Below are 144,179 nucleotides of genomic sequence, written 5' to 3'. Positions count from 1 at the left end.
GCCCATTCTGTGCCAAGACCACAAGGCAAGGTAGAAAGATACATAAAATACAGGCCATGTTACAGTGTTGATTAGATTTTGGAGATGACGTGACATTAGTTTCTTCCATCAGTCAAAATTCTTTTTGTCTAAATTTCTTGTGGGAACGAATAATAGGCTGTAAAACAGTTTAAATAGCTTAATAATTTAAAACTTTATAATGGGCTACTGAATGGCGCCTTACTATCTACCTGTCTGCTTATAATCATTTCTCTTTTCTTTCAAAGCGACATTGTCAACGTAGGAGATAAGTGGTCTAATTACAATGGGCAGCATTTCAGTTGTGACATTAACTGCAGTGTTGATCTTATCTGCAAAGTACCAGCAACAACCCTCTTGACAAATCCTCTATCTACACAATGTATAAGTAAACGATAATTTGAGATTTTACTCCGTAAATAAACTTACTTAAATCTTGATCAAATTTTGTAAAACTTACTAAGAAATGAAGTATTTTGTAGAAAGAGAAATATGCAGACAAATTAGGAATCTCCTTTTGAAGGTCGATTAATATTGAAGATATAAATTCAAGTGTTTGTCGAATTCTGGGTAACTCGTTACTAATTGTAATAATTTTAGTTCAAATAAATAGTTAAGCGTACAGATGAATAGTGGATTAAGTTACAAAGTTTTAAGATTGTTTTTGTAGACTAATTTAAATATGTAGGTATTTTTGTGAAGATCATTAATACTGCAGATATTTTTGAAGAACTATATGCCATATTCTTCAGAATGTTAATATATTTTTTAATTCAAGATATCATTTTATCTAAACGTCTGAGTATGAATAAGTTTTACTCGTACTGGAGGAATTTTATTAGAACTATTAGCAAGCCAAAATGGTATATGCGATCCATATGCGATCTTCATATGATTATTCGCTTCCGATTCAGTCTATCTTTTCAACCGACATAAAAAAAGGAGGTTTCCAATTCAGTAATATTTTTTTATGTTTGTTACCTCATAACTCCGTCAGTTATAAATTGATTTAAAAAAACATTCTTTTTCTGAAAGCATATACTTACAGTTTGATTCCACATAAATTTCATCAAAATCGGTTCGGTAGTTTAGTTTTTAAAATAACTTTTTTTTTTAATTTTTAACTACATATGAGGTCGGTTTTTTTATGGAATACAATTCTAATTATTGATGTTAACTGTTTATCTCCAATTTATATGATTACAAAATCCCATTATATATAAATGATTACAAATATTCAATTGTGTATAGCGCAATTTGCAGCTCATTATTTTGATATTGAGAATTTTAGTTCTTGACAGCGGAGATATTTATTCTCTTAGAGTGTAAACTATATGAATCATTATAATGTATCATCTATACTTATATAATATTTTATATTATTGTTTTTTATTTCTGGTTTATCCTGAATAAAATTGTATTTAAATTCTGCAGGTCGTGTGTCAATCTACATAACAGGTACCTACTGCGGCAAAATAATTATGTTTCTAGTCATGCACAACGTATCTACAATGTGAAGTCTGTAGAATTTTGCTGCAAATGAAATGAACACGTTCCGGTAAAGCGTGCCAGCTAAAAAGGTTGTCGGAAGTTGTTGTCGGAAATAGTAGTTTTTTTTTTTTTTTTTTTTTTTTTTTTTTTTTTTTTTTTTTTTTTATAGAACTTAGAATGGCAAACGGATGTAATAGCGGTATGTAGGTACTAAGATGGCGCCGTTTCCGTTCACAATCCATTGTTTACTCAGCTGTATTAGCCTTATGTTGGATAAAGCTAGGGTAAAGTTAAATCTTAACTGATGTTAGAAGTTCTATGTAGTGAAAGTTTACTCCAAATTTAAGGTATATTTTAGTACAGAAAGATTAATTAGTGTAAGTTAATAATGTTGAGTTTGTTAGATAGAACAATGAACTACAAGATTTTTATGAATAAAAATTAATGTTTTGTAAAATGGTGTTAATTTATTCTGATTTGCTTCTTTTATACAAGTAATATAATAGTAATAGTTAGTATAGTTATGGTAATAACTATATACTAGTTTATATATATATATATATATATATATATATATATATATATATATATATATATATATATATATATATATATATATATATATATACACATATATATATAGAAAAGCAAATAAGCTGGCAATTGCCCTAATAAAAACAAATAGCAAGTTGGTGAGTAAACTGATAGCTTGGATGTCACAATCACTGTTTAATCATGTGAAATGAAATTCGATCGAAGAATTACCTTTCGTCTGATTAATACAATATATTCCACGCCTTTTATCCCTAAGATTTCGTAAGTCAGCTAATAGTGAAGAAAGAAAACTCGAAATGAAAATCTATATCACGTAATGGATGGTGGCCCATTCGATATGCTCCCGGCATAGAATGGGCTACCACATTCGTCAGGACAATGACTAAAACACAAAATAAACATTCCCTGGTCCGTTGTCGTCCTGACGGGATGTCTCTCTGATGTATCTAAGCTCTTTTGGTATATAGTTCTCTGTACTAACTTCCAACCTTTACTAACATAATTTTAAGTTTGTTACTAACAAATTGGATTTTGTTATCTGATAATAAAGAAACTTAATTTATCATAATCGCCTATTAACATCAGTGGCGAAACGATAAAAGGTTGTTATGGATTTAAGGATTTAAAATTTGTTTACTTGATAAGCCTTTACTTATGTACCTAGTATAGCCATGATTTCTGTTACAAATGAAAATGCATTTTTTTTATGAAGTAATGTAATATTACTAAAATGTACACCTACATATTTATTAAAGTCTCAGCAAAAAAAAAAAATCTATTCGAAATGGCCTTTGATTTTTATACAGGCCTTTAATCTGTCTGGCCACGCACTGTTTCCAAGGAAAATTTCGCCATTGCTTACTCCAACGATTTTTTAAGAGACTCAATATCGCCATGGTGTTTAAAGCAGGCCATGTCCTCTAAAACTGACCATAATTTGAAGTCTAAAGAGATGACGTCTGGGCTAGATAAGGACCAGTCTTCAGCTCTTATAAAGTCCGGAACGTTGGTTTTAAACCAGGCTTGGGTAGTTTATGCCTTGTGACCAGGTGCAGAATCCTGAGGGAAAGTCCACGGTATATTTTTAAAAAGTGTATTGCTGAGAGGTTTCATAACACGATGCAAGTTTCCCTGAAGTTTCCATTCCTTTTTCACAAAAATGTAGTTTTGTCACTCCTTGATAAGACACGCCCCATCAAACCACCACTGACGCAGGATGATGTCCACGTTGTACTTTTCCGACCACTTGAGCAGCTTTAGAACTGTAAGCGTACATTTTATCATTTTGCTTATTGTAGTGTTAGTGTCGTGAAAATTTTTTCATCGATAAAGAGAATATCTGTGTCTTTCATTTGCGTATCGCGATAGAAGGCGTTTTGATCGATCCACTCTCTTTAATTGTAAAGATTAATTTAGCGCATGTTCTGTATATCGACGATAAGCACCAAGCTTCAGGTCTTGTTTTATAATAGGCGACAGAATAGAATTCCCTAGCGGGAATCTTCATTTTTTGCGATAAGATATATTATATATATATAATAAGATTTTTTACTTCCTAAAGGGGTTTCTTCGAAATCTGGCTTTAACAGCATTAACAGTCTTTGTAGTTCTAACAGCACGCGGCCGCCCGAATCTTTTCTGGTCTTCGACAGACGAGTGTTGTTGTATCTGTTGATAGTACTCTATACAAACATACGGCTAATACGAGTATCAAGCTTTTGAAGTGTCTGGAATATGACCGTCGGCTCCATTCTCACTTTGTGCAAGGCGATCACTGCAATCCAATTTTTTTAACACCCCATTCCATATTGTAATTTGATAATGAACACGAAAAAATATGTAAAATGGCGCGAAATCGAAAGAAGTTTTTAAAATCATAAACATGTTCCAAATTCAAAATATTAAAAAGTAGAAAAAAAAAACAAATGTTTTTATGTAATAGTATTTATGGCCAGACTAGTTATAATGAAACAGAGAGTGCTAAAATATTATTCTCTGTCAAGTTTTTGGTCGAGCAAAGTAGGGTACATTTGTTATCGCTGACACGAGACTGTTCTTTCATTTAGTTAATTTTAAACAAAATTACTTTTGCTTTTGTTGTCATACATGAGCTAACTTTAGTATAACGTATATGATGACTTTTATTACTTCAAGTAGCTCACATAATAACAAAACCCATGGTAATCTCATTCTCCAAACAACAACTCTAATTTTAACTAGACACAGTATAGTTGTGATCTTTTCTTATAAAAAGGATCATATAATATATATATTCTTTATTGCACTAAAACATACAGTAACAACAATAAGTTAATAACAATGTTAGCAAAGGCGAACTTTTCTCTAAAAGAGATTTCTTCCAGTCAACCTAACGCAGTGGCATAGTAATGAGTGGGCAGTAGTAGTGTAATATGTTAAATAAAATCTCATCTTTCATAAAGATAAAAGAAAGATTTATATCTATATGTTAAGCAAATAAGCTAAATAAATAATTAAATTATTTTTTTATGAGAACTGTTATAAAAATGAAATGTGTATGACTCAGGTACACAATAAACTTGACTATTGAAATCAGTACCTGTAGAGGTACGATATATTATTTAAAGTGATAAAAGTAATTATGTGCTTAATGTGAAACTAATTACAATACAGCTTCACTACAAAGTCACAGAGTACATCAAAAGTAATAGCGGAAAAGATAAATAAACGCAGAAGGTCGTAACCCGACACAAAGAGCTTTGATATTTAGAAAAGAATTTGTTGAAAAAATAATCTTGTACTGTTTAATAGGAAATGTTCTGGAACAATAAAGAAGTAATTATATTCTAACTAGAATCTTTGAAGCGAATTCTTTCTTATATTTATTTATTTGTAAAATATTCATTATTTATATAAATTAATTGCTGAATTTATGATTGCATATTACTTTAGAGCGGTTGCATCTATTTGGCTAACTCCTTTTTTGTTGTGTTGTCAGGATAAAGTTTATATAACACATTTGAAAAATCGTACGGAAAAGTGAAATATTTGGATTCCCGTACAATATCAGGGTGGGCAGTTACTATAAAATAAATGTAGTGACGAATGTTTATATTTGGAATACTATATAATAAATATTTAATCAGTCGTCATTAATTTTGAATTAGACTTTTGTGGACCAAGTTGGGGGAGAGATATATAAAAAACGTTATATTCATCACGTACATTTATAGTCACTGCCTACTCTTGTTGTCGTTTCTCCCTCTCTCATTTAAATATGACTAAAAAAAAATGCACCGTGCTGTATACATATATACGAGCACACACAAAGCGTGTGTATAATACTAACGTTGTCTGTTTATGTAGTACGCAATGACAGCAATGGATCACGCCGTTTTTGTCTAAAGTCACGGGGATGTAAGTATGGATTTTTGTTATTTTGGAATGCGACGTCATCGCTGTTCCTTGAATTACTATGGTTTCTCAACGATATTTTCCATCACTAGGGAGTTAGTTGAAACATTAAATTGTTTACTAAAAGATATTGCTGTTTATATTATCAGAAGTCAGTGGCTTCCGCCGCGATATTAGTCAACAATCTGTCGTATCTTGTCAATATTGTCATACTTACTACCTACATATTTATCAGTGAACAATCTTTTATTCTTACCTACATGTATTAGTCGTAAAATATGTTATTGAGAAACATATTTACAACGTGGTAATAATTTTGAATTATTCTAGGTTTTGATTTCCATTTACTCCTGTGTCGTTACGATTTACGTGAAAATGTATGCACATAACTTATTAGCTACTGTGGTGGTTGTTTTAATCTGTGTTTCGCTTAATGCAAAGGGAGAGAACTGTATACGTGATGACCGCGGCCTCTGTGAGTACATATTTACAAGTTGATACCTGCATGAATGTGATATTAACTATGTTTGTATAATGATACGTACCTAGGTCTCATTTATCAAATTATTTAAATACTAGATATACATTTTACCTCTAATTGTAAAGATAAAATGTTATATCGTTTTATTGTTAGCGTATTGTCCTTCAGAGCTACGAAGCGCAGGTATCTTTCTGTACTTTGTGTGGCCTTTTAGACCACACTACCTATAGACTGTATTAAAAAGAAGTGTGTTAAAAACAGTCAGAATTCAGACGTAGGCAACATATTTTTTACTGTTTTCTGTTATAGACTCCGTGGTCACGTGATCATTATCAATATACACTCAAAAATTATTTTTACCTTTTTGCTTATAGTGTTCTGTACCATTACTTGAAGGGAGTTGTTCAATACCCTGACTAGTATTTATGGAACTGGATGGACTTTTCAATTATATTATCTTGCTCTCTTATTTTCTCTCTTTTATGTTCATAAATATTTTCTAGTAGTAGTTCTATTATCTGATAAGTAAATCCGTGTACTGTGCACTGTTTTCTTCGTTAAAAATAAATTCGAAATTTCAAAAAATTGTTATCTATTAACTCTTCAAAATAGATAACAATGAATTTCGTCTCGACCGTTCATGAATTATCTGTACTCGAATGTGGATCGACTGTATGTATGAAATTGCCTATCTACTTTTCGGTGTCGTAAATATTACGTGTATCCAAATATCATCATGATTCTTTTCTGTTAAGGCGATAAGAAGTAACAAACGAATTACATATATAGCATTTCCCCCTTTTTTTTAACGTGAGGAAATCTTCCAAAGACCTTCCCAACTGCCGGAGGGAAGGCAGAGGGGGTGTGTGGGATTTTTACCCACTAAAACCTCACGACGTACCTCGAGGCACATATGTCGGGTCCCCGGCTCCCGAGTTGAAGACGACCGGAGCCCGACGCGACGGCCCGCCCTGTAGATGTTGTAGGGCAGGCCACCTCTCGTGTTTAGGATGGGGAATGCCCTTTCCATCAAATATAATATTTCCCCTAGAAAATTATTGTGTTGGGTTAAATCTTGTTGAATACATTTTGGTAGATTAATTGATGTGTTTTTTTATCTACGCATATCATCCGTCGTTGGTATCCCGACAGGTAAACCAAGAGCACAAACGTTACCTACGTTATCCTTTTCTTCATTAAAGCTACAATTTCAATTAAAGTGATCCCGTTGTCTTCTATGCGTTGTTGGACGTGGTGTAATCTGCTCCTTTTTTCTGTTAATTAGGTATCGCCGATTGTCCACCAGGGACTTACTCCTACAATCCCAGCTGCACCGAGCAAGCCATGTCACAGCGAACTTGCCGCAAACCTCAAGCAAGAGCTATTGGCGTTTTTTGTGATTACTCTAGATGCGATTGTGCCGAGCCAAAAGTTTGGGATGAAGCCGCTAAGAAATGTGTTTTGATACAAAATTGTTCTGATCAGTCGAAAATAACTGACAACGGTGATAGAGTGTAAAAACTAAAATAACATTTTGAGAATATTATGTTATTTATTTTTAATGTTAAATTACTGTCATTTGCCAATTCTTATTATAAGTAACATATATGGATTAATATTAATAACGTATTAGCCATTACTGTGAATACATTACAATATTTTGATTTAGTTATTATTGTAATTGGTATTTATTGATGTTAATAATACGTTGGCTGTTAATGTGTATTATATAAATTATAGTACACGTTGATATTTACTTAATTAATATTAATACATAAATATTAATAATAATAAAAAAATTCATAGTATAACAAAAAAAAAAAAAGATTATCTTAATGTTTCGAATGTGTACCATAATCTGTTTTGTTGATCTATTAAATATATTTAAATTTAAAAATCATCTTCAGTGTTATTTGTATCTGTATTAATATCTAAAGATTTTTATGAAGAAATTGATATAAACGTAATAACTACTATCTTATACAATATAAAACAAATAATTGTATAAATTATTTGATTATAATATTTGAGTTTATTTAATATAGATACGATCTATATTATTTATTAGTTTTTACTATAATTATTAATTAAATGAGTAATATAGATAGGTACAAGTACGGAATACAAACTGTAAAATCACACCTTGAAGTTAAGGATTTTAATAAAACTTATTTTTATTAATTTTATCTATTCGAGTATAATTTGCAATCTGTCTCCATGAACTGTGACATGTGCCCATGATATAAAGTTATTTGTAAGACTTCATTATCATCGGATATGGGTATGTGTAAACAAACTACTCCATTACATTACCACATGGGTTCCAACAGAGACAAGGGATGCGGTAGAAGTTATCTTTGTATTGGTGTGTCAAAGTCTATCCCCAATCCAAATCGAAAAAAAATAAACAAATAAGAATATTCTCTTAATTTTAACGTTTGTTTTAAACTTAAATGTAATAAATGAACCGCCTGTTCATCAAGATACTTTTTTCCAGATCGCTAAGCGGCTTGTGTTCCTAGGTAAAGATCAAAAGTTTTTAACTTATCTGCTGATATTAATATAAAAAGATAAACACGAGCTATTTAATCTTTTAACAACCTTCAGTTGTCTAAGTAATTAAAAAAATCTGTAAGTTCATTTTAAAATTTGATCTAAAGAGAGGCAAGCAAAAGCAAGAATTAGAAGAATTTGTAATTTTTAAATTTATGAGGATATTTGGACGGCACGGAATTCCTCGACGCTTAGGTACTTATTTAAATTTATTCTTACAAGGACTTTTTTTATGAAGTATTAGCTTTTAACCGTGACTTCGTCCATTGATTAAGATATGTTGATTGTTCGGGATAAAAACTGGCCTATATCCATTTCCAACCCAAATAGTAGGTGTACAGTAATTTAAAACTATTGGTTGAGCTATTAAGATGTCAAGATGTAACGAACAGACTCACGTTCACATTTATAAAATTATTAATAAGAGTTAAGTCCTGTATAACTCTCTTATTGCACATTATTATAATTTATGATTGACACAATATTTTATTGATCTCATGACTACCAAATACAGCGTCTTTTAGTGCTCACTTAGATTTACGATAGAAAGTACAATGAATATAAATGCATCCAGTGCAGTGTGATGTAGCAGTAAAGTAAATAGTATTACATTTATTTTTAAAACTTGCTATTTTTTTAAAGATCTCTAAATATATGCATAAAGGAAATTCTATGAAAAAGGAGCGTCGTACTCCCCCTGAAGAAGAGTTCCGGTTGAAGTGGGAAAAATTGTCGGAAACGACAAACACAAGTAAGTTAATAAAATTTGCTTTATACTTATATATAGGCACAGTATTAGATTTTATTAAATGTATGATAACTGAACCGGTGTCCTATGTACTCGTAAATAAGTCCTTAATTTTGGAAACAAACATACCTCTAGTGTGAATTTTTGTTTCACTTAAATATTTTTTAAGTTGCTCTCTCAGTAATTGTTACAAAAGATAAATTGCATTATTTAATTTTTGTTATTATACTAAGTTTATTTGTCATTATTTAGCGTTTAGGTATGAATAATTATGAGATATCTCTATGAGATATCCATTTGATCATTTAATCTGTGCTAGGATTACGGATAACAATGCTTTGAGATATTGTTTGATAACGTATTCATCTAATTAATAGCTTATATTATATTAATAGAGCATGTATTTGTATTTGAGTGTTCGTGAATATCACAGGTTAGTTTACTTTGTCGCTGTAATATTACTGTAGATTTTAAACCTCAATACAATATTATAGCAATTGAAAGATAACTTTATGTATTAATGTTACCTAAATGTCGATGTATGTAATTAGGTTAACTATAATAATTATTTGTTCAATTGATTTAGATATAAAGGCAAATGAATGATTTAAAATGCGGGTTAGGTAACATTATCTCAATATGTTATAGTGGCAATAATATCACATTTGTGTCCTAGTTATATCGTTATTATAGGTCTAGTCTTGTAGAATATACACACCTACTGCACAGAAAAGAACTTTTTTATTTTGAGATTCACTCAAAAATAAATGTACAAATGTACCACTGTCATAATTATGTTGATTCTAGTATTCTATAGTCGAGAGTCCGAAACTGTAATAGATGAAAGGTTTTCAATATACTTAAATTATCAAAATGCAAATATACATAATCCAATAAAAGGGAATAAAGCCTAGTTATAAATTTTACAGCTTCAAGTACATTCTACGAAAATCGCAAAGGATATATATATATATATATATATATATATATATATATATATATATATATATATATATATATATATATATATATATATATATATATATATATATATATATATATATAAAACTTTTACATTTATTTAAAGAGGTAAATTTTAAACCGTTACCGAGTTTAATTAACAAAATAAATAAAAGGATTGTAGAATATTGTACCCACAAGCGAATAATCTGTAAAATGCGCAGTAAGACAACTACTGCACTTGGCTCTGCAGCGGACAAAGCATACGTAGTAAGTCGCGTCCCCGTTACTGACCGAGAAACCTCACCTGAGTTAACCCCCTTTGTCTGTCCCGTGGTGGCTTAACTTTGCCGGCAATCAATTTCGAATTTAATTCTGGGTTATTCATAGAAATTATTAAATTATCTCTTTATATTGTAAATTAAATGGATACTGTCAATAAGTTGCTTGACAGAATGTTTCACCATAATAAATATAAGACAGGTACATAATTACTTTAGTCAGATAACAGAATTATATTTAAATATTTTTATTAGAATATAATGATAATATAATTTTTTACAGTGTCAAAAATATTTGCATTGCTGTTTTGTTTAATACATTTATATTCATAATATAATAATTAATGTAATGCTGATTGTGGTATGAAATAAAAACTTTCCATTTATTGTTTCAATTACCGTAAACGCCGATAAAATTCTACCGAACTTACCTGTTATAACGACTTGCTTTTTCCACGCAAATAACTGTCCTAATAACACGGGCCATCCAAACTCTGTAAGTGGCAATTTTAAAATGTTTATCACTTTTAACGGTGTTTTTAACACATTTAAGAAATGGTTAAAAAATAAAGAAATTTTTTAATGAATATTAAAATCATGATTACTGTAGTTATGCTCGAGCTATGTAAAATTATGATTTAAATCGCAGCTTTCAGTTTGGCAGTAGTTGCCACGCTTGGCAGGTTGTGTTGATGTTTTAAGAGGGACGCTGCTGCCAATCTCCCGACTATTTTCTTTAATTGTCTCTTACGACACCCACGGGAAAGGAAGGAGTGGTCCATTTTGGTCCCATTGGGATACCACACGGCAATTTAGATTTATTTAAAACGAACTAATTTCCGTGGCTTTATCTGCTTGAATTAGTATATAATGTACATATTCTATGTGTTAAGTTAGGATATAACCCTTTCAAATCATCATCTTTCTGCCCTTATGCCAATTATTTAGGGTCGGTGTGATATGATATTATTCATATTATACAAGGTTTTAACTTTTGGTTTTACAACCAACTGACGTTAACCCTCCTTTGGAAATATAACCCTCCCATATACTAAATATTGTTCAAAAATTGTTCAGCCGATTAAGCGTGATTGAGTGAAAACATTAAATATCTATCATTAAAGCATTTTTATAAACTTTTACATTATAATATTAGTAATATTTTATAATGCCTTCTCGTATAATGTAAGATTTAATTTTGTTTTTGACATCAAAACAGTTTGAAAGGATTATAGTATAAAATAAGAAACAAGAAAAAAATCGAATCACCTTGAAAAGTGCGTACGATTTCACCAAAATAAATGCACGTAATGTTATATGTAGTGGAATGTAAATAAAGGTAATTTAGAATATCCGTAAGTCAGATTTTTGCAGGTAGGCAGTATCAAAGAACATAAGAAACAATATCGATAATCCCATGTATCGACTATGAGCTCACAAGGGTTACTATAAATACAACCTTCGCTTCACTACTGGGAAATCTTTTTTCTTTTATACTGTCAGAGAATTTGCAGATGTTTCAGGTTTTAGATGTGGATTTTGGATTATTTTATATGTATTGGGTCAGATTTTATTTAAACCGATCACTAGCTTAGTTGGGTAGAAACACAGAGCTTTAAGAGGATCTTTACCGTACAGGGATAAGTTGACAAATATCCTCTGTACGTTTTTGCTTTAAGTACATAATACAGACATAGAATGTATAAGACAGTAGTTTTAGATAAAGTTGTTGGGGGCGTTATCAACATTTATTAATATGCAAGTGAAAGGATTTGTATGTAGTAAAGAGGGAAATATTGCGAATGAAACAATATATGTATCCTCTAGGCCGATTAGATAATCTTTGAAGGTATTAATGAGACCTTAGCTCACCTAAAGGGATGTCTGTGTCCCCCTGGAAACCATCGTGTTGAATTCCAAGTGTATTCTTCGCGATGGGCTAACTGACCTGCCTTTTCATCCTCATCTGTCACCCCTCACTGGTGCCCCGCCAGCGTATACCGTTAGCGTACCGTTACCGTAGGCGGGGTTACCATTCCATTATCATTCATTAAAAAAAAGGGATGTCCGTGTGAATTATAAAAAATATTCCCTATTATTTGCATGGAAATCTTTATTCGAGCTATTTTGATGACAAGAGAGCCATTAATTATACGAGTAGCTTTAGTTTGTCCTCTGACGTATTGTAGGGAGTGTCGGATGTAAAATAGGTTTTCACATGTTTTCCAGCTAGAATCTATTATCATGGACTATTTTAATGGGATTCCGTAGCAAAATAGCAAAAAAAAAAACCTTTTTATTTGGTCCTTGATGTGTCACCGTTGTTTGTTCGTGTTTCTCAACTTCTTCATAGAGTCTGCATTTGTAGAAGGATGGTTATGAACAAAGTGATTACGGCCTTTGTGATAATCTCTTAATGTAAATAGAATTTTCGTCTTGTAACTGAAAGACATGAACAAGCATTCCTACGTACAAAGCCATGGTTGTTTTGCTTTTGAAATAGTACCACTAATCTAGCTGAGTAAGATGCTTTTTTCAATTAACAACTGTCGCGGGCAATTTTTCTTCCAACTCCTTCCAGCTGAGAGTGGAAAAAAGAAAATAAATGGCCGTTACACCGCTCCCCGGGCGAGTTATGTAATATAAAACGAAGGGTTCAATTTGCACTTTGTCCATTTATTATCCTGGCTAATGGTTAACAAGAATACGACATACAAATGGGCACCGTACATATCACGTAAGCGTCTGAGTAAAAAATACTATTATGTTTTAAATGTGTACAATATATATACATATGTATGTATAGTGGACATGGTATAATGAACAGAAATCTAGTGATAGTGACTATACGTATTCAATATTTGACGGAATGAACAACTTTTTTCTAAAGAGTTCAAATACAGTGGGGGAAAATATTATTTGAAACTATACTATTTATTTTAAAAAATAACAAGCTATGTACATATATCATGCTGCACTACCCGCGTGAATTAGTAGATTATGTTTTACGAAATAGGTAAATCTACTCAGAAAATTATGTTTGACTAGATTTACCCCACGGCTTTACCCGCGTAAATCAGTATATAAAGTATCCTATGTGCTAAGTTAGGATGTAATTTACCTGTACACTAAATGATAAAACAAAAAAATTGAAAAAAATTGTATTGAAATGAATAAATGTGTATTATTTTTCACTCTCTACTAGTGAAAATGATACCAGATTTCACATATACGTCTAAAATTATATTATTTTTAACGAAAAAAAAATGCTCAAGTTTCGATAACATGACACAGAAATATTTAGAGTAATAAATGCATATAGTTACGGATAAAAGATAAAGACGTGACAGTGTCATTCTTTTTATTAATTAGAATTAGGTTGTAGGTATGATTTACAGGTAAGAAGTTAATTCCTATTATTGCAGCCATCCCCAAAAGACTTTAATATTGCGTCCAATGCAGGGATGGAGAGGTCATGTCCTTGCGTGTTCATCATCAAACAAGACTGATGGTGGATAGTAATGACCTCCCGCGTGTTTGTGCCGTGCGCGGAGACCCGTTGAAGGAGTCCTAGATTGAGTGCAGCAGTGTGCTGGCGGTATTGCTCACAACACATCTCTTCGGTCTGGATTTCCTCTCAAACGGGCGGTCGTGGAGTAGCTAACCACGATCAATCGGCTGCGACATCCCATAAGCGGGTTGTTAAGCGAGGATCGGCGATTTGGGGAGGGGTAGTCGGCGCGGCACGGCGTCTCGAGGTAGAGCCTATGGTATTGTCTCGTGCCGTAGGTGCGCTCTTGATGCTTTGCTGCGTGCAGATTCACCTTCTTCTCAAGTTGCTGAGCCTATACCAAGGGAGTAACTCTGGCGATCATTCGTAGAACGAATGACGTCCCCGACGTGAGGGCTCCGTGGCGGGTGGAGAGCTCCTGAGGTGAATAAAACCAAACAACCTCATGGACAATGAGACAAATAACGAAACAACAAAACCAACATCACAGGCTGCGTCATTGGATGCGCCTGAACATCAATTACCAAAGGCTGCGTCGTCGGATGCGCCTAAACATTCAGAACAAAGGGTTGCGTCTCAGGATGCGCTTAAGCGACAAACGCTCAATTCTGCGTCCTCCGATGCCCCTAAGTCTAAAAATGCAAATGATGCGCCGAAGAAGGCTGCGTCCAAGGATACGATGAGGAAGGTAGCGGTACGGAATGCGCCAACCCAGGCAGCGTCCCGAGATGCACCATCCACGTCGTTGTCCAAGGATGCGCCGTGCAAGGCAACTCCCTCTACCCGACCAAGGACGGCTACTACAATGGTGGAACCAAGGAAAGACGCACTCCGAGATGCGCCAATTAAGGCTGCGTCAAAGGAAGCGTCCTCCAAGGGAAAACCAGTGGTGCTGACCGAGGCTGTGGCGGAGGGTTTGTCTTCAAAGGCTGCGTCAGATGCAGAAATAGACTATCCAACGATGGATATGTCATCCCTTAAGGATGCCATACAATCACCATCAGACTCAACCTGGAAAACAATAACAAAACCAATGTCGGCCTCTAAGAAGCGGCGCCTTAAAGCCAAAGCGAAGGCAGCGGCACAACGTGCATTGGCAGCAGATGCTGCGAGGCAGATCGCGGGACCGGGTTCTCGCCCAGTGGAAACCAAACCAGTAGGAGAGGTAACATTGGGCGGGCCCTCGGCACCTGCGTCTGTCGGTGCGAGTGCTACGCCTTCCACAGGCATACGCAAGCGCAGCATGAAACCAAGAGGTCGAAAGAAATCAGGTAATAATCAACAAAAACCAGAGCCGAGGGCGCAGAAGCGTGCACGTCCAGAGGATTCTGTAACACCGACTGGGGTTGGTAAAAAACCCAAAACCAACAAACCCCGAACGGTGAGAGGAACCGCTGCGTCGTACGCTGAAGCGGCCGCAACCTTCATCGCTAACGAGCTCTGCGTTGCTGTTATGATGGAACCCTTCTCTGACATGACGCAAGAGCAAGCTGAAGGTATTCGGCAAGAAATAGAAGGCAAGCTTCGGGATGAGCTCATGGCGGAACCGGATGCTTCCCTTGAAACTGAACCAAATGATATAAGGTTCCGAGGCCGAGCACATTATGCGGATGGCGTCCTCAAAACCTGGTGCGAGGATGCTTTCACGCTAGCCTGGCTTAATCGGACCGTTCAAAACATGGCCTCACCGGTAGCTAATTCAAAATTGGTTGTCAGGCCACAATCAGCTATCCCAAAGAAAGTACCGTGTCTGCTATTCGTACCGGGTCATACTGGCGATTCAGCTGCACTACGGAAGCTTTTGGCGCGGCAGAACCGCAACTTGAACATTAACTCCTGGACACTGACACACGAGAGGGCCAGATCGGATCCCCCAGGACCCTGTCTGTTCTTCCGGGTGCCGGAAACGGATGCTAATCTGTTAAAGGCCCAGGACAGAAGATTATATTACCTCATGGGGAACATTTATATTCGGTTTCTGGATAAAGATGCTTCCCCACAACCCAATACAAACCCCACGCAACAACCGGAGGAGGCGCGAACCTTGACGCAGAGCGCGGCACCTAAGCCGACATTGTCGACGAGGGAAGCTGCGACCGTGCCTGGGCACGCGGAACCCCCGATTGCGATGGAAGTGCAAAATCTGCCTTCTCCGAGATCTATCTCGGATGAAGAGTGCTTTCCGGAAGGGGGGAGAGAGAGTGAAACCAGCGATGGTGTCCTCTACTCCTCCCCTCTCCGGGAAGACTAAAATCATACAGATCAACCTCCAGCACAGCCAAACTGCAACGGCTTCCTTACGCAGAGTGCTGGAAAACAACACACAGACCATATCACTGATCCAAGAGCCGTGGATCAGGAAAAACAGGATATGTGGTCTTGGAAACAGCGGAGGAAAACTTCTTCTAGACACCTCCGTAAGTAAACCGAGAACATGTATACTAGTACCGAAGCATGTACCAACATTACTAATCAACGAATTCTGTTCAAGGAACCTGACAGCAGTCAGATTAACTAGGACAGAACAGCATCTCCCGGATATTGTCCTTGCCTCCGCATACCTGCCGAGCGACGAGGACATACCAACTCCGGAGCTCAACCTATTGGTCGAGTTTTGTGAGAGGGAGAAGCTGGATCTGGTCATCGCTGCCGACTCCAACGCGCATCATACCCTTTGGGGTAACGGCAAGTGCAATAACAGAGGTGAGGAAATGCTGCATTTTATTTTTAGTAATAACCTTACTCTAATTAACAAAGGTTCTGAACCTACCTTTATAAACGCTCGATCACAAACTATTATAGATTTAACTCTAACGACTGTTGGTATTTCGGAATCTGTTTGTGACTGGCATGTATCCAATGAAATATCATGCTCAGATCATAGATGGATTCGATTCTCCATTAATATGGAGTTACCCAAACCACAGCCTAGACGTATACCTCGAAGGACTGACCAACATAAATTTCTTACACTGGTCAGGGAAAAATTTGACAATCAACTGCCACTACTAGACGATTTAGCGGTAACAGATCTGGACGATAGTGCAAACTACATCACGTCCATTTTAACCTCAAGCTATGAACAGTCCTGTGCCCTAACCACACCACAGTATGGGGGGAGGCAACACTGGTGGTGTCCAAAATTGGAAAGACACCGTCGTAAGTTAAGGAAATTGTTTAACATAGCCATGAACAAACGGTCACAAGAAGACTGGAATAAATACACAACATCCAAAAAACAATATAAGAAACTCATACGCCAGAGAAAGCAAGAATGCTGGAGGCGTTTTTGTACAAATATAGAAAACAATAACCAGGCGATTAAAGTAAAAGCATGTCTCTCTAATGAGAAAGATCATACAATAGGTTGCCTCAAGAAACCTGATAATAATTATACAAAGAACGACACAGAAACAACCGAATTGCTACTAACCACACATTTTCCAGGATTCCAGACTACTGCGGAGTGGTCATGGGAACCATACAAGGAAAGGGAAACCAATAGCTCGGACTGGGAAGTAGCAAACAGAGTTATAGATAAAGAAAAACTACTATGGGCAATCAGTACCTTTCTACCATTTAAAGCGGCAGGCCTGGATGGAATATTTCCAGCCCTTCTGAAATGGAGCGGGAGCGTCATAGCTGACTACTTAGTACAGCTGTTCCGAGCGTGCATAGCTCACCGTTACATACCTTTGAAATGGCGTGAGGTAAAAATTATATTTATTCCTAAACCAGGTAGAGGAGATTACACTGTGGCCAAATCCTTTCGACCCATCAGTCTCACCTCGTTCTTTTTGAAAACTTTGGAGAGACTATGTGACAAAGAGATTAGATGTCAAGTCTCCCTGTGCAAACCTTTACATCCTAACCAACATGCTTACAGTGAAGGCAAGTCAACTGAATCAGCACTTCATAACGTAGTATCCCGAATAGGCAATGCATTGCAATCGAAGCAGCCAACCTTAGGTGCATTTATAGACATCGAAGGGACATTCGACAAAACAAACTTTGCCAGTATAGGTCGGGCACTAGCTACACATGGAGTAGAAATAACACTTAGAGAATGGATACATAACATGCTTAAACAACGAGCTATACAATTTACTGTAAATACTACCACACGAGGAATCGTCGGTAGGGGCTGTCCACAAGGCGGTGTACTGTCACCACTATTGTGGAATATAGTCGTAAATGAGCTCATAATAGAGCTTAACGATAACAGCCTCTACACGGTAGGTTATGCGGATGATATAGCTGTACTTTTAACAGGAAGCTTCGAAGGTACTCTGTGTGATCGCATGAGAGTAGCTTTTGAAATAATTGAGAGATGGTGCGCACAGCATGAACTCTCGGTTAATCCTACAAAAACAGAATTAATCATGTTCACAAATAGTAGAGTTACATGTCCTTACAGACTACCAAAACTCTTCAATACGGAACTGAAACTTAAGGAAGAAGTCAAGTACCTTGGCATAATACTAGACAGTAAATTGCTTTGGAATAAACATCTTGACTACAAACTTAACAAAAGCACAATTGCATTCTACCAGTGCAAAAAGATGCTAGGAAACAAATGGGGTCTTTCGCCAAAAATAACTCTATGGCTGTACAGAGCTGTAATCAGGCCAATGTTGGTCTATGGTGCACTGGTTTGGTGGCCGAGGACAAAACTATCGACCACCGCCGCCAAACTAAAAAGCTTTCAGAGACTGTTTTGCTCTTCTGTCAGCGGCTGCATGAAAACAGCTCCTACAACAGCAATAGAGTTGGCCCTCAACATAACACCCCTAGACCTGCACATACAGCAGGAAGCGGCGTTAGCCGCTATCCGACTAATGCATCTGGATCTACGGGGTAAAAATCACTACAGTCCCCACACTTCTATTCTGAACCAGGCAATCGAATATGAACCTTTGATTGCGGCTCCGTGTGACAGGACTCATAATCATTATATATTTAACAAAAAATACCAAATACAAATTCAAGAAGAGGAAAAGGACCAATCCGGTGTACATGAATTACGCATATACACCGATGGCTCCAAAACCGAGAACGGTTCAGGAGCCGGAGTCTTTTCCTTAGACCTGAATATAAACGTGCACATACCGCTTGGCGTACACAGCTCAATATTCCAATGCGAATGTGTTGCAATAACCGAGGCTGCTGCAGCTGTACATAAGCTAGGAATAAATGGTTTTAGCATTAGATTCTTATCTGACAGCGCAGCAGTACTAAAAGCATTACGAAACAACAAGACAAACAACAAATTGATAATTGAATGCCACCATTCACTGGATAGGATATCTTCCAATAACCGAATTATCCTCCAATGGATAAGAGGGCACAGTGGATCTTATGGTAACGATGCCGCAGACGAACTGGCTAGAAGAGGCTCAGGAACGAGGGTGGTAGGCCCGTATCCACTTCTTCCTCTTCCGTTCTCGCAATTTCGAATGTGGATTCGTCAAAGATCCGCTGACATACAAAACCAAAGATGGATACAGGCTACTGATTGCAGACAATCAAAATTGGCCGTACCTACGTTGAATCAACGACTATCACAACGTTTATTACATCTAGATAGAAAAAACCTCAAAATAATGATAGGGACAATAACGGGTCATTGTCCATTAAACAAACATTTATACACAATAGGAGCCACAGACAGCCCTCTATGTCGAGGCTGTTTCGACGCTGAAGAAACGGCTGCTCACGTAATCCTGGAATGTGAGGCTGTGGCCCATCAACGTTTAGAAATCCTCGGAACGGTGAGGTCGCTCCGTGAAGCCTGTGAAGAACCCAGGAAGCTTCTGCGCTTCTGGGCGGAGCTAGGTTGGCTGTACTAGCCACGACTCACACGCACAACGGCCCAAATGGGAGGCTAAGTGCGGAAAACAGAGTCTTTCTTACATTACATTACATTACATTACAAGACTTTAATATATGTTACCTATGAAACCTTTCTTATTTTAATATTCTCAGTTACAAAGTCGAATTTAATATCGCATGTTTCCTTATTCTTTATTTATCTATATTGTAGACAAGAGAAAGAAATCAAATTAGATGTTATTTATGAGCCATGTGTTCGAATATTCCATTAATAAATTTTACACATTTTTTTTATTTCTGCTGCCATACATAGTATGTATTTAAATCTAATATCTAAAATCAAAATTTTAATTTCTATTCTACAATATTCTCCTATGAGATGTATTTGACTTGATTAAACGTAAAGAACGACATCTAAACAGCAACAATAGTAAGTAAGTAAGTGAATTTATTGATACTGTCAATTGTAGTACATATTTTAGTTTGTAAGATTCAATCGAATAGTTTTCTTTTACTAGCTCTATGAATATAAGTAACTCTCTCTGTGTAGTAACTCTAGACAAAGCCTGAACAAAGATTAAGCCCTGAACATAATATGTTTTAGAGTTAGGCTTAACTCGACGCGAGTGCTCTAGTCTCGCATAAGCCTTGCCGCGTATATGCCTTGAACGTGTTTTGAATTCATTTGTAATTGTGAAGTTGAACTTATCTGTTTTGTTCTTCTATCAGCTTGAAGTTGATACCTACTTACAGATATCGTGTAACAGGATAATGTCTTGGATATGTATACAGCGTGCTCAACCATCGAAACAATGTTGTTGACATTGTTTGGTGTCTCTCACTCATAATATTAAGTATATACATAGTTGGTACTTACATAAATAATAGAATATACGTATTACATGCAGCAAATTATGTCTATTATACGTAACGATGTAAAATTGATCATGTCACATAACTCCTATCTATATAATTGAATGACGAAATTTCTCTTTTGTAAATATAATTTAGTTATGAATTTGGTCCAAATGTCGCGTAAATTTTGTGAAGTTTATAAAATATGCTTAAGTACAATAAACTTGCTAGTTCTGAACTCAAATATAAGTATAATTAATAATCTTAAATTATAGTGATAATATTAACTTAGTTTCTTGTAAAAGATATTTTATAGGTATGCAAATGCAATATTTACTGAAAAAGAAAGTTAAGTATGCAATAAGTACTTTGCATCCTTGTACCAATTTTCCTATTTCATTGCTTACGTAGAGTTATAAAGATACCGATTAAGAATTGAAGCCTCCACAACTGAGAGCCTATTTCGGAAGTATCTCGGCAAGCAATTAATCAGACCGACACTTCTTCTCGAACAAGGATTATAGTAAATGGCTAGGATTAGACACACGCAAGTTTTTGCGCCTTTGGGTCAGATTTTTAACACACGATTAATGGTATCCGAATGTCTTAGCAAACTGTTAAGAATGACGTGTGACGATAGACATAGAGAGCTTATAGACAGTATATATCTATATACAGATCTTGAAGATGAATTAATACTTATTTACCTATTAATTTATTACTATTTAAAGCTTATTCGGTTGATGATCTAAATAAATAAATTAATTAATTACTAGACGTTTTCCGCGGTTCTGTCTACGTATACAAAGTATCCCATATATTAAATTAGAATATGGTCTGAACGTGTACTTAATTTTATTCAGATATATTCAACCGGTTTAGGCGGGATTAAGTAATAAACACATCTCCAAAATTTTTTTTACAAACTTTCACATTTATAATATTAATAGGAATATAAATTTTGCAATTCTGAAAATCATAACAGTCGTTTTACGTTTGAGTGTACAGCAATGGACGGATTTACATTATATATTGATCCTTCCGGTTCTCTGTGGATACCTCAACTTCGGATTCACTATAGCACGCTGAGGAGTATGTAGATTTTAGATACGACTAGCACTATGCATAATTCGGTTTCGTAAGTCATCAGTGGTTTCCTAGACATTTTTTTTTGTAATAGGCAACAAAATGAGACGTAATTTATTTATTAATTGAAATTTAATATGTAGTGTTAAAAGCGGAGTTTTTTTTTTAACGATTTAACGTCAAGTAAGTAGTGGCAGATTTTCATCAAGAGATAGACTCTTTATTATTATTATAGCTAATAACACTTGAGCGACAAGTAGTTAAATTTCCTATGAAATATTTACTATGGCCAGAATAGGATATTTCCATTACAATGTTTCTATCTTACCAATCTTACGGTAACTATAATGATATACTCGTATTATGCTGTGTAGAATCCGGGTCTAAAGTGTTTTAAAATAAATGTTTCATTCGTTACCATTTGTTTTAGTTTAAAATAAGTAATTTTTATGTAAGTAGTATAAAAGTAGAATCTTTGGTAGTCACCTTTAAAACAGGTTTAGTCAATGATATCCTTACACAATCACGTTAGTAAGATTTCTTAACCACGTATGGAGAATTTACTAATCAACGCACATTGAGCTCAAGTGTTAGGCAATTTTGTCATTTGTTAAAAGCAATAACAACAAAGATTGTTATAGTAACATTTGAAATATTGTAGATTATTATTATAGCTATCATATAACATGACTTCATATGTATAATGTGTATTATAAATATGCATCGCTAAATTTGTTGTAAAGTTAATATCATAAATAAGTTTCTAGATAGAATCTTGTTTTAGATGTGAATTGTAAATTAGGGTGACTCGATTATAATATCAAATATATATGATCTCATATTTGATATAGCATTCCTGTAGAGTATTCCGAATAATTTTAATACATATATAACTGTAAAGTGGCATTTCTCTCTTTCATCTCATTAGTCCTTAGTACTGAGCGTTGACCTTAATTAAGATAAATATTCTTTAACACAAATGAGACCAACCACATCATTACTATAATATTATACATGGGATTGTTTGTTTGTTACCTTATTGTAACTTAACAGCTTAATCAATCATTATGAAATTTGGTATACACGTACTAAATGCGATGGAGGAAGATATAGGCTTTATCCTGGTCAATAATTATATCTTGGTTACGTGGACGAAGTGGCGATTAAGAGCTAGTAAATTAATAATCTGAAGATGATATTCCGGAATTTAAATAGACATAAAATTAAAATTTTACTTTAATCTCACCACTAATAATATTTAAAAAGATGTTTGGAAGTTTATTACTCAGTTACATAAATGGTTAAAAGGATCTAAATGTGGCACGGGTTGGTTATATCTTAACTAAGCATAAAAACGCAGTGAATATCTAGTCTATATTTTTTTTATATAGATCTATAATAAATATATCACCATCATTATCATCATGATACTAGTCCTTAACGGTTCACTGTTGAACATAGACCTTCCACTTGAGGGTTTTGCCAGTACTTGTTACATTTGATAGGCGACCGATTGGTGATGTTTTAAGAGGGACGCTGCTGCCAATCTCTCACCCATTAAAAATAATTAATTAATAAGTATACTAGTATTTAGAAAAGTACGGTAGTAGATACTTTATCCATTTAAGAGTTTAATAAGTAGTTTTTTTTTTATGATACTTAGAATGGTAAACAAGCTATTGGTCCACCTGATAGGAAGTGGTAACTGTTGTCTATAGATATGAACATCATATTCATTATTAAATTGGAATACGATTTTAATATCTATGGTTTGGATACGTACCTATATTTTTTAATTGGGTTTGTGCAATATTAAGTAATAATTAATTAATACTTTACGTTTGTTGCCTGTTTGTTTCTCTCTTTTTCCTCTTCTCCGGACTCTTCCGGTTGAAACGGATTTCAACATAATACATATATGCGTATTAAGTATTATTATCATCATCAAATTTAATATTTATTTATAATGACATACAACAAACGAGACAGGAGCAAATGGAGAAACGTCCTCATAATGATGTGACACCAGTTGGAAGCCACGACCTTCAGTTATGCGAATGCCGAACGACGCTCGGAGGGAATATCAATTACCATCAATATTATATCACAATTAAAATTAATTAAATATCCAACGAATTACAGTTACTCGTATAAGTATTCAAACTTCTTTTTCTTGACCATGAATTTTCTTGATGTGTTACCGATTTTCACCTTGTAAATATGGTAATAGCTATAAGGTCACTTTCAAGTAGTTTAAATAAAGTGATAACGACAATATTCCCAAAAATATTTAGCTATTTTTTATTGTTTCTTACAAAAAACTACACAGTAGTTAACTTATGGTAAATACGAACAATTAGAAGAAAAGATTACTCTGAGAAAACAATGTGCGGTCTTATCGTTAAAAGCGATCTCTTCCAGGCAACCATTGAATGATAAAGTAATTATAAATAATTTGACCGGAGGCACGAAATTCTGTTCGTTTACTTAATACATATAGAGATATAATACGTACAATAATGTGAATATATAAATGTACATTTTACCTTATTGATACATACTTAAATCCATATAGGTATATATCTAAATATATACATAAATACATATACATACAATTTTATATGTATAGGAATATATATACATATGACGTATGGATTAATAAACTAGCGATCCGGTCTAGTTTCGCAAGGGTAGATAGGTAGATTCTTTTATAAATAAAATAAAGGCAATGCTATTCGCCAGTATTTTTTTTTATTTTTCTATTACAATCAATAAATCAAATGTTTTCTTTTTTTAAAACACAATGTTTTAATCTTTCCATACAATTTCATACAAACCCTGCGGTCATGTTATCGATATAGTAATACTGTTTCAAAATCAGTTTTTTATATCCTTTATATAAAAGTATAAATTAACTTTCTATAAAATTTATGGTGGATAGCGATGGTGTTTGTTTCTATGAAATAAACTAAATAATGAGAGAAGCTTTATATTCATACTACATATATTTTGCTTTAATCGACGTCGATTTGAAATCAACGATGCGTTGAAACCAGTATTATACTTACTTGTTGTTACATAGAAAACTATTTATTTAATGTATATATCGGAACGAAAAACATTTTTAAAAAACTAATGGAATAAAGCGAATGAATATGTTAATTGATTTGATTAATTATTATAATATTAATTATCAATTAATTGATTGATTGATTGATTCTGGTTTTATATACCTAATATAGAAAAACAAGGGGGAAAGAGATTCTTAGTAATGCGGACTACTAGTCCTATTGCTAGCAATATACCCTATCAGATCGACCTTCCTGTGGTCCCTTCTAGAAACGATCATGCTGAATTCCAGATGCATTCACCCCGATAGGCTTACCGACCTGCTTTCATTCTCACTTATCATCCCTCATTGGTGCCCCGTTAGCGTATATTGTTAACGCAGGCGGAGTTACCATTACCATCACAAAATAAAATTTTGTTTGCATGGCTAGTGTTTTATATGGGTTGATAAATAAATACAATTATCTGCTTATTGCAGGGTAAGTTGGTAAGCGGAAATTTACCTAAATACCTTATTTGTGTTTTTATAAGTTTTATAACACAAATAAAACGTTTATATAATTATATTATCTTTTTCTTCTGATATGCAGAGAGATCATAAACGGTGAGCATTCATAACTATTATAAAATTTACACATTTACAATATGATAAGAAAGAAACAAAGTATGTTTCTTTAAGGTTGTTTAGGAACAATAGGTAATAAAATATCAATATTGAATAACTTATAAAGCATTTCATTTACTACATATATCAGATACTAAGGTATTTGATATATGTATATAATAGATATTGTATTATAATAATAAAGTAATACTTAATTAAATAATTATATATTTTTTAAATTAATATGTATAATACGCCTACTATATTGTTACACATTTAAATATATTTTGTTGTATATAGAATAACGATTACTCAATTTGTTGACCATAAAATATAGCTTACTGAAAAATTAAAACTGTTCTCTAAGACTTTACTAATATTATAAAAGTGAAATTTTATAATAATATTTGAATGTTTTTTACTCAGTAACGCAATCAATTATTATGTAATTACTTTTTAACTTTCCAATCCCAAAATTTGCCTTCACAATTAAATAAAGTTATCATAACTGTGTTTCAAAATCTGTTATTTTGTTTTAACGGTAAAAGCTCGAAAAATATGTTTGTATATTACTTTATAAAGTATGATAAAAACAATAATAAATTGGAACGGAATCACGAATACGATGATGTAGTGAATGTATCGCATTCATTCACTATTCAAATTGATTTTATTTTAATTTTATTATTTTTTATATTAAAATATACTTATACAGAAGGCTCCCATAAAATAAGCACAATGTGTTCACGTTATTTTCTCAAATCATTGATAACGGTAATACTTTTGTTTAATACTGCATATCATTCATCAGCTGTTGGTTACATTCGCATAACTATTTATTACTCGTACCGTGTGCTGGCCGCGAGACAGTCGTGTGTGATCAGTTCTAGCAAATGTTGATTATTACAGTTAAACGTAAAGACCAGTTAGTTACAAAGTGAATGTGAATCATCAGCTGATAATATCCGTTATTCGGTTCGGTGAACAGTGCGTGATTTGAATTTTATAGCTCCAAATGCTCGTAATTCGATAATACGTGACGCACAATCGATTAATATGACGGTGCCACCAAACACTCAATCAATCGTCATCGGTGTAATCGAGAGTAAACCTATTAAACCTAATTCAGTCTCCAAATCGATATCAACTTGGTGTGCAATACAATGGAAGGGAATCTTAGCCGAGTTCTTGGCTACAACGCTATTGATAATATTTGGATGCATGTCATGTATACCTATAGAGGGATTATCACAGAATCCTGCTCTATATGCACCATTAGGTTTCGGTTTAGCAGTCATGTTTAATATACAGATATTTGGTCACATATCTGGTGCATATATGAATCCTTTCGTTACAATTACTGCTGTCATATGGGGTAAAATAACGTTATCACTTGGCATAGCTTTTATAATCGTTGAATGTGCTGGTGCAATTTTAGGCTATGGATTCCTACTTCTTGTTTCCCCTGTCGATATGGTAGCCGAAGGAATATGTTTAACACAGCTGCACAGAAACATTAACGAGATCCAAGGGTTTGCTATTGAGGTGGTCTTGACGGCAGCACTTTCATTTATAAACTGTGGTGTGTGGGATCCAACAAATGAACATAAACAAGACTCCAGCCCATTGAAGTTTGGTTTGACCATAGTTGGATTATCTGTAGCTGGTGGCCCTCTAACCGGAGCTAGTATGAATCCAGCTAGAACATTGGGACCTGCAGTTTGGAATAATAATTGGGACGGCCATTGGGTGTACTGGGTGGGGCCTTTATTCGGTGGTATTTTAGCAGCTGTTATCTATAAATATATATGGCTAGATAAACGGAAGCAAGAACAATAATTAGCATAATTATTTTAAACATTTATACGATGTAACACTGTAAATATCAAATGCATTTCAAATGCAAGCATGAAGATTTCGTTATAACTTTATTTATACCTATATTGCCAACTTAGTTACGGGCCGTTTACCTTCACACACTTTAAACATGGCGTTATAAATATATTATAAGTTATATATATATATAATATAAGGTTTGTTATATATATTTTACAATTATTCAGGTAAATCAATTTTATCCCCTACATAATATATATGTGAGAAGGCTCCTTGAAAGTTTGTAGTTTCTCAGCTGCCCCGTCGTAGCTTTTTTTATCTCATTTATGTCCCCCAAATGTACCAATTTGGTTTTTGGGAACAAGAAGAAGTCACACGGGGCCAAATCCGGCGAATTGTTCGGTCACCGTAATGGAATTTTTACTCAAAAACTCACGGAACGATCTTGGCGCAAATTTTTTTCATTTGAAGTTCGTTTCTTAGAATTTCGTGGACCACGGTTTTGCCCAAATTAAGCTCTTCAGCCACCTGTCTGACCGTTAAACGACGGTCCCCATTAACACAAGTTCGAACGTTTTCGTCGGAATGTGAAGTGGAAGGACGTCCTGAACGTGGGTCATCTTGAACGCTTTCTCGGCCCTCTCTGAATCTTTTTAGCCACTTGTGGACGGTTGGTTCCTTCACAGCATCATCCCCATATTCTGAGATAAAAATTTCACGGCCATTCTTGCCGAGTTTCGATCCTGATTACGACGCGCTGCTCTTCAACGGTTGCGGGCTCCATGCCGACGGTGTTTCTTTAAGATGTAACTTCATATGGCGTGACAAGCCAGTTCGCACCGCACGGCGGTCAGACCAGAACTGAAGCATTGTTAGGGACATAAGGAAGGGGTCCTGCGCTTACCTGGCCTAACTTTTATACGAACTTTCCGGACAGACCTCGTATATGTGAAAGTGAGTTTGTTTGTTGCCTCTTAGCTTAACTAATCACAATGAATTTTTGGTATACACGTACTATATGGGATGGAGAAAGTCAAATATTATTTCATCCTGGTCAGAGAACATATCCCAGTCATGCGGACAAAGACGCGGTTAACAGCTAGTATCATATATTTAGTCTATCTTTGGGATATCCTAAACCAAATGAATATTGTACATATTAGCTTATGTATTATATTAACATGTTAAAAATAGTTCATTGTTTATATTCCATTTACTTACAACATTGTAATGAAATTAAGGAGAAATACTTTACCTTTTTTATTTTACCATTTTTACCTATTAAATTTAATGACTTTTTAGACACATTTATGTGTCTAAGAAGTCATTAAATTTATATAGGTACTTGTATATGTAAATATTTATGTAAGTATTCTCCTCCCCTAAAGTGTTTAAGGGACGAAACTTATTGGTGTTTGTCATGCCATTTTAAAATAGTATTTAAGATATTTTAAATATATATTTCAACTAAGGAATAAGTAAAAGTCTCTATACGATGAAAACACTGAATAGAACATTGGAAGATTATTGCGACGTATGTAGTGTATTGTAGGCGTTCGATAATAATGGTTCGATTAAGGTACTTGAAAGTTGATGAAAATAATGCGCTCCACATGTATCAGTTTCGTAATCATTATTACTTGTAACCTATAACTTTACAAGTTATAGGTTACAAGTTATAGTGTTAAACAACAAGTAAATGGAAATAGGTATTTAATTTGGCTTGTTTTGGTATCGTTATCAAAATGTTTATTGCATCAATAGATTAATTCTCAATATAGCATTTGATACATATGATAATGAACTTATTAGTCAATATTTATCGTTATCATGGATTAAGAACTTTACGTTATTTGTCCTCTATGGAGATCCAATTCGATTAAGTATTATAATTAAATTATCTGTAAATCAGTTAAAGGAGCATATATATAATTATTATTGGCATTTATATGAGAGCGCAGTTAAATATAATTTTTAAAATTATATGTATTTGGACATAATAGTGCGTTATGAGATTAGGTAATCCAAATGTATAAGGACTTTATACATTTACATAAATCACTTTTAGAAATATTGTTCTTGATTCAGTTAATACTTGTAATTGGTGAAAGTTTAAATTTGTTAAAATTTTGTACAAACACACGTTTTCACAAATTATTGTTATTGGATTAATTCTGCCCATTTCGCTCCATTAAGGCATTAAATTATTTTTATTATTATTTACGTTTCTATTTATCACAATGTAATTAGTTGCAGAACGTCAAAAATATTTTATGCTTGAATTCTTTTATTTGTTACAATTGTGGTTATCTATAATTTAGAAATTATTGTTGATCGAGCCAGGTTACATATTAAAATTAAATTTAAATCGAATAATAATAAAATTAAAGTGCATATCCATGTAAAGTCCTAATACATTGATAATATAAATGACATGTTATTTGATACTGAATAATGATTTAAAATTTTATATTAGTCAGGTAATTAAACAACAAAAATAAAAGTACCTATTCTTATAATGTACCGCGATTCAAGGTCGACTGTTCCCATGTATATTGTGACAAGGGTCCAACGACCGAGGGTATTATCAGGAAGTGGAGCGAATTATAGGAGCAATATAGCTAAACAATGTGCCGGAACAAAATGACCAGTAAAAATAAACAACAAAGTAAGCCAGTTTCGTAGCTCCGCGCGTACTTACACTATGAGCTATATACAGAAGTTGTTATAGAGTTTGAATGCTGCGACTACATATACTTGGTTGTAAATTTTTACTGTATGTTTAATATTAAGACTTAGGTTAAATTTCCTTTTCTATAATGCATGTAATTTAAGTAAAAAATCACAAGTTTAAAAGAAGAAAATCAGCGACTACTGTTATGCTTACATAAGCATTACAGTGGTTATTTACTATCAGATGGGCTGTATGTTTGTTTGCCATGTTTATGGTATTAAAAAAAAGTATTTTAGGAATGAATAAATAGTGCTAATAATAAATTGAGAATTAGGATACAGCCAAAGAGGATCAATTCATTTATATAATTGATAAATTCAGTGTGGTTCTATTTTTTATACATTTATGTATTATAGTCTATTTAAATAGAACTTAAAAAAGGTAACGTCGAAATTATTCCAAAACACTTTCTAAACAAAATTAGTTACAAATTGAAACATTCAATCAATTTATCGATTTTTATTTGTATTATAATCTGACATCAGCCTAGTGATTTATAGTTGTTTCAATTATTAGTTCATTTACATTTTCATAAAGTTTTATTTAAAGAAACTATATACATAAATATACACGTAGATACAATGCACGTGTGTGTGCTAAAAATCTCTTGCCAAATAAATTATATAAGTTTTATGCCTTGTAAGATATTAGTTCTACCACTATGAGCATATTACGCAATACATTTTTTTTTCTAAGACTACATGTAAAATTGGTTTAAGTTTATTTATTTATTTATTCTTTTTATAACACAGGGGACAAACGAGCATGCGGCTTACCTAATGGTGAGTGACTACCGCCGCCCATGATCACCTGCAACACCAGAGACATTGCAGGTGTGCTGCCGTCCTTTTAGGAATATGCTTTTTTATTGAAGGTTATGATGTCGTATCGTTTCGGAAATACTGCTGCTAGTAGTTGATTCCAAATAGTGGTTGTGCGTGGAGGAAAGTGCCTTAGTTTATTAAAGTCACTCTATTTGTAACGTTTAGTATTTGTAATACCTGCGAACTTCGAGCTGTAATTATGATCGTAGATTAAATATATGAATATACATATGTTGATATTAGCTTTTTGCCTGCTACATCTTAGTCGTGGATTTTAGAAGCAGGATAATTAATAAAATGGAACTAATTTTAGATAGCGTATCAATGTAAAACTTACACACACGTAATTTTTAAATTGGATTTTCTGAAATACAACTTTGAAATAATTCAATTTCATTTTTTCCATGATGCCGGAAGGAACATACAGATAGACAAAATTTCTAAAAGTGGGCTTCTATTGCTCTTCTTAAGATCCTTCATGTTAATTTTTCTTAAATGTCTCCCGTGTACAAACCTTTTATTATTTTAGTAAGATTTAAAGTAAATTGTTTCCAGATTACTCTAGTTTTCCTTGTTTAGTTTTCATTGTTTTAGATTAGTTAGTTTTTATTTTAAATTTGTCAATTAATATATAATATAGTATGTTACGTTGCTGACGAACGCTCAGATTTTGAAATAAGCTTCCTGCCGAAATTTTCCCTAGAGACTATATAGTTCAGTGTGTTTCAAAAGAGCGTATTTAGGTCTTCGGGATCGGTAACACGCCGACATTCCTGGTGTTGCAGTCGTCCATAAGCTACAGTGATTGTTTAACATCAGAAAAGTTATGTGCTTGTTTCTCACTTACGTGGTATTAAAAAATACCTTATTTTTCTATTCTGAGCCCCCTAATATGTTTTCGTACATACAGCATGTATAGCTACATATTCATTATATTATATAAATATTATACAATGATAAATGTATAAAACTTTCTTCTATAAAACTTCTATAAAACATATATGTATAAAAATCCAATACAATAGAATTTTGCGAGAAACTATGTTCTCTTGAATATTCTATCTAAGGTTAGGTACATGATCTATAGCCAACAAATAGAAACAGACTTTACCAGACAATTTGTAACCAATAACATGTGTAGCGAAGCATCAACGTCGTGTTGATGCTTAGTTTATATTATTACTAAAACGCTCGCATAAGAGTTCTTTTGCAGAAACTTGCAAATTGTAGCTTTCAAATCACAAGTGCTATTAAATAATATATTAAAAAAAACGGTAACTCAAGTAATTTAAAATCACTTGAATTGACTGTTTTTATAACTAATATAAGCCAGACATAGATATAGGTATATTGACCTCAGAATGCATAGAGATACTGGGTCAATCCGCACTCATTTCGGATTCTTTGTCTTATATCTATAGATGCATTGTGTAGTTATATTCTAAGTAAATAGTTAATAATATTTTGCAATTAATAATTTCAAAGTGTTTAATCATAGTTAATGATAATAAGAATGTACATATTTCATATAACTACAGTGCTGTCCTCATTAGGCTTATTTATTTTAGATATACTTATTTAAACATAAAAAATCATAAACATATTTTGTAAGTAAGTTGTATATAATATATATATGTTGTAAGAGAGTTACAAGTGTAACATTGAGGGCTGTGAGCTATAGATAAATAAATAGTGTGATAAATAAGTATTCGATAATCAATATGGTTTCTCATTGTCAATGTCATATTTGACAATCAGGTAAGGTGAGATCTTTGCATATGCTTTATAATTATGCTTACTTACTTACTACGATATTAAAAAGTGTACTTAATTAGCTTTTAGCCAATAAAATCGGAAATAATACGAATATACCTTATCTAGGTTATTTGCTTCTTATTATTCACATTCCCGACATATAAAGTTAATACATTCATCAGGCAGCCGAGTGAATGTTGAAAAAACTGCCAGGAGCCTTTGAAAAAAAAATCCAATTTGCCATCAAGAACTAGGTAGATTCTGAAGGCGGGAAAGCGATACGTCAGAGCGAGCTACCGTCAACACAACACGATTTACGAAATTGAACGGAAGGGCTTCACTATTCTATTGGATAATCTTTATAATACCAAAGAAGGGGGAATTTATATTGTATGCCAATAAAATAGTCACTTTGAAGATGACTTTCAGTATTACATTTATCTATATCTAAATATCTTTTATGTTACCTATTGTATAGTAGTTTAATCATATTACGAAATAAACTTTGATATTTGTACATTTTTATAGTGTTTTAATCTAATTGTTTGAACGGTTTAGTGATTAGTGTACTAATGTGTGTACTTGTAATATATCTGATAGTTATTCGTTTTATTTTTAAAAATAAATATAATGTTTGTAGACAGTGTATTTACAGAAGGAGCAGATATGATGTTGATATAATTATCTAATACAATATCGGCTGATCTATCTCTTCAAATGTCTAAAAAATTTATTGGAATATAGAGATACTTATAAATATAGAGAAATCCTGCTTTGCATACTTATAGATCAACGTACATTTTTAATAACTATAATATTTTTTTAATGGCTGATAATAAAATGGAAGGGTAGGAAGAAAAAGAATGGCTGATATGAAATGGTAACCCCGCTTGAACTAACGGTATACGCTAGCGGAGCACCAATGATGGATGATAGATGAGAATGAAAAGGTAGGTCAGTTAGACCATCGTGATGAATGCACCTGGAATTTAGCACAATGGTTTCTAGGAGGGACCTCGTGGGAAGGGGAAAGGGGCACATGGAAGTCGATCTGATAGGGTATATTGCTAGCAATGGGACTGATAGTCCGGACTATCAACAATTCCTGCTCCCCATTCTTATAAATAAATTATAATATAATTAAGTACAACTTAAATTGCATACACTGCAATATAACGTATATGTCTGTGGTTTTAGTAGGTAATAGTGCTATTATTATTATATGTTAGTGGGGCATTAATTAAATATGATGGATGAGGATAAACAGAGGTCCTTTTAAATAGGATGGTGTCTCTGCCTGTGTAATCGGTATTTACTGATGGGACACCAGAGAAGGACGATTACTACAATGAAAGCAGGTCAGTCAGCCCATCGTGATTAATTCTTCGGAGATTTACCACTATGGTTTCCAGGGGGAGACGTGGAGGTCGACCCGATAAGGTATATTGCTAGCATTAATACTCTTTCTTTCTCCTCCTGGATAAAGTCTGGTCAGATGGCTCATCGTGAGATATTCACTATAATGATTTTCACCGTGATTAGACCGTGTTGAAGTCAATCTAATAGGGTATATAGTCTACCAACTACCTAGAAAAGGGGTCACTAGTCCCCGTCACTAAAAATCTCTCTCCCCTTTCTCGATGGTTACTCGCCATCTATAGTGTAAAAAACCTAACCCTAAATAAAGCTGAATCTCTAAATTTAACTGTGTATATTTTGTGTGTAATTTCACTCCTATCTCGCTTACATTATCAAACAGATATCACATCATTACCAAGAAAATGGACCCAATGGTAATAATCATTGGGAATAAACTTAATGTTAATTTTATATCTAACAGGTATTGTGAGTTGTAACGTGATTGTTAATTTTATCCAATCATAGCGTCCTATGAAATGGTTTAATTAAACTTACTCCGTATTCTTTTAAAACACATCATAAAGACAGATGTAAAATCCATAGCATGACTTGTCAGTCAGGTTTTATGCCTTTAACATTGTGTAGTCATTATGTGAACGTTTTCCTTAACTTCATCCTGTAGCAAATATAACCTGACATATGTGTACTTTGAAATAATACAACAATATTAAAAGTATTGCATTATTTTTTTGATGACGGCAAACTGATTAACGTTAATTAAACGAATATCGTATTTTCTTTTATAATGTGACAGTTAATTTTAATACTGTATAAACTATATATTTGTAAATAACAAGCATCTTTGAATAGTAATTTTTTTATGAATCTACCGCCTCTTTCAAAATGCCATTTCTGTTGAGATGCACGGGAAAGAAACACAGCTGTTGCTTTATTTTTAAATAATAGTTAAGTTTACAACAAAAAAATACGAATGGATAAAGTGACTATCATAAAGTTCGTATTGACAAAAAGAAAGAAAATAAAAAGCTATAAAGCTACAATCAATCATAGTATATATCATATATAGTACATATTTATGATCTCTTTAGTATTATATTGTTAAGATATTTATATGTATTAGGTATTTATTAGATAAATAATTATAACATAATTAAGTATCTAAGATTAAGTATCGTTATTTCTATGGATTATATTGATTAAATTTATTTCAGAAAAATAACTATAATTTGGAATACATAGATATTATGTAGGTAATTAGCATAGAACTACGATAAGAGAAATGAAATCTTGTTCTAAGTTTGGAATCTCAGATTAATATTTAAATAGAGTAGATATTAGAACTAAAATTTATATATTTCATATCTATAAAGTTTTAAAATCACTTATATACTTATTATATATTTTATTTACCTATATTTGAGGGAGGGAGGAGTTATTGGAACTGACGTGTATGATGATTTGAGTTTCGTTAGGGAATGAAGCAAGAAAGAATGTGTGTAAATATAGAAGATTTTGCTACTTGGTCCTGCTTATCTCGTAGACAACTTGGTATGAAGATATATCTTAAAGATAAAAATATTACATATGTATATTATTTCTTGCATCATTTCGTACGTAATTCGTTGGGTATTTGTAACGTTTATGTTACCGGTGTTATAGGAAGCACCCTTATAAGGACTGAACAAATTTCAATTAGACACTTATCTATAAATATTTTGATTTCCAAAATGTATTTACAAAATACGAACGTCATTGACAATAACATCATAAACTAGATATCTGTATTTTTTTTATAAGAAAATTGCTAGTGGCGTGAGAACGAAGCATATAGTAATAGCAGCGAATTTTGTAATTCTATTGTTTTGTTTTTCCTTCTTTACGTTTTTTCTACACGTTCTTATTCATTTTTTTGTCACTATTTATAAATTACCTAACCTGTTTCTTATACGAAATATATAGTAAACAATATTCGGTATGAATTAAGCTGTACTGAATAAAAAAGGAATGACGTTGATTTAAACTTATGAATTTTTTTATCATATTATTTTATTATAATCTAAATTATTGTTATTATTTTGTTTCAAAATAATGTTTTGTTACATTAGTAAACGTGATACATTTCATTGAGTCATAGACAATTCTTATTCGAATTCAGTTTGAAGCATGAATTAATTGGAATTTATATTTTTTATCTTTTTACTTAATATATCTAGTACGTATCAGTATCTCAATATATATTAGTAAATAAATAAAAAGTAACAATAATTGATCCCAGTGACTGTAGTAGATTCGCACCTACCATGTTAGATTTTAATATACTCGGCAAATTGTCGACGCCGCAATTGTTACGTTTATTACAATGGCAACAGTTAACGAATGCCTATCTCATTAAGGATTATAGTCGTGAGCATAATTATTTATTAGTTAAAAAAAATAGTGGCTTATAAATCTATAAGATTGTTGACAGTGAACACGCTAGAATTTACAATAAGTAAAATTGTGTACGAAAAGCAGAACTATTCAGTAGTTGACGTTCCGACACATATTATGTTGCGTTCACGTCTAAGTGAATCCTTCGGGGGTGATATCATGGCATCTCGACCCTTGTCAGGCTCGTCACACACAAAACTCTAACTGCTTCTAGTTTCAAGTTTCCCTACAAGATTCATGTGTTAGCAACAACGTAGTAACTCATAATAACAGCTTAATAATTAACTATGCTATTAGAGCAGTGTGAAATCGACATATAATATAACAAGCTAAGATATAATTAACTGGGTATAAAATCAAATCAGCCGTAAAGATTACTTTAAATTTTAGTTAGTACGTTTTTAACCGATTTTAAAAAGTCGAAGTTATTAATATACTTTTCTCTATGTATTTTTTATGGTACATTCCGCACATTGCAGGTTATCTTAGCTAATTGTGTATCGAATTTGAAAAAAGGATCACAGCTGAAATGCATAAGTGAGTGAAATTATTCATTACTTAAATTAAAAACCAAACATCCGAAGCTATGTGTAAATTGGGATACATGTATTAGGCCCAGTGTCGTCAATAGGCCTATCCTATATAGGATCCTTATAAACTTCGCAAAATATGGGCATTTCCAGTGTAACGATGACCACAACAGCAACAGTTAATTAATGCCTTCGAATATCCTATCGGTGATTCCAGTTATGAGCTTATTTATATCGTTGTATTCAATTTCAAACTCTTTACAGATTATACAAATCCACCAGAGAGAATGTGTGAACAATTGAATGTCTAGTATACGCCAGTTGGAGTCCACCGGGTAAATTCCCACTACCTATAAATGCTGCCTATTAGAGCTATCTCCTCGTGCAGCTGTTCTCGTATTAGAAGCTTTGTTTCTAATAAATGTAGTATCCACCTAGGCTTATTCGTGTGTATCCTTTACTACTTTTCGAATCTGTTAAATGTTATTGTTTTTATACGTAAAAATACCAATTATTAATAAATTTATATTGTGACTAACATAACCAAATGTACAAACATTTGGTTATTTTAATCACAATATATATATAAGCTACAAAGCTATGAGTCATAAAATATTTAGAAAGTCATATTTAATCCCAACTTTCATGAAATGTTAGAAAATATGGAACTTCATTGCTGAAAGTATTCAAACATTATAAACTAATCAAACATTTTTTTTAAATATAGTTTTCTACATTATAATCTGATAAAATGTTTATATGTAACATAACATAAGTAGATATTAATATATATTATAAATACATATCACGTAGTTACGTGGTTTCTAGAAAAAATCAACATAAACTTAATTTCCATGGCAGACGCTTTTATTTTTATAGCATTGTAATTTCAAAGTAGAACTGTTGTGGGATTTTACTTTATTCATTGCAATAGAGGTGTAGAATGTAAATGTAAAACAGTTCGAAGTTTTTCATGTTGTTGTAGTTGTTAGTACTTTATATGTAGGTTATATATAACATTAAGATAATGCTATGTTATACTTAGTAGAATCATATTTTTCTTTACTTTTTTTTAACATCTGAAAATGTATTTTGATCAAAGTTTTCGAAATTGGACGTGTTCTCTCCTATCTTTAAAATATGTAGGCGATAATGTTGTATTAAAAATCCAACAAATAAATACCAAATTTATACATATTTTTGTAAACTTCTCCGATTTACTTTGAATTTAAACTATCACGTCTTATAAACTCGGATCCTTCAAATTTAGCGCGAATAAGCACTTAGTGAGCCGGCATAGTGCGTAAACATTGAGAATACAACATTATCTTTTCGGTTAATCATATTCGTCATCGTCTGGTTACATATCATGCTATTATATATATAAATAAAAAAAAATGGAACTAGCAAATTTTTATTCTAAATTTTTAAAACAGTTCTATATTTTATGACAATATTTTCTGTTTATAGATTATTAATACTAGGCTTTAAAGATTTCTATTCAATTTACTTTTGAATAGGCACGTTTTCATACTAATGATAGTAATAAATGAGCCAACAACGTTGGTTTCCAATATGAATGCTAGTAATAGGTAGGCATCCAAAACTTAATGCAAACTCTGTTAATTGAATCGTTACAACGTTCGACCGAATCAGTTATTCCAAGTGTTCACACATTTCCCAACTCGAATCTCATCTGTTGCAGCGCTACTGTGAGGTTATTCACCGTGCCATTGAATTTCCATTGCGTAATGAGGTTTTTTGATAATACCGAAATCCCAGATATATTTCAAATAATACTATCGAAAGAAATATTTTAATCATTATGATAAAATAAATGCAGAAAATACAAACTTAATTAAGTATATTAGTAAATGTTAAAACATTTTTTTTAATGCATTAATTACGATTGCAAATCACTCAAAAGAATCTATGACCAATTTTAAATGTTCAATAAATAAGTTAACTCCATCCCAATCCGATCAATTATTTATGTTGATTCGAATACCCTTTTAAACTTTTTTTTTTTAAATCATTATGAGAACATCTCATAAGATACAAAAAGTATGTTGTAATTTCCAAAAACATGCATAGCGTAAATTATTTATAATTAATCGTTCGTTTTGATTGATTATCAATTATATTATATTATTATATCAGAATTTTCGTGTAAGTCAGTAAAAATGTGGCTATTGTTACTAATCGTAGTAACAACAAACTTTACGTGTCTGTTACTAAATAATCCAAACCACTTACACCAACTAGTAACATATTTATTTAAGTTAGGTATAATGCACGAAAAAAGGCGAGATAAAATTGTATTTCCTTATAAGAGGAGAGTTTTACAGTTCGTTATAGCGAATGCGGATACCAAGTGACGGTTTGAGGAAACAAACATTCGTGGAACTTCTGTGGCAATTACCCGTTCCACGCTCGCGTTCAAACTTCGGTCCATAGTACAAAATAATTATCGTCTTTGTGAATCCATTTTCCGAATGAATATTCGTGAGAAAATGAACTACCTATTTTGATGGCAAAAAGAGCACTTATCCTTTTTTGTAGAAAAAAAATCATAAAAAAATATAATGTAATAGCGGTACCTAATGAGTAATGAAAGAGCAATAATTATAAACATGTAGAATAAAATACATGTGACTTTAAAAGTAACAAATACTTTAAACAAATGTTTTTTTTTCTCATAATTGACATTGAAATGGGTACCTAAGTAGTTTTCTTTAGAATTTATAGGGACCGGACGGTGCTGTCGTGTCGCCAGATCCAATTACCGAAGAAAATAAAAAGCTAACAGCTCCTGGTCTTGTTTACTGTGATGGTACGCAAATTCATTTATAACGAAGTTGACTCTACTCGTTGTTTTCACCAGCTCCGATAGAAAATTAGAAGAGTATTGTTTTCGTAAAGCGATAATTTATTGATACACTTTTATGCATAATTTTAATAAAGGAACCCAAATGAAATATATGTAGATTACGTGGAAGAGGAGAGTGAATATAGAAATAATGACTGATAATTAGATACTGAAAGATAATTGGAAAACACGTTTTTATGAGGTACTTTCAAAGATATAGGCCTATCATTATAATTTTTATAGAGCATCGCTATATAATATCAAGTTAAAGACGAAATATAATGACAAATTATAATGTTTAGGCATTTTTAAAACAGGTTAGGTTAAGGTTAGCTATGTTAGTTAATAATTGTTTTTTCTTAAACAAATCGTAAAATGCATTTAAAGCAAACAAATTTGTCTCGTGAAAACTTTACTTTTCCGATAGATATGATTTTATTTTATCAACAAGTCAAGAAAGTTCAATTTTGTAACATCTTGATGACGACGCGGCACCACCGTGCTGTGGAGGCGACAGCGCTTCCACGACACGGTTGTAAATTCCTTTCTAAGAATTGCAAACAAACTTCATAACTAAGTTTTAAGTCTCAAAGAGACAAGCGGCATTTAATTTCAATTCCAAGTTTTTTTTTTAAGAATAGAATGACATTTATGGCCTTTGCTATGAGTGTCAATTTTTATAAACAAGGTAATGTATCATTAAATTTAAAAATTAAAATTGGAATACCCATGGCTGTAGAGCCATGTAATTTATTTATTTACCTGCTACAGAACAGTTAAATAAATAAATAGTCGAATTGTATGTTGTCGTATCATTAAAAACTCGATCGGATTTATTTTTTATCTCCTCAAGTACATTACATAATCGTACTCTTAGAAACAAAATAAATCTTAAATATTTAATCAGCAACGTTCTCTGGATAATTTTTTTATATTCCTTTTTTCTAAATATTTTTTGAACCTTTAATCGTGAGATTTCGAATAATTATATTGTTTTAATATGTTTTGGTATATTTTACTAAATAATTCTATACACTAGGTATATATTTTTTTTTCGTGAAATAAGAGATGAATAATTTCATTCTATATATAGAATTATCATTTATAAATTTATCTAAGTAAATTTAGATAACGTCCTTTATAAAGGTATTCGATTACTTGATTTCGATTAGGCAATGCCTAATAATCACTAATCCGTAGATAACGTTTACCTTTTTTTTATTTTTCTTTCCTGCCGTTGAGGATTTAAGATAGGATCGATAAATTTAGGGTCAACGAAATAGGGTCAAGTCGTGTACTGTGTTTAGATTCAACAGCAGCAATAATTATCTTAATATATATATAAAAAAAAATCACGAGTCACGACGTTTACTCACGCTAATCTCAGAAGACGCTCAAGCGGTTTTAATGAAATTTTGTAGATTTTGTTTGTTCTAATTTAAAAAATAGGTCAATTTTTATCCTGATAAGAAAAATTGGATACTGTAGGTAGGGGTAGGGGGCAAATGAACGTTTGCGGGGTCAGATAGTTGTATACTATAAAATGTAGTTTTGTCAACCCTAACTGGAACTACAAAGTGTCGGTATTTTTTTTTCAACAAAAATATATCAATAAATAAATTTAGTATCTATAGTACTTAGTACATATAAGAGTCATTATTATCGTGATTCGTTTACACGTATGTTCGTTCGGATTATATTATAATCCATATCCCGGGAAAAAAGCTTACATTGTATGTAACTTGTCAGTCAAAATACGGATTTTTATATCAGTTATTTTATTTACTTAGCCCTAATAAATATTTGTTCAAATTTTCCCATTACGTGTAGGTACGATATCTTAATAATTACTTTTCACGACAAAAGAGCGCGTGTATGTTTATTATATTTTAAATATATATTTCTATATCATACACTTCAATTTTCTAATAATTATTCTTTATTGTTTGTACAAAACCTTTTATTCTGTGAAAGGATTATATCCTTATTAATAATATAAATGTGAAAGTGAGTTTGTTTGTTACCTTATAGCACCTTAACGGCTTAACCAGTCACTATGAAATTCGGTATACTCGTACCCGTTATATATGGGATGAAATAGGATAAAGGCTGCTTTTTATTCCGGTCAGTAGACACATCCCGGTCACGTAAACGAAGATACGAGTAAAAGGTAGTAAATAATAAATTAATGAAAAAATTTTAAAACGTCGACTTGAACGTTAATTTAAAACATGGATCCGAGCGTTCTTAATACGGAGGAAAAATATAAATGAAATCATATTTTTTTCTACCTAACCTCTTTCTATTTGATTTAAATTTTTGAATGGTTGACTGAATGTCATATAACCTATTTAATATTATTATAACTACATACAAGTGAACATAGCATAAGAAGGAGGGTTTCAAGACTTCGTTTCCAGTTAATAAGGTTTCAGGAAAAGTTTTCTCTTTGAAGAGAAAATGAAAATGAATTTTCTCGCTTTCCTAAAATTGTATTTTTATTACCATCCTATCAAAATAATCTATTATTTAAAGTGAACTTATTTAAAGAAGAAATCTTTGAAAATTTATACGCAATTGCCTTAGGTTTACAAATGGACAGCGAATAGCATATGAAATAGAAAATGATATTTAACCAGAATACCATAATAATGAATTAATATCCCACCAGTGGACACGAGACGCTTTTCACTTATTGTAAGAATCTATTCGTTCGCTATTAATACGATGGCCAGGTGCCTCGGCATAAAATTTTATTTCAAATTTTCCTTTTTTTGCATTGGTGCTCTGTTTCTTCGATTGTTTCTTGCGTCATCCTAGGGATGAAAAGGAATGGTAATATAATTATATTCTTATTACGACACCATACAGATCATAGTTATTTTTTATTTAATAACTTTATTCTATTAAAAGGCAGAAATATATATTTGTAATGTATGTCCAGAGATATCGAAATAAAAACGCAAGATTACTATTACTTGTTTACTGGTCGGTTACAGACTAAATGACATTTTGTTTCTTAGTTACCTTCAATAGTGTAACTTGATACCCTCAAATACTACAATCCCTCCCCCACTTATTCTTAAAAAAAAAAAAACTAAATTAAAAACTATAAACAAAACATTTTAAATTTACCTAACCTAGAGTTTATAATTAACCTTTTTCATTCTTGTGGATCGTATTGGATTTCGGCCTCTTTTAATAACCGTAGGTTCAGCTTCTGTAACCATCGTATGATCATTCTGATGGCCCCTCAACTCTGCCACCGGCGTTGGCACTGAAGCTGAGGTCGATGGGACAGATATTTGTTTCTCCTGAGGATCATTTTCTATGGGAAGTAGTGACAGGGGAGTTGACGTCGTTTGTTCAGCGGTTGTTCTAGAATAGAAAGAATAGAATAGAATAGAAATCATTTATTCAAATAAACTTACATTGAAGCACTTTTGAAAAGTCATTACATTTTTTTCTACTGAGTTATGGTCTGGTATGGAGACGAAAGAGTCATCATGTGAAAATTCTGCCTGAGATGAGCTTGATGTTTCTGGTAACTCTGGAGCGCAGACATCTGGATTGGTGATTGCTCCTTCCGGAACTATAGGTTGACACACAACCTCTGATGAAACTGTCTCTTCCCTCATGTTTCTGTCCGTCCCCTCCCCAACAATGGAGTAGTAATCACTTAGGCTAATATCATCTAAATCCTGAGATAAGTCAGTTCCTTTATAGGCCAATAACTGATCCACATGTTTTTTTACATGACAATTTAATTCTGGTACAAAAATAACATACATCCTAGAACCAATTTTTCGTTGTATTGTTCCCAATTTCCATATATGTTTCATGCCATTTTTAAAAATATGTTTTACCAAAACTTTACTTCCTGTTGAAAAGTCCGTCCTGCGATGTCCTCCAAATTGCTTACGCTGTAAGGTCTGTTTAACAAAAACATTGTTTTGAACTGTGGATGCTAACGACTCAGATGTATTATTATTGCTATTAGGTTGAATAACGCGTAACAAATCGAGCCGGCAGCGCAGTGATCGCCCTAGTAATAGTTGCGCTGGTGAAAAACCGGTTGTGCAATGTGTCGAATTGCGATAATTGAATAAAAAATTGTTTATTTTTTTCATAATATCTTTTTGATGTGTGTTTTCTCTTAAAATATTCCGTACACCCTTCTTTAACGTCTTTACGCTATTTTCAGCCTGACCATTGGACGCCGGGTGGTATGGTGCTATAGTGACGTATTTAATACCATTTAATACACAAAAATCCTCAAATTGCGTGGAACAAAAATTTGTCGCATTGTCTGTCACTAACGTGTGAACCAATCCAAACCTACTAAATATCTCATTTAGTTTATTAATTATCGACTGGCTATCGGTATTAGACATTAAAAAACACTCAATCCATTTTGAATAGGCATCGACAGCTACTAAAAACTGATGCTTGTCAATTGAAAACATGTCCAAATGAATGCGTTCCCAAGGTCGTGCTGGGAATGCCCACGGCGCGAGGGGAGAACGAGGGGGTAAACTACGCTGAGAATTGCATAAACTACAAGAACCTATTTTTTCTTCAATATGTCTATCAATATTTGGCCACCAAAAACGAGTTCTTGCTTCCGTTTTTGTACGTACTACCCCAAAATGGGAACTATGCAATTCATTCAATATGTGCTCTCTGAACTTGTGAGGAATTACTACTTTATGACCTCGTAAAATACATTCATTCTCTAAGGATAATTCGAAACGACATAAGAAATAAGGCTTTATATTAATATCTGTCATCTTGGGGGGCCATCCCGTTTTAATATAATAAGCTACTTTCTTCAAAATTCCATCTAAACCTGTTTCTTTTTTAATGTCCTCTACTGTGATAGGTTTTAACATTGAGTCTTCAATAAAATTTATATAAGTTATGGGATCAATATTTAATTTATTTTTATCGTCGAACATTTCCATTGCATTTACACTACGCGACAAAAAATCTGCTACGTTATTATCTCCTTTAATGTATTCAATTTTAAAATTATACGCAGATAAAAATAGGGCATAGCGCTGTAATCTGTTTGCTGCCATCTCTGGGACTCCTTTTTTATTACCAAAAATCGATATAAGTGGCTTGTGGTCTGTACGCAAAATAAAAGGGGTCAAACGCCCATATAAATAATGGTGGAATTTTTTTATCGCAAATACAATCGAAGTAGCTTCTTTTTGAATTTGTGCGTAATTACGTTCAGAGTTAGATAAGGAGCGTGACGCGTAGGCGACCACGCGTTCCGTGCCGTCTGGTTGCCGCTGCGCCAACACAGCGCCCAGCCCCTGCGGTCCGGCGTCCGCCGTCACTATGGTCTGGTACTCTGGACTGTAATGAGCCAATACCCGATCTGACGACAATTCTGACTTAATTTTATTAAAAGCCCCATTTTGTTCTTTCTCCCACGTCCACTTAGTGCCTTTTTTTAATAAAGCGTGCAATGGACTTAATACACTAGATGTGTTAGGAACAAAACATCTATAATAATTTATCATTCCTAAAAATGATTTAAGCTCTGTAACGTTTTTTGGACAATTACTATTAATTATAGCGTTTACTTTACTTTCTGATTTATGCAAACCATTTTTATCTATACGAAAACCTACGTATTCTACACAATCTTTAAAAAGATCGCACTTTTCCCGTTTCAAACGTAAACCAGCTTCTTGTAGTCTCCACAAAACCTGTTCTAACCTATTCAAATGTTCTTCTTTTGTAGACCCTGTGATCAAGATGTCGTCTAAAAATATACATGTACCCTCTATATCACCTAATAACTGTTCCATTGTGCGCTGAAAAATAGATGGCGCGTTAGATAAACCGAAAACTAAACGATTATAAATAAACAAGCCCTTATGTGTGTTAATACATGTTAAATATTTAGAATCGTCCAATTCTAGCTGGTTGTAGGCCCTGGATAAATCTAATTTAGAAAATTGTAATCCGCCATGTAATTTCGCAAATAAATCTTCGATGCGCGGCAATGGATAATTGTCCATAAATAATGCTTTATTTAGCGTCACTGAAAAATCGCCACAGATCCTGATACCACCATCAGAACGCAATACCGGAACGATCGGTGTAGCAAATTCGGAATGTTCTACTCTTTCCAAAATACCTAAGTCCGATAATCGCTGTAACTCACCTTCTACTTTATGTTTCAACGCTAAAGGTACCGGGCGAGCTTTGAAAAATTTCAATTGAATATCCGGTTTAATTTTTAAATGTACCCTGTATTTATTAAATGTACCCAGTTCATTTCTAAACAGCTTTTCATATTTTTAATAAGAAAACTATCGATATTATAATTTTTTAAATGATTTAAATCATGTAGCGTGCTACATAATTTCAATTTAAAATTACTTATAAAATCCCTGCCCAATAATGCCGGTTGATTATCGTGAGTAACGATAACAAACAATTTAATGAACTTAGTACATCTCTCAAACGTTATCGGTAATGATACATACCCCAACGGTGATATTTTACTTCCATTATAGCAATTCAACACAACATTACACGATTTAAGGTTATGTTTATTTTTAAAATATGACTGGTATATATCGTCCGGTAAAACTGATACCGCGCTGCCGCTGTCTATTTCACACAATATGTCGCTATTGTCTATAGTAACTACCTGACGCATCGGTTGCCCGTCTATACACTCGATACTAAATAAATCAAAATTACCTTCTACCACGTCGTCGTTATCATCCACAGTGACCAAGTATTTACAACTGTTCACTTTTGATTTACACATTCGTTGCAAATGTCCCTTCTCATTACACCTTCGACATATATATTCTGAATAACGACACTTTTCTTTCGAATGGTTTTTGTAACCACACACATCACACGGTACGTTCTGACTTGCTGTTCGAGCTGGACGAGATCTCGCCGCCGGCGCCACCGGCGCCGCTGGTGTCCCGGTGCGGCCGATGCCGGTATGCAACGCATATACCGGTTGTTGCTGGTGCGCTGTCCCTGTGTCTGCCCGTGACGATTGCAATGCCAAGCGCGAACACCGCACTCTCTGTGCTATTTCCAGCGCATTGTTAAAAGTCAAAGTATCAATGGATTCGGCGAATAATTTTTCCTTCTCTTTTACGTTTTCCAATCCAAGAATAAAACGATCTCTCAAGGCGGTATCTAACTCCGTTTTAAAACCACAATACTGTGCTAAATGTCGCACTCGCGCTGCCCATTCTGCTAATTCTTCTCCCACCCGCTGTTCTGCTTTATAAAATTGGTATCGCTCCGCAAATGTACTCTTTTTTTCACAAAAATGCGTATCCAATTTTTCTAGAAGCAATTTAAATTCCTCATTCTCCAAAGGCGTAGGGAAAACAATATCCCGGGCTACGCGGTATGTATCTTCCACCAAAGCAGTTAATAATAATGCGCGTCGTTTCACTCCACTTTTATCACTTCCGTCATTTATATCGTTTGCAGTGCAGTATTGGATAAAACGACTCTTGAATATACCCCATTCTTGTGAGCGGTGGTCAAACGTGAGACTGCCCCCGAACTTCCGTAACTTGCCATCACTTCTACGATATCTATTTATAAATACAGCTTTAATTACACGTGTGAATTATTTCTCGTCGCCAATATGTAATGTATGTCCAGAGATATCGAAATAAAAACGCAAGATTACTATTACTTGTTTACTGGTCGGTTACAGACTAAATGACATTTTGTTTCTTAGTTACCTTCAATAGTGTAACGTGATACCCTCAAATACTACAATATTATGCAAAATTATTTATTTATTTTTTACGCTTGTAAAAAAAAAAAGTATTATGCAACTCAAAATTGTCGGGTAAGTAAAAAAGTTATTAAATATGCCTACTATTTACTTCATACATATTTCAATTTCAATGTAAATTATTGTATGTGCTGTTGTAAGGCAACTTGGGAAGATATGATGCTTTTAATTTTATTTGATTACTATCAGCCTACTACCTAAATAAATCAATGTCATGTTATCTAATCTCTATAAGTGTGTGCAGATCTATCGATTTAACATAAGTATCTCTAAGAAATCTCAAATGATAACTATTAAATCTGTCAACAAAGAGATGGTATACGTAAGTATCGTGAAATTGATGAAAGATATGTCCTACATTGAATATTTTTACAATAATACTACAGATATAATAATAATGTTTTAGGTATAATGTTGAAAACCTATTCTTTGTTAACACAATAAATCAATCGTAATAACTAATTTTTTTCTTATAAGTAGAACCTGTTTACGAATATGATAAATGAATTATCCATCATTGTTTTTAACCAGATTTTAGTGTTAACTGTTCGAATAAAGGTTTCTTGATGATTTTTATACATTTTTCTTCTCTCTTTTTCATTTAAGAGTTTCCTCTTGTGGGTGCAACTAATTCATACATCTTTCATCTACATTTTTCTTGCAACAATAAAAATAAGTAAACCGTTAATCATTTGCTGTTAATTATTTAATTTATAACATATGGTATAGTTAATTCAACGTCTGATTTTATGTTAAACTTACCGCAATAAAATACATCTTGTGGTAGAGTATATTATGCATACATATCGAGAAGCAATATTTGTTTATTCGTACACAAAAATATACGTACCACTGTCGCATATCATTTATCACTTGCAATCAAAATCTTTTTTCGCTCATCCCCGAAGGCTACAACGCAGTATGTTAAGAAATATATTGTAAGTATATAATGTATCTATTGGTAACTTAGTAATATTTTTTTATCTTCGACCATAATCTAAACTAATATAAAGAGGAAAGATTTGATTTTTTGTTTATAATGGTTACACGTAAAAAATACAGAACTGATTTAAAAAATTCTCTTACAGAATTAAGGCGTGGGAATGCAATGGAACGTAAAGTTACTAGTAATGAATACCAACGACAAATTATCATTTTTCATTAAATAGGTCGTTAGTTTGTTTGATATTGCGAGAGTATAAAATAATGGGCAGTTTATATTGCTATACGTAGTTTATTTACCCCGTCAGTTACGAGTATAAAATGTTGACGCTCGGTGTCCGTTGTTACCTGACATTGCAGTGGAGCTATCTCTTTTTTCAGTATTTTCCCAGAATTTAATTTATCGTTCAAATATCGCGCCATCGCGCTGAAACGAGAACCAATTTGCATATTCAAACGTAAAGTTTTTAAAATGCTTTTGCTTTTCACTATTTTAAAAATTCGATCTGTTTGGTAAACAAAACAAATTATAATATTGTATACAACAAATAAGTATATTAAATAGATACGTTCAATGTTATGTAAATTTAAGTTGGAAATAAAGAAAACTTGAAAAGAAAACCTCTGTAGGAATTAAAATAGGTACCTACTCTAATAAGTCCAAAGCTAAACGAAATACAAGTCGAAGTCTAACAATAAAATCTAACGAAATACAAATTGAGAATTAAAAAAAAAATTTTAATTTTCCAGTTATACGTATGTTTGAAAAATATGTGTTGTTTTCATGTCTTTTTTCAATACCTTTATCATTTTATTGGCTATTTCTATTTACTGAAAGATGAATTTAATACTCGAAAAGCCTTCAAGTAACTGTTTGCAATCCATCAAATTCGATGCTTATAATCTTATTGGAAATAATCACCCTGTATTGATCAATCACATCATAAAGCGGCAAGGAAAACTTTTGGGATCCATTTAAATTTACCCGATAACACAATGTTTTATAAATGTTTCAATAGATTCTGTTAAATTTTTATCTAATAAAAGAAAATGACAATATCGGTAAAATGTAATACAATTAACTGGGTATACCGCGGAAGAGTTTTATAACTTTAGTTGCTCTAAGAACAGTTTGAGACCAATCAATGATATATTTAAGATTTAAACTGTTTTATATGGAATAACATACAATGTTACGAATATAATATCAATTCATATAATTTATAATCATTTAGTTGCTTAATAAACCCTTATATATTATTTTTTTAATGTCTACCGAAAAAAGAGTCAAGGCTGTATGATATTTAATATTAATTATAAACATCTAAAGAAATGAATGAACGCTTTAAATTTCAAAAGATTACTTTTCATTGGATACTAGTAATCTTTGTAAATCATGATCGAATTAACAAAATACTCTGTGCAAATCCCATCTTTAACACGAGTCACATTCCGCGTTATTTTAAATAGGCAGTATAAAATAAAGACGCTATCCGTGTATGTCTGTTTCTCCATTTATTTCTTCTAAACTCTACAACGGATTTTGAAACGGGTTTCATTCTCATTGATATATCCTTTTTATGTAAGTTTACTATGTACATTTCTATAAGATTACATATATGATTTCGTATATAATATATAAAATATATTATAAAAAAAAATTGGATAGTGTTAGATGTAAGATAAATAGAGCTTCATTTAATTAGGAATAGATATTTTTATTTCTATACATATGTATAGTTCCTTACTGACCTAACAGTTGTTTTCCTGGAATATTTCCAATTTGATCAAATGTACAAAAGCAAGTGAATGAGGATTAACGGAAACTTCGGCAAACTTAAGAAATTGGATTATTATTTCTTACCAGTATATACGAACTATTTACAAGTATTGATTAACCGGGATAAAATGTAGTCAATTTTTTGTCTATATTCTTTTATTATATAGTTCTCTATGCCAAATGTTACATCCATATCGAGCTTCATTTCAGTTATTAAGGGTATTCATAACGTTTACTTACCAAAGAGTGGCAATATCGCAGTTACCTATAAATTTTTAAAAACAGTTTAACATTTTTTAATGTTTCTGACTAATTATAAAAAAGCGCTCTTTTAGCGAATTGCAACCTGCTGTGTTTCCAGTTCTTTTTTCTTTGAATTGGCTGGACACGCTGCCGCGTGTTTAGATCACACTTTGTTATGATTGATTTAAAGTTTTTAGATTCGAAATAATATATACACTTTCAGATTTATATTTATAGCACAGTGTTAAGACAGAACAAAGAATTATTTAGACTACTGATTCAGTAAGGAAGTACAAAGTAATATACTATACACATATCCAATAATATAGAAGGTAAATTGCTCAACCTAATATTTTAAGATTCCCGAATGGTTACGTATTTTAAAACATTTTCAAATATAGAGTATCAGTGAAATATAAAACGCCTAATATAAATTAGGTAAATGGTTTCCATTTAATTTATGTCAAGTGTCATATTCCTACGGTTTTTATGCAAGGTCATTTCACCATAAGCGTATTGTGAAAACTCTCAGACCCAAAACAAATACAATTTTCAGAAACAACTGCTCCAATATAGGGTTGTCATTACACGAATAAGCAAAGGGTCAAAAGGGTTAATCCTGTTTTCTTTTGTCTTTTGTCCAGGATCGTTCCTGAATATTCAGTTTATAAACGCTTAATTTCCATATAATTTGTTAATTTCTCGAGTATCATATATGGTATATCGTGTATATCACTTACAATTGAAATATAAGTGGACAAAAAAATCATTCAATAGATTGATTCATAATAGGTATATAATACACTATTTAACCGATTTAAAAAAAGGAGGAGGTTTTTATGTTATAGAACATTTCAGTTATAATAAATAATTTTATAAAATCCTTTTTTATCTGAAAGGATATACTTTCAGATTAGTCCTATAGAAATTTTATCAAATCGATCCAGTAGTTTATAGTTTTTAAATCAAAATAACACACGATTGAAGTTGGTGTTTTTTTATGAAACAGAAAACAAAGATCTTATAACTATAGAATCTTTAATATACATTTATTCTATACTATAACACTTTGATAAACTTGGATGTATATCATAGTAATATCCTCTATATTATTAGTAATGCGGACTATCGGATATTGTTAGTAATGCGGACTATCGGTTACATTGCTAGTTATATACCATGTCAGGTCGTCCTTCACGTGGTCCCCACTGAATTCCAGATGTATTTATCACGATAGGCATTAGCCTTGTCTTGTCTTTTCATTCTCACCTATCATTTCTCATTGATGCCCCGTCAGCGTACACCTTTAGCACAGGCAGGATTACCATTCCATTATCATCCTTTAAAAAAAAGTTATCAACCATTAAAAAAATATATCCTGCTCTTACAAGGAAATACCCATAGTGAAGTCTATGGTAGTGAGCCTCTGACTTACGTTCATCGCATTAAAAATATAAATTAATTTAAATGGGAGCCAAATCTCTTGTGAATAAAACATGATAAGGATCATTTCCTTTTTACTTTTATATTACTAGTGGGACAAAATAACATTTTGATAAATTCAAGGCAAAAATAAACAGACAACTTTATTAATGTTGCCTATATTTATTTTATAGGCGTTCTCTTTTGTACCATGGTTCAAAAGGTGTTACAATGTACCTAAAATATTTAATTTTTAGAATTTAAGTATTATCAAATTATTAACCGTGGACTATTTGAAAAAATAGAAATAGTGTAATTTAGCCAAATAGCACAAAACTAAAAAAAGTTCCAGTAGATATAGGACTTAATAATACGCTCGGGGGAAAGGGATTGTTAGTAATGGGATCTAACAGCCCCATTGCTAGCAATATACCCTTTCAGATCGACCCCCACGCGGTTCCCCTGGAAACCGTCGTTGCTAATTCTTGTGAAATTAATCACGACAAGATATACCGATAACGAAGGTTACTATTCCGTTTCCACTCATTAAAAAAATGCGATTACTTTATCGAGAAACATATAATAGTTATATTGATATTGGATAAGCTTCACAGAGCATTTTGTTTTAAATATATAGAAACTACATGAATTTTAATAACTGAAACAAAAAGTAGCTAATTTATTGCGAGCTAAGAACTATTTAATTGTCATAGCTTAACTGTTATTATTTGATAGGATTTATGATGACAGTAATTTTAATTTAAAATGTAAATAAATAATTTAAATTTCTACTGAACGCCGAAGTAAAATTTTATTCATCGAAACGAATTCCTATTAATTCATAATGGGAATTCGTTTCAACGAAAAAGTTGTGCCCAACGGCCCGTGAAATTTCTGTTAGGTACCTACCTAATCTTTGAATTTCGATTACCATGATATTCTTTGAAATATTTTCACCTGAACGATAAAAAGAATGTTCACCTGCATTATTAAATGATATTTCTTCGGCAACTTTAAAGGTAAGTAAGCTAAGTATAATCCAATGTTTGGGCATAAGAATAAGGAATATTGTTTAGGTGAGAACTTGTCTATTTTATAAAAGAACTTCCTTTTGTTTGCGGAAAAAATATATACCTATTATCTCGTACCATCAAAGTAAACAGTTTGTGTATTACTTATATTTAGAGTTATATAAGTGTTTCTAAGTATTTTGGACTGTGTGTAGGATGGGTTGAGAGTTTTTATTTTTTATTTCTAAAACTGTTACCTTAACCTTGTCCGCTATGTAGGTGTAGAGAAATATTGTTGTGGTGCATGGGGATGTGATTTCTGAATTCATGAATGTAGCCGAAGTGTTTAGATGAAAATTTAATATTAATGTAAGCCATTCTATTGGTGTATCACGGGTAGCTCAATATTACGAATATAATAATATTCATGTTATCTCGTTATATGGTAACACATGGGGGGTATCATGGGCGAAATAGTATACTCTGTTATGTCCATGGTACTGCTCATGTCTACAGGCGACAGTTACCACTTTCCATCAGGTGGGCCGTCAGCTTGTTTGCCATTCTAAGTTGTATAAAAAAATGGTTAATCGTAAATACCAAATGGAAATTCAATAATAATATTAATGAAACTGAACAATTTGGCGCGAAAATAATTGTCAAAATTTGGAATTATACTTTCAACCTTTCATACCAAATGTATCTTTGTAATGAGCTATATAGAATGAAATACAGCTGAATATGTCGAATTTGTTTTTTAGGCAAAATTGTTGAGTTTTATAAATACTATCACAGGATTTAAGCTTAGTAAACGTATCTTTTACGACTAACTCTGTATATATGTGTCCATTTAAATAAACACTTTTTTGCCTATGAAAATAAATTAGGTATTTAGTCTAGACTACCATACCATACTTATTTATGAAAGATCTGCGGCGATTTAAAGATAGGTCAGGGCGTCTCTATTATATAAACGAGTCATGCATGGAAATGGTCTGACTCAATTTTGCTTGATTCGTGTCACCGCAATCCAATGAAACCCTTGCCATCCTTTTGACTATGAAATGTTGCGGCAAATTTTGTCGACTTATGCAAATCCCATTAACTGTTGGATTTCACTGAAGTCACATAAAGAAATATTACAATGAGAATAAGTACATATAAGATTTCACCAGAGGAAGACTTTGTACTAAAGTCGATTGCTTGGGTATCTTTATCCCATTCGTGCTTCTACCGTGAAGCAGTTGTGTTTGCATGGCTGTGTTTCGGTTTGAAGGGTGGGATATGGGGTGAATTTACAGGGTACAGAGAAATAACACCTGAATTCTCAGGAATGGCAAAGCATGGGGGGTATCATGGGCGAAACAGTATACTCTGTTATGTCTATGGTACTGGTCATGTACATAGGCGACGGTTAACACTTTCCATCAGGTGGGCCGTCAGCTTGTTTGCCATTGTAAGTCGTATAAATAGATATACAATATTTTTTCCAACTATTATTTTAAATGGGTGTGTTTTTACTAAAATTTATCTATATTTAATTTTATTAAGAAAACAATTAATTAAACACATATGTATTAATCTAAGTATTATTAGATTTACATAAAATATTTTTGTACATTGTTTTATGAAACAACTATTGTTTTTTTTTGATCATATTTCAGTGGAATAATTTAATAAAATTTTAACAATAACTACCGTATGGCTTGGCACATTCGCCCCTCGGGCAATGAAGATATCCTGGTACGTTAGTACTTTCATACGGGACTTTTCCTATGAAGTTTCCACTGAAAATGAAAAAGTTTTTTCTTTATTTACTCGGAAATAACGCGTGATAACGCATCGATTTTCATATTTATATAAACTTAGAAAATATGTATTAGAAACGATTCTGTAGTTTCAGTAAGTTTAGAATATGAGTAATATTTAATTTATTTATTCGAAACAGTGTTTTTCCATATGTGAGTCGCGACCCCTAAGGAGGTCAACTACCCCAGAAAAAAAAACAAAGTTATAAAGATAGTATCTATTACACTTAATTCTATTTTTATTCGAAACCTAATTATGCAAATGCATTAAAACGTTGTATGGATTGAAGTATTCAGTCCTTACAACATCTTTGTAACATTATAAAATACATAAAAAAAGCGAAGGGTCGGGGGTCGCGAAATATTTTTTTATACTAGGGGGGGGGGGGGTCGTGACATGAAAAAGGTTGAAAAATATTGATTTAAAGTTACCGACCATATAAGAAAAATTGGAAAGGCTGAAACTGGAATAGTGCTATAGTGAACCAGTGTCATAGCCTTAAAGTAACTTATTAGTGCTTATTAATTATTTTATTAATATTAATACTATACATATGTATAGTCGAGAATTCGAGTAAAATACACGTAAACCAATCCGGGTATTCTTATAGTCTTTGTTTTTCTTTTGTTATATTTCCATCGTATATAAAACATAAAAGTGTTTAAAAAAGTACTACGGTACGTTATCTGTATAAAATTACTTACGTAGGTCCATAGTCACAAACAAATAATGTTAATGTCCAGTCATTTTCTTTCCTTTGCGAGATACCACAACCTAAATGAGTGGAGTTCGCCCACGCCATCTGAAATTCATGAACTTGTGATAAATATTGCCATAGATAAAATATTTTATGTACAAAGTATATACAAAAAGGACTTGGAGATCTTGTAAGAAAACAGAACACAGATGTGCCGGATTCGTACTGTAAATAATACTATTATAAGTTTGAGAAAATTTGTTGAAACATGAAACTTTAGATAGATAAATGATTAAGAACACTAAATTTATTATTCCAAAAATACTTCCAGAGTTAAAATAACTTATTTTTTATTTTCAAGTTACTTCAAAAGTGAAAAGAATATTAATTCGATTGTATTGTTTTAATGTTCGTTACCTGCTCTGTTAGTTATAAATAGATTTGAAAAAATCTTTTTTATCTGAAAGTTTTTCATTATTGACGCCAGAGGTAGTAGAATTTTATGCAAGTGTTGAAATAAGAAGAATATGTCTTCCAAATATACCCCACTTATTCCTCTTTCATCATAATTATATCAGCTTTTACCATTGCTGAACATAAGTTTCCCTCTTGGGGTATTTTGCCAGTAGTTGCCACAGTTGGCAGGCGGATTGGCAATCACAGTCAGGGCCGTCAGCTTGTTTTAAGAAAAAAGTTCTAAGTTTTATAAAAAAAGACTGAAGATATTTTAAGAGGGACGATACTGCCCATCCCTCACAATCTCTTAGTCGCCTCTCACACCTCTCATGTTTTTCTGTACCGGTAATTCGGTCATGGAATTCATTTCCTACCTATTGAGGTAGGAAATGAATAGTCAGTTCGCTCCATATTTTGCTACCTTCAAAATCTCAGTGAAGTTCCACTGTCTGTCTTATTAGGTAATCTTTTCCTTTTTTTCCTTTTCGTCTTCTTTTTTTCTATTGGATGTCTAGTATTAAATTTACGAAGATACAACTTAAATGAGGTAATGTTTATGTCCAGTTGAGTTGATGATAACAATATAAAATATGATACAGATGATGATAATAATATATTATTATTTTTTATATCTTACCTGAGTGTAATGACCAATGGGATTCAACGTGTTCAGAGAGAATGGAGTGAATCCGTAATTTTTATATTCGTTAAACCACGAGTCCAGGGCTTGCTCAATATTTGGTGTCACTGTAGTATTTATGTTAGAGTAGTATTTTGCCATGTAAATATTTTCACCGACTAAACTCCACCTATTAGAACCTTAAGCAAAAAATATATGGGAATAAAAGTTCATAAATAAGTTCATGGATTAAAAGTACTCGATGAAAGAAAATGTCACAAGAAAACATTACGAAGCAATGTCTTTTCACGATATTTTCTTTAAGAGAGCACTTTAAATCCTTAAGTTTTATTCAGAGGTTTATTTCATTAGGCGCCATAAGAAAAACGATGCTGACATGATGTTATTATATTAATGACTATAAAATTTATACTTGATAATACTAAGTATTATTTATTAATTTATTCGTTTACTAATACGATAGCGATAATTATACTAATACTGACAAATATATATAAAATACTTAAAAGTATTTTAAATGGAAAAGACCATAAATAATGGCCTTATTGCATCGCTAAAGTTTTTTCAGACAACTGTTAATTAGATTGAAGATGATCGAAAAGAGTAGATGGCTCTTGAGTGTAAATAAAAAGTGCAAAGTAGGTAAATAACGATAAACTTAAGTTTTATATTAATTTAAACTAAAGTATGAAAGCGAAAAAGAGATAGAGACATATTTATGTAGAATGAACTGCAATGCGAATTTTTACCCCGTGATTTTTCCGAACATGTTTGTTATATTTACGCATTTGAATAACCAGGTTCATTATCATTATAAAGATATTCATGACTTTTTTTTCACAAGGGAATACAACAATTTTCAATGTCATTTATAATAGATTGATATTCACTTTTTTTCACAAGGGAATACAACAATTTTCAATGTCATTTATAATAGATTGATATAGGTACATAGTTTAATAAAACTGTTATAATTAGAATAATATTATGCGAAGAAATTGATATTGTAATTGGACGCAAAGTAGGTAAGCATTAACAAGTAATACGATCCAATAAAATCTCGTTTAGATACCAATCCGAATAAATAAATTTTGTTACAAATATTTCTTTTAGAAAAATGATCCGAAATGTATCAACGCGATTATTTTTAGATATTTAAGCGAAGTGTCTTCAATCCTCAATGGATATTATTGAAATATAATAGGAATGCAAATGTTTATAATATCTTTTGCTCAAGATCGTAAATTACTGTACAAATAAGGAGTAAATATATTAATGACATTTTTACAAATATCTACCTATATATTTTAAACCGATATTAGGACGTTGTTTACTCCATCACTCTTGAACGGCTGAATTTATTTGAATTAAATTTGATACATTTACATTATATATATTTTAGATATTTTTTTATAAATTCTCACAGGCAAAACTGTAGAGAAAATATTTGTATTTATTTTTATACAACTTAGAATGGCAAACAGCTGACGAAAAGTACAACCTGAAAAGTAAGACCTACCTGATGAAAAGTAGTAACCATTGCCTATAGACATGAGCAGTACCATGGACATAACAAAATATTATTACTCTTTCGCCCATGATAACCCTCATGTGTTGGCATTCATGAGGACACAAGTGTTATTCTTCTGTACCCTGTAAATTCACTGCCATATCCCACACTTTAAACCGAAACACAGCTATGCAAACACAACTGCTTCACAGTAGAAACATGAATGGAACAGAGGTGCTCAAGCAAACGATTTTTGTACAGTCTCTCTCTGGTAATATTACTGAATGTATAGTTAATATTACCTAAAGCTCTATTTGGATTGTGTGATAATTTTCCATTGTCGGCCCATTTTGCTGCTTTATCTGCGAGCTCTTCATCCCAAATCTGAAAGAAGAATTTTAACATAACCAATTAAGTTGACCATTTTATGTTCTATTTTATATTCTTTGCTTTATTTTCTCGTTTCTGAGAGAGACTTGGCATCAAGTTATTTTTGAGCAATACAATTCACTCAGACAAAACACAAGAAAATGTACTGTTATATATGAAATTATTCATAGAAACATAATTGTATTATGTGAAAATATTCATAGAGTTCATAAAATATAAAAGGTTTATAATTTGACTTTATAGACTGTCTATTTATAGTAAAATTTAGATGAAGCTATGCACTTGTGCATGAAAAGATTTTTAAATAGTTTGAAAAAGGTTTTGTTTATAGGTATTTGTTGCTTATACAATAATATTAATTTCTTGTTCTTAATAACAATTTCTACATCAATATTCAACAGATTTTAAAACTTCGTTTTACATTCTACAGATTTAACTGCAAAATTTATCACGATTGGAGTAGTATTTATTAATACTTAAGTTATAATTTCATTTATTCTTCTGTATCAAAAATAAAGAGTATTAAATAAATGAGCACTACTAGTAGTAAACAGACTACGAAAGTATAAACATTGCTGAGAAAATATATATATAGAAAAACTTCAATTTAATATACTTGCCATATATCGCATGTTAGAGGCTGGAGGCTGTCCAGGGACTGCTCCCGTGGCAACTAGCTGTCGTCGTAAATTGTGGCCGTCCACAAAATGTCGGATTTGGTCACAACGTAAGGATACTCCTAATAAACACGTACACATCGACATAAAGAGATATCAATATAGTCTCTGAATACTTTGGCATTACTGTCAAATATTTTATATCTATTATTATTAAAATAGTCAAAAATTACTTTCAACTATTTTGTTTCCAATCATATAATAATATTCGTATTAAATTAAAGGTCACAGTTCGTGAAATCTTAGTTAATATAATTTGGGATAAATAAATGAACACTATCACTTGATTTATATCAAAATAAAATATCTTTTATTGGTAGGGTGATGCTTAGTATTAACTTGAAAAGCAATGATTGTTATTTTTATTTTTACATAACTTACATATATGTTAGCTGTAATGACTAAAACACATCAAAAAATAATTGACAATATTTCTAAAAAATTTACAAATAATGCAAATATTTTAGTGAAGCGATCTTTAAATAATCAATAACTAATGTTAATCAAAATTTACTTACAATACTTAGAATATATCGGCCGTAAAAACACATAAATAACAATATATTATATAGTCACTTACTTTCAGCATTAAAGTAATTAATTAAAAGCACGATTAACACAAGAAATCTATATAAAATCGACATAACGGTAGTTAACATGAAAGTTTTACAGGTAATAATGCACAGGTGTTGAAGACATGAAACTTGAATATTAGCAGTGTTTTATTTTTTAATGTTTGCCCATATAAAACCATTTGTATAAACATTTTTATGGTAAGTTCTAGTAGATATGTAACAGCATTTATATAACGATAAGTAGAACAAAACAATATTATCAAAGAATCTCGGTCTAATTTGAAAATAGGTGATGCAACTGTTCTCTAAAATATTACAAATTTACAAATATAAACAAAAACGAACATATTCAGTTTGTCTGTATTGAGATATATATATAAAGTCTATTTGATTTATAATCCGTCACAATTTTTTAATCTAAAAGCTAAGACTATATGTATATAGATAATATTCAGGGGTTAGGAACATCTATACTTATAATAAATCTGTAGAGACGTCAATTCTGTACATGAAATATATTTCCAAAATAACTATCGGGTGATTAGTGATTAGTGATCGATACTGATGCCAAAAATGCAATCAGTAAAATTTTTGTCTGTCTGTATATTCGTTATAGAAACAAAAACTACTCGACAGGTTTTAACGAAACTTGGTACAATTATTATTCATACTCCTATACAGGTTATAGTATATTTTTCATTACGCTACAATCAATAGGAGCAGAGCAGTGAAGGGAAATGTTGGGAAAACGGGAGAAGTTACTCTATTTTTAAGCTTCCGTCGCGTGTGCAGCCTTAATGGCCACTTTTTAAAATGTAAAAATATCCATCCGTGCGACGCCGGGACGGGCCGCTAGTTTAAAATATTTCAGGGGACTTCAACTATCGGCTCCTCTTTTATCAAACAGAATGTACAGTAGGCGGACTAAATGCTAATAGCGTTCTGTACCTATCAAACCTTTAGGATGTACTCGTATATTGAAAAACCTATATTATATGTAAATAAATTCTAAAATATGTTAAAAGCGAATTAATAACAAAAATACTTCGAAATTCATAATGTCAACAAAGTCACAAACAGTAGACTCGTAGTTTGCTTGTGGTTTTGAAAGTTTAGAAAGTTGTTAGTGTAATTATTTGTGAACAGCTCAGCTCACAAACGATTGTACGGAGGACTAGAAATTCAATAGTCAAATGTACTGTCATTTATCTATTGTTATTAAGCTGACGTTCTACACCTAGCTAGCATAACGTTTACATAATAATTATACAGACCAGGTGTTGTTTTTAAACTTGTCTTCTTGAATCAATGAGTAAATGATCTAGTTTCTACTATAATAACGCTTTTTAATTGGTCTTGTATAAATTTTGTTTGAAGAGTTAATAATAATAAAGTAATAATAAACAAGGATATTAATACTTCAAATCATTTATGAAGAAGTCACAAAAGCAAATTGTTTTTAAGGACGTCAAAGAGAATCAGAGGAAATTCAAAATTCTCTCAGTATCAAGTTTTGTATTTTCATATATTCTGTTTGTTTATATTTACAGTATGTAGGCGTGTAAATTATTACAACCGACATTCTTCCCACATGTTCAACACTGCAGTTTAATGGTATTTGTAACTCGTAATTTGTATCTGTTTTGGAAGAGGTGAAATGTAAGTATGCTAGCAAACTAGCGTTCCTCCTGAATAGTAGATGTGGAGTATGTCCAGTAGATATATTGCATAAGGAACCCGATAATATGTATTCCAGGGCGCCACTCTGCCAGTTTTTTCACGAAAAAGAAAGAAGTGAATAGTCAGCGTCAACTTGATTGGCATTTCTTATAGAACAGTTTAATATTACAGCATTGGTAAATGTAGTGATATGATATATGAATAGAACGATATTCATAGTAATTTTTTAATATTATATCTATTTTGAGGCTACTTCCAAAAGAAGGAGGTTCTCAATTGGTTTAATTATTTTTCTAAATTATAACATTCAAAGTAATGCATTTATGGAATATCTCATTATTCATTGATCCTTCCTGTGTTCCTACTTTTTATGGAATAAATGTAACAAGTAGTTAAAGGCTTCAGATACCGTTTTCCAGCAGATTACCTAGCAGCTTCTTTACCATTTTCAATCCTATTTTTACTAATATTATAAATGTAAAATTGAGTATGTTTATTGGCGATTTAAGGGCTCAACCAATCATCACGAAATCTGGTATACGTGTACTTAGTGGGGTAGAGTACAATATAGCCTACGTGTTTCAAGTTGATCAATACCAAAAAAATAAAAAATTACAAGTTTGACGATTTAGCTGTATTTTGACACCAGAGTAGTGTCAGTGGCAAATGTATTTACACAGCGGAAGTTCTCGGTCGACAGGAAGCAGCCGAGGAAGCGCCCGCCGGAATCGTATGCCCACATCCGCACACTTCGCTGCACTTTGGTCTCACGTGCAATATATACTTGAATTCATCTCGAAACATCTACACTATTTACCTACTTGGTGATAGTAAAATAAATTAAGTACTGTATTAGTAAGTTTTTTTTTTTACAGTGATAGTGATTTTCACTTATTTTATATACAAATTCAAGTAGAATCGAAGTCAATAATTTATTTACATAATAACATTATAAAATTTCTACTAAAAATGATTTTAACTAGTGTGTGATGACTTATGGTATTGAAATGTAACCGTTAGTTTACTGCTGATTATTAGAAAATGCCTCAATTTATTCACCGAGCTATGGAAAAGGCCATGGTCGAATTTTCATAGTTTATGAAAATCTGGAATATGAATATCCACAGAAGAACTAAAGTGATTGACATAGACTGCAGTTTTTTTTTATACAATTTAGAATGGCAAATAAGCTGACGGCCCACCTGATGGAAAGTGGTAACCGTCGCCTATAGACATGAGCAGTACCATGGACATAACAGAGTATACAGTTTCGCCCATAATACCCCCATGCGTTGCCATTCCTGAGGATTCAGGTGTTATTCCTCTGTACTCTGTAAATTCATGCCATGTCCCACCCTTCAAACCGAAACGCAGCCATGCAAACATAACTGCTTCACGGTTGTAACACGAATGGGACAGAGGTACCCAAGCAAACGACTTTTGTACAAAGTCTCCCTCAATGAGCATATTTATAATAATCAATAATGTATAGATAAGAAAGAAAGTGGTGACCTCATGCAGGCAAGCGTTGTGTGAAACGATCCGCCCCGCGATGGAGTGTTGTCGCAGGAAGTCAGTGGACGCAAGTGTCGTGGGATCGTAATTTCTGGCGAAATATGACGAAGATTTATATTCAGCAGTTGACGATAAATGGGTTGTAATAATGATAATGTCTGCAAGTAATTTCACTCATTTATCGCACATAATTATAATATGTTGTTAGAATGAGTTTACTCATGGTCCTAAGTTACACATTATTATGTCACTAAGTATAATGTCTCAATATTTTGACATTTTGACAAATAAATGAATAAATGAGTACTGTTATTTAATTTAATCAACACAGCAAGATGTTACTTCATTTAAATAGGAACGGATTGAAATTATGAAGAAATCTGTATTAACTACTGTTTCAAAATTAAAAATAAATCTAAGTTAGAACTATTGAAATACTTTCCACTGTTACAATATGACCATGCAGTCATCAAAATTCCCTTTGGAATCGAGTCTCGTTATCGTCGTTTGTGTTTGTTCACACAGTATTGATAGATTGTGGGCTTTTGCTCTCGCTCGATACCTGTATATCAAATGATTACATCTTAATTATTCTTATACATTAACACAGTATATAAGTAATATGATATTGCTATATTAGGTACCTAAACCTAATGAAATGAGTATGACACATTAAATCTTATTACATGTTCTTGGTTTCTCTATGCCATAGATATACGGCTGTAACGCACTCGGGAGAAGAAAAGAAAACAGGTCAGAATTATGTGTTTATTTTATACGTATCTAACCATCCTTACTAATATTATAAATCTGAAAGTTTTTGTATTTGTAACCTTATAACGTTTTAACGGCTTAACAAATTACTATTATATAAAATTGGGTATACACGTACATATATGGCATAGAGAAGTTTATAGTCTGTTTTTTATTTTGTTCAGTGAAAATATCCGGAACACGCGGACGCAGTCGCAATTGAATCACTAGCTTTTACTAGTGACTTTATATAGTAATTAATTAACATATGCCTGACTAAATTAAGAAATGACATGTTTAGGTAAATAGGTAATTTAACTTATTTATTATTATTTATTTATTACGAGTATCAACAGGGGAAATTATATCACTAGAACATAATTATTAGACTTTTTACACTTAGAAAATATATTTCTGGAGACGTAATTAAGTAACAGGTTACGTTTTAATTAGAAGATGGTACTTTAATCGATGAGAATAATGGCTTCACTGAAAATGAAATCAAGAAAACAAGATCGACTTTTTCCTAGAACTCATTTAAATTGTAAATTTTGGCTTCCATTCATTTCCTTCGCAATCTACTTTTTTGTTTTGTCATTATATTTAAATGTTAAATTCAATTTATAATCAATTCTTACTTAAATCAATTTAAATCAATCAATCGAAATTGGTTTCGTGCTTGACAATTTCTTTTTTAAAACATACTACCACTCGTTGTCAGTATTATCTTTACAATCTTCGGTATCTATCTAGCCAAAAAACATAAATAAGCTAGTAGGCCGGTGTATGTAATTGTATTTGGATTTGCATAAATACATAAAATTATATATATATATATATATATATCTTTATTTCATTCATAAATATGTATTAAACCAAAAACTTATATTATTATATCATAATATAATTGGGTATATAATAGAGTTTAAATAAAATCCATTCCGCCATTTACGCAACACTGAATAACAAATGTCTTTACCAACTATATTTATATGATTAAATTATATATATATATATATATATATATACATACTCAAGGCTTTTTGGGTAGTATAAATTGGAGTTGTATCCCTAAGTTATTTACAATTTTTTCTAGGGCTCGCTAGGGCGTCATCTACGGGAAAAAATGGCAAGTTAGTATTGTAAGTATTGTAAAAATTACCTCCTTATAGTTAATTGGTACTTATAGAAGATGAGGAGCTTCATTTAATTCTAACGAGGTGTGGTTAGTGATGAGTGGGTGCGAGATTACACCCACCGGGGGTCATAGCTTTACGTCCGTCAAAATGGCCACTGTTTAGTATTTTCAATGGTACTATTAAATGCATACCTAAACATTAAAACTTAATGTTCCCATTTAGGTAAATGTATGAGTATTATTTTTTAAACAAAACAAAGACGCAACAAACAAGGGGTAAAATTTTAATTAAATAAAAAGTAGATGTTAATAAATTTCATACGAACAATGTCATGGCGCGCATCATTCAGTTAGATAATAATTAAGCCTCTCTTATGACTACAATTAACTTAATGACCAATTTGATGCCATGATTATAGTATCCATCCATTTATAATAATTCATTAAGGTCCTAATACAGGGCATGGGGTTTTATCTCAAATGAGATGTGGATATATGAGTAATCACTATCTCTTCACTGTGAATGTGTGAAAAATGTGTGTATGTTTGGTATAGAATTTTATTCCCAATGATTATCGTATTTCAAAGGTACAACATAGGACCAAAATATTATAATATATTTTCTATAATTATATATAATTGAAAATATATTTAGTGGTTTAAATTTATACTACTTATAACAACAAATATATAACAATTGATAAAATAAATGAAGCGTGTTACATTACGAACCAGGAGTCTACCTACCTACATTTTAGGCATGAAGATAAATTGACTCTGTAAAAACTTTTATTTTCTCAGACCGAGCAGAAGCTTCGTAACAGCTTGCATTTATTTTGTAAAAGATTTAAGAGGGTGTATCTGTATTGTATGTACCTTTTAATATTCTCCGATCTCTATGGTGGGCATAGACATATTTAATATGATAAATAACTCGCGTGGACCTTTATGAAAGTGTACGATGCGATAATATTAAATGATAATAGGTTGAAAGAAGCCTCGTAAATGATAATGTATTCGTTGGTGACCTCAATAAAAGTTTCATTTATATAGCCTCAAATAAAATTAGCGGACTTCTCTTGACGAAATATATTGTTTTATATATTATAATGTATTTTAATAGTTGTGATTATAGCCAGTTGGTAAAACTTCATATACATATTAATATTATTAAAAAAAAACTTGTACTCTATCACAGAAAAGGTTTTACAGATACATCTGATCAGTTTCGGCGTTTAGGGCATGTTTAAAAGTTAATTTTTATACTAGGTTTTTCCTGATGGTTGTTAATTAATAGAAATTAATGGGTATATGAATATAGTGGAAAAATGTATACCAAAATATTAGGTAGTTTTTTTTTAAAAAAAAAAAACCTTTTCCACAATATAAGTGTTGTCTCATTATTGAGTATTTTTTGTTTGTGTGTATATTAATTTATATTTTTTTTGTTCAAACAAAACAAAATAATGACGGCACGTAGATAATTATGATTGTGCTGACAATTTGGTTACTAGATATATTGATATTATAAATGCGAAAATAAGTTTTTTTTTTTTGTTATTTATTTTTATTATGTCTTAGCGTTTTAACAGTACGATCAATCATTATGAAATTACTATACACGTAGTATTTGAGATGAGGTTACTACTTATCCTAGTAAGTCAACAGACAATGGAGATACTATATGCTACAAACATATTAGATATTCTTGAATTAAGCATAGTTTATTGTAAATTAAGCTAACGTTCTTGTATAATTTCATGCTGTAATCCTTAGAGAATACTTGGCAGGAAGCTCAGTCCATCCTTATACGTACAATTATCATACTCATAATAGGTACCTGCTTCCGTAGTGCAGTGGCAAGGACATTGCATTGGTTTAACGAGTTGATCGACCGAGATCTCGGTTGAGCTCAGAATTTTTTTGTTTGGTTGCTCATAACAACAGGATTTCCTGTCTTAAGGTCCAAACGTATAATTTGATTGCATGGCACTTAAAAAATTAAAATATTGATTATGAGTATAAGTATATTCAGTAGCACTCAATGTCTTTTGATGCATTCTTTACGAATGTAAATAACAGATTTTGTTATAAATGGAATGGCTTCGTAATAAAAGCCGACATTCCCATTTGCTACATGCATGTAGACGTAATGGATGTAGTGCGGTTCCTCACCATCATCCATTCAGCGAGGGGATTAGAATTAAAGGGGGAGGGCTCTGTCGTCGCTTCAACCTTATGGGATTAAGAGACCGGCTGCGAGTTTTGTTGAGTGTGTTTAATTATTTCTGGAAACAGAGTGCCCAACTTTCCTTGTATGGATAAATATGAACTGCCTGAAATATAAGAATGATTTAACTCCTATATTTTTAGCATTAGTCATATAACATATAAACACGCACTGCAAATGCTGTGTTTGTACTCAATAGTAACAAGACTAATTATCCTATTTATTTATTTTTGCAAAAACTACCTATGTAATAAAAGTCTGAGTTATCGTCTCAGTAGGTCTACCATGAAATGATTTCCGAAATTTCGGGGACGAACGAAACAGAAATTTGATGTTAAAATTACATAATACATGCCGTTTAAAATTATTAAAAATGTTAAAACATCGTTCCTCTGGAGTATTAGGATAGGCGTTATTATGAATTTTATAATAATATTATGAAATTTTAAGCTCCATTTACTGGCTCGATTTCAGTACGAACAAAAACACGAAATTGAGCCCGAAAATTCGGAATTTCATTTCATGGTAGACCACCAGATCTCTATAGGTCTATAGGTTAATAAGTCAATCCTGTATTTACTAAAGTAATTATTTTTTCAATCACATTATGATAATCGAGATTGGAACAGATATGTGTATTAGAGATATGACAATAATATATTTTAGTTTAAAATCCAGGAGATTTATTGTAAACGCTTACTTTGTATAAAAATTTGTGAATACATACGAATATCTTACCCACGCCAAGTCATTGACGTCACGAAATATTGGCACCCTCAGTGCCGGTTATGACACTAGTTTGATTAATTGTCATTGCTGTAGTGATTTTATTTATATTTCATCACGTAATAGCAATCGAGCTTATGGTGCAGAAGTGAAATCTATTGTGATAATCATCTATGGAGATTAAACACAAGTACTTAAGTTTTGATATATAAGATTTTAACTTACAAATGAAATTAACTGCGGACAAAATTAATACGGAAATACTACGAGAATAAACCAATACATAATATTTTTGATATTTTTTATGTAACTTTAGTAAACAAGAAAACTTTGGCAAACAAGCTAAAGGAAAGTGCTAACCGTTGCCTATAGACATGAAAAGTACCATGGACATAAAAGAATATGCTGTGTTGTCCATGATACCCCTCATGCGTTGCCGTTCCTGCGGACCAAGGTGTTATGTCAATGTACTCTGTAGTTCTAACTGAGACACAGCCATGCAAATATAACTGCGTCACGACAGAAACACAAACTCTTAAATTAATATTTGATTATATACATAAGTATAAGCAATATATTGTATAAAGAATAATATTTGAGTAATGAGTTTTAATCGATGGACAATGAAATGATGAGAAAATAAAGATTTGTGGAAGTGTACTACTTGATGGCCTCGTTTATATATATATATATATATATATATATATATATATATATATATATATATATATATATATATATATATATATATATATATATATATATATATATATATATATTACTATTAAAGCCATAATATATATATATATATATATATAGAATAATAAGAACGGAAGGGAATATATAACATAGGTAGGTATGAATATATAAGTATAAATATAGGGTAGTAATTACAGTTAGGTACGTGTTTGCAAAAATGAAACAAATTAGAGAATTTAAATATCTATATTTTATACATAAATTCTTTTTCATGAAACACTTATATCGCTCGTCGTTTTAACTAATTTGACATATTTTGAGATACAGCGAACACCTCTAATAAACGTGATACCAATGTCAAAACTTAACCAAATATTTGGTTGAATATTTGGTCAAAATTATATTGTCTTGGGTCATTTTGTCCCGTTATAGCACTAACATTTTAGAAATTTCATTATTATATATGTATTATAATGAAAATGCTAATTCTTAAATTACTGACTACAATTGAATCTCAAACACTATTGTTATAGTTAAAACCTTACAATAATAATATGATACCAGCTGAGATAGCATTTAGCTTTGGCTTAAAATTCGGGATATATGTTAGGTATATGTATAAATCTATAAGCGACAGATTATGTATGTATATTTATTAAGAATTATATAATTTTATAGAAAAAGTGAAATGCTGCTTTTGCTTCTTAATAAATATAAGACAGAGATTTTTTGTAAGTACATAAGAAAGTTGTATATTTTATATAAAACCGCTGATGTATTTGAGCTGAAAGCAGCATCTCGTATGTTTTTTTTTATATAAATTTGTGACTTCCATACCATAACATTCGTTAATGTGATACAAATTCAGTCGCACCGAAGTAATAGCTACAAAATTATACAATCATTACAACGAACTATCACAACTTATACGAATTATTTACATCTGCTTAGTGATCAAAAGAGACAATCACAATGTAGCCTCATTATAATCGTAAGCACATTTATATCTATTTACATTATTAACTCACTAAATTCTTCACAATTCGAAATTTTTTGTTTTATTAATAGACATCATTGATATCTTATTGGACATCTTAGATAATTAATACACTGTGGATATTAGGAAGTACTTTCGTTTATAATAATAATTAGTTATAATGATAAAATTTTATGAGACGATAAATTAGCATTTTTTTATTATTCCTTTTGATGTCTGGGTTTCATTGGCTATAAAATTTATTATCAAATAGTACTCGATAAATTGGTACATTTATTAAAACAATTTAGCGCAGTCCATCGAAGTTAATATTGCGCAATAATTTTTTGTATATACTAGATTATTTAATGAATAGAAAATAATGTTAGAAGGTGTAGGTAACATTCAATAAATATTTAATATTAAATATACATTTAAGAAGATAACATGGAATGTAATTTAATGTAGTCTATGACATTATTTAGATAACTTTAATTAAATAAATGTCAATACTTCAATTTCCAAAAAAGGCACAACGGACCAAATTTAAAATATTTAAAAGGTACTAGATATGAGAGAATGTGAAATTTAATATTTTCTAATGTAACTTGGACAGATAAAAATGTTTAATTTATATAATTTTACTGATAAATTGTCTTTTTTTTTCAAATATTCTATATATACTGCGTGTATAAGTAGAAATACAATATATAAATGTAAATAAGTGTAAAGATAATATTAACTTTCTTAAATATTTTATTTTATTGTTTAAATATGTTTAGACTACTATGGTTTTGGTTATATGTTTTGACGTCAATGGTGCTCTTCATACCAAACGGAGAATTTATAATTTGTCATCATGCAAATCTGTCGATTTAATCCTAGGTATTGTAATCATTTTTACGTGGTTAAATGATTCGGAAATATTTTTCATAAAAAGAAATCAAGTTATTTAAGAAATCTACTGCTCTAATAGCATCGTCGCTCACTTCATTAATAGTCATTTTTACCACTTGACATTATAAGAATTGTGAGTGTGTGCAGAGTATGTTTTTTTTTTTTGCTTTATAATACTTCGATACAAAAGAGAAAAATTATCAAAATGTATTAAATTGTCGAAGATGTCGCATAATATACACACAAAATATGTAATTTAAATGTAATAAATTGATACCTTTTTCTATTTTGGAGCGGTTTGATCAGTTTAAAAACTAATACTTTGATTGTTATAGTTGTCTATAGAATTATACAAATACTAAGAATTGTCTCTATGTACAATTTTAGTTTAACTGTAAAATATATTTTGTAATAATGTCTCATGTAAAAATGATGATAATGAAAAACTGTAAAATGAAAGAGATTGTTTTCTTGTCAGTACCTATTTTAAAATTGGCAGTGTGTCTGATGTTTATTAATTATTTAACTGTTACCATAACATATAAGTAATGTCATATTTTGATATATTATTTTATATGGTACTTTCCTATTTCAGTCAATAAGATCAAATCCATCGACAAAATATATAAATAAGCAAATGTATAAATATCTATTTAATTTTAATACTTTCACGGATACTAAACACGTCACGATAAAAGATTCGTTAGATATGTTGAGTGACCGTCAAAGTGTTAATAAATAAAAATCACACTTAAATTAATTATTAAAAAAACTTTTGTATGTTCTTGCGTTGATGGCAGTTTGTTATTCTATAATTATGAATTAATACATAATAATAAAACTCGCATACAACACAGCCCTTTTAGACAAATGACAAATGGATCTATGGATAGATTTGTTTCCGCTAGCGAACATATGAGAAAGAACAAGACATCGGTTCTTGCTATCTCGTTCTGTCTCATGTTTGAATAACCAATAACATATTTATTGATAGATTTGTTTGCCACATATCTAGGAGGGCAGACGTCAAAGACGGAATAAACGTAGCTACCTATATCGCCGACAATAATGGTAACTATTAAAATCGTATTGCCATCATTATTACTTATAAAATAACTAACAAGTTTTTCTCTAATCTCAAAGTGATCAATATTGCAAAGATAATACAATTACAATGAATAATACAAACACAAATTAATTTTGTAAACTGTAAATATTACAGTTTAATAATTTCGCTAAATGATAAAAAAAATCAAGTAGAAAGATGATTAATCCTGTATAATTCTCGCGAATCCAAAGGACAAGATTAATAAGAAAACGGTGTAAGCGAGACGGAGCGTGTCCGCGGCTCCAGTGGCGCGGACGTCACTTTCAAGCACGAAAGGCTCATCGATGACGTGAATGATGCCATTTGTACACTCCACGTCGGGGCGGAACACATGTATCCAGTGGCCGTTCCATTCTACGTAATAGTCTGAATAATTAAAAATAAAAAAAAAATATATATTAATAAAAAAAATTACCTTGGGTCCAGAAATGTTATATATAATAGATAAACGGTATCATAATTGACTTATTACATTAGCATGATTGAAGTATAAATAAAGTTATGGGTATTTGCTATATAGTTTACTGAATATTAACTAAATATTCAGTTAATTTCGAATTAGTCTATGATAGTGAAGTAAATGGTGTGTTAAAAGCTTACTCTTATCAGATTCCTTAACACGCAGCCGGAGTGGATCGCGCGAAGTCGGCAAAACGAACGGATGCGTTTCATTTGCAAGCAATTTCAGATCAGATACAGTGTATGCTCGGCCTGCACGAATAACGTGCCGTTCTAGGATTTGTTTTGTCTGAAAATTATACCATGGGTTAATTATATTACACGTATTAGTGAATAATCAAAATTGGTGGAATTAGAATGATATACTATTTAACTTATTCATTTAGTGAACCAATACGCTACACCAAACTGATTTTTACTTTATTCATGATATAGAAAAATTTATTTCAAGTATTCGATTTTAGAAAAATTGTTTTTAAAATTTTATTCAACTCCATAAATAATTAAGACACGAATTCGGTCAATTCTCTATAAAATAATCCCATATTATCTAATGAGATTGTAAGTATAAAGCCCGTATAATAAATATTGAAAATCCGAAGCCCATGTTGTGAAAGTCAATTCGATAAGATAGTTTCCAAATTACATAAATTTTTGTGTTCTTTACTTGATACTAAATTGAGTTCAATACTGGATTTTGTTACTTTTTTTCTAAGTATCTAAAATCGTTTTCTTATTTTAATCGTTACATCGACGATATGTCTCTTTAAATTAGAATTAGATTATCCTTTCGTACTAGTACATATAATTAGAAATTTACGTAATTACTTACGAAATAACCAAAGTCTTCTTTAAACAGTGCTTTGAATGCAGACGGATGTCGGATTTGGAATTTGAGCCAGGCATGATCCCGAGGAACAAAGTACGTGTAACGATGTTCCATTTCATTTAATTGATGATTAAACATCTGGCGTTTTCCGAGATTGTACGTTATGCTACAAAAATAATATAATACATATTATTTAATTAAAAAAGTAACAAAAATAGAATACAATTTCTTCTTTGCAGTCAAAGAAGTGTTATATTTATTTATTAGTTAAGAAATAAACAAATGTTATTCTAAGAAAGGCACGTAATATTTGGATATTATCTTTATGAAACAAGTTCAAAATAATTAAAAACAATTTTTTTTTTGTATAAAATGTTTTCAAAATGATGAACGAGTCACATCTACTGTTTACCATTTATTTCGACAAATTTATTAAATTATTTTTGTTTGTCGACTCACTTGAGCATCGGATCAGTCTTCAATTTTTCGAATACAGTCGTATAAGGAACTCCCAATACTCTATCTATAATATGTACAAAACCATTTGTAGCAGCAATATTTGGCTGCGTCACTGTAGCGTTTACTCCACCACCTTCCACGGTCAATGTCTGGTTATGTCCGTGGATCAAAACATTAAAGTAGAGATACTTTCGAGGTGCCGCGGTGGGAGCTTGGTAGATCTAGAAAATACATTTAAAAATAAAACGATATATCCAGTTCACTGAAACAAACAAACTACAGCACTTCGATTAGTAACACAAAATGTAAATTTTGGCAGCGTCCAAAACAACATCCTTATTAAAACAGCACCGAAATACTCCTGTAACGACATTCAGTCACAAAATACTTAATTACAAGATTCAGCTACAGGCCTGGACCGTATATGAAAAAACTTATTTTTAAATGACAATATAACATAAAATTACTAAACTAATACTTCTGATGGCTTTGTTGCGAGTTTGGTAAAAGTAGAAAATACTTGTACATTATGTCTGATGTGCATTTTTGTAATGCAGTTTATTTGGATAAACTAAAAAAAAGTTTTTAATTTTCATTTATATAATACATATATTATGATAATTAATTCAGGAATAGTTTATAACTCCATATTTTATTTGTTACTACTATCAAAAATATTCAAAATGATTTCGAAACATGATATAGTTGTCTCGAAATGATTAAAATTAGACATAAATATCGTGGAGCCTTTGAAATTCTAGGTGTTAAAATATAACTTAGGCGTGAATTAAACATAACACCTGAGTCCTCAGGAATGGCAACGCATGGGGGGTATCATGGGCGAAACAGTATACTCTATTATGTCCATGGTACTGCTCATGTCTATAGGCGACGGTTACTACTTTCCATCAGGTGGGCCGTCAGCTTGTTTGCCATTCTAAAATATATACAATATTAATATTGTTAAAACTAACTCAGCAGCTCAGTATTATAGATACCCTCTTAAAAAGTCGTCTTTCTTAAACTTGCGTCTAAGTGCTGTGGGATATTGAAGAGTTTTTGAAAAGTTTTCAGAGCCTGTGCTCTGCTTACACGATAATGCGCGTAAGTAAATATCAATTGAGAATTCTTCCTAATACTCCTTCCTAGATTTTTTTTTATCTGGTTAGGTAAAGTAATTGGGTTAGATAAAATAAATGATAATAATACTTCAAATTCTAGGTTGTCAGTATATATACCTACCTACATCTTTTAACTTCGATACATTCAGTTCACTAATCACATACATGCTACTCGTATCGCATTTCGATCAGTAATAACGAGATTTTCAGTCAGATGTTTTTTTTTTTTATTTATTCTATATTTAGCGTTACAAATGTAAATGTTATTTGTATGTTTGTCTTACTCTATTTAGCTTTAAGACAAAAAATTATAATTTTTTGTTACATTTGTGAAGCGACCAAATTTAGTTATTAATGATCGATGCTATCGCACAATAAATATACAACTAAGGACCTTGACTATGGATGAAAATAAATCTCTCGTAAACACCTACATAATGTAAAATTAATAAAACAATGGACTATTTCGTGTCATGCAAATACCTAATGGTAAACATTTATGAGACATCTGATATGGTATGAAAAACTTATTGAAAAGAAATAAAAATCAGACAATAAAACGATGGGATTGGTTTCGATTTAATATTTAATCAACGTACAGTTCCGGGGAGCTGATTCCAATACGCAGCGTTACCGAAGAATAAATTAAATACATGAAATTAATTTTAATTAAATATACATTTGTTTGACCAGTATTTGCTGCAATTTATGGTTTAAATTAATTACTTTACCATTAATTTAAATTTACGAAATCTACAGAATACTACGGACTTATAATTTTGATATGATATAATTTTGTCAAAATCATTATACATTTTTATAAATATAGTACTCACAGGTATAATGCAATATAATTGCCATTTAAAATATGAATAGACTATAAATTAGTAATATCAATATTGTGATTTATTACCTGATTCATATTGTTATGAATAATCGCATCCATGGGTAATCTATCACGAACAAGATGAAGATTTAGAATGTCCATAAGCTTTTGATGATTCCTAAAATAGAAAAAGTAATTTATAATTATGTCAGGAATCGGTCTATATTGAATTCTCAGTTTGTACCAATAGATTATTATAAAATAATGAAAAATTTGAATAAACAATAGTATTATTTTTCTTAGTAATAACGAATAAAGTAGATATAAATGATAATTTTTTTTTTCAAACAGGACACGGCCATAAATATATATCTTATATATTTTTTAATATACCCGTAAATACCCGTGGCTGTGTGTTGCTGGCACAGAATAGGCAACCCCTTTCTTTCTCGTGGGTGTCGTAAGAGGCGACTAAGGGAGAGTGAGGGATGGGCAGCAATGTCCCTCTTAAAACATTTTCAAAAATCTCAACTGCAGTTGCTAACTCGCCTGCCAAGCGTGGCAACTACCAGCAAAACCCGCCAAGGGGGCGGTTTATGTTCAGCAGTGAAAAGTTAGAGGCTGATATGATGATGATAATCGCTTCTAAAGATTTTACTGACTATATATGCCTTCATATTGAAACACACGAACTCAATTTATTACTTCACGACAGAAATAATTAAAGAACCTATCCAGGCTACGTCACAAACAAACTAAAAATTACAACCTAGATTCAAGCTCCCTCATATTCGATGTATAAAAACAGACCTGATAATATTTTGCACACTATATTCATTCCATGCTTCGTTAGAAGGTGCGAATAGTGTAATGTCCTTAGCAATTGTCAGTTCTTTGAAGAACTGATTATTGGCACCCAAGTCTAAAATCACTTCATAAAACTTGCACAGTGGGCCATCTTCTTTTTCCTGTGAAAAAGTATTATATATTATATTTATAATACAATTGAAAGTGTTGGCTCTTTGTAATATATAACGCTACTGTTAGATTACGCAAATACCTACTAGTAGTATTAAATTTTAAATATGACGTAGACAAACGAAATTTCACATATATTGTGGTATTTAGAGCAATTTATAATTTCTTATATTAGTAGTTTTAGTTTCATTTTAGAAAATACTAAATTGAGTGTAGTTTCTTCAGTACTAAATGGTTATAAATCTAATTATATCTATATGGTATGGTATGGTACAAGTAAGATTTTTGTAATTTATATAGTATGTAGAAACTTGGTGAAAACAAGATCATCGACATTTCTATAATAAGTATATTTTATATATTTTAGTAAACAAAGTAAAAAAAAATATTTAAAATACTTTACCTTGCATCAATGTTTTATCTAAATGCTATAGGTGTAGGTAAAAGAATATCAGTCACTACTAACAAGAGAAAATATTTAATGCAACTCCATAAAGATAAAAGAGTTAAAAGAGTAATGAAGGCAAGAAAATTATTTGTGGAAGCATGCAGAACGTGTCAATACTTACAATCCCCTAAAGTTGTCAATTCATGCAGGATCCATCAGGGGAACAGCACAAACATATGAAAAGTGTAACAAATATATCATAATATGGATATGTAATTTTAACAGAAAATATGTTGGTACAAAGGTTACTTATTTAGCTAAGTAATTAAGCTAAATTATTTAGATATGCATGATTAGTTACCTACTGCATTCATAACGTCTAACTACAATTAAATATACCTATAATACCCAATAAATGCGTACAATACAATATAAGTACAATAAAATATATGTAACTGTTATTATTATCTTTATTTGACATTTCATGTTACGTTAATAGATACTGTGATAACTATCACAAAACTAATTAATATTCGACTACGTCGATCTCAACACAAAACAGGGCTCCCACACATCTATCTCAAATAGAAGGACTTACCAAGTCAATACAATTACATTTAAATAAACGACCGATTGCACAACAGATAAAGGTTAAAACGTGCTTTCATTATTCATAAAACATTTTCTTAGAAACGAAAAAAATACGTCAATGAAATAAGAGGACATTTAAAAAGATGGATAGTAAAATGGAAATAAAGTCACTTTATTTTACCTTCATTGCCTGGTTTCCACATAAATGGAGCGGAAAGTCAATGGTAGTATTCAAAAGTTTATCATTCATCAGATATAATGATTTGTGAAGTTATTAATGATTGTGAATATTATTTCAAGTGAAACAATAGGTACGAACAAAACAATAAAGCGATTCTTGGTAACAAAAGTCGAGATTTTGATATAATAATATTTTGAGGTCAGTATTGTTTTGATATTTAACGAGACTTGTTAATTACTAGAATCGCAAAGATCGTTTAATAAATATTATGTAAATTTCAAACATTGATTTCAAGTTTGAAGGAATAAATTTGTCAGTTTCTTCATGTTAAATTTTTCGAATAGACTGATAATTTTCCATATATAATATTAAATATTTGCAAAGGTTTAATTGATATTATAGGTACTTATAGGTAACTTACCTTAAGAAAATCAACAACTGTGGTGTCCACTACCATCAGAGGTCTCTGAATGAGATGGACTACCCCGTTCTTGACTGGTATGTTAGCTTTTACAATATCAGCCAATACCACTCCTCGACTGTGTTTCGTATCGCCAGCAACCGTGTTGGATTTTACGTACGCTGTTAATGGAAACGTTTCAATTTACTTTATGCAATTTTTTTATACAACTTAAAATGGCAAACAAGCTGACGGCCCACCCTATGGAAAGTGGTAACCATCGCCTATAGACATGAGCAGTACCATGGACATAACAGAGTATACTATTTCGCCCATGATACCCCCCATGCGTTGCCATTTCTGAGAACTCAGGTGTTATTCCTCTGTACCCAGTAAATTCATGCCATATTCCACCCTTCAAACCGAAACATAGCCATGCAAACAGAGTTGCTTCACGGTTGAAACACGAATGGGACAGAGGTACCCAAGCAATCGATTTTTGTACAAAGTCTCCCTCTTACATTAATATGTAGTTAAATATGTTTGACTGCAAGTAAATTAAATATAAATACAATTGTTGATTACGATATTTATATAAAATTGTTATTGTAAATTTACATTAATGAATTTAATCTAATAATTTAGAAATGTTTTTATGAAAACAAATCTGATCACACAAATGATAGACGAAATGGTCTTTCATTATTTAAAATTTTATTCTAAAAAATAGTGACTTTAAATTTAACAAATGAAAGGTGTAGGTTATATCCGAAAAAAAAAATTATAAATTGAAAATTTTAATAGGTCATCGCATAACGTACTCAAATATACAGAGGAACTGACATACCTATTTCTCTTTTTTTGAAAAGTCTTTTAAATGTCAAATCTCTGTGGCGATATACAAAACTCTACGGTTTATATATATGTCTATATCCATGTAAAACGCTATAATATATCACAGATTTTAAATAATACCCCTCATTAAAAGATTGATTCCATACGTACTGATCTCCTCTTTTCCATTCATAGCTGTGCTGAATGAAATAATAACTTTAACGTTATCACTGAAAGCTAATGTCTCGTACTCTTGTGTGTCGCGCGTTGCTTGTGTAAAAAGTACATGGTGTGGAATGACATGGCCATCCACAACTTTCTCATCTATTAGATCTGATCTTGTTGTAGGCTGAAATAAAAAGACATTATTCAGTTTTTTTGTGGGGTATTTTTAGTAAATAAAATTGGCATGTCTTTTTATAATTCATATGATTTGATTAATCATTAAAATAAAAAGGTTTTTGTTTTAATTAATTCACAGTCAGTTATCGTGCAAAAATTATATATGATATATTTTATATTTAAATAATTTCAATAAAACGACACATTATAATTGTTTACTAATTAAGCCAAGTGACAGCAAACACTATAATTCATTGTCATTATCAGAAGTATTTATTTAATTACTATCGTAAATAAAAAAATGTTATATAAAATATTTTAAATGTATATTACCTTAAAACCTTCGTCAACAGGAATAAAGAATGTATTTCGACCGTCAGCATTGAACACTTCTTTCTTTTGTAGTTGGTTCACTTTTTGCCGGAAGGACCTGCAAAATGAAATATGTAGATACTACCGCAATTTAACTGGGATGGATATAAATTTAAAGTATCTCACTGATTTATTGTTGGCGGACTTTCAGTGGTTTGTTATATAAATAGCTCTTGATTTAATGCGTTTCTGTCGTTCAAAATTGTCGTTTATGCTTAAGGATGACATTTAAAAAATCACTTTACTGACTATTAGGTTAAATTTATTGTTTTAATTTAAAACTGTAATTTATTTACATAAACATACTATATAAATAAACGCAAAGTTATATAGATGTATGGCTCTAATTTATTAAATTTAAGATATTCATAACTTCCTTTTAATTCACATTTAGTTTATAATGAATTTTTAATACAATGAACCCTTAATGAAATAAAGTACAGGCGACACAATTGCAATGAACTTACGTAAAATTAATAAATATTTTTTTGTGTATTAACTAATAAAGTTGCAATAATTTGATAGAAATTTCTTGTAGCTTATCTCTTATTAACATAATACGTATAAAGAAAATTTTACAGAGATTCTATATTTCAATGAGTACTTCTAAACTACTTTGGTACTTAATAAGTACTAATTTATCGCAAATATGTCGAATAAACAGATAAATCAGGAAGTGATCTACGATATAAACAGTTTAGATTAACACAAATAATAATTTTCCATCCAACAATATTATGTTCCCATAATGATATTAACAAGTATAGTCAACCAAAATTATGGGCATTTGTAAGTATTAAATAATGTTTATTAAAGTATGTATTATAATGTTAACAAACAACAAATATATATGTAAACAATAAATGGTTACAATAGTAGCAACAACATGAAAACTGTATTTTAACAATTTTAACGATCATTATTCATTTAAGTGCAAAAAGTTCAATGCAAGGGCAACTTAGTTCACCACGATATTCCGTTTTAATTGAAACACGCGAGGAAGTAATTAATGCAAGCATTGTTGCATAATTCCGTTATTTGACTTATTATTTTATGCATTTGGTTTGTAGTTTCTAGAGCTTACTTTTTAAGCACTTAAGTTTAAAGTATATTGAAAAACTTGAAGAACTCGATTTATTTTCATTTAATTAATATTATCATAACTGAAAGGAAACTATGCACCATTGATCGCCCTGAACCTGTTTTCACCCGTTTCAGCCTTGCTTAATTAACGTCTATTTATAGATTACATAACGTACATACCTAATTTCAAATTAGCTATTAATTTGATTTTTCACACGGTTTCACGTTGCTTTGCATAAATGAGGTCCCAGATTCAATTCTAGTTCCGGCCAATTTAAAAAACGATCTTCACTAAATTTGTTTAGGGTTGAGTTATTTATTGGCTTCAGATATTTATTATCTGGTATCTCATAATAAAGGATTATGGTAATTATAAAAGCTTTTATGGCTCGCGAAATTTTATTATTTTAGTTAGTTGTTAATTGTCCTATTTCTTTCATATGAAGAAAGTTTTGTTATCCTCGTGACTATAAATAATTATTTGGCATTATTAATCACGGAAGAGTAAACGATTAAATAGAAGATATAAGTACCTGCCACTTGCGTGCTGTTAAGCTTTACCCAAAGGTTAATGGCATACGTCATTTGAAAAAGCCGACACTGTTATAACTCTTAAAGATTTTGTCCAATAAAGTTCTATTATATATCGATATATATGTATAAAAGAAAAACGTCACGAGGTTAAAATCTCGGGTACAATTAAATATTGAAAACCACATATAGATTTAATTATATTTGGCATATAAACCTACTAATATGCTAGACTAATAGTACTGGTATGGGATAGAGGATAATTTCTATTCATAAGGTTATGACGAGTATATCCCTGTATCTGTGGGATAGAGTTAGTGATTTATTTGTTTATTTTATCAACTAGGTGAGCTTTAAAATTTTTTAATATACCTACCTAGAAAAGTATTAGTAAAAGAATAAATACTATAATAAAGATAATATGCAAATAAGAAATAATAAACGAACGTAGTAACGTAATACACATAATAATAATAATAATACAAAAAAGTCATCTACTTTCCTAATATTTAACTTGGTTACTTTTGTTAATACTTTTTAGTCTTTTACCTAATTTGTGAAGATTATAGGCATAGTAAGTCACGAATTGTGAGTCACAATTCGTTTTTTATTCATTACGGATTTTTTATTTATTCAGTAAGCTGCTCAGTTTAAATAATTTCTAACGATTCGTGTACGTAATACAAAGTAACAGTTTTTGGTACTTTTTCGGAATCTATTTATCTATTTTATCAAATGCGAGAATATAAATAAATGTTAACGTCCTTACTAGTAGGTTGTTGCATCAACCACCGTTAGATTTTTTTTAGATTAAGTTTCTTCAAAATTAATCATAATCGACAGTTCCGGGGCAGTTTCTCGTATTTGCATTAAATTATTCTCAAGGTTAATTACAGGTGGAATATTCACAAAACCAGTGGACTGTTATTGTTGTCGTACGAAATATTTGATTTATTTTCGTCGATTCTAACACAGTGAGAGTAAAGCTTAATTAAATTCGCTATAATTTTAAATGCATCACCGAGTCTTTGTGTCTATTTGCTATCTATTAACACTGTTCTTTAATCCAAATTTTTTGAGTTATAAAAGATATTAAAAAATATTTTACTATTATCTACCTAAACTTACCTGAGCCTGTGCTGGCCAATGTTGAACTCATCAGAATGTTCCAAAAACTGATATGCGTTAGGATTGTACACTGAACTGGAGGAAGAGCCAGGACCGTGTGGTTGTAGCGGTTGTAAAACTTGATCTATTACGTGAAGTACCTAAAATTATACATATTTATTTATATACTCATTCATTATATACTATTATATAAGTGATAAAAGCAATTTTATTTGCTGGTTGTCTTATTTTGTATTATTGAGTGTTATTTCAGTTCAACATGACAAAGAGAGTTGAACGTTTCAAATTGCTAGCTGTATTTATCTAACGTCACTAGTATATAATAGTTGTAATTATAATAAGGGTTAGGGAATTATTTTGTTATAATTCTCTGTAAGAAGATGCTTTCTAACAAAAGGTCGTTGCAACATAGTATAAGTGCAGAGGCCAAGAACGTCAAGTTAGAGGACAAAATAGATCCCATTAAAAATTTTTGCTCCCTCGACTGTCGTCCGCCTTAATAAACCTGCAGGGTTGCGCGCTCCGACAAATAAAACCAGATTAAATTCGTAATGACTGTGTCTGACGCATTTGCGGCTACTGTGTGGTCACTCCGACATTGCGAATCGTAATAATTGTATCCCATTTAATAATTTTTATCATAAAGACAGATATATTTCATTTATTAAACCCATTGTATAGCAATACTTTATCTACTCGTGTCTTCATAATATTATTATTATTATAAATGTAACAAAATTACGTGGTTATATTGTGGTAAATATTATCATCAAACTATATAACCAACTGAGGAAAATGTATAATCGTCACTTTTTCTTTGCATGTTTGCATTAGAATTTTGTATAATTTATATAATTAGTTAATTAGAGCTAAAATATTCTTAGGTGACCTATAAAGATTTTTGTATAAATGATAATTTTCTTTAAAATTATATAGGACTTAGAAAATCTAAATGGAACATTCAAGTTAATCAAATTTAAAAATATTTTTAGATGTTTAAAAGTTTTGTAATATACCTACAGCTCATTGTTTTGGATGTGGTTAGACATACACGTATTGTTTAGTACGTCTAACCACATCATTATCATTAATGGGTAGTTTAACTTTTTGTTATTATTTAACGTGTTATTTACCTGCCGTTTGCCATTTCTATTCGTACTTTGAAAGGACCTGGATACGTAGACTTTTGCATTGTTTATGTAGATATCATCGTGCATGTGATCCTTTCGCCTTGTCACCCACAATGGTGGGTTTCCGTCGAACTCTGATGATATGGCGTAATCCAAATTTGTAAGGGTTGTTGCTAAATTTGCTGCAATGAGATATACTTATGTAAGTGGAATAATTTCATATTATTGCACAAATTTATTGATATTATATAAATGTATTAAAGAAAGATATAAATTTTGCTTCTCCATAGGCACATTATATATTCATTCATTGCCGTATAGTCTTGGCATACAATAGGCCACCCTTCTCTTTACCATGAGTGTCGATTTTACTCATTGCGACTAAGGGAAATTAATTGCAGAGAAATAGGCGGCAGCGTCCCTCTTAAAAACATCATCAAAAACCTAACTGCAGTTGCCAACTCACCTGCCAAAGATGGCAACTACTGACAAAATTCTCCTTATAGTGGAGGCCTATGTTCAGCAGTTGTCAATTAACGGCTGATATAATGATGATGGGTATATCTGTCCCAGGTAGCTGTTGTACCAGCAAATAGTATTGTATGTGTATGCCTGTGTTTTAGTTTTTAGGTTGCGAATCGCAACCTAAAAACATAAATCGCAACTTGCGATATTATAGATTATGAAGGAGTAGCGCCTTATTTTTACTTTATTTCTTCGGAGTAACGTAAGAGATAGATGTTACAATCAAAGTGTATTTATTCTGTGTGTCCTTTTTAGACAAGAATAGCATCACAATAGCCTTAAAATGTATTCTGCGATGTCTATAGTAATATTTATGTTTATAAATGAAGATAAATGACAGTTATCACTTTCTGTCAGGTGGACTATACTTACAAATATGGTAGAGTACCAACGAGTCGTCCATTTCTCCGTTGTACCTTTGAAACGCTTCGTTGGTAGGTGCGAACATCGTAAGCTGCCGGTACTGCAAGCTTGTATTGGCTACTGCATTGCGCTCCAACAACGAGAGAAACTGTAGACAAACAGAAAATTAAGTGCTCAATATTGAGAAAATTACAAATACGATTCTTGGAAGTTTAGTAATTGTTTTCCGGTACAGACTTTATTATTTCATTGTATCTTCTATATTCTTTCTTTTATTATCATGGCTTCAAATCAACTATGGTTAAAAATATCACAATACGACAATGAATACTTATAGTTATTCATATCTGTTTTCTGTTACTATTCTTTTATTCTACACAATTATTGATAACAGATATGCTAACATTAAACAATTATTGTACAGGTATAAGTACAATTGTTTAACTCAATAGTATAATGGAATTATTCATAAATATTGAATATAAGTACAATGAAAACTAGGAAATGTTAATAGAAATCACGTTTCATTGCATGGTGGTAGTATAACAATGGGTTCCCTCGAGAGCCGACTGTTTATAAGTACATAGCATGTAGTGGCCTTTAAGTCGTTTCTATAAACGTAAAATGAGGAAGACTTTGTTCCAATTCTAGATATACTATGTAAAATTTAAAATACAATATCATCAATCTTTTATATATTTCGATGATATATTTTATAGTTTTTAATTACTGCAGATAGTATTTCACATACATTTAATGGCGTGTTTAAATGCAAACCAGTGTCTTTTGAATTATACTATTACACTATTATTGTTATTAAAGCGTAATCAGTAGTACAATATTGTTGACAATATATCTATATCTAGTTTTACTTAAGTACTTACTTAATGTACATAACTTCTAAAATTTACAAAACGTCTATAATCAAACTTTCGTTACTTTATCACTGACTAAACTTTATCTAACTAACGTTGTAAGTTGTCGATAACGAAACATCTAGAATAATTTAGAGGACTCATAAAGTTAAAACTTTTTAGCATAATAATGTAGTCCATTTTCTATAAAATTTTCATATCTACGTCTTTTTCTTACCGCTTATTTTTCTTCAAAGAAAATTGCTCTATATAAACATTGACTGTAATTGTAATTATACGGAAGTATTCGAAAATTTCAGTATTAATAAAGAGAGAATAGGGTTTCCGTTTGAATTCTTGAAGATAATTGGTATCGCTTTATCAAACTTAATGTAAGCTTAGTTATAAATGAAGAGCGAACACTGTCTAAATTGGAAGACTGTATTTATATTGTGTACAGAACCATAATGAACTTTATATTCTGACAACAAGACATGAGGTACTTAAATTCAATTATAAATTAATAACACTTAAGTATTTATATGGCACGCAATAAACTAGTTACAAAAAATAAGGAACCACGAATTTTGTTTGCAAATCTATCTTTAAAGGAAATGACAAATTTTATTCTTCTTCTTAACCAAGGTGCTTTCGTTATTTTTATCTTATAGATAATGATAGCTTAATACATGTTAAATAACAGAATAAATATTAACGATGACTTAAACAGTAAATTCTGTAAGTTCTTGTGGTGAACAATTAATAAAAATTTAATCGAATCGACTAATAATAAATTCGATAAAACTTTACGACTTGTCACTACAGGGAGATAGCTTATAAGAAGAAACACTACTGTTTAAGGTTCTAGGAAAAATATAGTTTAGGGTAAGTGATTGCTTTCATTTGTATTCCAATAAGGAAAAAAAGTTCTTGGAATTTTAAAAATACAATTTCTACATGGAATTTTTATTACATTTTCACTTTGAAAGAAGTTTCATGTTCTGATTACTAAAAACTGCGCACCTGAGGCTAATTTTGTTATTTGCATTTATTATGAGAAGGTTAGGATACTAATAAAAAAACTAGTAAAAACATTTACATTTCTATACTAACTTCTTCATTAAGAACTGTTTTTCAAATAATAAATAAAGACAACTCTTTAAGTGGATAATTATGTGTGTAGGTAACATTATTTAAACATATGAATTTAAATACATAAGCTTTCTAACATATCGTCTTGATTATATAGATGATAGAGTGTCTCCATACAAATGCTTCGAGAAAAGTGGGTCGACTTTTTCATACAATTTTGCGTTATCAATAGTTGTGAGTGTTTCTTTTATAACTTATATATTTATTTTGCTTTATAATTTTTACATCTTTGTAATGCGTAAAATACATTTTATTTATTTAATAATTACATAGAGACACGTTAAGATATATTATGTGCGTAAGTATATAAGATACTAATAAAAGAAAAAAACGTGTTAGCTGACAAGAAGTTGACCCGTTTCTGAGACTCGATGCTCTATCTATATAATCTAAGCATTTCGTACATAAAAACATTTTAAATGAACATGTAACATTCATATCTTAACAAATTGTGCATACTGTTGAATCATGATAAAATGGACACTAAATGACGGTAGGTACAAATAGATCAGTAGGATTATATTAATTATGTCAACTTTGTTAGTTTAGGTATTTGTCTTATCTATTATTTAGGCAATTATGTGTTAGTTGCTTTTACACCGTCATCGTCCACGTGAACAGAATAAAAAGTAGCTTATGTCCTTCTTCATCTCATATAAAACCTTAATACTAAGATTGGGCAAGGGGGGTAAGGGATTGCTAGTAATGGGGCCAAATTACCTCATTGCTAGCAATATACTCTATCAGGTCGACCTCCTCGCGGTTCCCCCTGGAAACCATGTGTGTTAAGTAGCCGTTACGTACTGTTATATTTAAAATAAAACAAATTAAAATAATAATGAATCCTATTTAAGTATGTATTAACATATTCTTGTGGTAATAAACATAATTGTTTTTGTTTTTTAGTGCAGATGATGACGATTCTTACAATTTTATTAATGTGTAATTGCGAAACCTATGTGTATTTACGAATAATAGAATCTATATTACATATGAGTTGTAACAATTAAAACGTATTGAATTGTAAAATCTTTATTGTATATATTGTGTGATAAATAATATTCATAGAAGGTTTATTGGGGTGGGCAGATGCCAATGCTCGTAACATTGTACCGACCCTAGAGACTAATCAAAAATTCATACAGCGCCATAAGCATCCAGTTAAAATTCTCGTTAATAATTACCTCGATATCCAGTTTATTCTGGTATTATGAAGCTTATATTATATACACTATTTATTTGTACAGGTAGTTAATACTGTGTTATTAGTATTACTTGGTATTGTTAATAGATATCTATCTATCCTAGATAATTTAAAACTATATACATACTTTTTTAAAATACATATTATGTATATCAGTTAATTAAATTAATTAATTTTTCTCTTAATATATTCCACCAGTAAATATATTATATATTCTATCAATGGTCAAGTTTCACATTTATACCACTTTATAATAACACTGACCTCGATCGAAGCAAAAACTGTTTTTTTGGTTTAAAAAATAAATAAATGAATTGATTTTAATTGAATTGTCATGAAATAAATCAGATTTTTTTTTTCAAATAAAAAAATATATTGCCAATCGCTTCATAAATGACGGAGTTTTGATGCAACAAATATATAAAAATAATAAAACTGAATTAAGAACCTCCTCCTTTTTTTAAGTCGGTTGATGAATAGTAAAAATCACTCAAAGCTATTCGACTCAAAGTGACTTTTACTATTTATAAACCAGTTTCTAATACGTCTAAAGTCTAAACAATATAAACTATTCAATATTTCATAATGCTGTGATATTCGAAAGCAATTTGATTTCAACTCCCAGACATAAATTTATGTGTTTATTATTTCGTCTAGTAAAAAATCTTAGCTATATAAATCTGTAGCAGCATTGCTAGTCTCTGAGGAGACCGCAGAGACGTCGTCAATATTTCAGTTCTGAGGTCAGGGGTCGAAATTTTGTAACAAAGGTTTCGTAGGTACAACGTTGTATTCGGAATTTTAAATTAGAAACACCCTATTTTATACGTTCTCATATACATATACCTGTGAACTTAAATAAGAGCTATTTGGTATCTTAATCGGATTATATTTACTCTCCCAAGATTAGTTCTAATACTGAAGGAAAAAAGTTATATAGTAAACAAGATAAGAAGATCAAGCAAGGATCAAATCTTTCGGCAACATTAAATGGATGAAATAAGTCGTAACATATACCTATTTAGCGGATAAAAACATTCGTTGACATTTGGCAACGGAAAATAGGCTACGATTAAGTTGTCTGGCAGAATATAAGGGTAAGATTCATATAACTTTTAGGTGGCGCCGTCATGGCGCCGCCGACGTCGCAGCGGCGCCGAGATTTGGCAACGTGTGGGGTGAACAACTGGCCTATTTGCGGATCATTTTAATGAACCTGTGTAATGTTACTTCCCAACCTACGTAAGCATAATAACTAATTAAACTTGTGGTTACAGAAAACTCTTTAAGAGTTTGTCAGCTAAAATAGCAACTTTTAGTGATGTATATTGAGGCCAATGCTGGATTTATTAGCCTTAATAAAATAATAATAATAATTAATAAAATGTTGGTAATTGATGGTATTAAAATAGAATCATAAACAAAACGTGATGAATTCGTGAGTACCTTAGAAAATATTTCTTTTATGCTAAACAATATTAAGTAAATTTGGATTCCATAACTAATAAGAGATCTAATGAAATTTTAATTATCGAGATAAAGTAACTATCTTTATAATAATGATATGTATGAAATATATCATTATTAAATATTACTAAATTGGCTGAATCCAGTAATTTAATATAATAAGTAAGAGTAAAATATATGGTCTATTAATCAAATTTAAAAATATAAAATTATATATAAAATGATAAAATGTTACAATAAGTAATTATTTTAAATAACTCACATAAAAATAAGAAAAGTAATGAACAGCAATAAGATGATAGTATACGCAGCTTTACTCTCTATTGAAAACTACTGAACCTTCGCTATTTTGTTACATTATACTGTCTTTGACTCATACGATTAGCTTATATAGGTGAGGCGAAGTGTATGATAATTCACTGGTTTAACTTCATAGTAAACTTGACACAAGTGTAGGTAATGTTATGAGCAATATGTATTACATTGTACTAATTTTATTTGTGATCATTATGTAACCGACATCAAAAAGAAGGAAATTTTCAGTTAGAATATTTTTTAAGTATGCATATCGCCTGTGTGTTTACGCGATACTTTTAATTGTATAAGTCTATTCGGTATAGAATCCATACTTGTAAGCAGAATATAATAGGCTCCATATCAGTTTCAAGAACTTCCACAAACACTGAATAATGAATGTTATATTCAAACAATTCATATTCTATTTATAATTAACAAAGGCCATTTATTTTATACCACATATATAAATTTTCATAATAAAAACAATAGGTCATTTGTATGTATTTGTACGCAATGATAGTTCGCAGTACCTTCTACAAACCTGAAACATGGCGCTCCCTTCTAATTAGGGAGCGCAATAATGGTTGCACAGCATGTGACCACACAAGGAAAACCGCAAATGGTGCATTTGGAACAATAGCCTCTAATAAGGTACCGCTGGAGGCAACAACTTCTCTGCCAGTACTTTTGTATCTTTGCTGAAATGAGCAGGTTTAATATTTACTCAATTCACTCTTTTTATTGGATACTAAATCTTCGCTTTATGTTAGTAGACATATACATATTAGAATACCTTTTCAAATATAATATTGGAATTTATTTTCGGCATTTAACACTACGTTAAATTAATTATAATACTAGTTGTCAGAAAAATCTTTAAACACAAATCCAATAACAAAAACATAGCAGCAAATGTAGTAATGATTGAATGAGTACCTACTCATTTATTTCATAAAAAATATTTAAAAACAAAACTTAAGATAAATAAATATATATAATATTGAGGTCCCAGTCGCTTAAACAGAAATAAGAAACAGACTAGTATTTAAATATTAACAAAGTATCTTTTCAAATATTAAAATGTGAGATACGTATCGGAGGTTAAAGAGGGAAAATGCAAAGAGCGTTGTTCCTTCGGGATTTCCGTAAGATTCGATTTCCAGTACCTAAACTAGAATGCTATGAGAAATATTCCTATTATCTATCTGCTATTCAGTATCTAACTGTAAAATCAAGAATCACAAGTATTATCAGAAATAAATTTAGTTAACCAATTTGACTTAATTGATTATTTTCAAATATAATATATCGTCGTTTCAGCTTTTATTTGTTAATTGCTGAACACAGGCTTCCTCCACAGATTGTAATTTGCCATAGGGAACCTGTACTCGTATATTACAACATTATATATATATATATATATATATATATATATATATATATATATATATATATATATATATATATATATATATATATATATATGTATATGCTTTGTAGATACCTATACACAATTGATATGTCTCAAAAAATTTTTGGGAAATAATAGGAAGTAAAAGGGTAATAATAGAACATATATAAAAAATTATATATTATAATATTTAATACCAATATAGGTATTTACGAATACAATAGATCAATGAAAGTTTTATACCAATATTACTCGTACATACAGGGCCACAGAAATAGAGAAAACAAGAAATGACATTTATTGCTCGCAAATTGTCATTTATGACTACTAACGTGTTTTTCTCCGTATTTCTTTTTTTATTGCTGATTATGCCACCGTTCAAATCAAAATACAAAAATGCGTTGCTGTTATACTAGCTTTATTAATATGTATTTGCACATTTAGAGTATAGCTTTAGTTCTTTTTCATATATTTATAGATTTTTGTACGATAAGTGCCCATGAATTTGTCCGTGTGACTGGGGTAAAAAGTAGCCTAACTACTACATATATAGGATAGAGAAAGCTCCAAAGACTTGATTGTTTGTTTGTTTGTAATAAATAAACACAAAAACTACTTAATCGATTGCAAAATTTATTTCACTTATAGAAAGCTACATTATCGATTTATATTATCTGTACTAGTGTAAATGTCCACTGCTGAAGATAGCCTTCTCCAGAAAGGGGTTTTGCCAGTAATTGCCACGCTTGGTAGGCAGATTGGCAACCGCAGTTTGGCTTTTGGTGATATTCTAAAAAGGATGCTGCTGCCGATCCCTCTACCATAAATTCCCTTAGTCGCCTCTAACGATACCCACGGGAAGGAAGGGGTGGCCTAGTTTATGCTGGGATCTACTCGGCTAGTATTTATCTGTAGCAGTAATATAAGCTATATATAATCTTCAAAAATTTTATTTACTCGTACGAAGCCGGGCCGGATCGCTAGTAATAAATACCTGATGAAATAAATGTCTGTTGCATAACTTTACAAACTTATTTTTTCGTTTTATCTCATGCTTGCGGTAGCGAAAATATATCTATACGTAAGTTAACCAATAGTTTTGTTCGCTATTTATCTACAGAGGCTAGTGGAAAGTAGTCGACATTATATATTATATCTTTGTATGTATGCACAACCTTATACTACTTAGCAGGAGAATCTTTTTTACAATTCTCCTTTATTATTCTTTTACACAACTTAGAAAAAATCTGAAGTAATAATAATTTAACATAAATAGGATGAAGCTTTTTATTAACTTTTTTATTAACTACGTTTTAAAATTAAATTTATTTATTATAATTACATAAAAATGACAAAAATACCAAACGTTATCAAAGTTTTATTAATAGAATTAAGTGTCGATCGATATTTGACACAAGATGAGATTAAATTATAAAATTCTTATTTACAATTATTTTTGTAAATTATACATTTCTTCTAATATATCCATCTATAAGTTTTATTTCTGCAAGTTGACATAAATCAAATAGTATATTTACATATAAATGTAATACGTTTTATCTTTAACAATATAAAACAAGCCCCGCCCGTTGTTCATGTGTAGTTTTGCGAGATTGTCGATAACATCGAAAAGCACCCTAATAACTTCGTGTGAAATTGTTTATTTCGATTCGGATTTAGTGTTCCTTTGTTGATGGGGGAGATTTAAATGTAAAGAATTACATTGTGACACCCTAATCTTGATTAGAACGCGTTTACAAAGCGCTCGACGCAAAAGCGAATAAGTGTTAATCTGATTTAACTCATTGTGTATAAACAGCAGGAGATATATGACATTTTTAAATTTAAAGGGTGCGAATGAATTACAATGTTGCCATTGAAAATAGGTACCTAGTTATTATTACAATTAATGTTTTATTATTTCTACATAATTTAATTTAATATAAAAAAAAATTAATGTACATCATTATAAATGTAAACTAGAATATAAATTTCATAAGTACATAAAATACCAATCTAATTAGTTCATCTTTATGGATTGTTAATATAAATAACATCGGAAAAAAAATAACTGGTAGGGAAAACCCAATTTTTTAAATTGTATAATAGAACATTATAATACGAATACATTAAATAACTGCTCTATACCTAATAAATCTTTGTGTACGTATTTTTTTTTATAAAATTAGATTTTCGCGTTTGTCCTTACATTTAACATGCTTATTTAACGTTTAGGTAGATATTTTTTTAACTTAAATCTTTTATAATAAGATGTGATTGAATAGTGTTTAGTCAATGTAATAATATTTATTTGTAATTTTACTTGCCAAAATATATAGATTATTATAATGAAATTTATTACTTCAAACGGATTGTATTGTTAATAACAGAGATTTTCTTTTTTTTAGACATAAAAAGGTGTTAGACTTTTATAGTAAATTATCTAAACATGTATTGGATATTTGTCGATCGTAAGTTTAATTTTTTGTAGTAAGACCATAATGAAATAAAATAAGTAGTGGTTTGTAAAATAAATTAGACGCAATAAATGCTAGTTGTAACATGGAAATAGACAGTGACATATTGTTAAGTCACTAGTAATATTTTAGGCTTCATTTTTATTTGAAACGATTGATTCATTGCCGTTAATCAAATTAAAACAAAACGTTAAATATAAATCGTGGCTGTAAGCATAATGGTATAATGTATGTTTATTAACATATCTATTATGTTACTTGCTTTTATATTTGTTTTATATATTATGTTCAATTAATTTTTCTTACACATTTTTTTCGTTCATATTGCATATTTAAGCTTAAAACAAACTTACTAGTTTTATAATTTGACTAATTCTCTTTTATATAACGGTACACATAAAATGTTTGGAATTGTTGGTGCAGTTCAGAAAAATTTGTTGAAACAATTCTGAAATTGTTTATAAATGTAACCTCTGTTCTGGTATTTGCCAAATTAAAAATATTATAACAAATATATTTGATAAATTACAGTTATTTAAATTCCTAATTTCAGTTATTTGACAAATCCAGTGTCACAAAATTTGGAGACAGAATGAGTGACAGCAAAAGTTGCAAGAAATTCTCCAGGATTCCTACGCGCTACATTAAAGGGATAACTTACCGACGAAAATTCGTCTTCAAATATTGCTTTAGTAAAATTCGACAGGAATTCTTTGATAGAAGAATACCCTTATAACGAACTCCTTTATTGGTTCATAAGGGGAACCATAGACCACTGGAAGCTTGTAATAGATTACAATATTCTAATAATAGTCAACAACTATTTGAAAGAATATATTAATTAGTGATGAAATATGCATATGTTTTGTAAAAGATAACAATGTGTGCACAATTTTAACTTTATTCAGTTTTATGTGAAGTTGTATTGATAATATTACTAGTAACTGCTTGCATTTGGAGTTATGCCGTTATGGCGTTAAATAAAAAAAAAAAAGGTGATGATGATATAATATCAGTTTTATGCTTCACTTAACAAGAAGCTTTTTGTTATTTAGGTATATTTAAAATAATAATGTTGTGATATAATTTTATATTGATCACTTTTAGGTTAAATTGATCGCTAGCCAATTTAAGTCCTAAGTTATATTTTCATTATAATTCTAAAAATGTGAAACTTATTCTTTACTTGGCTTATGAATTAAAAAATAACTAGTATTACAAGGTCTTAAAGTAATAATCGATCAGTAATAATTTTGTCTATATCCATTGATTTTTTCATTTGTTATGTCATTACAAACAGCTATAAATAGGGATTTAATTAAAAGAATCGTTTGATAGAAAAACAAAACAATATCTAAAGAAAGAGATACCGACATATTCTATAAAACTTGTTAACATAAAATATGTATTAATTGGTGAGTTTGAAGTATCCACTTCTAAATACCGTATTAAGATACATCAGATTTTAAATTACATCTTTAGGACTAAAACTATAAAAATCGTAAACAATTTGATGCAGTAATTCTTGTAAGTACAGACAGTCAGGCAGACAAAATTTCTCAAAATTAATGTTTTGACATCTATTGTTCTTATTAAGACCCCTTATATTATTTTTTTCTTAAATATATCTCATGTATAGATATTATCTAGTTAATTGTTTAATTACATTAGTAAGATAAAACAATGGTAATTACATTATAAATATCATAGTAAAGAAGAATATATATAGGCTACTTTTTATTCCGTTCAATCAACATATCATACGAACAAAGTAGCAGGTAAAAACTAGTTATTAAATTAATTTAGTTTATTAACCAGATGCTACAGAACACAACAGAAACTTTCCTAATTTCGAACACTCACTTCTAATGTCAGCTTCTGACGACAATGTGTGTGCAGTACGATAAGGATTTCCGTCGTAAATCAAGTCATTTAGAGCGTTTGTGTTCTTCCACCCTAACTCATTGTAAGAACAACTTCAATGAAGTCCCATGATTTCAAATAGATCCTTGTTAATACGGTTCTTGCTGACGTCGCAATCTGGTTGAAATATTTCACAGAAAGGCTATATATAAATGTCGTAATGACATAGATACAAACAAGCTCAACAGCTTATGTAAGACATCAGTATAGCGTTGCTCGTTACTTCAATAAGGTTGGCATGACATCTATAAGCTACGGTGGCTCATTTTTAACATGATTATAAATAAGGAAATCGTTCTTAAATCTTAGCTAATTAATGAGGGCAAGATGGGAGAAATGTTTCAGTTTGTTAAGCTTCTTTGTCGGCACATAAACTGTGAGGGAATCAGTGCCTATCTCTCCGGTTAGCGACATTTGTTAGCGGTGCGCGTTTTAATTAAAAACATAATTCATTGCGGAATTATTGCGGTGAAATCGAGTATTTATGACAATACCGTGCTACTGAAAAAGAATTTGATCTTTCTAATTATAAGTTAGTAGATTATTAAAAATAAACTCAGAAATGTTACTTGACTGTTGCTGATGTTGTCGAAATAATGAACACTCTGTTTACCCACAAGTTGTCGTGTATATTTGAATTCAAATATAACGTTGCAGAAGTGAGCCTATTGTCGTCTTTCGTTATATACTATTACAAAGAGAATGAAAATTAAAATAAATGGAGTCAGGTAAACTAAAAAACAAAACATTGTTGTGTTATGAAGTCTTATTATCAATTCACTATAAAGTTTATATAAAAAAAAAATTAAATATACGTAATTATATAAGAATGAACATTCTTGTATACTGCGTTTATGACTTTATCTGTATGACAGTGATTATAGTATTATTTCAGCGTAATAAAAAGTAATGCATGTATTTTTCCATAATAAATATTACTTTCTGCCTTACTGCTATGCTCTCTCCTGATAGAGATATCCCCCATTTGTTATAATTTGTCAAACCATAAAGTCATATATTATGCAAAGGATTCAGACATCTATAAATACACTCAAAAATTATTTCTTCTTTGACATTTTGGTAAAATTGTAGGCCACTAAAAGTAAGCTTGGTAGCTAAAGACAAAACGCAGGTGTCGTTGATGTACGGGTAGGACCGTCGCCATGCAGTCGACTTATACATTGTCGCTATAAATCAATTGATCTTTATAGCCAGTTGAAGCTTTATCGTTGTTATACCGTATTTTTAACAAATAAAAGACTCCCAAACTGTTAATAAATAAACCCCTGTGCAAAATTTGGGCCCTTGATTTTTATGAATAGCAGCTTCTATATAATATTTAATTATATATTTTATGCCATAAAAGTAAATATTATTAACAAGAATAAAAGATATCCAGTTTGTAAAGGGCCTTGAACTAAATATATAGGCCCATGTCGCACATTTGGGACAACCCGTGTGCACGATTTTGGAAGCTCAACCTTATCCTTATAGAGTAATGTGTCCTACATTGGTAGCTAATTTTCGGTTGTGTATATCAACTCTGAAATTTCCTTTGTCAAACTTACACCTCTTGTTACATTTTCAAGATTGATTTTGATAAAGATTGAGTTCCGACTTCATAATGTTTCAGTCATGTGTATGTTTATTTCTTTTATAATTTCTGTGAATAAAACCGTGAACCAAAATAAACCTGAAAATTTTTTTTTAGATGAAAATCAATACTTGTAACAAGAGCAGATAAAGCGTGAAAATTATTATCGTTGAGTCGGAAGCTACGGGCGGTAGGCACATTCGTGTTAAAATTCAAAGGTTTCAAAAGGGTCTGCATTTCGAATATTATCATAATGGCAGTGACAACTCGTTACACACCCTCAGAATCGTCAGCCATATCTTTTGGTATTTTAAATCTCCAAGCCCTGCAAAATGAAGCTTAACCACCTATTTATTGTGACTTTACCCATTATTATGTCAACCGTTAAATGTCTACTGCTGAACAAAGGCCTCCCTCCTAATAGGGGTTTTGCTAGTAGTTACCATGCTTGGCGGGCGGATTGGTAATCACGGTTAGGCTTTGGTGAAGTTTTAATAGAGCTGCTGCCCATACTTCGCCCATTTAGTTAGCCGTCTCTCCGATACTCACAGGAAAGGAAGGGTTGGCCTATTCTACGCCGGGACCAAACAGTGACTTCATACACGTGACCGCATTTTTTCCCTTTTCCGTGGCAATTTCGAAACATTCTATCCTTGGAGTGTTAATATTATAAATCGAACTTATATTAAACATTTCAAGTTTTTAATACTCTCGGTTTTGGTTGTTATACAACCAACAGTCCATCAATCAGTGAAAGTATTTATTGATAAATTATTTTATTCCTTAAATACCTACACTTACCTATGGAAAAATAAAACCATGTAAATATCACCGTCTTACGTATTATTATTTAGTGTATTACATATTAATATTTTGAGGCGCTTGCATAAAAATCTCTCTTAGCTCAAATATTTATAATTAGTAATTGTATGATGTAGCAATAACTGTTATTTTTTAAAACATAGTATATCTAATGAAAAAGACCAACCACATAGTAACTATTGGTGTTACATAATATCGCAAGGAAAATAACCCATCACCATACGCTTTATAAGCAGCATTATCACTTGTTTGGAGGGATCAACCACAGCCGAAAAAAGCGTAAGGTTTGGTTCGTATAAAGATATCGATTGGGCTATTAAGTGATACGTGCCAAACGTTCAAGTTACGCTGAATCAGCCCATAAAACACGTATTTTATGAGAAACCTACAAAATCATTAAAACTACTTACGCTCTGCCAGCCCATAAATTCGGTTTTATTTTACGGTATGTACCGGTTAATACGATAATTATTTTCCCAATACTTTGAAAACATATGAGTTTTTTTTTTTAATAGATGAAGAACTAACGTAAATCCTTCTATGATTGTTACGTACGTACGTATTTTTGTTGCAGGTACATGAAACATTATATTATTTTATTGAAAAGCAGGAGCTGGAATTATAAGGTATCAATACAATAGGAAATTGAAAGATAGTAGGCATTGGAAAAGGATCACTGACTTGTTATGATAAGGAAGTACTATTTCAGGAAGGAATCGAGAATCTTTGGAGCCGGCATGTATGCATGAGATGAATTATGAAATTGGATAAAGCAAGAAAAATCTTGGTTCTCGGTTCACTCTGCACATATAGGTATATAATTTGAGATAATATATGATTCTATTAAGATAAAGCTTACCTTAATTTAATCTCTAAGAAAGTTGAATATAAATAAATATGTTCCATGGAATTATGCTATCTTTTCAGTATCGTTGGCTCCATATTTGATAATAACGTTTGTCTATGTACGTATTTTTTTATATATAGCCCATTGACGTGGTAAACAACCATACGACCCACCTGATGGTAAGCGGTTACCGTAGCCGTATAAATAAATGCCTGCATTATCAGAAGCATTGCGCGTATTGCCGACATTGAAAAACCTCTTTATTCCTTTTTTGAAGTACCCCATGCTGTAGTCTCTTGAAAAACCTCGACAGCGAAATCATTTCACATATATGTATGTAGGTATATTCTAAAATTGTTGAACTACAATATACAAACAAATCATTGGGTGATTACCATGACATATCCTGAAATGATACCTGAAATAGACTAAAACACAGGTTAATTATCCACTTGTACATTAAATCTGAACAGAATATCCCTCAGGCACATGATTTACTGAAATGTACGTATGTGACGTCATTTTTATTAATATAATTTTAAACTTGTTACTTACTCGTACTTTAATTAATCTTTGTTTCCCGAAATAAATACATATTTGATTTGATTTTGATTAAAATGGAAATTCTATTATTATTAATTATTATTAATGAGTATTATCAGCGTATGTATTTCATAATATTATTTAAAATAAAATCATATTAAATCTTTTAATGTATCCAATATAAATTATGAACAATGAAATTTTTTACAATTACAATACACTTATTGTACTAATTTTGTGTATTAGATACTTATATATGTTATCAATTAAGAAACATCATTAGGGTTAAAATGCAAGTAAATTTATAGTAACACGGCTCGTGTAACGACATTGAAAATCTCTTATCGAAAATCGAAATCGATAAGAAATTTAAATAGATAAATCAAACAAATGGGATCATTCTGGGAAAAAGTGGATTGGCACCTAAACATAAAGAAGCGAGGAGCGATTGATGCCACGTTTTACGATTGAGACATGTACGTTACGTATTGTATTATTAAGTGCCGTATAAAATCGTTTACAAACGGAACATATAAACTTGTTTTTATTTTTTTCACATTTCTATCTACTGTTACCAATGTTTGAAATTGGAAAAACATGTTATAGCTTCGCAAATTATTACGTAATTAAGCGATATAGAGCAATGATGCCTAAGCTTAATTATGACAATACTAATTATAATTTCGTAACTTAAATTAATCAGAAAAACACCTTCAATCTTGACAAATTTAGACAGAACTTCTTGAAATGTATGAAATGATATAATTGGTACGTTGAAATAAACTCATAAAATATTACATATATGTATTTTCATGGAAACGGGAGATTATTATGACTACTCTTACCATTGTCTGCAAGGTTGGGTAGTTCAAGTTATCGAGAGAGAAATCTCTCATATGTCTAGTTAGCAAAATGTAGGGTTTAAACAGAACACCAAATATACCTACATGTACAGAAAATTTGAAATGCTAAATTCTCTGACACTTTCGTTAAAAGCTGTGGCTCAACAAAACTCTGTTAATAATAAACATTTTAATTAATCTGTTATTTACATATAATTTCGTAGCAGAATGGCAAAGCTTTAATAAGTTAAACAGGCGTCTTTGATGAAGTTTTTCATTCTATATGAAACTTCTACTTTTTCCATACATTATATAGATTATTATAAAAATATACTTTTAGAAATTGTATGCCTATTTCTTGCAATAGTATTTGAAATGAATATTAATATACTCGATCTCTTGAGTTTTATATTATAGATCTTTTAATGATAATAGTAATAATATACTAAATTACATATTAAGTACAAAAAATTGCCATATATGTATATATAATTTTAAAGTTTTTTAATATTGAGTGTAAACAAATTAATTTTTTCTCTGTCCCCATTCTCCATTGACTAGGATAAGGCGCCAGCGCGTCGCGACTTGGTATCAGTCTTCTTGGCGCCAAGAGACATGGTTTATAGCTAGACTCCCAGTTATCCATATATATATACATCAACAGGGGTCACTCACCCGATATATCCAGAGTTTTCACGAAGCAAACTAGGCTAACTGTATGTTTGTCTTAAACAAACAAGTTTTACACACTTTTACGAAAACTCATTGATGTTTTGTACATAGAGTTAATGGCTTTTCGTACCATAACATAGTCTAGAATATAGACCCTAGATTAAAGTATATTATGAATATTTAGTATTGGAAATGACAAAAAGCTAGTGAAAAGTAACGTAAGTCTATCTTATGTAAAAACGTTAACTATATACGATTAGATATATAAATATAACTATATACTCGTACGATACAGACTAAGTATTAAGAAGGGATGTAGCGAGTTGCGGTGATTTGGGTACTTCAAGAGGAAAGATAATAGACAGTTATATAAGCGGATCTAAAAGAAAATAGTGACTGCTCAAATCAGCTGAGAATGCTCGAAACAAAAAAAAAATATTAATCATGTGTAATAAATCAAACATAATTTGTAAGATTGTATATGAATAAACGATTGGTTGGTTGATTGATTGATTGTTGGATAAATAGGGCAGCGGTTAAACATATTAATAATTATGATAGACTTGCTTCATTTTATTTACATAGGATCCACAATAATAAAGCTGTAGAAACAAAAATGTTATAAAAATATAATACAAAATAGAAAAATATCAAATCAAAAAGGTAAAATTATTTAAAAAAGAGATTTGTTGCAAACAAAACTAAAAACGAATTGTTCTAAATTAGTCTTATTTTGTGTGTTAAGCTGTGTTTTAGGAGGTCAGCTAAGATTTTTTATTTGGTGTTCAACAAAAATTCTCTTAAAACGTTACCAAAACCTAACTGCAGTTGTCAACCTGCCTGCCAAATGGGTAGTTGGTCTCCGCCTTGGGCAGTTTTAACTACTGTTAAAACTGCCCAAGGCGGAGGCCTATGTTCAACAGCGGAAACTTCACGACTGATTTGCTGATGATGATGATAAACTATTAGGGTAGCAACCCCTATTGACTTAAAAGGTATTCAAAATATGTTCAGAATTGATAACAATATCACGTAACATTGTATATGTACAAGAAAACTAAAAATAAAAGACAGTTTTCAATAAATTATTGATCTGTTTAAGATATAATATTATTAATTTTAGCAAACACAGCTACTAATATTCTTTAGCTATTAAAATCCACTTAAAATCCTCCATCTTCCAAGATTTGTAATAATGTTTTATCTTAATGTACGTATATGCTATTTACAACTAGGTACTATTTAAAATAAGGGGTTTCTATTTATAATAATGCTATTTATAATTCAATTGTAACTTAATGTAAAATTTACCTACCAGAGGGAGACTTTGTACAAAAGTCGATTGCTTGGGTACCTCTGTCCCATTCGTTGTGTGTTCCCATTTCTACCGTGAAGCAGTTGTGTTTGCATGGCTGTGTTTCGGTTTGAAGGGATATGGCGTGAATTTACAGGGTACAGAGGAATAACACCTGAGTCCTCAGGAATGGCAACGCATGGGTGGTATCATGGGCGAAACATAATACTCTGTTATGTCCATGGTACTGCTCATATCTATAGGCGATGGTAACCGTCGCCTATAGACATGACTTTCCATCAGGTGGGCCGTCAGCTTGTTTGCCATTCTAAGTTGTATAAAAAAAAATCTCAAAACACAATTAGGTATTTAAAATTACGTAAAAGAGACTTTATAATGAATTATAACTTGATTCAGCGAATTTTAAACGAATCCTTAATACACGTATTAATTTATCACCGAGTTGTGCTTTGATATTTATGAACTAGATACATAAATTCTAAAATCAATTCTTAGTCTTGTTCTTAAATTAGGTAAATAATTTTTTTTTTATAAAAATACGTTCATACATTCTTTTTGGTACTTAACGAAATAAATTAGTAATAATAATGCCAACATGACTACCAACATGACATTAATACTCTAGATAGTTAATTTTTTTATATGTATTACCAACAGAAAATTAATAATTGATAAATATTGTAAGATAGTTTATTCTTGATATTGATTATATATGAGTTATGAAAACTTTGTTTTTGACTACATAATTTTTATTAACTAATTCATTTTTAAATAAAAAAGAATTTAAAACCACGATGCAGATTAGATATGTTCGTAGATAAATATCGTATTTTTCTGATGTTTATAATGCAATTTAATGCAGGTGTTATTATCTAACTGTGCAAATTAGTTTATTATTTTTTCGAAAATTAATAAAAGTAATATACAAATCTCGTTTAATTAAAAAATACTTCACTCCTGATCCTTTCAATGTTACTCCGCCGTCTATTTCTTTATTTGCGGGCTTGACAGTAGTGTTAATTATTTTTCAGGATACATGTGCAAACTTTTGCTGTTATTTATCTACGTGTATAGTTGTATTTACTATTTTGTTCTCTATATTTCTGCACAGATAAACAAATTCCATTTCCTTTTATTGTAACTAAGCAAAGCCCAGTTACTCAGTTTCGCAATCAAAAGTTTTGTACATTTCCATCGAGAGCAGAACAACAACTATTTAGCTACAAGTTTGTCTTTATTCAAGTATTTTGATAAAATTAGTCAATAAAAGTACAACAAAGTTGCTATATATATAAGGCACTGCCGTCTCTACCCGTAAACTTCCACATTCTTTGCGTAGTAAATTTATGTTTATATATGTATTTACCCTCCAAACAAACCATGGAGCCAGTGTACTCTATTAACTTGTAATCAAACGTCTTTCATTAATTTACTGTCCACTTCATAAGATTGTTTTGCTGAGTTAAATTCTATTGAAATTATTGTGCTTATATTAGATAATTAACTTACAACATATATTTACACTATTTTTTTCTGATTGTGTTATTTATTAGGTATTAGACGCCATTGACGCCAACTGATCTTCGACTATAATAATAGAGGGGAAAATCAATAATTAAAAAAAATATATTCTCGAATTTTTTTCGATGTCACCTTTTCAGCAGACTATAATGACAATTGTTGTTGTTTATTCTGTAATGACAACCTTATTTATTATAGTTATAAATAAAATTAAAGTTACTAACTAATATTTTCCAAATTACTCTGTTACATTTAAATAAAACATTCCAAATATTTTTCTAGATAACACTTATAATATCTTAAAATATTATAGTGTTATACAAAATTAATATTTTAAAAATATTATATCGTTATAAATAATTGAATGAAATATTTAGGCAATTATGGTATAATTTTACTATTTAAAGTTTTTTTTTGCGTTGTTTTTCTAGCCTAATCTTATCTAGCCTGTGTTTTAGCTCATGTGCTTGTGTTTTTATCCTTTTAGACTATTTCCATCTTTACCTATATAAAGAATGCAATAGATGCATAGATAATACTTAAAAAGTATTTGTATGGTGATACTCGTATAATACATACAATATTTTTTATGCAATTCGGAATGGCAAACAATCCGAAAGCTCACCGAATGTAAAGTGCAACCGTCGCAACACACAAAACAGCACTGTACACATCATATAAAACACTGTGATGCTCATGGTATTCCTGCTCGAAAAGGGAACACTTTGTATCCTAGAGAAAAATAAAAAAAATCAAAAAGTTTTAATCCGAATTGGAATTACCTTTGTAGAAAAAATATTATTAGAATTTGTATTATTTGTAAATAATTTATTATTTCAGTTATATTATAATTCAAATAAATATCTACTTAAAATGTTGACGTGTACAAAAGTTCAAATAAGAGAAATGAGAGAACATCATTAGTAAGTGGACATTTAATCCAGCTCTACTAATCAACATAAGGAATATTAATATTAACAGTTGTAATAATTTTGATCTTTATAATGAGTAAGTAAATAATTTGTATTTGTATTTCTAAGGTTGTATTTTAATTTTGTCGTAGATACGAGGTCTGTCCGGAAAGTTCGTATAAAAGTGTTCTGGAATGCGAGAAAGAGGAGTGGGGAGGCCAGGTAAGCGCAGGACCCCTTCCTTATGTCCCTAACAATGCTTCAGTTCTGGTCTGACCGCCGTGCGGTGCGAACTGGCTTGTCACGCCATCTGTGAAGTTACCTCTTAACGAAACCCCGTCGGCATGGAGCCCGCTTCCGTTGAAGAGCAGCGCGTCGTAATCAAGTTTCTCTCGAAACTCGGCAAGAATGGCCGTGAAATTTTTGCCGATCTCAGAACAGTTTATGGGGATGATGCTGTGAAGGAACCAACCGTCCAAAAGTGGCTAAAAAGATTCAGAGAGGGCCGAGAAAGCGTTCAAGATGACCCACGTTCAGGACGTCCTTCCACTTCACATTCCGACGAACACAGGCCAGACAGTTGATGGAAAATTCTACGTCGATGTGCTCAGACGCCTCAAAGCTCGTGTGGCACGAGTTCGTCCAGAATTGGCGCGAGAGGGGCGTTGGATTCTTCACCACGACAATGCCCCTGCCCACACCTCTCTTGTTGTCCGTGAGTTTTTGAGTAAAAATTCCATTACGGTGACCGAACACCCCCCCTATTCGCCGGATTTGGCCCCGTGTGACTTCTTCTTGTTCCCAAAAACCAAATTGGTACTTCGGGGGCGGCATTTGGGGGACATAAATGAGATAAAAAAAGCTACGACGGGGCAGCTGAGAAACCTACAACCAGAGGACTTTCAAGGAGCCTTCTCACAGTGGAAACGGCGTTGGCACAAGTGCATTATGTCACAGGGGGAGTACTTTGAAGGGGATAAAATTGATTTACCTGAATAATTGTAAAATAAAATTTTTAAAAAACTTTTATACGTACTTTCCGGACAAACCTCGTATGATATAAAGTGCTATGAGACTCTACCGATAATTCTTGTGATTTTACTTACATTGGTAATCAATGACTTTTCTCCCGGTGAACAATATAAGATATATTTTATTAAATATTAATAACAAAAATTTGCCACATTATTACACAGTAATATTTGTTTAGATTCTAAATTTTAGAATATAAATCAGGTGTAGATGAACCTAACGTAATGAACACAACAACCGTAAAACAGCCGAACAACTTAATAGTAGCTTTATTATCAACGCTTGTGTTGGTCATGGCAGATGTTACGCTGTTCAAAATTGCTCAAACATTGCGAGCGGCTAGATCATTGTTGAATCCCTGATTATTTGTGCACCGCTAATTCCCCTACTGTAAATTGTCTGCCACCCGTCGAGGTTATTAGCTACTGATTAAATTTGCAGGAACAATCGTCGAGCTTTGTTTGTAGATAACAGGTCGTTACTTCGTGCTGAATGAAATTTAAGCCAACTAATCCTTTTTTTTGTTACTGTACATTGATTGTTACTTAAAAAAGTAACGTCACCTAATCCGGTATAGATATACATAAATATATCTCGTATAATTTGTATGTACATTATTTACAACTTTAACATTTAATTATATATGTATTTCTCCATTAGTGATTCAAATTTACAATGCAATTTCATTTACCAAAAATATAGAATGACATTAGTTTGCTATATTACAGTAAACCTTTTGATTTTATAGAATTAAAAATTAAAAAGAGAATTATGGGCAACCAAACAAATAATGTCTGATTAAGAAATCTTAATATAATCGTCTTCATTAAAAAAATTGTTATCTAATATGGTTTAAAACTACATTTTACAATTATAAATAACATTGCTTTAAATTTTAACATCTTTAAAAGACCTAAAGATTATATATGTCAATTTAAAGAAGATTTCAAATACTAGGAAGTCAACAAGTATTAATAAAAAACATCACATACATATATTCAAAGATATCTGTCTGAAAATTGAACAAAAGCTATCAAATGGTTAAAAGCCAGACAATAGAAAATGTATAGAACAATAGAACCCGCATTCACTCAGATACCCACTTATACTTATCAAAACTAGTATGTATGATTTACTCTACTGTTTTTGAAAACCATTAACTCTCTAAGGATGTTAGTAGATAAATATTTTTATAATATTTCATGCAATGTATGTACTATCTCTTTGAGATACAAACTATTTATTAAAAATGAAAAATAAATATGCGCAGAACTGCAAACCCAGATGGCGTAGTCAAATACGATTACATTTTATTACCAATGTGAAGAGGAACGTTGCACTGGTTATATTTTAAAGAATGTTTTCAAATTTTTCGAGTTCAATATAGATATGGCAGTGAATTTACAGAGTATAGAGGAATAACACCTGAGTCCTCAGGAATGGCAATGCATGGGAGTTTCATGGGCGAAACAGTATACTCTGTTATGTCCATGATACTGCTTATGTTTATAGGCGACGGTTACCACTTTCCATCAGGTGGGCCATCAGCTTGTTTGCCATCCTAAGTTGCATAAAAAAAATAAAGAAACATAAATTATATTTACTTACAGTATTGGGAAGCATATTTAAAATCAACATTAAGTAGCAGAAAATTATTTATAGTTCTCTTATTTATTAAGCCAGATATATATTAGGTAGTTGATTAAAATTAAAAATTACAAGTCGAGCTTAACAATAATTATATTAAGCAGGATACTTTTATTTTGCAAGTGTTAATACAAAACATCTAAATCTCGAAAGTTTTTTCTTTTCTCTTTTCTTTCTACTCCTTCAAGGTATTTTATAGAAGTGGAAAGCTCAATGGATTGTAAGACATCTTATAAATAAATACACGACTGTAAAGGGGAATATTGCAAGTAGATACATATTGATGTAGCGTGACTACATACAATATCACGTTGCTCTTTGCTTTTCCTTTACTTACAGTCATGTATATGCTATTAGATTTATGATCAACCATTGAAAAGGCACATTTTAGTTTTACGATATAGTAAGAGAGACACCTATGGGAATTTATTTTGAACATATTATTGCTTTTTGCTTTCAAAGGATCAAGTATTTGTGAACTCTGAGCCCATTGTTTTTATTTATTTATGGATTAGCTTCATAAAGTTATTGTTTGTAGTGATTTTAGGTCGGTACCTCGCAAATTATTTATAAGGTTGCTTCTAAAGGTGAAAGGTTAAACTGGGACTTAAAGGTTTCGTGGTAGGCAGGTACTATGTAAGAAGATATAGTTAGAGGGTTGAGATGTTTAATATAATACTATTTCGTTGCTATAATCAGGAATCCCTAAATTATAAACAATTTACAATTTCATGTAATTAATAGTTCAAGTGCTCGATTTACAAATCATTAGATGAAATTGGTCAAAAAGCAATTTACAAATTTCATCTTAAGTTATCCAAGCGACCAAGTAATAATTGAAATTGTGTTGTAACTAAAAATTAAGGAAGCACGCTTTTACAATATTACTTATACAAAGAACAAATTTTATAAAACAAACTAATTTCATTGATAATACTTATATTATTACAGATCAAGATAATTCAAAATTGAGAACCATATTAAAATTTAATAATTTTTGGAAATTTATGCTGTTATTTTTATTTTCTCTAATCTTTGATTTCTTAGGGTAATTAAAGTCTAATTGTGCCTTACTATTTTCACTAAATCATTCTTAAATCGTATCTGTGGTCTTTTTATAAATATATTTTAATTTCATGATCTCCATTCTAAAACATCCACGAATCTGTTTTGCGACCTGGTGCATCTAGCCCTAAAAATACATTCCCATTACTGTTTCAACCGTGTCTCCCGTTTAGTATATCAGTCACTTTTTTATACATTATTTCATTATAGAATAAAATCATATATTAAATTTTATAATGCCTCTTATATACCAATATTATTATTATTATATTATTATATTACGGTATTAATATATACCAATAAAATATAAATTAAATGAATCAACTGACTGATTTTATAAATAACCGACCACCGAGCGAGAAATTCCTATGTAAAGGCAGACCTTTTGATTTGCCGCTTGCTGCTCCAAGTGGCGCGCTCGGTTGCATTCAATATGAGCTACTGGAGGACAACAGCTACTATTGTTCCAGATTTTGATGAGCTTGAAAGGATCTCTGTAGTATTGTTTAGACTTCTGCTGCATATTTTATAACATATTCGTAATATGTTTCTAAGTAATCTTTTTAATTTAGCTAAATAATACAGCAGCAGTAAAATATACCGTATAAATTTATTTTTGTTTAGAAGCCTCAATTTTAAAGATTTATTGAATTAGGGGATAGGAATTTTTAAGTTATTTTCAAAATAGGAGGATCCCAATTTGTCTACATATTTTTTAAACAAAATAGAAATATTACTGAAGACAAAAACATAGTGTAACAATTCCAAATAATAAAAAAAAAAGCTAAGAAATAATAATTTGAATAAAGATAACATCAATGTAAGCTTTACAAGTGCGTTTTAATAGCGGACAGTTTTGCAACATCTTTATAAAATATCGGAAAGAAAATTACGGTTGTCTTGTGACGCTTTATCACTTCGGATTTGTACGAAGTTTGGATTCGCGTGACTGATATGTTTGTGAACATTTATTGATGGTTTGACGGGACAACGTCCATCTATTTACAACTGGACCCACATAAATCAGATCACCCACAGTTGTGAAAACTGTTATCATTCATTTTAGGCTTCCAATAAATATAATCTCAGTTTTTGTTACTACATGTGATATTTTAGATATGTCACTATGGACTACATTTTTGGTATTATTTGTATTAAAAAGATTTTAGATTTATAATAGATATATATGCAACGTAAATATAATAACTCTAATCTAAATAATTACGTTACGTCCTATTAATATTATAAATGCAAAAGTTTGTAAAGATAGATATAACTTTTTTGTATACCAAACATTTATTCAGTAACTTTTGCGTAACACGATAGGTTATATTATTATAGGTTATAACCTACCTTAGCACGTAGGATGCTAATATACTAAATATACTAATTCACGCAGACGAAACTGCCGGATACACTTAGTGTATTATAAACATATATTACAATGGCACAATTACCTACGTGTCTCTAACTGTGCCTACTGTTTTAATCACATGACCGGAAAATTTTATAGAAACTGTTATTGAGAAAGATAGCTCTTACCTTTACTTTAGTCATAAGAGTAAGGACATAACAATTACCATTCTTACGATATGAGCTCACAAAACGATGAACGTAGAAGTGAAACTCTGTTGTAAAAGTACTCTCTGTAATCTCGTGACGTAACTTGAGGTACATCATTCATAGAATGAAAATTACCTCATTCGTAAATGGTTCATATGTGAATCAAAAAGGTAAAAATGTATTGCAAATACTCTTGTTTTATTAGAGCATCGTTAAACACCGACTTTCCAATAACATACCCAATATTACTGCAAAGTTATTTAATGACACAGTGACCTAAATGATCATAATTTAACAATGGCTCGCCGTGCCCTCTTGGTTTCCTTATAATACGATTTTTTACAATAAATGTTTTTAGGGTCAATTTTTACAAAGACATTAATCAATAACTTTCTCAATTTCTTTCAATATATTCTTCGATAACAAAAATATATCTATGAGGGACTGTTAATATGTCTAATGATTAGGTTTAATTATGCTAATGACATCAATAAATAGGCAGTTCCTTTTAAAAGTTACATTTATGTAATTTTGCCTCCATAGATTAGAATTAAAGTATGCCATGTACTAATCTAAGATTTAGTACATCTATGTCCGGTCCATTTAGCTGTTACTAAGCGAGATCACATAATAACATATTGTAATCTAAACAAACAAATATATTTAACACTTTTATATTTATAATAGGATTATTAATGAGTTTTACAGTATTATAGACCATCTAGATAGACAGTAAAGAAAATCTCAATTACTAACAATATAAATCTTAAAATAGTCATAATTCGGGACAAAAACATTTCTAATTAACAGAATTGAACTAACTTCACATTCAAGATCTAGAATTAAACAATATCTTACGTAAATAACAATTATTAATATTTGCAAAACAAGTTAATTCAGAGAAAGTTATAACAAATACAAATTCCCTGAAGTGAGTTAACATGGCTGCGGTCAGTGGTACCGGAAACCATACCGGTGCCAGCGGGCTCGAGCGATTTGCTCTAAACCGGAACAAGCTCTTGGAGGGCTTCCTTCCATTTACCTAGTTTTCACCGAAGCACTCCCCTAACAACGTAATATACTCCAAAATACAAGCCAGGTGCATGCAACAATGTTTATCAAAAAGTCACAATAGGATAGCGCTAAAAATGAATTATGGACTTAATGGGTAGTTATTGAATAATAAATATTTTGTATAAAATACCGAATATTGTACCCGCATTTTCAATTAACAAGCACAATGGGGCGGCATATTGTCGGATGCGACGCGACGTGCTCTTGCGTTCCACAATGCCATGTTACACAACAATATATTGCTCCCCAACAACAAAAAACAGAGATTATGACATGTACCATAAAAACCATTAGGTATGACAAATAAGTTAACAGATTACAACAAATATGTACTTAGATGTTTTTGTGTTGTATTAGAAGCAATTTATTTAATGGCAGGCGATAGCAGTTCAGAAGATTTAATCCGCAAAACAGTGTTTAGTGATTTACAAGCTACAAGTAATGTTTAATTTTTCTTTCTAGTAAATTATTTTCAATGGTAAGCTTAATATTGTTTTTTTTTATAAGTTAATGGTAAGCTTAATATTGTTTTTGTTTATATATATATATATATATATATATATATATATATATATATATATATATATATATAGCTATTTATAAGTTGAATAATAATATATTTTATATGTCAAGTATTTATAGCCTTCGATGTATACGGCGAAAGATTTTAATTTTCTTGTGTATTTAAGCGGCGTTCAAAAGAAGGAAGTTCAACTCTCAATTCGTGTGATTTTTTTGAGATTAACATAGTCGTAAAATGTAAGATATATTGATACGCCGGTGTTGACGTTGACAAGATCGATTACGAGTATATCGTAAATTTTTTCATATATTTTTGTTTGCAGTCGATAGGGTTTATTTGTACTTGATCCCAATTTAATTTTGTATCGATTCACAACTACTAACAACAATAAAATATAGAATATTTACAAAACGTCTCGAAGATTATCAGTGTAATGTTTTGAAGATTTTTCATTTCAAGTCACTTTTTCTATAAAGTAATATATACTTGTTTACAGTATAGTCACAGAACCACATGTAATAATTTTCATTGTAGTAAACTTAAATATAATGATTTATGAATAATCATTATTTATGATTCTTCTGTCCATTCATATTGCAAATTCAGCTTAGATGAACAAGCAAGAAACACAGCTGTTGCTTTTGCCAAACAAAAGTTGAACCATACAGCACAAGTGTTATTTAAATTATATTTTTCGGTTTATATAAGTTATTAATAATATATAAAATAATGTAAATAAAGTAGGTGTTTATCTGATAGATAAATCTAGAAGGAAGATAATAGAATAAATAATAAGTATAAATTAGTTTAACCTAATAAATATTACCTTCTAAGTTAAATTGAAACAATAATTATTTAAATATAAGTGAGATCTATTTTATTGAAGTACTTGTATATATTTGTTATTTTATTTTGGAAGTGATATTTAACACCATACATTTTATCACAATTTCGAGAACACGGTTTTAAACTTCTGAATTGGGGTCATCACTTTGTGGAGCAAGCGAATTTGTTGTATATTTTATTTTAAGTACATAATTTTCAAAGTATGCCAGTATGTTGAGGTAAAATGTAAAGTTGGTAGTCTTAACATAATATCCTTCCTTTTCCTTAATATCAAACAAGTTTGTTCAGTTGGAACCTCATTAATTTTGATCGTAAGCTTTCTAACAATGTTCCCTAAATCGACATCATACCTACTGAACTCCTAAGGGATGAAGTTCAGAACTTGGAAAGAACAACTTCCGTTGTGCGCATTCGAAGTAGGTACTTAATATTTGTACAGTACATTTCTTCAATGGAGCACCTTGCAGCTAACATCGCGACTACGTTTGACGCGACGAAACTTTGTAATTGTTCAAGCTCTCTGTATAATTAAAATCATGTTATTATTTTGTTAGACAAAAACTAATATAATATTATTACAATTATAAAAATACATTCATAGAAATTCCTGCTATCTATATCATATAAAGGCTCGCATGAATCAGCATATAAATTATTCCGTGTTATAATGTAACTTATACATATAAAATATTTTATTCATATCCGTTCAACCATTTGAGCTTGAGTAATAATAAACATATAAATATAATATTAACATATAAACTTACACACTTTATGATGATATTATTACGATTACCTACAGTAAGATATATTTTTGTTTGAATGAGGTTTATCTAAACAGAAAAAAGATACATGCAAATAGAAAATACCACATCCAATTTTACTACGCGATGTAGTTACTTACATTTACTTACATATACAATTAAGACAAATACAATTGTAGTATACAATATATTAAGAATATATTTATAATGTTTTATTAAATCATACTGAATTTAGACTTTATGCAACCATATTTTGGTTTTAGTTAAGTATAATTTCTTTCTGCAATTATAACCCACTTAAACTAAAATAAGCAAAAAACCATAGAAAATGGTAAAACAATTAAATTAATTACAATTGATAATATAATTATTTTAGAATTTTGTATTGTAATTGAGTACATATTATACTACCATGCCGTGTAGTCCCGACATAAAATGGGCCACCCCTTTTTTTCTCGTGGGTGTCGTAAGAGGCGACTAAGGGAACTTAACGGCTCAACCATTTAATGGATGGATGGATGAATAGATAAATGGATAGGCACGAGCGTCCTTCTTAAAACATAACCAAAGCCTAACTGTGGTTGCTAACTTGCTTGCTAAGCTTGGCAACTACTAGGACCCCCCCCCCCCCCAATAGAGGAAGACCTGTTAACTGCCCATTGCTGAACCTTTGTTCTGATATGATGATGATATAATATAATTGAATATTACATACAAATACAATAAAGTAATTAATTTAATTGAAATTATAATATTGTAGTTTTTAGTTGTGCTCCCGTTAGGTGGAATAATTACTTTAAATATGTTGCACGGAGTCAATGGAAACAGGTGCCTCCGAATCATTTCTTATGACACTTTATGAGAGAACTTTATAATGCAAACAGTTGAAATGATGATAACTTTATTGGCTATAAAATTCGTTATTTAATTTACTCTTAAATGAAAAAAAAAGGTAGAAAGTACTATATTAAGAATACAAAATTATGGAGGAATAAGCAACAAAGTTATGAACAATTAATATTGTACTAAAATTTAAATTTTGAATATTAATTTAAAATAATTACGAGTGTATCTGATATCTAAATTAATATTATAAACAAGAAATATTTCATTTTTTTGTTTGTTTGTTTGTTATGATTTAACTCAAAAATTATTCGACCGACTTTAAAAATCCTTTGACCATTAGGAAACTGCATCTTCATTTTATGCATTTTAAATTGTAACAATGTAACCCAAGGCATCAAAATGTTACCTGTATAAGTCATATTTTTTCTTGCGCAGCAAAAACTATTAACAATATATAAAATAGTAATCTATATATTAATAGTACTCAAGATTACTCACATAAAAGTTTACGTTGGTATATGACTATTAGTAATAATTAAGCCAGAATAACAGTTTTTGTTTAAATAATTAAGTTCAAGTACGGGTGGAATTGAATAGTGGTGAAATCGGTATCATGATATTTCCCCTTATCGACTTAAATGGTTTAGTAATTAAAGGTGATTATATACGTGTAAATTCCACTTCTAAGTATTCAGATTCGGACTTTTTGTTTAGAAGTTATGTCACAGTTTGAATTAACTGTGCTACGTATAGTCTATTAATACAATACTAATTTATGTATTTACATTAAATAGTTTTTAAATTTGAAACTTTAATTATTAACTATAATTTCTAAATTAAAAATGCTTTATTAAGTAAAATACAGAGGACGAAAAGTCTACCGAACGCCGCCGTGCCCCGTACCACCATGATATGAAGGCAAAAGGAACAAAAGGGATTTTCAATGGCTATGTTCTAGAGCAATAGTATCATCTAGAAATGATACTATCAACGAAATAAATAATTTAATTTATCATAGTACGTTAGTTATATCGGAGACACAGTACATTACTTACAGGATTTTTTAAATGCTTCTAAACCGTCTGAACTTTTGCCACTTGAATTAACACTAAAAATCGGAACATCTATAACGCTATTACGAAATTTAAACCCTCCTAGTATGTGCAATACCACAAGACTTCTTGTAAAGGAATTGAGGGACAATATCATTGTAGCAACCATAATCACTGACCCTGCAGCCGATTGGTTAGCGCACATACCCCGAATATCTGTGATCCCTGTCGATTTGCCAATACAATTCAAATGTATTCAATTTTCTGCGAGAATATCACTCGCTTTAACAATTAATAAGTCCCAAGGTCAAACTTTCGAATTAATAGGAATAGACTTAAGAAAAGAAACACAGGTAAACTCTAAATAATTAAATATAAATGCTTCTTACGGAATTACACCTGTGCGAAGTCGGGGCGGGTTGCTAGTAATTTATAAATTCTTTAGACCAAGTATACAAGGAGTACTTAATGCCAAAAGTATATATGTACTTATACAGAGATTCGAATGACTGGATTGGAACAAGTACATGTATAAACAGCAAGATAACGTAAGTTCCTATAGAAAACTTTTAATAATTGTTTGATTAATGATTTGGATACTTTTGTAATTTAAAGTTCTTTTCAGCATCAGTTAAAACCGCTTTTACATAAATTAACATCAAATTAGAACTTGGTACAAGTCAGTCCGTTGGTACCTACCTACGTGGAACAGATGTGTTCCGAGTGGGTACCAACAAATTTTCTGTGTCTATTGTATAAAATGGATAAATCTATATTTTCACTACTTCTACGAAAAATGAAACTTCTTGAGAAAGACAATACAAGTAATATGATGAATGGAGGCTATATGCTTGCTATGCATAATGTGATTTCGATTTTCTTTCATGCCATTTCAGAAAACTAACTTTTACAAACTAGCTCGGAAATGAAAAAAATGAAAAGGCAACTCTTCCTGCGCTATTGGTATTCGCTGTCGGAGTATCAGGTCATAAAACGTACCTATACAATTAGTATTTTTCTCTCTCTTTCTTTTGACTTGACTGATAAACACGGTGGATTGAAAAATATTAAGTTTTTATTAGGTTTTTTTTTACTACACAGGGGATAAACAGCATGCGGCTCACCTGATAGTAAGTGACTACCGCCGCCCGTGATCACCCACAACACAACAGCATTGCAGGTGTGCTACCGGCCTTTTAAATAGGAATATGCTCTTTTCTTATTACTAGTTTTTAGTGGGAACTACATCCGCGTCACTGGTATATGCTTACTGACTGGGATCAAAAATAACGTAATTTCTTCTCCATCTCTGTTAAATATAAAATACACGTATACGTATTGTTATATGCTAAATTTAACGGATACTAGTTAAGTCTTTTAGGTGCTAAGAGGTAATAAACAAATAATCTTATTTTCACATTATAAATGTAAGTTAATTTCTTGATATTAGTTTGATATTAAAAAGGATAATACTTTTCACAAAAATAAACCTTATAAAATTTCATTAGATTATGTAAATTAATAGAAATTTACAAACTTAAGTTAGTTTGTAATTCCATAAAATCTAAAACCTTCTACAAAGCCATTTTAACTACTAGTGTTTTATTATTGTCTTTCAAATTGATAAATAAGAACAAAAAAAAAGAGATAAAACATTTCAATAGCTAAAATAGGGTTATAAAAATTTGACGATTGACTTATGAATAAGAGAATAAATTTTTGCAATAGAATATTAGTGTTCTCATCGGGGGAGGTCAGTCCATTGTGACTCACAGGGTCTACCCGATTATTCGATTACGCATGACAACCCTAAACATGAGCAGGCTAGTTACTGTTCATTTAAATTGCAAATAGTTTAATCAGAAAACGAGAGGCAACTTGTTAAGGGATTTAATTTTCAACTTTATTACTTCTAACATAACGTACAGTTCCACATGATTAACACTTTAATTAATTATTATGCAGAAAAAACATGTCACATGGCCATTAAAGAAAAACCTGAATTTTATAACTGAAACCTGAATGCAAATTAATAGAATTTGCTCGTGACTTAACGATATATTTTATTATGCAAAATTATCAATACGTATAAATTGAACAACGATGCCTAAAATATTATCACGACAGTAATGTCGAAATGGATAGTTGTTTGTCGACTATAACCATTGTAGCGATTTGCCAAACAGAATACACTAATAATTATACTAACCATAATCAGGATCCGATCTAGGCGAGGATGGTAAGACTACCATTTGGTAGTCTATATTTATAATTATTATGGTTATTATAAAGAGCGGGAAATCAATAATGTTTAGTTATTTATCTGTTTGTTTCATGCAGAAACCAAAGAGTATTTTGCATCAAATCAGTTTGTTATATTAAAAAGGAGGTGTCTACACTAGACAGAAATAAAGGTTTGATTTTTTTGTAATAGTTAAACTCGGGTATTTTAATGATTTTAAAAATTCTTTCACCTATAGAAAGCTACATAATCAACGAGCAATACGAACAGTATTTTATTAAAAAAAACTATACTTATTATACTTATTTACCCGTTCAAAGCGAGGGCGAGTCACTAGTTTTGAATAATGGAAATTTGTTGGCCACTTGTACTATTATTTCATCAGAAAACAAAGAAAGTCACAAATCAGGCAATACCCATGTTCGATATTACAATCTGTTGCTGTAATAAATCAAGAATTTAATATATCAAATCGAATACATATCTACTTATCGCTTGTCGATGCGCTCGGAAGCATCGCAAGTAATAACACGATGTTATTGCCCCATTGTGGAAGTTTTGGCATACTGATCACGGATCATCAATTTTTATTGGTGGGGCAAAGGGAGCCAGCAGTTAATTGATGACGATGACGGAATTAATGGGTCGTGCGTGCATTTTAAAATCAGTACGGGATATGCACGGCTGTGTGTCCTCACCCTTACTGCTTGAAAAATTTTAATGGTAACCAGTAATAATTTTCGATGCTACCAGCCCGAATGGTATATTTGTCTCCTATAGTATATATACTTCGTCTTAAAGGTTTCGTTCAGATAGACGTAACTGCGAATTATTGATATATATATATATATATATATATATATATATATATATATATATATATATATATATATATATATATATATATATATATATATATATATATACCTTTTCGTGGTTAAGAGATTTGGTTTATTAATTGAAATTTAAGAAAAATATTGTGTGCAAATATTTATCTGGAGGTCAGGTACTATGATAAAACATTAATTATTAGTATGTGATAATTAAATGTTTTTCTTATAAATTAACCTAAAAATAAACAATAAAGTTCAAATTAGTAATTTTTAGTATTCATGTGACCTGCTGGATATCAGGAAAAAATGGCAAAACAAATTTCGATAGGAATATATATTCTTTACTGCACTTGAAAATAATTAATAATATAATTGAAAGAACTACTTAGTCCAACTTAAAATTAATGCAAGTTTCATCAGAATCGGTTGATAGAAATAATAATAAACTTAACATCTCCATTGTATGAAGTCGCGCAGTATTTGAAGACTGTTAATTGGATGGTAATAGTAATAAAAAAGAAAGGTATTTATGTTTTGCTTTAAAAAATAACACAAAACAAGTCTAGAATTACGTGAGAGAAGAGAGAAAGCATTTGAAACAATTCATGTGAACAAACGCCGTTTTACCCAGTACCTACAAGTAGTTTTTACAAGCAGCCATATAAAAGGGGGAGGCAATGTAACGAGATAACATGACGGATGCTCGCAGACAATAGCCTGAACGTGCTATGTTAGAAACGTCACGTCCAAAGCGTCAACGCACTTGGCACCTCAAGTACCCATTAGCGAATCAAATTCTATCTAGAATTATACCTCAGTATGGACATGAATAGTACAGGAACTATATCCTTAATTTATGACATGAATGGACGGCTATATAGTCTACTGATTTGATTCTAATACATTGCATATTATATTCCATACTAATTTGCTTGTACATGTTAATTGTTGTTGATAGAGATACCTTAACTAAATGGAATCACTTGTTATCAAATAATTGTGATACCGTACACATGTACTTATGTGTAAAGAAAATAAAGCAAATTCTCTCTCATACGCATACAAACCCACAAATCAATGTATGTGACAATATCGGGCACATGAAGAAGTGATGAAAGAAATAAAATAGATAAAAATAATTTAATTTAAAAAGAATCAAAAAGTTTAAACATGAGAATAAACTATACTTGAAAATATAATATAACACAACATTAATAAAAGAATTTATTAATATTATGCTTCACAAAAAACAACGCAATAAAATTAATATAAGAGCAACACAAGAGTAAACTCTATCGATTGCACGAAAAATTATATTGTTTCAGAAACGGCAACGTAATCACCTCTTCTTTGAACGTCGCTTCAAAATCATTTATCGCCAGCAAAATGTGCATAGATTTATTAAATTTTCTATAAAAATGTACTAAAAATAAAAAAAAATAAAATCCTTGAAAAAAGTAAAACCTGTATCAGTATCAACAGCACTACATAATAATAGTATACACAGCTTGCACAACAATATACGATGATTAAATTCTAACAATTACGTGTATATTAGCTGTAATGTAACAGCTTGGTTTGTGTAATTCATGTTCCGGAAGCGTTATAAAATTTTGTACGTCTTCATATTTCAAAGTGGTTTTACCGTCAAGTTTATTATTCACATTGTTAAAGCTTACCGTATGACGGCATTCCAAGTCACTCAACGAAGTATGAAGAGAACTATGCTCGAAGTTTCAATGCGTGATAGAATCCGAAAGGTGAATATCAACAGAAGAACTAAAATGTCAGACAGATTTAAATAATCGATAATCGATGGGTAAGAAAGATTCTTTAGTTTAGTGGATTGTAATGTAGAATGATCCCCGCGAGATAAAGCGACAACCTCAACAGTATTGAAGGGAGTCGTCAGATACAAGTGGCGCAGGATCGTACTTTATATATATATATATATATATATATATTTCTTTGATACACAGAATCATAGGTGTATTGAAGGATAGACTTGGTGGGCCATACCCACCATAGATTTATTCCATTATGCGAACTAACCCCCCCCCCGTTCTGGACAATAATATTAAATACACCAATGTATAAAATGATAAACAAGCATTTGATAGAAAATAGTAAGCGTCACCTATAGACATAACAGCACCTTAGAATACACTACAAAATACACAGTAATGCCCATAGCACCCCACTTAAATTCCCTTTCCTGGAGTCTGGAATATTCTACAGGGATAATGCTATACTCTGCCCTTCGAATTGAAACACAGTGTAGCAAGCCTAGCCGCTCCACAGCAGATACATTAGTGAGACAGAGGTACCCAATCAAACAACTTTTGCACAGTCTCCCTCTGATTGTAATGATGATGATTCAAATCGTCAGTACCGTTTCTTTAACGTGGAGTTTATTTCGTACTATGTATCTAATAGAGTAGGTCGTGCAACACATTATTGTAATGTCACTTCCGGAACAAATTCGGGCTCGAACCCATGACCCGTGTAAAGTAGGTCAGGACCAATTTCATCATCATTACAAGTATGATTATTTGCCTGTTGTTGCACTTTGATATTCTTAGACTATAAACTATAAATAATATTATATATTAACATAAGGTTAAAAATTCGATACAATGATATACTTATGTAGATACAAGAACGCATATTATCTAAAGATAATAAACATATTTGAGTCCGAACATATATTTTTATGAAATAATATTAAATAGATAATTTATTTTTGAGAGCATAGTGATTTTTATAACTTATAACATTTGAAGTCTATCGATTCATAGACTTCAAAGGTCATAAAGTTCGAATGTGGAAAAGATCAAGCTCTCTGTGTATTAATTTAAATTTCCGATAATGAAAACAGTATATTTCATAAAAGCCTTTTTTTTACTAAATAAATACAAACATTAACTTCATATTAATTTATCAAAGTAATTAACATTACATGTACTTTGTATTTTTTCTTTCTATATTACAATAGCGATACGCTTACGGCTTGTCTGCTGACGAACAATTAAATTAGTTCAATATGAATGTATGCAACAACAGATGTACCATGTATAAATACGCGTTTTGCCTTATCAGGAAACCTTGTTTTCTATATTTTAATAGGGTCAGATGATCCTTTTCCTTTTAACTAGTATGCGGTTTTTACGTAGTAACTTTTCTCTTTGATCGTATAACATATTTATGGTACGCACCCTAAGAAGATCAGGAGATAGTAAAGTGCCTACCCATGGGTTCGTAATCTTGTTCCAATCTAACGATTTGTTTTTTACCATAAAACGAATAGGAATTTAGAATCCCATCTACATTACGGTAACGCAGTTATAATAAATTCCGCTCATTGTGTTGTTAATTTTGTTAAATTATGATTAGCAATAAAATAAAGTAGAAGCGAGAAAAATATAAATATGCCTAAAATAATCAGGTAATTTTAATTCTGAACAGAAAATTTTGCAAGCATCCGTTCAAAAAAAATTGTTGTTAATACTGTTTATATTATATACACTAGCTGTTGCTTGCGACTTTACACACCCAGTGTCGTGTTTCCTCTACAAATTGAAATTTTTAACGGATGCTGACGTTACAGAAATAAATCTACGTTCCAAATTTTAACTTTCTAGATTTAATAGTAGACTATGTGTTGATAATTAGTAATAACAAACGATTTTATAAGTATAGATTACATTTGCTGCTTTGCCTATATCTTCATTGAAATTGATTTTCACTTAATTCACTCAAAATAGAAATTTTTCGCTCTACCTTCTGAATTTACCTGAATTATCTTTAAATTACTGTACAAGATAAGAAGAAAAGGCCCAGTCTTGGATTAAAGACGTTATTTATTTATTTATACTTTAATGCACAGTAAAATTCTATGTACATTTGGCGGACATAACACCGGACGGTGTTCTCTACCAGTCAACCATTGGGCCGAGAAATACGTAGGCGGTGCATTTTTGAATAGAGAAAAAAATAAAGCAATATTTGATAAATTCATTTAATATAAACATACAATTAATACATAAATAAATAAGTACATAAAATATTACTATATAAAACAAATAAAACAACTGCAATAAAATAGCAAATAGTAATCTTAGTTATTATTGGTTATAGTAATATTAGTTATTTCATTTTAAAACTACAAAAGTATTTTGGGTATTAGCTACTACAATACAAGGAATAATATATGGATATTGTCCAATATAAGCCAAGAGATATAGTAAACTGTAAAGGCCCACAAACCGATTGGCGTAATGATCTGTCGTTCGATTTTATCGCACGTAGATGGCGATATCGTATACAATTTCAAATAGGTAGATAGATCGTTATCGTTTCGATTGTCTACCGTCATCATACAAAATAATAATTTGTATCATGAATAAAACAGTGAATGGGACTTAAATGGATGAAACCTAATTTATTCTTAGGTAATTTTGTATGAACTAGTGGCGTGATTTATTTTTAATAACTACCACTATTTATTTTGAATTGAATGAATGAATTAGGGACTTTTATTGCAAGCAATTTCGTAATTCAAATAAGTTATCGAATTTATAATTATATATATATATATATATATATATATATATATATATATATATATATATATATATATATTATAATAATCTTTTAAAGTATATTGTTTTGGAAAATCGAAAGTCGAAAATTACGTCCAAAGTAGACGTTGTTTTACTGATACATATTTTATTAACAGTTTCACTTCTAAATATCTAATTGAATAATATATGCGTTAGTTGCACTAAACAAAAATGATTTATACCCCAAGAAATTTCTTAATAAAAGTAGTGTCATGAAATTAATTTCATCGTGTAAACGTGACATTAATGTCGGAAGAAACCCAACCCTTCGGGCCGGACGTGAATTGGATACAAGACGAATTATCGAAACGGACACCAAACTGCACGTCAAAATCGGACGCCGGATGTGGGGTAATTACACCAAGTATAATATATAGTGTAAATTGACCGAAATTAAAACACAACCTTTACAAATAAGTCAAATCTACGTGAAAAGTGTTAGTTATAAAAGTAAATTTAAATAAAATCAGTAAAGAGAGTCAAGAGCCAAGATTCCTGCCTGAGAGAATACGTACTCTGAATATTAGTATCAAATGACTATAATCTAAATTATTAAAAACATTTACAAAATAATTTTAACATAAAATTGCTCTATATACCTACCGACATTAGTAGGAACGTAAATAACAGTAAAATTTAGCAAATTTTGTCAATATTTAAACATTTCATATAGATGTATTTGCATTCTTGACATTTAGTTATAAGATACCTCGTAAAAACATACTTCAGAAATTTCTATAAGAATACTAAATAGCAGATAGTTATTATGCGTACGAAACCCCGGGAAACTGTTAGTTAATGAACTTTCTACCCTGTAAGATTTCTTGATAGTTGACAACGATAATATGTAGTTGCTGATGAAAAATCTACTTTCTAGTGCTTAATATACGGTGTCGCTTCCGTTGTCGTAGAACGAAATGATAGAGTGCACGGTCCGCGCACGGAACTGGACCTTGAAATCCGACAGACAAATCAACCTACTCCACGAAAATGTAATTATACTTTCCTTACCACATGTTTACAGTATTTTTAACAAAAGGACGAGTTTCTCATTTCGCCTGTATTTTTCTTTGTGTATAATGTTACATGATATCTTGGCCAATTTGGAACTGATAATTTATCTTAATCTTAACCAACTTTTTACCTCTTTTTTATAATATTACTAGCTTTTATCCGCGATACAAGATAAAACTATAACCTTCTCCATCGTATATGCCAAATTTCATAATGATTGAAATTTGAAATTTGGCATTATGAAATTTGGCATATTAAGTTAGGTTAAGTTGTTAAGGCGCTAGAAGATAACAAGTAAACAAACTCTCTTTTACATTTATAATAATATAATCAGTAGTTGTAAGTTTTTAGTTGTTATCTGTGCTATTTACGAGTATGTCTTTTCTGTGTGGTGTGTCAAAGTAGATAATAAATATTTGTCTATCTATTTATAATAATGACAATTATTTTTGATAGGGTTCACTTCCGTTGGTCTCATTTTAATCGTGTTAAGATTATATTTAAAAAAAACATACAGTTAAAAGTTCTGATGGAATAACATACAATCTAATGCTCAACTCATAGAAAGCTGGGCAACTATTACTTGAACAGCTACAAGAACATTCTTGGGAACTAAATAGTATTGGCGGAGTACTCAGCGTTTTTATATAGCCTAACCATCCTTATACTTATACGGATACAATATTTATTTTAAAATGTTATTTATTAATAAAAATATTTTATTCACATATCACATAAAATATGTATACAATAACAAATAACCAGCATTACAAGAAGCAAAGTAAAACGGCAATAATATACGGTCTTATTGCAAAACAGCGATCCCATCCAGGTAACCTTAAGATGAAGAGGAATTATTAAAGTTGTCTTTAGTCAAAGAAAAATGCACGAATTCCTTTTTAATTTTATATTAACTGTATCTGAAAATTAATACGCAAGTTACCAGAGTATTAGTAATAGCACGTCATAGTATGGTACTCAAAATAACTTATATATTTTTAACATCTAATAATGATATTACTGAATTATTATCACAATATCAAACAATACATATATATTTTAATGATGACGTATAAAATTACAGTTTCCGTAAATATTTCTGGCATGACAGTGTAAGCAATTCTCGATGTCGGCGCTCTGTGAATATAAAAGAGCCTATCACGTAACCACCCTGCAGCAGACACGTGACAGGAACATTTTATGTGGCTCTACTAACCGAACATTATTGGGTTCATTCGTTTGTCATTTACTCCATACCCCATACTCTTATACAGCGATTACCTAGGTAGTGAGGTATTGCTGTGTTGGTTTATACCTTATCCGGATAAGTTAGAGTTCAATTTGTGAGGAAAGAAACGCACATAAAATCATTGCACCACGAAAATCGAAACGAAAAGAATCCATCTTCATGCCAATTCCTCAAGATCACGCAGAATTAAAGACTAGAAAAATATATATACTTTGATTTCGGAATAAACCTTAAATATAAATGTGCAAGTCAATTTCATATGTTATCTCTTGACTCAACCAATCTTTCTGAAATTTGGCTTAGCAATAGTATTTGACATGGACATAAGTTCCTTTTTATCCAGTCACGCATATGAAATTCGCGGTTTATAAGAATAGTAGATAATAATTTGAAGAAAAGCTTTATCCAATATTTTATACAGAAAATATTGTCAGAATCTTTTAGATCAAGTTATATTCTACCTATATGTTTCATTATACAAGTAAAATTTTACTACTGGACTTATTTTATTTTGATATAAGTTTATGAGCTAGTATTGTCAAAATCAATATTTTTAGAATGAATTCCGTCTCTTGCACCGGTATATTGTATTTATTCGTTTACTTTTTTTCTGTGTTCTATTATTCTTCTTTTTATACCTTTAAGATATCCTGGACATTCCTGGGGATGAAAATGGCATAATTTATTTTTATTATGACCTATATTATTGATTTTTAATATTTCAATATCATTCAATAATCTACGACATAAATCACTTCGTTAAATAATGTCTTATCTTTCGGTAAGTCCATTAAAACTTAATCTTTGATTCACTACACTGCGAGATTTTTATCATAAACGTCACTATAAAGATAAATCAGATGTCGTTATCTCCGCAAACTTGCTCGATGAGGGTTCGACATTTCTCTAATGTTTTGCAGTTAAATTTTATGACATTTGTACCCTTTGTATCTTGTAAATCGGAGCAGAATCATTTTTAATATGAATATACAAATATTCAAAATATAATAATTATCAAGATAAGTTAAATCAACTAACCTTAGTTAACATTTTAAAACCTTCTATCTAATTTAATTTAATTAATCAAATTCTAAGAGAAAATCTTTAAAAATTGTCTCTTTTTATAAACGTTATTGCAATTGTTTTTTTAAATTAATATGGATTTAATATTTTTAAGTTGGTTAGTTGATCTATCATCATCATCATGTTTTGATAATGAGATCAATAAAAAATTCATTATCGCCATCAATTCATGTATTTTATCATTTGGTTTTGAATTAAAAAAAAATCATAAGTCAGTTTATGGTAGAATTATCTAAATTATCTGGAGTTCAATATATTTCCATCTCAATTCAGAAATAAGCTATATCGTATTAAAACTTGTTTAGACAACTAGCGATATCTATACAAAACCATTAAATTGTCACCCATATCACTGTCAGGTACGATACAGACTCACTATTGTGCATTTTGTTACAGATATATAAGGATATTGTGAGAATAGATGATGTTAAAATATTGGCTGCGACAACCTTTAATATGCCGGCAAAGTGCAGGTAAATCGTTATTCTTCACTTTTTTTATGAATAAACATAAAATGTATCTGTGCTAGTGTTGTTCATAAGTAGTCAAGAATTCATTGTGTAATACTTTCACGAACTGTAGAGCAAACACAATAGAAGTGTAATTGTTATTGAGTGTTCGTATACCTACCTACATGTTAATACTTAATGGTATGTACATTACTGCCGAGGCCGGAATTGACGGCAATTGACAGCCGAGTAATGTTGGAAGGACGAGGCACCAGACGAGTCCTTTTTAATTAAACGAGGCTGTTGGAGCATATCGGCAAATGCTTGAATAGGTAGTACTTTTCTACAATTTCCAAGGAACAATTTACAGTAAACTTGTTCAAGAAAGATTAAAATTCAATTAATTATTAAAACTTTTATAAGATACAATTTTTTTTTACAATGAATTACACATTTTTAATAAACAACATATAAAGTTTTATAAAAATATCAACACAATTAAGTAATTTTGGTGATAAAGCATTAGCCTATATAATTATTTATTCGTAAATGTACAATTAATTAGTATATTATTTTTTAAATAATTAAGTTATTGTATAATATTTTTAATATCAATCTATCTCATAATATATTATATAATATATACTCATATTATATTCAATCTTGGAATACAATCCTACTAAGAATTCCATAGACAAAACCGCAGAACCATTGAATAATTTTCAAGATCTTTAGATCACTTACGAGTATGAATGAGTAAGATTAAATACAAACATTGATACAATGTATATCTAGATATATCTATTTAGATACTGAGGAATTATTATGAACTAGCGGACTCGACAATAACTCATCCAAATTCAATTTTTACTTTCCCTAAAAATTTTAGTCAAAATATTTATTATACTATAAATATTTAAAGAAATTTCAAAATCAACACACTCATCCTTGAACGATACTCTTACCAATAAACAGTATTAACGCTTATAATTTTAATTCCATTATTATGCAACTAAAATGACATTTTTATTCTAACTGCATGAATTTAATGATTTCAAATTAAATACCTGATATGAAGCTTATCACGTACAGAAAAGTCGTTGTAATACGTTAAAAACTTAGGGCATTATGCATGTATCAGGTGTCAATGTTACGAGAGTGGAATAAGAAAACGTATGAGATGCGTCACAGCGTGCCCGCATGTCGGCCTTTATTGAATTCCCCACCAATTGATACTTCGTCACCTAGGAACAGGAAGTGGGGACAGGATGTGTGGAGAGGCTTGTAGTAACCTGCATATTTTATGGTACTTTACATGTTCCTTACTAAAATACTAATGTACTTATCTGAATATAGAATATAACTATTTTTAACAACAAATCGAATTCAAGTTTAATAAAGAAAAATGTTAACATGGCATCTATCTAGCAGATATAAAGTTAAAACTTGTAGTACTCAGGATACTGTCAACAATTATAGATTTTTCTACATACACATTGATGATGATTTAGGATTTACTCTTCATCAACTTCATTAGGCTTTGATCTTAACTTTACAATGTAATCTAAATATCCTTTACAATATTATAAACCTGCGTAATTAATATGTTTTCACTACTAAAATTACAAAGTATTTTTCATAAAAGTTCTCATTACACAATACAGAGAGAGATAACTTTAACAGACAGCAAGTTGCTGAATTTCCATATAGTTAAACATTATTGATGACTTGACCTCAGCGCGACTATATGAACTGTAAGTATAAATTTCAATGAAAAAAAAAATTATATGAAACCATTAATATTTAGATCTAATATGAATATTAGTGGGGACTAATGTCTTTGGAAATAGATGGACTAATCTTTTCATGAAGTCAATTAAATTTGTAACGATATTAATTCATTTTCTATTATATATCAATATTTTGTTTTATTAATAGTTTGACTAATTATTAAAGCTTTAATGGCCATATTAAATGCAGTTTTGCTTACACAATTAGCAACGAGCAATGATTACGCTCCCGTTTACAAAGCCTTTAAATTTTGAATTGAAATATTCATTATTAGAACAGATTTAATTGAACCCAAAAACGTATGCACTGTACACTGCATTCGGTTCAATTTGCTTAATTTAAATTTGAATTATAATGCTCTATTATGTTTTGTACATTTCACAATTGCAGAATAATAATCAACTATTCAATATTCATTATTAACGGCAGGTACCTATCTCCTATGATGATCATACATTTGAATACAATTATCAGACAATATTCTCACATACATTCCGATAAACAAAAATACATTAATAAATGTTGAAAAGATAAGTTCATTTTACCATAAAATAACCCTTCGAAAAACGAGAAGAGGCGAGCCGCAACATTTTCATTGCGCCTTTATCACTTGCCACGCCACTGGAACCATTTACATTAAAGCCCCCGTAATTTCCAACATTTCACCCGATTCCAATTAAGTCAGTCGACTCTGAATCTAGATATCTATTATGAAAAAATAATGTTATCGTACACACTGTTACTATTCTTCAAATAAATTGTATACAAATTAATTAACCCATTATTATTTAAAATGATTAAAATGTTTAATTGCTTGTTACAAGCAACGATCACGCTTAACCGGATAAATAAATCTAGATGAAATTTGGTAGATACCTATACGGACTACATCTTGATTCAAAAATAGATATTCTTTATTGATCTTTACAATTGCACACTGGTGAAGCCAGGAGGCTTCATCAATTGCTTTAGAGCTACAATATCATAAATACAAAAGTTTGTATGTGCTTAAGATGGCTGTCTTGCAAAATTTGTCTAAATTGCTGATAAGATATTATTGAAATTTTATAATGTTACACCGAATCCTGGATTTTATTTTAATATAATTTTATCTAAATTTACATGGGTACTGGAATTAATTTCAAATAATTTAAATTAACATTAAAAATAACATTATTACAATGGCTATTACTACTACTAAAAAGACTTCCACATAGTTCCTCTGATTAAACACACACACAGTCGGATTCGAAATATTTTGATAGTTTTTGAAACATTAACACATATAAAGTAAAACTGTATCATCATGAATGATACAAATTACATATATTGTTCTAAAGATTTAATTTAAGCGTAGGTATTGCATATTCACTTGCTTATTTTTATTATGGAAACAAACAATTATTAAAATATTTAATATTTGCTTCATCTAATATTGTATTATATTATAGAATTCTTCTTGAAGCTTTGAATACCACGCACGGATACCTGTCTACTTATGTTACGACATACAACAATTTTCTTTAAGGAATTTTTATTTCAAATACAACGCAAAAGAAATCGTTCTTTATTGCAGAAACATTATATTAGGGATATTATATAATTTTAGTTGTTTAATTACAATATTTAGGGTTATGTAAATTTAAAATCGTGTTCCACAAAAAAGTCGACTTCAATTACGGAAAAAACAGTTATTTTGAAAACTAAACTATTAAACCGATTTTATTAAAATTCATATGTAGGTAACTACATGTAAGTATAAGCTTTCCGATATTTTTTTAACTTTGGTTTATAACTGACGGACTTATGAGGTAACAAACATACTCATAAAAAAATACAACCGAATTAAGAACATTCTTATTTTAGAAGTAAGGGATTTAATATTATTCCAATAATGTCTATCGGCTATGAATTTCTATCATTTAAATAAAAACAGATAAAGACTTATTTTTTTTAATTTTACAAAAAAAAACTAAAGTTTCTAAATTTAATCTTTAACAAACATATTGTTATTCCTTAATACAATAATTGTAATTTATTTTGAGAAATTATTTATAAATATGTGTTGGTAAGAATTCTTAATAAACTTAAGGTATTCTTACTGTCTAATAATATTATAAACTAAATAAATGAACCGTACACTTAGTAGGTACCATGCATATATATCGGAATATAATCCACAAATATTAATCGTGAACAAAATCAGTGCGAAATATATATATATATATATATATATATATATATATATATATATATATATATATATATATATATATATATATATATATATATATATATATATGAATCAATTGAAATTAATAATAATTGATTGTAAATGTAAATCAAATTCTGCCAACTTCCTGTCTATTGTACTATATTTTGTTTATTAGAATTATGAGGTAACCTTATATCCATCATAAGTCGTAACCTTCACAGAGGATGCTCAAATGAAATTAAACTGCCCGTTGATTGACAAAGGGAGCAGTTGTCCACAATAATTACCTCTCAGAGGAAGCGGGTAAGATGAGCGCGTATGGTGTGGTACAAGAATGTTTACTGTCTCAAATAAAATACAATGCATAATGACTTCGTGGTACGAAACGATGACACTAATAAATTAAATAAATGGAAAAAAAAATCAAAGATACGAGTTACAATGAAGTAACTATGTATTTAAATGTAGAATATAATATGTTATAGTCCAAAGTGTTGTTTCCCCATTTTGATTGAGAAAGCTCGCAAATGTTTTAATATTAATTTCATACATTAAGATCTTTCTCGAGAAATTATATGATAAAGAGAGAGATTGCAGTAAAATTCCTAATCTTTAAAACTTTAGGTAATCACATAGACAGATAACTAGATGACTTTAAATAAAAAAAAATTATGTTAACAAACGTAAAAACCATGTTAACTATAAAAAAATTTCTTAATAGTATATTTGTTTATTTTTATAGTATCGAGCAGCATTCTGATTTCGATGAAGTAATAAAATATGAAGATTCTGTGCGGGCCAAAACTCAAGGGTTTGACTTATCAACAACATAAAAAAGTATTTTAGAGCGGCTATAAAATCCAAATGTCTTTCCTATATAGAGAGTCTTTCGTTTGATTATGTTGGACCACAAGGCTGCCAGCGTAAGACAAACGGATGCCACCATTTGTGACTGATCAATTATGTAACCAAGGCCTGCTTGCGACTGCGTTCTTTCTTTACTGTTTAATGTTCTTTCGTACGTGCGGTGCAAAGGTTAGTTATAATTTACGTCAACTACTCTTAATTATTATATATTCTTGAACCACTAATTTACATATACAATTACACGGATATGGATTAATAGACTATTTTCAGTACTACAAGTAATATAAATTAAAACAAGTATTAATAATTCCAAATTTCTGTAATAAATATTAAATATTAGTCAACTTCTTCCATATATAATAGAATAATTTGAGAGCCAATTTTATAATAGCGAAGTGGTGTTCAACGTCATTGTCCAAACGTCAATGACCCATTCAAAGACGCCTACAAAAGACTTCTCTTAAATTGACTCATGCGAATTAAGCAAATAGAATACATTGTCTGTCTACCTCTTTACGTAGTACAATAAAATATTAGCATTCACACACACTAATGAAGATAGAGATTTTAACTACTCTGTAATTAATATATTTCCTTTATAACATCAATGATAGAACGAATCTTTTGTTAAATTTCGATTTCTCTAAAGAAAAGCGTATAATAAGAATCGATTGAGTAAATAGGTACACGTAATGTTAGTGAGGACAATAATTACTCCGATTTTAAATAAATAATGGAGTGGATCAATCTTTGTCATTACGTCTGTTGTATTCTTCATTAGATTTATTAAGATTTGTTTGAAATCTATTCAAATTTAGAATTCTTATATTATATTTAAAATCTTTTTTGTAGTTGGACATAAGTCTAAAAATTATGATATAAAAAATATATCTAATGCCTAAATATAAAATAGGAAGCATGTTATCAAACAGCTTATATATGTAATAATAGGAATAGAAACTTTTAATATAAATATTTATGTGTTTATGTTTTATATAAATTGTTCATATTTATTTACGTTACATTATTATATATAACATTATGCAATTCAAGGAAACTGTTCAACTTTTAAGCGTAGAATATTACAAATAAGAAGAAAATATATTTCCCGTAAAACTTACTTAAATTGCGAAAAATAATGCAAAAAGCGGTACTCCTGGTATTTGCTTTATTTTCTGGTGAATACGCTGACAGAAAGTTTCCTGTCCAAGTTTCATTATTTCAGAAATATTCGTCGTACCACTTATCGCAGAACATTATCATAAGACAGTCTGTAATAAACTGGTATATTATCGATTTTATTAAAAAAAGAGTATTCTTTTACAAATTGTTATAATAAATACCTGGCCAGTTATATATTGTCGTTTACAATGAGTAATGATTATTAATTAATTTATTCATTAGTACATATGTGTACAAGGCGGACTTAGTGCTATATGCGTTCTCTCCCAGTCAACCTTAGGGAAATGTTAGAATACTTAAATTACCTAATTATTCGGTTATTATACAATATCTCAAGAAGTGATAATAAATAAAAATTAGAGAAGATACGTGTATACTGCAGAATATAATAGATATAACTTTTATGAAACAATTTGTCTTTGGGAATACAGATTTGGGTGCCTTTTCTGAGATTCAATGCAACAAATACAGCGAACATTATCTATCATTCACTTTTATCACAGAACCCGGTGAACTTTATATCACCTACACGCTATTTATTAAAAATAATCATCACCTAAATATAGATTTTTCCAACTTTTAAACCACCCCTATATCACAATGAATAAAACGAAAAAAAAATTGTTCAAATTAGAGAATCCGTTTTTGATTTTTAGCAAGACTAATAAACAGCAATTGATTTTTACTTGTATGTCTATTTAATAAATACGGTAAACTATCATTGTTGAAAATTTGCTATCTTCAATATACTTTCGATATATTCTTAAAGTCCATTCACCGAGATTTTTATTTCTTTTTTTTTCATATTAAAGAGTTTAGGTTATTTTAAATAACTTTAACATTCAATTCCATTATTTACTATCAGAGTTAAGGCTCTACTAATCTATTTGTACTTAAACTCTCATTTCTGATGTTGATATGTCTCTGCATAGGTATGCAGAATCTTGCTGCATTTTTCGTTTGAATGTTTAAAATGCATTTATACTGCGTGTTTTATGTGCAGTATTTTCCAAAAGTATTTAAACTAAAAACGCAGTAGATTTTGCAGGACTGGCGTTTATATCTACTGATTCAAAAATGATGCGAATTAGCATTCATTTTAAGATAGACAACGATATTCAAAATAATTCTTCTTCAAGGAAAAAATAATACACTGATATCGATTTTAAATTTAAATTTCATGTAAATCAAAAAAGACTAGCCTGTAGATACTAACAAATTTTAATAGGTAGTGGTGAAGTGGTGATGGTAGAAGTAGTATTGATATTTTATCATAATGAATAAGCTTTACTCATTGGATCGGTTTATGTCTTAGGGACTGAGGATATATTAAATATTTCATTTGTAAGTCTGTTCATCATTTATTATGTATACTCCATATATATAAGACAAGATGGTATACCTTGACTGTTTTTGGTAGTACTCAGAATGAATAAATTTTAATATTTTAAAAATTATTTTTACAAGATGTAAATACATCAGCTGCAAAGACCTCAATCTAAGGTATAATATAATCACACGAAATAGAGTACGTTCATATATAGAGATTAATATTATAGAAGAATGATAAGTTATTTATTATTAAAAATAAGTTTTCTAAATATAACTAACTATAATTAAAATATGGACCAGCAACGCATCTTGTGTTATACTGATCGCCGATAAATAATTAAATTTTAATATATTTTTAAAATTATTGTAAATGTGATAAGTATTTGCCAGTTATTTGGCGAATGAAACCTTAGGAATTAATGCAGTTAATATGTACTTGCTCGATACACTCCCTGTGTGAGTCAGCGTTAAAGACAGATGGCCAGCGATACTGTTGAACAAATCCCTTTTGCAATAATTAAACGCAGCTGTTATTGCTTTATGTAAATCTCTAACGTAAGTGACAGCATAAAATGAACTATGTTTAAGTAACAACCGGATATTATCTCTATATATCGGATAATTGAAATCTATGGTGACAATTTATTTCTTCTTCCATTTGCTCGGAAATTGTTTTATTGTAAAAAACCTGCTTTTGTGGAAAGCTGGAGTTTATATTATTGAATTTCTACGAAATTACAATAGCAAAATGACAACAGTGGACATTACTAGACAGTTTTAGTTTATTTTAAGCTTATGATAGTTTATGGTAGCTAATTATGTAGGTAAGTAGGTAATTATGAAAACTATTTAGATCACAATAATATAGATTTGACCACTCATCCCTCCACTCTCTAATTCTATCATCAATATATGATTTTACTTGGTTATATACATATAGTACAACAAAAATCAATTTTGTTACCCGTGAATACAAAATACGATGTTGAAAAATATGGAAATGCAAGACAGCAGCAAGCAGAATAAAATTCTAAATATGCATAGAGGAGTGTATCCTTTTTTAGGTCGCCATTTTAAATTTTATCCTCATATTTAAATTTAGCAAGTTCCAAAATTTACTTCAAATCAGCCTGAAATATTTATCTATTAAAATCTTACAAAGAATGAAGTCTTGATTGATTGACTAAATTGAAACTTTTAGATTATACCCAGAATTGTGAAAAGTTATAAAAACTAAATTGACAAATAAAATTATTTGTAGAAATAACCTACAGAAAAGAGTAACGACTAAAAAATAATTTTCGGAAACTCGTTCCCAGAAGATGTGTGGGTTTAATTAGGACACTTAAAAATAGTATTTCGAAATTTTTAAATAATCATCTAATATAGAAACTTTGAATAGGGTGTAAATTACTAGGGTTTCTAACCAAAAAGATACAAATTAACCTTTAGTGCATTTTTGAGTTGAAGATTGTATTTTTTATTTATTATTATTAGGTATATTTATTATTTCATTAACGGCCACTTATTAAAAGGGTAATGAAATTTTGTGGTAGGTACTTCATTTTATCGTATTATGGCAGAGTCGTGTGAACTATAAAAGCGCATTAGGTCATAGGTATGAGAATATGCCTACGACCTGGAAATGTTACTCATGCATGCAGAAATACAATTAAGTAGAAAGATAAGTGGGTATACATATATACTAAAATTGATTTCTTTGATGATCTACATATTATTTATATTAATTAACCAAATATGATACTGTTATACCTACTTTCTATTATACTAATACCAGCTGTATCCTGCGACTTTACTCACGTGAGTTAGTACATAAAGTATCCTAAGTGGTAAGTTAAAATGTAATTTACTCAAATTTCATTCAAATATGTTCCATAGTTTTTGCGTGAAAACAAACATTCATCCATCCCCGAGTAGTCATATTATATGGTATTTTTTATTTCTTATTTCCCAAAATTCTATCAATTAAAAGAAAAATTCTTTAATTTTTTTACAGAAAAAAAAATTGCGTTATATAGGAATTTACGAATTAAAAATTCTAATAGAATAATTAATGATGCTTTAATAAAAAGTTGTGTAAGTTTTAAACCAAACAAATAAAGAAAATTAAATTTTCTTGATGCGAATTAAAATTTATAGTATTTATAATTAAATTATTAATATAGTTAATGCACCTAAAAGACAACATATGTGTAAAACTAGTGCGAAAGTTTTAAATACCTGAGAAAGGTCAGAGTCTTCCCTAAGTTTATCAGCGATGGTAATTTTCCTTTCGGCGGCTATGATGCCTATACACATCACAAATAACAACACTAGCGGTCCACCCATTATTGCAAGATCATGAGAAACATCCAAAAGTGTCACTAAGTTATTCACAACTATTAAACACTCGCGGATTCATCTGTAACTAGAACAACAACGAGCGAAGGTAAGGAATGCGCGCCATCAAATGCCGGCGTCGCGCGGGAGGCACCGCCGTGACGCATAGTCAAAGCACCCTTCCCGCTCTCTCTTGTATTGGACGAACGGACCGGTGAGAACAGAAAAACTGGTCATCCTAGTCCACGGCCCATAAAAAGGTGACCGTTGATAATTTAAAAAACGAGAGTTATGTTATTTTAACAAAACGTAACGTGCTGCTGATAAACAACATGATTAATCATTAATTTTGGCTACCGTATATTTTTATATTATTTATATTTTTAAATATAATGTACAATGATTTCGGATTTATTTTTAATAAAGGTTGCCATATCTATCTACGTGAAAAATTGCAAATTTTTAAATTGTTGTTTCTTTAACGTCCGTGTCATATCTCTAACACGTTAATGATTTTTTTTCTTTTTGAGATGGTTGAATTAGAAATAGGCTGTTTAGAAGTAAATATATAGTTTTAGTGTATATACAAACTACATTTTTTATTTTATTAATAAGTATATTTTTATGCTTAAAATGAGAATATATATAGTTATTTAGTTTTAACATGAAATGTCCCCTTATACAAAGAAATTATTATTAAATGTAGAACAAAATAGGTATATCCAATAATGTAATTCATAACTACTGCTTTTCTATTTGTATTAGATATTTAATTACAATTTACTTATATATTGGATGAAACCTAAATTAAAACCTAATTAAACCTAAAAAGTTTCTGCGAACATAAAATATTAAATGTTAAACTTCATAGGACAATCTATGAATACACTAGTTTTTATGAGCCCTTTTATTTGCATGACGATGGCAATTATGTCGATTAACGATAACAATAAATATCTTATGTCCCTCTTAATCTCAAATACTACGCGAATAACAAATTTAATGACGATTAAGTAATCGTCATTTAACTAAGTTGTTAAGGCGGCAAAAATGAACAATCTTACTTTCACAATTATAATATTCGTAAGGATTTACTCATAAAAACAACTCACTAATACCGCAATTTCGTTTAAATCGGAATTAGCTTGTGAATGTATTTATAGGAATGAATTACCATAGCTGAGTATATACTTGCATAGTCTATCTTCATAGACAGCGTATTTAATCTCCAATCCATTCCAAATCCATTCCGTGGTTTAACAACAGCGCACTACTGAATAACAAAGATCAAACTTTTACGAACAGCAAAGTTAAGTGTACTTAGTTTTTTTTATTCTCTCTATTAAATAATTATGAATGCAGATGAAATTTAGAAACATAGAGTGTAATTATATGGTTAATTAACTATTCCGTAATGGATTTGATGGTATGAAAGTAGATAATTATGTCAATTAACTATGTATTGGATGGGCTGTTTATTGTGTCGGATTTTATCACAATTTTTTCCAGTAACTTCATATGCATGGATTTTAGAAGTAGGTAACCACTTAGGTAAATAGGTAGATGACGTATGAAGATGAATTATTAAGTTTTTAAGTTTCACTAATATTTATGGTACACCTTCAGAAACAACTGTGAAAAACATTAAATTTGGTATAGTAGTTTTTGCGTGATTAAGGAACCAACATACAGGCGGACATAAAAACTAAAACTTATATTTTGGCTTCTATTGCTCTTACTGAGACGCTTCGTATTAATTGTTTTTTAATATTTTCTCTGTACAGACATCGTCTATTTACAATTTTATTATATTAGTTAAGTAACAGAGACATAGGTATTTTTTTTAATGGATGATTATGGAAAGGTTACCCCGCCTGTGCTAACGGTATACGCTGGCGTGGCACCAGTGAAGGATGATAGGTGACAATGAAAAGGCAGGTCAATAGAACACGACAGTTTCCAGGGGGAACCGCGAGGAGGTCGACCTGACAGGGTGTATTGCTAACAATGGGGCTACTAATCCCAATTTTTGACAATCCATTATCCCCCCAGACATAGGTATTAGATTTATATTGTGGATAGCATAAAATAATTAAAAAATCATCTAAAAATGGAACACAAAGGTTTGTTACAAACTGTAAATGAATAGACTCAAGGTATCCGTAACTGGGTAACATGTTTTACGTTATGGCCGTGGTCCGTGATCGCTTTGCGTATAAAAATACGTCGACGTGACATGTTAAGCTTGCTTGTATGCGTTTCTACCTGCTCGTCAACATACTATAGTCGTTGTGGCAGAACGTGACAGGAACTTATTATGGGCCATTGTTCCTTATCACCCTTGAATATTTGGCTCTACACGCGCTTTATATTTTTTTACAATCCCTTTACTGCCTGTGAGACATTTGCACAATTCTACTCGTATTCATAGGTCTAAATTTAGCTTTTATTTATAAATTATATACAGATATAGATACGACAGTCGTGTGTTTTTTTTTTTATTGGATGAAAATGGTATGATAACTGCCTGCGCTAACGGGATACGCTGGCGGGGCACCAGTGAAGGGTGATTGATGAGAATGAAAACAGGCCCGTTAGCCCATAATGATGAATTCACCTGGAATTATTCATGATAGTTTCCAGAGGGAACCGCGAGGAGGTCGACCTGGTTGGGTATATTGCTAGCAATGGGATTTTCAGTCTCCATTACTAACAATCCCTTTCCCTCCAACAGTCGTGTGTTGCAAATAGTTAGAAATTCCGTACAGTAAGTAGCATATGAACAGTATATACATATTGTTAATTTTTATATTGCGAATCATTCTTTGAAGGGTTGTTCCCTTTAAAGAGTTTTCATTTATTTGAACATGTATACTTAATTACATAAAAGCAAGACGAAGAGGCAACTTTTATATATATATATATATATATATATATATATATATATATATATATATATATATATATATATATATATATATATATATATATATATATATATATATATATCATTTCATTCATAAATATGTATTAAACTGGATAAATACTTATATTATTATATCATAATATAATTGGGTATATAATAGAGTTTAAATAAAATCCATTCCGCCATTTATGCAACACTGAATAACCAACTTCCATATTTATATGATTAAATTAATATGAAGTACCTCCTCGTACTTAATCTAGCGAAGATTACAAAGTCAACAAAGTGTAAATTGTGAGCTATTGTTAAACTTTCTTTTATAATTTACCTTGCATAAATACCTCTTCGATCAGGTATTTATGAAATATGAAATTGCTATTTCAAGAACTTAAACGAGAAAGTTGCAAAGCTTGTTAGAATTTTCTTGGAAATATTTTTTTTTAAATACTTTTCTTTTTCCTCTCATTCCAGGAAGTTTAATTATAACAATTTTACTATAACAAAAGTGAGTATATAATAGGCAACCAAATGCTGTATAAAGTTAATGACACCAAATCTCTTGAGTCTTCTTCTTATTGGTCAAACTAATAATACACTAGTAATTATTACTCCATGGCAAACTTATAATAAAAAAAGATAATCGGTGAACTAATCCAAAAATTTAGTATTACTGCTAAATTTTTCTTTAGGTTATAAATATTTTTTATAATAGGTAAAAATCAAATGGCAACCCGCCTGCGCTATCGGTATACGCTGGCAGGGTATCAGTGAGAGGTGATAATGAAAGTGGGTTCTACGTTAGTATAGTTTCCTTAAAGTGGACCTGCATGGAGGTCGACCTGATATATACGACGACCGGGTATATTGCTAACAGTAAAGCTGTTGGACCTTATTACTAACAATCCCTTTCCTCCAATTATAAATAATAGCCTCATTTTTAGTTTCTTGTTATTACCTACCTATAGATACATACATATCTATCTACCACACTCGTGAAAGATAATAGATGAGGTTAAAAGCAGTTAGCTCTTCGTGACGAGTTCCACAAGTATACCTATTAGCCATATCATATTTTTCAGCATTTTCAATGCATTATAAATATCCACTACGCCCTTATGGACGCACGCGCCACACTTGACGCCGATGTTAAGTCGGCCGTCGAATGGGCGACTAAAAGGTAGTCGAGATTACCCAATTGATGGTCGACCACACACTTATTTTAGTAGCAGTCCTAGATCGTGCATCTTGTTTGCCCTATGCTCCCTAATATTTCATTCTAGTCTAAATAAAATAAAATACGCCCATCATAACAGTCTAATTAAATGCAACTCTAACCTAAAAAAAACTGTAATCATAATAAATTGTCATACAGAGACTTATAGTGTCTATCTACTAATTAAAACGAACTAAAACTGCATCTATCAAATGTTACATTACAGTATGATTATTTCGTTTTATTTCGCTTTCATATACCTATTTAAGTGAGCATAAGATGGAGTGGCTTATTAGAATTTCAGTCAAGTCTTCTACAGTAACGTGGCTTATTCTAACTCCTCAGAGAACAACTTTACAAGATAGCTAAAAGCTCAAGTCCGTAACTTTGTTTAAATTTAAAGAGATTCCACAGAATATTTAACTAGTAACCACCTAATGTAAATTAATATATTTACCTAATATCTGCATAAAAGTACAAGTATGGTTCGCATCCCGTCTACTTAACCCATTAGTTTCCACCAATATTTTGTATCAGAATCTAATCAAAAATATTAATGACATTAGGTAACGCCTATTCTAGGCAGATTTTGATAATTATTTTTAATATTGCTTGTGATCTCATATTGGATTTTATCATATTTAAAAGAGACGTTTTTGTTTGTTTAATTAAAAAATATCCTGAAGCAAGTGCAGCTGATATATTAAATCCTAAAAAATTCGTTGTTTTTGAAAATTACTAAGAAATCCAAGATTATCCATCTTCTCTTTCTTATGATATAAAGATAATAAAATAGTGAAACAGACATAACACGACAAAATATATTATAGGATATCACAAGGATAATCGGTAGATGAAAGTGTGTGATAGTGAAATCATTATAATAATGATGTGGTATTTAGTAGCAATAATAATAAATAATAATAATAAGTTTATTTCAAAATAAATGTTACAAACATTTTTAAATATAGGTGAAACCCTGCTTCCTAAATTAGTAAATCCTGTACTTTAAGATAAGCAGTGCTCTTCCCTATGACAAAAAATATATATAAAAAAAGAAACAGTAAAACTCAAGGTAATAATAAATAATATTTTAATTTGTCCAAATAATATTTTATAAGTGAATCTTGATTATCTAATTTGTAAGTGTATGAAATGGATGAGTTATTGTAAATTGGCATATGACTGCCAATTTAACCTAAGATACTACTAATAATAAATCTTCAGTTTCATCATACGTCTTACTTAATAGCCAATCACTAACAATTCTTTTGCATATATGTTTAGTTTTTTTAATTCCTTATTTTCCTTTTTATATAAATATGATCCCGAAAATAATAAACACTTACAAATAAATGTTGTGTGAAATTTATTATAACTTTTTAAAGCTAGAACATCATTAACTTTTCTTTTATACTCAGAAATATTTACATCAAACTGATATATAGAATGTTGTTTACTTATAGTAAAATACATCCATAGTCATAAATATATATATCTGATCAAAAGTTTAGTATATTATTGAAATTTTTAACTAAATCTCTTATAATTTTAAATGTCTTTAACAAAGCTAATGAATAAAAGACGGCCGTCACTCGAAAATCTCGCCTCATTAGATTTAATAATCGTATCACGACAAAAGGCGAGTAAGTCGAGTGTTAATTCTATGTTCACCGCAAGACCACAAACAGGTTTAGTCGACATATAACTACAGTTTCTCGGATAACAGTTCAATCTATAACTATATATAAAAAAAAATTTCCGGACTGATCTATTAATACACTTAAGCTTACGAAAAGTTTTTCAGTTTTTTTAAGACGACACACTGCATCGAAAGGTAGATACTGCACAAAATCAGATTAAAAAATAGAAACATTTAGAATTTGTTTTTACTTTTTAGAATTAATAACATCACAGATTCAATAAAGTTTTAAAAGTGCTTAAAAGAAAAATATAAGCCTTTAGGCAAGAAGGCTTGATATAGGTATGAATTTTCAATTTTCCTTCTCTTGCATGGTGTCTTTGTGTATAGTGCTGTATTTCTGTATTACATTTGTCTTCTATGAACACGCTTTCACATTATTAAGGATTATTACTGAATAGTAAAGTAATGGTAATGACGACTGGCGGCTTTACTACTAGCAAGATACCCTATCAGATCGAACTCCACGCGGCTCTTCCTGGAAACTATCATGGTTAATTCTTGAATTAGTCACGATAGATATTTTAAAAATGGAAGTGAATTATGGGATTATAAAACTCCGTATCCACACAAGTTTGTGTGGATACGGAGTTAAATGTGTGAATATTTATTATTCAACTAGTATAAAATATATTATTTATAAGAAACAGCTTAAAATGTTGACAGTCAAATAAATGTTTGTAACAACATTGTAAATTTATCTCTATCAGATTAATATAATAGGCACCTACAACTGTGCACAAGACTGGAGAAATAGTTTAAGGATTAATTTGTTCGGACCATCCCAATAATTAATTCAAAGACTTCAATACGAAGTTCTCTTGATTGCAAATGGATCGGCTTTAACAGAAGGTACATCCATTAGTCACGCAATTATACCGAGGTTATGCGCGAATAATTTATAAACTCGTGCTGTCATAACGTTCTCGTAACATGTGATATGAAATGCTATCTATTATCTTTATTCATAGGAGAGGTAACTGGGAGAGATGGGGAATAGAAACAGCAATCATAAGTTCATTACGGTACTCTTAACTCGAAGATAATTTTCAAAGCAGGTCAGAATGTACCGTCTAACAAATGTAGCAAGTATTTAAAATGCAATTAGTTGGACGAATTGATATTAGATGAGTGGCAAAATATGTAAATTTTTTTTAGTTCGATATCATCTATAGACTTATCTCTACAGCAACTATAGTTACTAAAGTTTAATACTTTGTTACGACTGATTAATAAGGCACATTTATTTTATATTCTAATTCTATTTAATTCTATTCCTTGTCTTGTTCTATAAATATTTCAACAATATAAATCAGTAATCCAACTATTCAAAAAAAAAATGGAAATAATATAAATACCTCAAAGGTTACATACAGAGTTATAAAAGACATTTTGATAGACAGGCTGTCAGGTCTATCAACTCGCAGTCTAAACCATTGGGGTTAGGAACTTGAAATTTTGCTTTTATAATGTGGGTGGATGCCCACGCAAAAAACGATACTAAAATCGGATTTCACAAAATCCGCACGAGGACGGGAAATAATGGGTTCACTAAGGGGTTCACGTATGTGAATCCGCTGTAAGTGGCTAGACACATATTTGAAACTACTTAATTTATAAAGTTACCCTAAATTTGATAAATAAACAGATCTTGAAAAGAAATCTTTCTAATCTTTCCGACTGATGACTCCTACTTGTGTAAATAAAATTTCGTTTAAATGTTTAGGTATTATTTAATCACATGTAGTGGCTGACTGGATTTTAATTTAATTTTATATTCAAATAAAGACAATATTTCGTATTTTAAAGGTATTTTATTCTATTTACACGCCCCATTATTTAGAAATAAAAATAAGTATAGGTAACTAATTACAGAGTTATTTTACTAGCTGTTTGAAATGGAAATAAAAGTTAATAGAGTGTTATAATTCAAGTATATAAAGTTGTCTATTATGTAGTAAAATTTTGTATTATTTACAAAATTTTACTATTTAATATTGCTTTGTCATGGTATTTAATAAGTTTCTAAGAAAATCTTAACATTGCTCAATAAGGGTCGGTAAAATGTTTCTCATATATCCTACTGCAATATATTGGTGTTCGTAATAGCCAGTAAAAGATTCAGTCTGGGATGTATTTTAATTCTATAACTCACCCATATAAATATATAGGATTCGTAGGACCTCATTTGCAAATCGAGAATCGACAATTTATCTACTTTTACATGGAAGTATGTATTATTTTTACAATCGTTAACTCAGAAACAATTTAGACACCTAACCAAACCTACACCATCGTGCCGAATTCTAGGTGTCTTTATCACAATGAGCTAATTGACCTGCCCTTTCATTCTCACCTACCATCCCTCAATGGTGCCCCGCCAGCGTATACCGTTAGCGCAGACGGGATTACCATCCCATTATCATCCATTAAAAAAACCTAAACGTACATGATTATATTCATCAAAAAAATAAATCAATAGAAATAAAAATATTGAGACCAATACCTTATCGTTTGCAAGAATAATGATCAAAAAAGATTCAAAAGTAGCGTCAAAATTCTTTGATCACTGATATATGCCATACGGAAGAATTTATGAAATAAGTCTGATATAAAGAGAAAACCATTTATTTTATTATTATATGATAAAAAGAAGACATGTTGGTGTTGTAAAGTGACAGATCCTAATTACTAATGTAGTTGTGCGATTGTTGCACTGAGGTAGCTAAAGGTCACTAGTTCGAATGGATATGTGGACTGTATATATGGATTGAATGAGTGAATCTAGATGATCCTCGTCCAAATTAGTGAGTAATAGAAGCTCCACCAACCTTAAGGCT

At 30.8% G+C, this 144,179-nt stretch overlaps 4 protein-coding genes across 5 annotated transcripts; 2 read left to right on the top strand and 2 right to left on the bottom strand.

The window, feature by feature from the left end:
• Positions 1-5,695: 5,695 nt before the first annotated feature.
• On the top strand, positions 5,696-8,124 carry LOC113515612 (uncharacterized). Its single transcript, XM_026899872.3, has 2 exons — positions 5,696-5,932; positions 7,224-8,124. The coding sequence occupies exons 1-2, from the start codon at positions 5,833-5,835 to the stop codon at positions 7,454-7,456; spliced, it is 333 nt and encodes a 110-aa protein (XP_026755673.1). The 5' UTR covers positions 5,696-5,832; the 3' UTR covers positions 7,457-8,124.
• Positions 8,125-26,274: 18,150 nt separating this feature from the next.
• On the top strand, positions 26,275-27,454 carry LOC113515353 (aquaporin-4-like). Its single transcript, XM_026899523.3, has one exon. It carries the CDS (start codon positions 26,494-26,496, stop codon positions 27,274-27,276), a length of 783 nt encoding a protein of 260 aa, XP_026755324.2. The 5' UTR covers positions 26,275-26,493; the 3' UTR covers positions 27,277-27,454.
• A 27,103-nt stretch (positions 27,455-54,557) lies between these two features.
• LOC113515613 (GLIPR1-like protein 1) lies at positions 54,558-59,900 on the bottom strand. Of its 2 annotated transcripts, none has more exons than XM_052893305.1 (6): positions 59,697-59,900; positions 59,122-59,240; positions 58,414-58,495; positions 56,599-56,780; positions 55,513-55,610; positions 54,558-54,786 (listed from the first exon to the last, which is right to left on the bottom strand). In XM_052893305.1, the coding sequence occupies exons 2-6, from the start codon at positions 59,131-59,133 to the stop codon at positions 54,684-54,686; spliced, it is 477 nt and encodes a 158-aa protein (XP_052749265.1). In that variant the 5' UTR covers positions 59,134-59,240; positions 59,697-59,900; the 3' UTR covers positions 54,558-54,683. The 2 variants fall into 2 exon arrangements, with proteins under 2 accessions (XP_052749265.1, XP_052749264.1); XM_052893304.1 differs by having other exon boundaries at positions 59,759-59,898.
• Positions 59,901-68,725: 8,825 nt separating this feature from the next.
• On the bottom strand, positions 68,726-135,628 carry LOC113515614 (fasciclin-1). Its single transcript, XM_052893297.1, has 13 exons — positions 135,400-135,628; positions 84,025-84,163; positions 83,131-83,309; positions 81,998-82,137; positions 79,217-79,313; positions 78,713-78,890; positions 77,729-77,889; positions 75,980-76,137; positions 75,257-75,347; positions 73,223-73,443; positions 72,767-72,929; positions 72,076-72,223; positions 68,726-71,841 (listed from the first exon to the last, which is right to left on the bottom strand). Exons 1-13 carry the CDS (start codon positions 135,505-135,507, stop codon positions 71,636-71,638), a joined length of 1,989 nt encoding a protein of 662 aa, XP_052749257.1. The 5' UTR covers positions 135,508-135,628; the 3' UTR covers positions 68,726-71,635.
• Between the last annotated feature and the right edge of the window lie 8,551 nt (positions 135,629-144,179).

This window comes from Galleria mellonella, unplaced genomic scaffold (assembly GCF_026898425.1).
Source record: "Galleria mellonella isolate WM207_F2 unplaced genomic scaffold, CSIRO_AGI_GalMel_v1 utg173, whole genome shotgun sequence".
NCBI classification, from domain to species: domain Eukaryota; kingdom Metazoa; phylum Arthropoda; class Insecta; order Lepidoptera; family Pyralidae; genus Galleria; species Galleria mellonella.
The sequence above is the reverse complement of the archived record's forward strand: the minus strand, read 5'-3'. Positions and strand labels throughout refer to the sequence as shown.

Bases quoted from the DNA above. Each gene is read 5' to 3' on its own strand.
- LOC113515614 (XM_052893297.1), bottom strand. From the start codon at position 135,507: ATGGGTGGACCGCTAGTGTTGTTATTTGTGATGTGTATAGGCATCATA. The intron at 82,138-83,130 runs GTAAATAACACG...GTATAATTTTAG, and splicing joins ATAGAAATGGCAAACGGCAG to GTACTTCACGTAATAGATCA. The intron at 79,314-81,997 runs GTAAGTTTAGGT...TTCATTTTGCAG, and splicing joins ATTGGCCAGCACAGGCTCAG to GTCCTTCCGGCAAAAAGTGA.
- LOC113515612 (XM_026899872.3), top strand. From the start codon at position 5,833: ATGTATGCACATAACTTATTAGCTACTGTGGTGGTTGTTTTAATCTGT. The intron at 5,933-7,223 runs GTGAGTACATAT...TCTGTTAATTAG, and splicing joins ACGTGATGACCGCGGCCTCT to GTATCGCCGATTGTCCACCA.
- LOC113515353 (XM_026899523.3), top strand. From the start codon at position 26,494: ATGACGGTGCCACCAAACACTCAATCAATCGTCATCGGTGTAATCGAG.
- LOC113515613 (XM_052893304.1), bottom strand. From the start codon at position 59,837: ATGTTAACTACCGTTATGTCGATTTTATATAGATTTCTTGTGTTAATC. The intron at 55,611-56,598 runs GTAAGATATAAA...CATGAATTTCAG, and splicing joins CCATTGGTCATTACACTCAG to ATGGCGTGGGCGAACTCCAC. The intron at 54,787-55,512 runs GTAAGTAATTTT...TTTCATTTTCAG, and splicing joins GTTTGTGACTATGGACCTAC to TGGAAACTTCATAGGAAAAG.